Consider the following 121,264-nt stretch of genomic DNA (forward strand, 5'->3'; position numbering starts at 1 on the left):
TTGCTAAAAGGACTTAAAGGATTTATCCCAATGACCAATGTACATATTCCACATCAAAACTAAAGTTATGATTTTTAATCAAGCGATTCTATGGATATATTTGACGAAATATCGCTTGTCCAATGGCATACATGTACATCCGTCATCCATACCTGTAACAGAAAAAATACAATATTTTGCATAAACTTCAGACAGTACACTATAATACCACATTTTATCATATGTATTCCAAAATCTGGATTTAATCATAAGCCATTATCTTCTAACAATATTGTATAAGAACAATCTGATTAAAATCAGCTGTTTGATACTCCGCTTACTACGTGCTTCGCTACAAACAGCGGAGTATCAAACAGCTGATTTTAATCAGATTGGTATAAGAATGTCGTATAAACTCGAAGAAAAACGTGACAATTGTACACCTGGTATGTTTTCTCACATCATTTTGATTACATTTACACGAAGTAAGAAGTAGAATACAGCTATTCTCCCTAACAAAATAATACAAAGAATTGACCAAAAAGGTTAGATAAGAGAAAGTAGCATGTCCTTACCTTATATGACCGTGTAATCCTTAATACAAGTCCGTGTAAACCCTAAGTATTGAATTGAACCATTGTCCAGTGAAGATAGTAATCCCAGTGTATAGATCTAGTCTAATTATAGGCGGATTGGTGAACCGTGCGGACGGATTGTCAAACCGTGTGCACGGATTAGTAAACCGTGCGGACGGATTGACAAACCGTGTGCACGGATTGGTAAACCGTGTGCACGGATTGGTAAACCGTGTGCACGGATTCACAAACCGTGTGCACGGATTCACAAACCGTGTGCACGGATTAGTAATCCGTGCGAACGGATTGACAAACCGTGTGCACGGATTCACAAACCGTGTGCACGGATTCACAAACCGTGTGCACGGATTACTAATCCGTGCGAACGGATTCACAAACCGTGCGGACGGATTGGCAAACCGTGTGCACGGATTAGTAACCCGTGTGCACGGATTAGTAAACCGTGTGCACGGATTAGTAATCCGTGCGCACGGATTGACAAACCGTGCGCACGGATTGGCAAACCGTGTGCACGGATTGACAAACCGTGTGCACGGATTAGTAATCCGTGCGAACGGATTGACAAACCGTGCGGACGGATTGACAAACCGTGTGCACGGATTAATAAATATATTTCCATGTCCCTTTGCGGGCTCCGTAGTAGTAGGATCACAATTTTTTTTTTTTTTTTTTTTTTTTTTTTTTTGAAATCAAATAAATAAAAACCTGAATTAACAAAATCAACGTCGATCTCTTCTGTATGGTGCCTTGCTGCATATACACAGTGCTTCATGAAAGAGTGGCCTTTGATTTCCACTTTCAAAACCAGATGTCGACATCTTTTAATTTAGATGTCGACATCAATAACTGATGTCGGTGTCACACCCGAGCACAAACACGATAAATCGTCGAGTTACCGACTTTCTACATAATTATCTTGGAATCATTATGTGGGCATCTACATGTGGTAAGTCGATATATTCTTCTGTTTATGTCGACATCTTCCGATATGGTGTCGACATAATGCCTTAATTATGTCGACATCATTAAGTCGTAAGTCGGCAACTCGATGGCAGAAATATGACACCATATTATTGTCAAATATGAAAGTTGTAAACGTACACGTACATGTAGAAGTATTTTTCTTACTCGTGCTAACGGTAAGTTTAGCGTAATTGATGTTTAGATAGCATAATATCAACCAAATTAGAATATTATGCTATCTATTAGATCAACTTAAATTCACTATTTGAGCCGGTAGCCGCTTTTCAGAACGAATCGAGCAGGGGTACTGTATGCTCTTTCTAGGGACTCGGTCAGGGGACAGAACCCAGAGTCTACCTCACGGGGCCGAGCGCTCAACAAAAGGCCAAAAGTGAGATGTTTTAAAGGGAGGCGTTAGGAAGAAGAAAGTAAGTTACAAAAAGAGAAAAGATCCTAAATTTAGTCGCCTTTTACTATCTCTTTCCCCTACCTGTAGGTCGGCAATTGTATCGTTTCTCTTCTTCCTAACTCACTTTCATTGTAACGTCTTCCTTTACACTACCTCACGTTTGACTTTTAATTGAGTGCTCGTCCCTGTGAGGAAGCTTAAGGCTTCAGGTTCTGTCCACTGGCTGACACTAACTATAGTCTATAAAAGTGGTAGTTTCTGTTCTGCTTAGTGCTCGGCATATAGGGAGTGGGACGACTGGTTTGCATGTGGCCAGTATATGACCGGGTTTGGTGAGATGTCCGGTATCTCCGATGACATGGTTCAGCAAGACAGCACTATGAAACGGGCAAGATCCAGATTTGTATTTACAAAGAGACGCAACATTATATCAAGAGCCATACAATACATTCGATACAGTGGATACCCCAACTGTTTCAACTTAAAGGGACATGAAACTAAAATAAGTTGTTCTGTATACTTAGGATATGGTTTTCAGATGTTTATTGAATACTTTATTACAATGATTGTTTAGAATACCTACCCCAAAAATGATGAAAATAGACCTTCATATTTTACTGGCAAAACGAAAGCTGGTCGAGAACGAGGTTATAATGAACAACAAACTTAATGACACGACAAGGGATATTAGTTTTCCACATTTTAAGATGATTTTCTAATTTACGATCGTTGACATATGAAATAGAAGCCATATTTGTTCATATTCATAATAAAACAATTTGTATTTAGCGTACTTTATGATAAATCAGAAGTCAAACGAGAGTTTTCATTCGACGGGGAGGTTATTGACAGGGAAGTTGCTTCCGTCTCTTTTATTGCAGCGATCCATTTATATTTACTTACTTTCCAAATTGCGCACGTTACTGGCTCTTGTCGTAATCCGTTTTTTATCGAAACTCGTTTGTGTTCGCTTCACCCACGTTTTCGACCCACCGTTTTGTGTACGTTCATTTAATATATTCAGTGCAATGTGGGAGGTCACAGAAGTTCAACGCTACTATTTTTATCACACTGCAGTCTGCAAAATTCGACCGGGCCCGTTCAAAATACAGAACGATGGAATTTCCATTATGATTATTTTATTTGACACATTTGCACAATAACTGACATATCTTATAATTACTTACAAAAATGTACTAAGGTATCTGACACGTCTTAAATATGTATTTTACTCAGTTTTACAATTTATTTCTAAGGTTCATGTCCCTTTAATAAACCAAACCAATCCAAAGATCATTACTTATGATCTTATAAAGATCATTTAAATTCAAATATTATTGATATAAGTGTATCATCATTTAAATATATTCAATACATCGGTACAAGCGACCTAACGTCTTGAAATAATCATTATTCATATAAAGTATCTGCTGCTTCTGTAAGTTAACGAATCTTTCGGAATGTGTTATGACTTTCAACTATGAAAAATGATAACTTTGTTGACATATTTGGTACCAATATGTTTATTTTTATTGGTCAAACATGCATATAAATAACAATTAAAATGGTAACATGGTACATAATATATACATAGAACTGTAGGAAAAGTTCTCGCTTTACTCTAGCAGAAAAATATTCATTCTGATCTTTCAGAGTTACGTCCCTTTGAAAATGAAACAAAGGGAAGTAACCCAGTTCGATCAGAATGTACATGATGTATCAGACTCTCTGGACATCTTGTCATGTCACCGAAACTTTTAGAAAAACGTAATGATCAAACCTTCATACAATACTTCAACTCGTATTAAAGCAGGAACTTGGGATAAACTATAAATAGTATTGGGAATGACATCACAGCAAAACTCAACCAATCCAAAACCCTGATGTTAGTGCATACATGTATAATACCCAGTTTCATCACTGTTTAGCAACTTAATAGGGAAAACCTGAAACGACTCCATTTCATAGAAAAGCATTATGAATATTCATTTAGAGAAAAAAAAGCTGTGATTTCTTTTTAAAACTTCAAAAATCACTTTCCGATAAAAATAAAAAGATTTTGAAAGTTTTCCTTAATTTGACAAAATTGATGAAACAATATACCGTATTCGACCCAATAAGCGCCTATGCCCCTATAAGCTCCCTCCCCTTTTGAGGCCTCAACTGCCATTGCCGTGGCATAAGATCAATACTATCAAAACTATATAGGGTGTGCAATAATTTTGTCTTATTAAGCACCTTTTCATTTTTCAGTTTTTCAAACACCCTGGGTGCTTATTTGGTCGAATAAGAAGTGATAGAAGTGTGGATTGTTTCTACAAGGCATTATTACTAAATTAATAACCAGTTTTAAATTACATGTATTATAAATGTATATAATACATATAAAATATGTTTTAAAACTTAATTTTATTATAACAAAAAAGCTTAGAGCTATAATCCCTATTCAGTCTATAGTAAATAGAATGCAACAAAGGTAATTAATTGATGCCTTATTCATGTGTACAGTTAAAATGAAATATTTACTATTTACATTTTCAAAAAATATTCACGCACAATTTCAACATTAACAATGCGTAGTTAAAATAAACATGCATTCTATTGTTAATATAGCCCTGTTAAATTAGGCTAGCTATAAGGAATGTCTCGTTAGTAGGCAATTGAGGGTGAAGCAAATGGTGGTTAGCTGCCTGTCTTCTTATCTAGATACAAGAAAACCTGCAATAGTAACCATCTCTGTATAAAGACCACATGCTTTTCCTCTCCTTTCATCTAAATAAGTTAAGCCTGCATTAGCAACCAAATTTGTATAAAGACCATCTACTTTCCATGTCCTCTCATCTAAATACAGGACACCTGCTTTAGCAACTACCCCTGTATAAAGACCACATGCTTTTCCTCTCCTTTCATCTAAATAAGTTAAGCCTGCAATAGCAACCACATTTGTATAAAGACCACTTGCTTTTCCTGTCCTCTCATCTAAATACAGCTAAACTTGCATTAGCAACTGTCTTTGTATAATGACCACCTGCTTTTCCAGTCCTCTCATCTAAATACCTGAACACATGCATTAGTAACTGCCTTTGTATAAAGACCACATGTTTTTCATGTCCTCTCATCTAAATACCTGAACAACTGCATTAGCAACCACCCCTGTATAAAGACCACTTGCTTCTCCTGTCCTCTCATCTAAATACCTGAACACTTGCATTAGCAATTGCCTTTGTATAAAGACCACATGCTTTTAATGTCTTATCATCTAAATACAGGAAACCTGGCTTAGTAGTCACCTCTGTATAAAAGACATGTGCCTACTTATTCTTTGTGACTTGATTATAAAGTGTATTCAAACACAGGTATAGTGTCATGGACGTGATATCAAAATATCATTAAACGATACAAATCTTGAATTAAGTTGGTAATAGAAAGCAGTTACAAATGATGAGAGGAAAATTGATTCTATTCTACACAAATATTGCATTGAACTCAAATTCATAAACACTTTGTCTGTAAAGTAAAACTTTCAATGTCATTCATGAGACGTAAATATCAAGAGAATGAGACATGTTAGTGTATGTAAAGAAGCACAAAAGAATCTGCAGAAGTTGTAATTCCAAAAGTAATTATATATATATACACACACATTACAACCAAACTGCATGAAACAAGGCACATCAAGAACGTTGTCAAACCTGTCTATAACAACCACACAAGAAGAGGCAGGAAAACGGTCACTATAGACAGGTTGCCTGAATTAGTTCAGTTTACAAAAAGGTTGAAATATTGGCTAAAGACATATCAGAAGTTTTTGTCACATATACATGTACAAATACTCTCTACTTATATGACCACTTATTTGGGGTTCAAAATGGCTTATATCAGCACAATTTGATCTGTAAGTTTTTTTGCTATAAAGACATTTTTGTCTGTTTCCTGGGTGGTCCTTAAGACAGGGTTGGATTGACTGATTTCAGAATATCAAAGCAAACTTTATAGATACAATTAGGGGTCAAGCTCACTGCTAAATATGGTATTTGAAAGTGACTAGAAAATAACCGGTTTATTAAGTGTGTCATTACAAATTTCATCGTTGGTTGATCACCGATCAAGTCTTTTGATGTAAGATTTCTTTAAAGGCTTAAATCAAAATTAAACATACATCTTGTAAGCTAAAATAAAACATTTCACAGAAGTAAGATATAATTCTTGAATAAGTTTAGCAAACAACACGCACACCCATACATTCTGATCCGACAAAGTGAAACAAACGGGAAATAACCCATACATTCTGATCCGACAAATTAAAACAAAGGGAAATAACCCATACATTCTGTTTGATCAGAGTTACTTTTATTGCTTCCCTGTCTGTACTGACAAAGTGAAACCAAGGGAAATAACTCTGATAAATCATAACGACATTTATATAGCCCCTAGAATGTAATGTCTTGGCCAAAGTAAGGATATTGTTGAAATTACCGACACTACAAGATCTTCAACTACAATAATTCTTATGGAAACTGTGACATTGGAATGTTTGTCATAATTATTCAGAGAACTTTCCGGAAATTAAACAAGAGGCCCATGGGCCTTAACGGTCATCTGACTCATTGCACAAAACAACAAAGTCACAGTATAAAGTATTGGTTAACGATTAATATAAACAATACAAGGAACTCCTTAGTTGAATATGTAAGTTTCTGAAATAGGTAAATGTCATTCGTTGAACAAACTTGGTAGCCCTTCATCCATATATGGTTGTAACCCATTTACGTATTTTAAAGCCAAATTTCAGCAAAGCTTCCATTTTGGACATCCGCCATACTATCCCCATGGGTCTTAGCTCGGTCCTTTATAAAATATGATTGTCCTCACCTAAAGTTCCCCTTCAGAATCAATTAAAACCCCTATAGACCAATTTTCCTTGAGATCGGAGACTGAAACCTGAAAACAGGAAGTGGGCCAGCGGCCATCTTGGAAAACCAAAGTCTTAATGAAAATGTTTGCATGTTGTTCGGCATTAATTTAAACCCCTATAGACCAATTTTCATTGAGATTGGAGACCGAAATCTGAAAACAGGAAGTGGGCCAGCTAACATTAAGAAAATTTGCCCTTTTGGGGCCCCACACCTCAGCCCCTAGGGGTCGGACCAGACTCATATATATAAAATACGATTGTCCTTCCCCAATGATGTTTCACACCAAATATGGATGAAATCCATCCAAGGATGAAGGACTAGTAGGATTTTAAAGCTTAAATTAAGAAAATTTCCCCTTTTTAGGCCCCGTCCCTCTGCCCCTAGGGGTCGGACCAGGCTCATTTATATAAAACATGATTGTCCTTCCCCAATGATGTTTCACACCAAATATGGATGAAATCCATCAAAGGATGAAGGAGGAGTAGGATCTAGCTTAAATTAAGAAAATTTGACCTTTTGGAGCCCCGCCCCTCTGCCCATAGTGGTCGGATCTATTTCATTTATATAAAATATGATTGTCCTTCCCCAATGATGTTTCACACCAAATATGGATGAAATCCATTCAAGGATGAAGGAGGAGTAGGATTTTAAAGCTTAAATTAAGAAAATTTCCCCTTTTAGAGCCTCGCCCCTCTGCCCCTAGGGGTCGGACCAGGCTCATTTACATAAAATATGATTGTCCTTCCCCAATGATGTTTCACACCAAATATGGATGAAATCCATTCAAGGATGAAGGAGGAGTAGGATTTTAAAGCTTAAATTAAGAAAATTTCCTCTTTTGGAGTCCCGCTCCTCTGCCCCTAGGGGTCACCAGGCTCATTTATATAAAATACGATTGTCCTTCCCCAACAATGTTTCACACCAAATATGGATGAAATCCATCCAAGGATGAAGGAGAAGTAGGATTTTAAAGCTAAAATTAAGAAAATTTGCCCTTTTGGGGCCCCACCCCTCAGCCCCTAGGGTTCGGACCAGGCTCATTTATATAAAATATGATTGTCCTTCCCCAATGATATTTTACACCAAATATAGATGAAATCCATTCAAGGATGAAGGAGGAGTAGGATTTTAAAGCTAAAATTAAGAAAATTTGCCCTTTTTTGGGCCCCATCCCTCAGCCCCTAGGGGTCGGACCAGGCTCATTTATATAAAATATGAATGTCCTTCCCCAATGATGTTTCACACCAAATATGGATGAAATCTATCCAAGGATGAAAGAGGAGTAGGATTTTAAAGCTTAAATTAAGAAAATTCGCCCTTTTGGGGACCCATCCCTCAGCCCCTAGGGGTCGGACCAGGCTCATTTATATAAAATATGATTGTCCTTCCCCAACGATGTTTTACACCAAATATAGATGAAATCCATTCAAGGATGAAGGAGGAGTAGGATTTTAAAGCTAAAATTAAGAAAATTTGCCCTTTTAGGGCCCCACCCCTCAGCCCCAAGGGGTCGTACCAGGCTCATTTATATGAAATATGATTGTCCTTCCCAAATGATGTTTCACACCAAATATGGATGAAATCCATTCAAGGATGAAGGAGGAGTAGGATTTTAAAGCTTAAATTAAGAAAATTTCCTCTTTTGGAGCCCCGCCCCTCTGCCCCTAGGGGTCGGACCAGGCTCATTTATATAAAATATGATTGTCCTTCCCCAACGATGTTTTACACCAAATATAGATGAAATCCATTCAAGGATGAAGGAGGAGTAGGATTTTAAAGCTAAAATTAAGAAAATTTGCCCTTTTTTGGGCCCCATCCCTCAGCCCCTAGGGGTCGGACCAGGCTCATTTATAAAAATATGAATGTCCTTCCCCAATGATGTTTCACACTAAATATGGATGAAATCCATCCAAGGATGAAAGAGGAGTAGGATTTTAAAGCTTAAATTAAGAAAATTTGCCCTTTTGGGGCCCCATCCCTCAGCCCCTAGGGGTCGGACAAGGCTCATTTATATAAAATATGATTGTCCATCCCCAATGATGTTTCACACCAAATATGGATGAAATCCATCCAAGGATGAAGGAGGAGTAGGATTTTAAAGCTAAAATTGAGAAAATTTGCCCTTTTGGGGCCCCACCCCTCAGCCCCAAGGGGTCGTACCAGGCTCATTTATATAAAATATGATTGTCCTTCCCCAATGATGTTTCACACCAAATATGGATGAAATCCATTCAAGGATGAAGGAGGAGTAGGATTTTAAAGCTTAAATTAAGAAAATTTCTTCTTTTGGAGCCCCGCCCCTCTGCCCCTAGGGGTCGGACCAGGCTCATTTATATAAAATATGATTGTCCTTCCCCAATGATGTTTCACACTAAATATGGATGAAATCCATCCAAGGATGAAAGAGGAGTAGGATTTTAAAGCTTAAATTAAGAAAATTTGCCCTTTTGGGGCCCCATCCCTCAGCCCCTAGGGGTCGGACCAGGCTCATTTATATAAAATATGATTGTCCTTCCCCAACGATGTTTTACACCAAATATAGATGAAATCCATTCAAGGATGAAGGAGGAGTAGGATTTTAAAGCTAAAATTAAGAAAATTTGCCCTTTTGGGGCCCCACCCCTCAGCCCCAAGGGGTCGTACCAGGCTCATTTATATAAAATATGATTGTCCTTCCCAAATGATGTTTCACACCAAATATGGATGAAATCCATTCAAGGATGAAGGAGGAGTAGGATTTTAAAGCTTAAATTAAGAAAATTTCCTCTTTTGGAGCCCCGCCCCTCTGCCCCTAGGGGTCGGACCAGGCTCATTTATATAAAATATGATTGTCCTTCCCCAACGATGTTTTACACCAAATATAGATGAAATCCATTCAAGGATGAAGGAGGAGTAGGATTTTAAAGCTAAAATTAAGAAAATTTGCCCTTTTTTGGGCCCCATCCCTCAGCCCCTAGGGTTCGGACCAGGCTCATTTATATAAAATATGATTGTCCTTCCCCAATGATGTTTCACACCAAATATGGATGTAATCCGCTCAAGGGTTAAGGAGGAGTAGGCTTTTGTATAAATAGTCTTACGCACGACGCACGGCGCACGGCGCACGGCGGACGGCGGACGGCGCACGGCGACGGCGGACGGCGCACGACGACGGACGAAACACGATGACAATAGGTCATCCTGACCTTCGGTCAGATGACCTAAAAATATGGACACATGGACTATGATAGACAGGATATACCAAGCCTAGGTATATTAACATGAGGAAAAAAACATTATTTACTGATCAACCATTCTTAATCATATATATATGTACATTTTAGTTACAAAACAACTTCAACTGGCAACAAACCTAAAGGAACGTTACCGTCAGAAAGCACAATTACATCAGGAATACCAATACAAATAGTATTGCTAAATGTAATACGAATAAATTTGGTAAAAAAATGTGTTAATATGTCTTTTGTTCAAAATACACAACCAGTGTGTTTGAACACAAAACACAATCATATGAAATTGTATTTCTAATGCTCAGATCTGTCTTATAATGCCGTCACACAACCTCTCTGAATAGCTGTAGTCTATACAATGCTATCATTACAGTTTTAAAATCCTAAAAATATATTTTATATATCTATAAACTGAATATTGTGTGAATCTTACTGACAAGTCAACATATTATAGTCTAAAGAAAGCAAATTCATCAACGTAAACCACATGCGATGGCACTCAAATAAAGATCACATGACAATCAAATAAAGATCACATGACATAAATCACATGACACTCAAATAAAGACACTCAAATAATCATCACATGAAATAAAGATCACATGACACTCAAATAATCATCACAAAGTCATCAATAATTAAGTATCATCTATAGAAAGTCCTATCTATCCATGGACAAATGTTGATCCAATATATTTCCTAATTATATCATTTAATTTTCAAATATATGCACGTCATATCATACAAACTTTGAGATATTACAAAGGCTGGTAAAACTTTGGGAATGGTATCTTCATGATTGCATGGATCATTAACATGGTCGCAAAAAATTAATATGTATGAAAAATACAAAATTATCCATACTCTTGTAGCCATATCTCCAAAATATCAATGCATTAAAATTAACCTTATCAATATCTTATTATAGTCTTTTATGAGATACATGTATCTTAAAAAGATGTTTACAAAATAATTTATCAAATATATAATATATCTCATAACTTGAAATCTGATGTTTACATGATATCTTCTATCATCTCCATGTATCAACGTTAATGACAAAGTGAAGCCAAGGGAAGTAACTTTGATAGATAGGAAAAATAGGATAGATCATCATAATTAGACGTCTTATATAATTTGGTTGTATTTTGGATCATAGTCTGATCATAGTCATGTTTAAGTTAACTGTAACTACATTTACCAGAAACACAAAATTAAAAGACATTAAGGCAAATAATTACATTCAAAAGACAAAAAGAATCATTTCTAACGAATGAAATAAAATCAATCAGATAAAGAAATAAAATATATGTTATAATTCAGTAATTCTTTTATAAATATTTCAATAACCTTATGAAAATATAATTGATGTATTACAGGCATCAAATGTATTTACGAATATACACATGTATTTCACATGAAAATGAGTTGGTATCTTATACCCTAGAATAATACACTTGATTTATCCACCTTGCAAACAAAATGCATTTCAAACCTTGGATTTACCCAAGGTGCTGACAAATTGATTGAGATTGCATGTGGGGCGTTTATTTTGATCACAATTAAGACCATGTTCTCAATACAAAATGTTTTTATGCATAATGTTTTGATCAAAGCCAGAAAATATTTACAATATATATTAATTGTTAATTATCTTGGGGAATGCAGTCCAATTATCAAAATGATGTCTCTACTTTAAAATAAAAGGGTTAATTGCTACATATATCTTAAATTATGGTAATGCCACAGTTAGAAGGGACACTTGTATATGATAATTTGATTTAGCACCTCCACAGAAGTAGGAAGGGGAGCTACAGAGCCAGGGCGCTAATTAGGGTGATTACAATACAAGTAATTTACATGACTTCAACTGTACAGACCAGTATATATCTTATAAAACCATCACAATTTACAAAACTCTTTTCATCATGATTTCAGTGACACCACCATCTCATAATCTGTAATCTAAATCTTTATTCAAATTATGCCTGGCATATAGACCCCAACAATCCAGTTTGTAAACAGATCAACGCCCCAGTGTATATGTGTCAAAGAATTGAACAAAGATAAAAGTATAAAATGGCCTAATGAAATAATATCATATCTTAACTGAGCAGGTCTAAATCAATTTGTTCACAACATTTTGTTTTTAGTACCAGCAGATGCAATATACAATCTAAATCAACTCACCACCATTGCAGTATTCTTTGTATTTTTTACAATTTAGCTTTCTCTGTTAGGTAAACCTAATCGATTATAATCTGTTTTAAGCAGTGTTTTCTGCTAATCCAAGCAGTACTGGCCTAGCATATACACCAAGAGAATAAGGAATGTCCAAGTTTGTTATATTAAACACTTCACAAAGTACTTTTTGTCACAGTTTACATTACATCAGGAACTTAAACAGATAAAACTATTTCTTATTCCATTGATTTAGTTTATTTTAAAGATGCTCAGACACTGACAGAGCATAAACTATTACTCATCATTTTAACAACTACTAATTTTAAATCGTGTTTAAACCATGGTATGTGTGTAATTAACACAAAAATACATGAATCAAAAAAATAAAATATTTTGCTTTTGGTACATGAACAATAAGTACTTCCTTCCATATTGGACATAGTGCCATGGATTTTTTCAGGACACAATTATTTTTAATATTTTTATCTTCAAGTAAAATAAGAAGCTCAAACTTTTCAATGATGGTCATGTAAAGTAAGTAACTTTTGTAACTGAAGAAAACTAATAATCTGTCTGCTCTGGATTTTGATAGAGAAAAATACCATTCATCAGCAGTGGAGCATCTTTTAAGAGTTAAGGTACATATAAAGCCAATATAAGTTAGTTATAAAGGGAAGTAACTCTAACAAATATGAAATATTCTACAAAAATTTATCCGATTTGAAACATGTATAATGTCTTATCAAAAAGTACTTCAAAGATAACACTTTTTCTTATTCAATTTGATTTAATTCATTTTAAAGAGTTTATATATATATATAAATATATAAGTAAAAAAGAACCATGTCCATGTGATGGTTTCCATATACATAAAAAGAAAACACAACTATGAAACAGTTTTTTCCTCCCTAGTGCTTTCTCGGAATTCAAACCCCTGAAGACCGGCATGAGCCGAGAAAGCGCTAGGGAGGAAAAAACTGTTTTATAGTTGTGTTTTCTTTTTATGTATATATATATATATATATATCTAAAGGGAAGTAACTCTTAACAAAAATTGATTGATCTAAAAACAAATATCTTCTCAAAATTACTTCCTTGAATATAAAGGGTATGTACCACTATTATCTGTATACCTTTTAAAGTAAGTGGAAAAGGATCTAGAGGAGAGATTAAGAATCGAGTTAGAATCGTACAGAAATAGTGTTGTCTTTACATGTGAAGGGTACCTGAAGATGAATGTGCCGATAGTATATGTGTCATCTTATAGACTTGTACATTAATTAATGTTTTAAATGTAAAATTTCAATACTGCTGAGAGGTTTGATTTAAAATCTTTTCCTACAGGGGTTTCAAAATACCAAAATGATGTGAGTAAAATACCATTTACTGTTGATTATTCCCACTTATCATGATTGTGACATCACATAAAATAGAATGTCACAATCACCGGAAACCTATTAGATGTTAAATTTGATTTTATCCAGGTCTTTTTGGCACTTCAAAATTGACATATTATATTCAAGTAAAATGATTTAACATGTACATTTGTGTGTAGAACAATATTATAGAGTTTGAACTCTACATATAACCCGGTTTAAAGCACAACATATCTGTACATGTATCTTGTATTCTTTCTAATACATAGCTTTTATTTACTTTAAAGTGAATAGTCGGGCAAAGAAAACCAGTCTAAATGCGTTCATTGGCCGTCCAAAAGTTCTCACATATTAATACGACGGTCCAGTTCTGCTTAGATTCCCAGTTCTGACCATAAAAGTAAAGAAACGTTGAAAGCATTGAAAGCGAGGCTGTGTGGAAATGTAACCACGGACATAGTGAGCCGGGAGGACGTTTTAGAATTCACATACTTTAAATTAATTTCTTCGTACGCAGACAGATTTTGACGAGATATTTTATTTTTCCATTTCATAAGAAATTATACTGGATACATTCACACCATTTTTACCGACTTTAGCCATCCTTGCCCGACTGTTCACTTTAACACAGCATCAAATAAAATAAAGAAACTGTGAAAAAATCGGTGGAGATATTTTTTTTCCTTATAGAGGTACTATGTTATAAATACAAATGCTATTTCAAACCTGAGACCTTGTATAACATCTTACATTCAGCTGAGTCTCAGAAAATTTCAACACTCTCAATTAAAAGAGTTTTGGCTAATGCTGCAAGAAAAGCAACAATTCTATGAATTGATCTACTCAATTTGATTTATCTACATCATTGTTAATAACATAATTTTGTATATAAAATCTGGTCCTGTGCTAGGCACAAAACTGGAATCACAAAACTGATCAAATAATTCATTTAAAAAAAAAAAAGGTAAATTTATAGAGGGCTAACACAACTCTCCTAAAAAATCTGGATTATGCTATAATGAATGAATGCAAAATGACTGAACTGATGCTGGGAAAATCTTGACAAGATGATAAAAATATCAGCAATGACTTCACAAAGTTAATATGATGTCTTGGTAGATATCTTTGTGAAATGGAGCCATGGTGATGCCACATAGAGAGCATCATCATCACCATTAGTATGTGTTATGTGTGGTCATGCAATCATGGTAATGTGATTTCACCCAGCATGGTCATGAAACCATACCAACAATGACACTACCTTAATGTAATGGTAATGTCACCAGAAAGACTTGGTGGTGTCACTATAGTGATGTTGAAGCCTTGTTGATGTCACCATAGTGATGTTGAAGCCTTGGTGATGTCACCATAGTGATGTTGAAGCCTTGGTGATGTCACCATAGTGATTTTGAAGCCATGGTGATGATGCACTTTTGATGGCGACGATACCACTATATAATGTCACCACAGTGTCATGTTTTCAATATGTGTACATTGTGATATCACTATGGTGATGGTATCAATGGAAGATGATATAATCCCATTCACCCTTGAAATTTATAATGGCCTGTCCCAAGTCTTGAAGACGAAGAGTCCAAAATGTGTCTTTAGGGGTGAATGAGTTGAGTTGCTATGACTATGTTGTTTGTATGGCTTCTTCTGTCTCCAAGGCCATCACTTCTTCATAAGATGGAGGAGGGAGGTCAGCAGGATCTGGTCAAAAAGAACAAGAAATGTTCTGATTACAGGTTCATTGTTTCTTTTCTGAAGGAATTTTAATATTTACATCTAATTCCATTATTGGGCCCAACCCCTCCTGCCCCCCATGGGGTCAGAGCCAAAATTTATACAAGTTCTGTTCCTCTTCCCCCAAGGATGTTTGTGGCCAAATTTGGTTATAATCCATGCAGAACTCTAGGACAAGTAGCAATTTATAGGATTCCCCTATTTGGCTCGCCCCTCCTGCCCCCTGTGGGGTCAGAGCCAAAATTTATACAAGTTCTGTTCCCCTTCTCCCAAGGATGATTGTGGCCAAATTTGGCTACAATTCATGTGGAACTCTAGGACAAGTAGCGATTTATAGGATTTACCTCTATTTCCCCTACTGGGCCCTGCCCCTCCTGACACCGGGAGGTCAGAGCCAAAATTTATAAAAGTTCTGTTCCCCTTCATCCAAGGATGTTTGTGGCCAAATTTGGTTATAATCCATGCAGAACTCTATGACTAGTGGCGATTTAAAGGAAATGTTGACGGACGGACCACGGACGGACAGATGGAAGGACAGGCGGAAGGATGGATGGACAGACGACGGACGCCGCACCATGACATAAGCTCACCGGACCTTCGGGCCAGGTGAGCTAATAAACTTATTCATCCAAGAACATATCTGCTAATTAGGTCTCTTGAAATTCTCAAAATCCAACATTCCTAAAAATTATTGTTCATACCCATCACAACACTTATCATTCTATAATAATGTAGAAATCAATGTCAGTTGTTGAGGATAACAGTATTCCAACACGTGCACAAAAATCTTAACCTGATCAAGAAATTGTCTCTGTTTTATAGATGCCCATACTAACTCATCCCATACTAACTCACCCCATACTAACTCATCCCATACTAACTTACCCCATACTAACTCACCCCATACTAACTTACCTAGCTTAGACTCATCAAAATTCACTTCTAAAGAGGTCTGTACTGATGATGGGGAGATCAGATTATCGTTGACTCTTTGATCGGTTCTTTGTGACATAGGTAACTCGTGACCTTGACGTCTGTTGTGAGTCTCATCTCGTTGTTTTCGTTTACTTCTCATGTGCTGGACAATACACACTACTAATATGACGATGATTATCAAGCCTACTAGACCCCCTCCCGCTGCTCCGATGATCATGCCAAGCTTAGCATAGGCTGTGAAAACAAATATCATCCAATATATTCTAGTATTGATCTGGTATTATAGGGTGTCAGATATACCCTGCAGTCTAAATGCTGCATTTATAATATCATTGAAAAGATTGTAGACAATCCATTTTAAAGTTGACATTACTTTCATGCATATATAATGAATTGTGTCAGCGTTACTTTCAATATACATTGTATTTGGAAATACCATATTCGGCCCAATAAGTGCCCAGGGTATTTAAAAACTTGAAAAGGTGCTAATAAGACGAAATTTTTGCAAATCTATACAGTTTTGTGTAATTTTGGTCTTTATTTATGCCTGGGCACTTGAAATTGAGGCCTCCAAAAGGGGGAGGGGCGCTTATAGGGACACGGGCGCTTACTGGGTCGAATATGGTACTTTAATTTGTGATCAAAGGGTCTTAATCATGGATTATGAATTCATATACATATATACAATTATTCGCGAAACAATTGAATTCACATTTGAGCTCTCTTGAAAAATTACGCAAAAAGTATCTCGCAAAAAAAATTGATTTACTGTAACAGTATTCAAACAAAAGATCTTGCCCATTTTTAATTTTGAACTATCATGAATTGCCATCCACTTATTTTGACATCATTACCATTGTGACATCACAATTGTCATGCCAGTGATTACGGAAAATGGCTGTTAAGTCCTTGATGATAATGAATTGTTTATTCATTACAGATACATACTGGTAATCTCTTTGGAATTTATCATAAAATTGTTACGAAAAGTAAATAAAGCATTGAATTGCATTCAAATGAGTATGAATGCCACCTGGACAGTAGCAAATTCAACATGAAGAGCTAGCACACTGTCAAGTCGACATTCATATTCCCATATTTGCCAACTGAATGCAGGTCAATGGTGAAGTAAATATATGTACCGCCCACTGTATACCCCTCCTCCGTGTACACCTCCAGAGTTATGGATGCTGTCGTTGTTGGTTTTAAAACGTCAGGGATGAACTTATCAAATATACTGGCTGTTGATTTGATTCTGATCAGAAGGTTGGAGCCTGCTTCTGTACACCATGTGGAAGGTGTACTATAGCAACTGTAGGTCTGAAACATATACAATGTACTGTATTATCTTGCATCTGTACACCATATGAAAATAAGTCACGGTGACTTTGCATTAGTTTAGTATGTGACAGACCACTTCATCTAGGTGGTGTACCTGCCTTCATCAGTAAATCATTACATTGTCTATCTAGGTGGAATCACACTGGTATATGTACCAAGTATGAAGATAGACTCCGGACAAGATAAAAAAGACAGACAGCTACGACACCAATTATAGTCCACTTCCTAGGCCCCCAGCTCGCAGTAAGGGACTATTTAATGTACCGCCCGGTATACGTCATATGATAAGTAATTTACAATACATTAAGCAGATTGAAGAAACCTACCTTTGCTATGCTGACTCCCTCAGAATAAGTTAACGTCACATCGCAATCCTTCACTACGTAGGATAAAGTCTTCACACACACCTTGTACAGATCCTTGACATCTTCCCCTACCCCCTATGGACAGAAAAAAAAAAGAGAAAAAAAAATTGTATTTTCTGCAACATAGGACTCCTTGCGACTCTTTGCAAGTGTGTCAATTTAATATGAAAACAATACATGCACATTGTACACACTAAAGATACAGTAAATTCAAATCAGGTTCAGATGACAGTTGACCTAGCCATCCGTTAAACCAAAACAATAACTACAAATGTAGAGAATCTTTTATGTTAATTGATGCTCCATTCTTCTTCATACTGGTATTTCTACACTGTCTCTGGAGCGCTGTTAGAATTCTTTGATTTCCACTAGTGACCACTGACCCCTCCATCAATACATCTAGATCTAACCATTATGAAATACCTACAGGACCTTGGAAACCTCCAACTTAAATTGATTTTTACTTGTGTTAATTAAATTGTTAATCAGCACATTGATTTAAACAAATCTAAAAACAAAAGAAGCTTGCTTACAACAAATAACATCACCTAACTAGTATATGTGCTGATGTTATTAATTAGTCATTAAATTTGAACAGACAGGTTACGACTCACCTTAAAATATCCTGCACATCTTTGAATAGATGGATCATCCCATACTAATTTTATACTATCACCTGGCTTAAGCTTCTCTGGATTAACCGACTGGGAAGTTCTACAGTAACTCTCATCTAGCTTAACTGAAAATAAATAAAATCTAGTATATAATATCCTAACTTATACTGTTTATATACTTTTACTATATCATTTTAAATAACACCAACTAATTTTATTTGTATTTCATTTGTACAAATTATGTTATCTCACATAGATTTCTTTTAATGGAAAAACTGTTAATAACTAGCAATATCTACAAGATATAAATAAATGGTATTTCTATATTCAATACAGTATATGTAGACATTAACTAAACACATTCTCAGTAAATGGGGCCTTTACCAGCAATTGTTTCAAACAATTTAATGTCCATTGAAAAAGTATGGATATATAATATAAATGAAAGCCTTTGTAATTATACATCTCATACAGACATTGTTATGACTGATGGTACATATGTAAATAACTTTTTTTATCATAAATACATGATTTGTACAGGCATGGTTTCAATGTACATTTGTATATATATATACTATACCTTCTGATTTCTGCTAACTGTTGATATGAGTGTATGTCAAGTTGATGTGATAGTAGCTACAGGTGTATGTTTTGTGTTTTGAACTTTCCATATCTTGTCTGTGTAACAGTGGCTCAGATACATAGTTTATTGCGAAGTGTGTGTACGTAGTTGTCATAAGATCTAGAGGGTGTTTGCAAATTTCTATGGTGAAAAGAAATAATATTATCTTTTGATTCTAGCTGCCAGAATGCTTTTAATACATCAAGCATGTACTAGGATAATCATTTATCATTTTGAATCATAAATAAAAATTGTCAAATACATTGTACAGTTAAACCTGTGTATCAAAAACCTCCAATGGATAAAGAAAAATTGTCGTCATAGCAAAAGATTTTTTTTTTTCTTTTCACATATCAAATCTGGCTTTCTGATTGGCCAATACTTTATGCAGGGATTTTGCCAGTTGTTTTGGGAAAAGGACCCCAAGAAAAAATTGGGAAAATATCATCAGAGCTTTTAAAAAATTGGGAAAATATTATCAGCATTATTTTGTTAAAATTTTCATCACAATTTTGTTGAAATAATATCAAAATGGGGATATTAATTAACAAAGAAGGTTTAGCTGTTTCTTTAAATGATATTATAATATTCTTCAACTTTTACATTTAATTTTACTGATATCATATAGGTATAATATAAGACATCATATTTGGGGTTTTGATTTAATTTTACTGCATTTGGGAAAATACTGACTGAATTTGGGAAAATAAAGTGCTAATTTTCAATGAGAATGGGTCCTTTTACCCTATAAAGGCCTGGCAAAAACCCTGTTTGTGCAATCTTTTGTTAGAATCCACAGTTTGCAAACAATTATTGTTTCATAACCCCACAAAATTAAAAAATAGTGTTATCAATGCTTAAGTTGTCTTTATACACAAGTTAAATACAGCAATTTCAAGATCCTACAATGACATGGGTAAATTAAAGTATAATTTACTGTCTTTTAGTCCCACCTTCCGGTGATTGTAACATCTTTTAACAAAAATTTTCTGACGTCATTATGATCACTGGAAGGTGGAACTAATTGACTGTAAATATTATTTTACCCACATCGTTTGGGGTCTAGATCTCCATGCCCCCATATTGTGTTGCAATGGGCTATTTAGAATCTCAGAAAGTGCAGTGATCCTATTCAACAGATATGTTGGGTGCAGTGATCTTATTCAACAGAATTTTTTTCCCATATAACTTATTTCTATGTTTATACAATGAAATAATTCTAAATCAGGCATCCTTGATGCTCCAGTGGTTACTATCTCTGACCAGTCATCTGGAGAGACTTCCTTGTTACAGAGAGAGTGTATGCGAGGCCAAACTTCAAAGCCACAAAGTCAACAACAGACAATAACAGCTAGTATATACCATTGCTTATTCTTTTGCTGTTCATCAAAGGGCCAAATTACCTGTGTCTTCTGTTGCCTTCATTTTTGCTATGACATATTTCAGGTGTGGATATAATGAGTGATATAATAGTAGTACCCCTTGTATCAAGGATGACTTCAGTGTATAACTTACTGGTTGATTGGTCAGCCGTAGTCTGTGGCAAGAAAGTGATGATGAGGACAAAAACTTGAACCACAGCAGGCGTCATGTCATCTTTACTCTGTAGATAGTAACATGGTTAAATGTTTAATATGATAAATCAATTATAATAGTGCAGTACTAACTTGCTGATTTATTGTTAAATGTTCTTATTTTAGCATGTGCAGTCAAATTTCGACGCAAATGCAATAAAATGTCAAATCTAATCCAATTTTGATCTATTAGCGCAGATATGAATTAGCACAATTCAGTGTTTCAATAACGGAAATATCATTTACAAATTTTAGCGCTGAATATTTATAATTAGCACTTCAAAGACAGCTCTAAATTAAGTATGGTTATGGTATCTAAAACATAATCCCTCTATAGTATATATATATACATATCACTATAAATTCCAAAAGACAGACACAAAAGCAAGCTTAAGTGATTTTAAAGTGTAATGTTATTTGAATACTGAAGATATATAAGCACTAGCTCTCAAAAGATATACCTGAAATCTTGGTATATAATACATTATACATGTACAAGCTTATTTATAGCTTCTAGGTGCTGTAGCTGTACCATCTTTAATTCTCTGTACATACTTAATTAAATGTTTAAATTAAAGGTCTACTAGTACACACCTTTTCAAAAAAATACAGTCAAACCTCGATGTATCAAAGTTTAAGGGACCGTCAGAAAAACTTCGAAACATCGAGACTTCGAATTATTCGTGGTTGAAATTAGACCGATGGTTTTTTTTTACCATGACCAACTGTGGTAGTTGAGTACATGTCGTCTCCGTTCCGTAAACTTTATAATCATTATATTTACCACAAGCAAAACAAAATAAAAACGAAGTATGCAATTAATCACATGTATTGCTATTGTTAGCAATACATACATATATTATAAACAAGACTTACGTGTACTAGGCCTAACCCATGTACAAGTGTTCGTTTGGTGACTATTTAAGCGATGGTTGATATTACGGAATGAATATAAAAACGAAAACACGTTGTAAAAACGAAACTAAAAAGGAGGAACCGAAAGCGCTACACCACCTACAAAATACTTCAATTTAGAATGATCGATTTGCTCCAGTATTTATGCCAAAGTTGTGCAATGTAACAGTTTTGAGTATGAGTTACTAATAATGTGGCTCGCTGTTTACCGTTCTGTAGATTCTACAAACCGCTACCAATGGCGGCGGCGAACATCAAAAACGACTAACTGTATCTTTGCTGTACTAATGATTTAATAACGCAGCTTGTAAAAACAAAGCACCGGGTATCGGTCTGATTAGTGATATTAATTATCTTTATGATATCAAGCTAGCAACACAAGCTGTCATAATCCCTATTATCTGGCGAAGGGCAGTCGCGAGACAGCTAGGTGTGACAGCATGCCGTGGGGTATCGGCGAACACCTGATCTGTACAGGTAAATTTTTTATTTGAATCATCGAGTGTCAGTTACCTATGATTCTATAACAAATGGTCCATGAAAAAAGTTCGATACATCGAGAACTTCGATTCATACATGGGTTAGTTAGTAATGTTATATAGTGAAGAAATTCGGGACCAGACAAAAAGTTCTATACAGCGAGAAATTCGATTCATCGAAGTTCGAATCATCGAGGTTTGACTGTACAGTAAATAAGTGTAATTTGTGTTCAAAATTGCAAAACCACTTACAAAGGAGGTATACAATTTTAAATATATGGAATGATTGGAATTAATTTTAACTAGAAACTTTAAAAACTCCGGTGGTGATGAGTGGTAGGTGACACTTGTTCATGAATCATGATTCATGGTCATTGGTGGTATATTTTCATGGCATTATTTTTGTTCTGACACCTTGCCGTGAAAACTGCCTTGATAATAATTGAGTGTGTTGAACAGAACAGTCATCGACACGACATACAAACCCCATCCTGAGAAAAAACTTACACTGTAGACCACAAAACAGTCAAAAATATGCCTGGTAAACAAGTCAAGTGTCAAAACTACAAAAGGATTTCCTACTTGCAGGGAACGACTTCGCAGTGAATCTGTATCATAACACAGTTTGAACGAAAAATCTGGATCACAAAACCGTTTGTATCCAATGACTGATAAAGTCGATACAAGCGTCTAACTAACGTAAACTAACTAATCAAGCGTCAGTAGGGGCCCGAAATCTAACGCCAAACCAGGACAGTGCCTCTTACCAGCGAACGATATAGTAAATTGATTAAGGAACAAACTTCAATTTCACGTTTTTCAAAAATTTGTTATATAGTATTCATTTCGATATACAATGACATTTTTTTTCTGCGTACCATTTCTTAATTCCGGATCATGAGCCTAGGTCGCTGAAATTAGTTTGTCCGAAATCTATAAATAGAATCAAAGGGAAAGCAGAAGAGAAACTAGAAAAGGTAAAGCAGCTTTTATATTTTTTAAATGCGCGAAATTCGTACTGTTGTGAAAACCGATATGGAATAGATGAGCGATTGATATATCTTGAAGTTCCGTCGTTTACATGAAAATGGTCCAGGCCGAGAATGAATTGGACTGATGTTGATACGTCTATAAACAGCTTGCTCGTAACCCGACCCGCCCATTTTTGCATGCATGTATTGTAGGTTACATGTAGGTCAGTTATGTAATCATACGTAATGTCTAATGATAGAAACATCCCCGCCACGCGTTAGCTACTAGACTAGATAAGCAGGTACAACAGGACAGAGAGACGCCCTTTGTGTAATTATAAACATTATTTTAAAATAGACTGTAGATCTAGATCTATGTGTTAATGCAGTATTTTAACCTTCCAGATTGTTTTTAACACTGTTCAGAAAATTAACGCATCTTGTTTTATATATGCCATTTGTTTTGGTTTGCTATATACTGTTTCTTTCAGAAGTTATACTGCATGGTCAGATATGGAACCTGATGTTTCAACTCCTGAAAAATGGCAATTCCTTTTATCGGCAATCATTGAAGGTACTCATGTTATTAAGTGTCCTCAGATTTTGAGCAGTTTCCAATGATCACAGATTTATAATTAGTTTTTACCATAACAACCAAAATATCCATGGCTATCAGATGCTTATGACATGAAATTGCATGTTCAAAGTGGTATAATTTTCACTAAGTCTTAGTGGAAAAAATAACAAATAATTATGTATGCATTGATATTTGGAAAGGATAAGTCACACTGGGTTTTGGGGAAATCCAAGGCAGGCGCTTTTGTGTTTGTGCACTGACCGTGACGTTGGGCGACGACTGATTTTCCTTTGATATCCGCCGGCGCAGCCTTTGATGTAGCTTGCGGGTGCGAGGGTTACCGTCTTACTTTCTGAAGCGGGGCCGTCATTTCATGAGCTGTCGATCTTTTTTAACGAAAATTTAAGACATATCCTCTAAATATTCCGTCTTTAAAGCAAGTAATATACGTCATGAAATTTAATAAACTTTACAATGGTGTTTCGTTTGACTCGATAAGACAAGTATTTGTTGAGAAAAACGGTTTTTATTCCCTGTTCATAGGCGTCTCGCGTGGTGTTTAGTAATGTAAAGAGACAGTCACGAATCCTTCTCACTTATAAATCCTTGATGTATGCATTGCAAGAATTGATTGGCTCCACACAGACTGAAATCTGATCTATACACTTTCTTCTGCCTTTATTATCAAAAATTACAGAACAACATACATTGCTCCTGCATGAATTATCTTAATTCATTTATTTGAAGAAAACAGTACTGTATGACCAAAATTATGATTATACTTATAGCCAGGGCTTTTGAAATCATCAACATTGATGCATGAATAATCTAAGAGACTGGTTACCAAACTCTATTATTAATTTGTTTCAGGAAGTTTACAGAGAGTGAAGTATTTCATTCAAAAGTTCTTCCCCAAATCATATAAGTCCCAAATTCATACCTGTTCACCTGACCTGTTCAAAGAAAACCCTCCTCTTCATCAGGCTGTTTTGACAGTAAGTATATTTAACAATGATAGAAATTTTACTTATACCCAGACCCAACAGTAACTATTACCAGTAGTCCTCAGGGTTTTTCTCCTGAAATGCCTGGAGTTTTATTTTGATATAGCTCAGGGGTAGAGACAGTGATAGTAACTTCTGAAATATCAAGGATGCTCTGTTCAAGTCATATGGATGTCATTTGACCACTACCAAGTCACTCCATTTCTAGGCCATGACATCCAGATAATTTAATAGTGTATTAATCTGTCATTCTACTAAAGCCCTCCACCTATAGGAATATAATGTTATGATAGCCAAGTCTTTATCAAAGTAAGATGTCTGAATTCTACCACTTATTCTACCTGACATTGTTGGTTATTAGTCTTTATATTAGTGTGCCTGTAGACACACGACCACTAGTATTCACCTCTGGACTACTGGGACCTGACACAAATTTCTAACCAACAGTATACAAATATATATCATAGTACCTATAATACAATCTATATAAGTGTGTATGGGTTAGACATGTGTGCCAGGTCTGTATGCTCTGGACCATGGTGATGAAGTAATGAAGACATCCAACATTTGGCTCACCACATCTCGTCCATAGTGACCAAGGCATTCAAATGTCTTCCATTTCACCATTAGCTGTGGGTTATATGTGCCTAACATTCTACCATTAATTTAGTTCTCCATATCTTTGTAACAGAACACATGGTGTGATATAAATTATCACTGCCTTTGCCAGGATTTTAACTCAGGACCTCTGGGTTAATAGTCTGACACTCAACCGATTGAGCTAAAGAGAAGTTCTCACTAGCAGTATACTATATCACGGCTAGTATTGACCAGGGTTACATCTTGACCATGTTGAAGTGATGATAACATACTAATCAAAAAGAAATGACCGCCTGTATTTGTTGAATTTAGATAATGTTATGATTCTTATTGTAATTTCAGGCATCAGATGAAGTGGTACTGTTATTGATCGATAGTGGCTTTGATGTACATGGCCGCAACCGTTATGATGAAACACCTCTTCACCTGGCATGCAGAAAGGGCAGAGATGGTAATACAATGTAGTAAAATAAAACTCCTTTAAAACTAATACAAAGTTAATATATATATTAATAGCTGTCTAATAATAATGAATGTAATTAGTATTTGTTTTCAGATATCAAAGCATGTAAAATATAAAATAATCACATTGTGAAGTCTTGTTCTGTGAAAGATGAAGTCATGATTAACTTTCTGCATTCATATCACTAATTCTGATCTACCACAGTTGCTTTCGCAATGAAGGGCAGTAACTCTGGTAAATAATGCTCATGACTTAGATGCTTAGTGTTTCCTTCCTGACTTTCAGTGAAAGAATAAACTTATCATGTGTGTATTTTACCGTAGTCAAATATGGAATACAAATTCAATTATGTATATTGTAAATCTGTTGATTTCAGTGATTGTACATAGGCTGCTGGAGTGTGAAGCTGATATTGACAGTAGGGACTGTGCACAAAATACTCCACTGTTTAATGCTGCCACCTACTCACATCCTCATACAGCTGAGGTCCTTGTACAAGGTAAAAATAACACAGATTCATGACATATCGGCAGGTCCCTTCTCCAAGGTATGGGTAATACATGATAAAGGTCCTTGTTCAAGGTAATATACATGTACCAACTGGAAACCAATTTTATTTCATTGCGATTTAATTTCGTATTTTCATGCCTCACTACCTTTTCATGGTGATTTGATTTTGAATGTACATATGAAATGTTCCGTGTCTCTTGCTTGCAATTGAATAATTTAGAGGCAATGTATTTTCCAAATAAGAACCACCAGCAAAATATATGTAATTTATTCATACACAAAAATAAGTTGGTTTACAGTATGTGGCAAAGGTACAAGGTCAATTGACACAGGTTCAAGGTCAAATGACACAGGTTCATGCCAAAGGCGATATAGGCAAGTTCATGTCAAATGCATTGTAGACAGGTCCTTTGCCAGGATATTATATGACAAAGGACCTGTTCATTCAAAGACAATATAGACAAGTTCATTTCAAAGACAATATAGACAAGTTCATGTCAAAGACAATATAGACAAATTCATTTCTAAGGCAATAATCAGGTTTGCATCAAAGCTAATACTAAAAGCATATGTCCTTGCCAGATGATAAAGCCATATGTATAGATATAGAAATATCTGTAACACACCCTTGTCCAAGGAAGTTTACAAAGGTTCTTTAAAATATCAATTTCATTTATTATACATTGATTGCAAAACAAGCTATAGAACTATGAAAGCACTTTCGATGGCATGGATGCAAGTGTGCGGGGATGGTTAGTGTGGAAGGAAACCAGAGTGCCCAAAGGAAACCCATGTGATTGGGCAGGTGACCCCTAACCATTTCATGTCTGTGCTGGGGATCGAACCCTGGCCGGCTAGGTGAAAGGCAAGGGGCTTAACCACTACACCACCCGATCAGAGGTTCTTTGTTATAACTGCATTAAATCTTTGACGTAATTTAATTAAATTTCAATCTTATTGAGACTTGGTAATTAAGTTCTTACTGTGACAATCTTATAAAGAAACATTGGTCCTGTTTCCTTTTTGTCTTTTGTCAAATGGCATTTACCAATACATTATTTGTAAAAAGAGATAGAAATGACAAATCATTACCTGTAATTCTTGTTTTTTTGTCAGCTGGATGTGACATCAATACTCAGAATGAGGAGCTAATGACACCTTTAGACCAAGCCATTCTGTATGACCAACGCGAAACAATATCTATATTACTGAAGGCAGGGTGTGAGGTGAAGAAGACCAATGGGTTCGTCTACTACGACGATCACTACGTCAACTCGGTGGTCCATTCTCTGTGGCAAAATGGAGATAGCAACAACATCAAACTGCTGCAAAACTGTGGCTACGAAATGAAGTACTCGGACATCAAAAGGTTAGTCCAGTGGAAGTACCAAGTGATACAAGGTGTGGAGATCTCGGAGACAGATAAGGCCGTCATCAAAGAAATCATGACCCAACCACTGCCGTTAATGAACTGCTGTAGAATCTCAATAAGAGAAGTTTTATCCAAAGTCAACAAGAGGTGTACTCTGGAAAAGTTATCGACCCGACTGCCCCTTCCCCGGTGTCTGAAAGACTTTATAGCTTTTAAGGTATAATGATATTCTTGAAATTAAGATCATGCCATACTCTTTCCATCCCTTTTATTTTGTCATTGCATATTACAGAGTTTATACCCCCCTTGCAGGTAGATATCTATGGTGACATTATTATTCTGTGAGCGTCAATTTCGTTGTAATGTAAAAGTATGACATTACACTTTCAAACACATAGCATCATAATCAATACCTACCAGCAAGGGCAGATAACTCTGTAATATGCAAAGACAGAATATGGAACCCTGCTGACATACCAAAAGATATTTTTACATTGTTATACTTATAGATATGTGTTGTTTTATGTTTGCATTGATATGATCTCTTGATATTGAACATTAAGTTTTTACAATTAATGACGACTGGGAATTATCTCATGATTCACAATATCTCAATGTTTGTTTGAAATATCAGATGGTTTTAAGTTTAAGATTATGTGTTGAGTATATTTATATTTATTTTAAGTTCTCGATATTAAAATCATAAAGTTTATTGACTTGTTTTTGACCTAACAATGTCCCTGTTTTCTTTACTCTAGAATGCTAGCCCAGTTTTCCAATATGTTACTTACCTTTACACACCATATTCAACTCTACAAGTGCCCCCATCCCTATACCACCCCTTCTCTTTTTTGAGGTTTCAATTTCTCTTACCTCAAATTAAATGCACTCCGGAAGTATGAAAACCTTTTGGTTTCTTTGATTTCTTTTACAAATTGATTTATGTCTTTCCTTGCACAATGATTTTATGAAAGGCTAGTCCAAATTAAGTGGTCCCTTATTGTTTTAATTTTTTCTAGCTCCTACGGCACTTACTGGGTCGAATACGGTAACCAGTGTTCCTGAATATTTAAAATATCTGTCTCTAATTGTTACTAACACTTAAATCACTTTTGAACATTTTGGTTAAGTTTATACCTTGTGTTAGATCTAGTCTATCCAAATGTTTGTTTTTGTTGAGATAGAATTACTAAGTCATTCCAATGTGATAGTCTAGGAATTTTTATGTTGCTTTTGACTGTATTTTTGTTGATGATTTGATCATGAATATTTGAATAGGATTTTGGTACATTCTCCATAACTATATTACACACATACTGATAGTATACAAGTAGAATGAATATATATCATACCCAGCTTATCATGTAATGGTAATGGATAGCCTTATGATATCTTGTCACTTTAATTTGACTGTCAATTTACACCCTCAGAAACAAGTGTCTAAACTCCACTATGCTCTGTTTATCAGACGGCAATGTAGTGTAGGCTGATTACGTGGGTAACCGTTGATGGTCAATTTACTGCCACGATATATTAGCCAAAACACATCATCCTTATTGATGGCTAATGCTTACATGATGGTATGTCAATTTACTGCCATTAGTTTATCCAGAATACCACATATTTTTACACAAGCAATAATTAGTCAAATATATCATCCCTATCTATAAAATGGCTAATGATTACATTTGCACCTCAGAACTTGTTTGTACTTGGTAGATTTATGATATGCAGTATTTCCTTTGACATCTCTTTGTATGTGTAACAGAGTGCAGGATTTAAATCTATTCAATCATTGCCATCACTAGGGATCATTCATCAAACTCGGGACCTTTGGTTTAAACTATTCTATATTTGCATATTACTGAGTTACTTCCCTTTCCGGTACAATTGTAGGTATTGATTGTTTCGTCGTTATTTTGTGAGCGCAATTCACGTCGTTTTCTCTGAAAAGTATGACGTTACGCTTCCAAACACATGACGTTTCAATCAATACCTACCCACAAGGGCAGATAACTCTGTTATATGCACATACAGAATATAGTGTGCCAACACTCAACCAATCATGCTAAAGAAAAGTTCTCTCTAGCCAAGAGATATGTTGCGGCTAATATCCACAGGGTTACATTTGAAAGGTCTTAGTTATAGTAAAAAGGTTTTGTTGCCTGTATGTAAATTATCCTCAGTATTGGAATAAAGTAATTAATAGACCAGTGTATAGCTACAATGCATAATTAGGAGTATTAACATTCATTTTATAAATCATCACAGTATACATGTATGATAATAAATAACATTCGTTTCATTAAATCATGAGAATTAAAATTATTTAGAATATTGTAAAAAATAATAATTTAAGATATTCTTGACATGAAATATACCATGTACATATAGATATATGATTGTTACATATAATAATTCCTCTTGATTCAAAGAAATGGTTTTATAAATGTTTTACTGAGAGTGTTTGAAGATATATTTATTTTCCCATACCCCGGTACATGTACATACCGGTATATATATATTGTGTACTTCTCCGGTGACTTGTTATAGTGATATGCAATACAGGCACAGTAAAATATGTTTATATAACAAACATGCTTACAAGGAAATCGTGGCTATAATGTAGTGGTTTTTATTTCCTTTCAAGGTTCCTACAGTATGTCTGTAATAAGTGTACAACGAACTGTGTTTCTAACAAGGTGACTTTGTTGGTTCCATGCAGAAGTTCATTATAACCATGTTTTACTGTAAAGTTATGCTATCTAGCAGTATTTCAAAACATGTAGTTTCTTTTCTTTTTATATATATATTTTTTGTGTGAAAGTTATATTGTGGCATTTACATTCTATGTGATAACTTATGTGTGAAACCCTTTTATATTTTAGGCTTACTTAATTTAAATGACTATCCATTTTAATACAAACCAATTATCAATAAGGTCTTGTTATATATCTTGCATTATTTTATTATAGACATGACATCTATAGCTCATATCCTACCATCAATAGAAATGACATATCAACTGTTCTACATATTCTGCCATCATTCAAGTATCAGTTTTTATCGTTTATGTGTACATTATTTATATATCAACACCAGAAATAAATCTGAGGTCTTGGAAGGCAATAAACACACAATGTGCAATTATTTATTTTTAGCCAAACTTATAAATGGCTTTTTATAGTCTTTTAAATAAATAAATACATATATACAAGAAATGCCCTAAGTATATTACAACAAATATAGTAATATCATCGCTTTTATTTCTGAGAATTTTAAGTTTTGGTGACTGCAGTTAATTTGTACAATTTTATTCAATTAGAAAAAATAGGTAATAAATTTATGCAACCGTAATTTAATATTATATGTCAATTAATTAAAAAATCAAATATTTTGATTTACTCATAATTTATTTGGAAATAATGACACTGGAATTTGTAGTTTAATTGTAGTATATTAAAGATAATTTTGTACCTTTTATACATTTTCTACCAAATGTAATATCAAATTAGTCGTTTGTAGGTTTGATAAAAATAAAATTGGAGCAAAAGGCAATTGTTTTTTCTATTTAAAACCACAGGGACCTGGCAGAAATGTTAACCAATGGTCAATATTCAATGTATATTTATGAGCTACTATAATACAAACTGTATATTGACAGTTAGTTGGAAATTTGTACCATGTCCCTGTTCATTTTTAAAGATATATAGCCACCGTAAACTTATTTTCATGGTGATTTGATTTTGCATTTTTATGAGTAACCATTCAAAATCTTTGATGTGTATTGGTATAGTTGAAACATCTTAGTGATTTATTTTCACATACCGTATTCACTGTAATTAGCACCACTCTCTCTATAAGCACCATCCCCATTTTAGTTTATCTGACTCAAAGGGTCAGGATGACCTCTAGTCGTTGTGTTTCGTCCGTCGTCGTCCGCCCTGTGTTAACTTTTCACATTTTGAACTTCTTCTCCAATTCTACTGGTGCGATTTGGCTGAAACTTACTTGTAATGATCCTGACATGGTCCAGACAAAGTGTTGTTATTTTTCGGGTTGATCCCAAATCCAAGATGTCCGCCACAGACGCCATCTTTAAAACACATTTTGAACTTCTTCTCAAGTTCTACTGGTGCGATTTGGCTGAAACTTGCATGAAATGATCCTGACATGGTCCCGACAAAGTGTTGTTATTTTTCGGGTCGATAAAAAATCCAAGATGACCGCCACAGCCGCCATCTTGAAACACATTTTGAACTTCTTCTCAAGTTCTACAAGTGCGATTTGGCTGAAACTTGCATAAATTGATCCTGACATGGTCCCGACAAAGTGTTGTTATTTTTCAGGTCAGCTCTACTGGTGCAATTTGTTGTTTCATCTCTGGTGATCACAAATCGAAGATGGCTACCATGACACTATATCTAATTAATTTCCTTGACAATAATTGCCAAGGTTGTCACATTACCGTTAAGGCCCTTGGGCCTCTTGTTCTTGAGAAGGAATAGTGGCTCATTCCATGGATTAACAATGTTTTACAACATGTGATGCCTCTGACATCAGCATTGTATCCCATATTACATGAACTTGCGAGTCTTTTATATGTGAATCACGACATGCGCGTCTCATAGGTTAAAAGGCATATGCATGTTTACTATAACAGATTAATGTGTCATGAATCATGATAACTTTGAGTTAAAAATACGGCTTGACTTTTTTCATCCACATTTCACAGTAATTTTTGGTTAAGCCACACGAAAACACAATCAGGATCAGTTGACAGTTGTACTTAATTTCGATGAGGGATGTTACAAAATGGCCGTTGTTACTGGAATTTCAAAGCTTTATAAGGCTAACATAGCTTCAACACCACCAGCTCAATAGCAGGCACTATTAAGTCTTTTTAAAGATATTGGTACCCAGGGCCATTCTGGTCTGTTGATGGTCATGCAGTCAATAATAGTTGTCCTTTCAAAAGGCTGAAATATCACATTGGTTCTTGAGAAGATGTCATTTAAAAATTTGACCCTAGTGTCCTTGCATGAAGGAGTCAAGCTCAATTTATCTTGAACAACAATGGTAGCCATTCATCCCAGAATGATAGAAGGCACTTAATATCAGGTTCAGTCTAGGAATCTTTGTTATTTTACAAGAAAATTTTATGACCTTGAATGATTCTAAGGTCAATTTATTTGAACACTAAACTTCATTGTATACAAGGACCAAATATCAACCCCTGGGCTTCTTCTCTGGTTCTTCATTTTAGCCTTTTTGTTGACAAGTCATTGTCATTACTTTAGCCCTCCTAAAAGACCATGGAGTTATTTTACCTGGGCTCTTACATTTTTGTTCTTTTTTGTCTACTGTGCAACAGGATAAATCAAATGCAAGGTCAGGATAAATCAAATGCAAGGGTCAATGTCTAAACAAATACAATGCTGTTTGTTATATCATCTATGTTGCAATATAAATATGCAGTTCTGTTCTTCTACAAGACTTAATGATACTGTTAAATGTATAATACTGGTAACACTTGCTCCTGTAAGGAAAGTTCCAGGTTCTGTCCCCTGGCCGAGACACACCATAGTCTATAAAAGTGGTAGATTCTCCTCCCGCTTAGCGTTCAGCGAAAAGGTTTGCCCGTTGTCAGTTTTTAATGTGACTGGGTGGGGTGTGCTGTCCGGTGTCTCTGGCAGTTTGCTTCAGTGAGATAGCACTATCAAATGAGCAAAGAGACACAACAAGAACATACCGCAGCCTCCCTAAATATAGCCATTCACACAACCACATTGTGTACCAGGGAGGCCGTCCTTAAATGACCCTAGTTGTTAGCCTTATAGCACATAAGTAAAACAAAAATTTCAAACACAATTACATTTCATTCTGTTGTATTTATTAGAAAACAATTAAAAACATTTAAAAAATCACCTTTTAATATTTACACTGATACTGAGAATACAATGTATAATATATATTTTGAATCTGGTTATCATAAGTTCACACAACATATGTTATTAATACATTTTACAATAAATCACAATCATGATTCAAATGAATGCAGGTAAATGAAATTCTCCTAAATATACAACAATAACCGTACTTTTAAAAAACATAAACTGTACAAAGTACCACAATTCCTCAACATTTTCCATTCATCAAAAAAACATTTGAATAGATCAACTGTTAATTCAGTGTTGGTAGGAGATTTCAAGTGAAAAGAGAACTAAAGAACACATTAATTAGATTTGAAGTCAATACAAAAGTATACAAAAAATAAATACTTTTAATACATCTAAAAGGCTTTACACAATGTTATACATGTATACATAAAAAAACAATTAAACCATAAAGTAAGTTGATAAAACTCATCAAAAGACGGCGCCATAGAACAGTTGATTGGACATAATGTACAGCACACCTTAAGATTATGAATGTGAATCAGTATAAAAAGTCTGAAGTCTAAAGGCAATCACACATGTTATAAAAATTCATAAGTTTTTATTGGTCAGACATAAACATTTTCCTGATATAACTAATAGAAGATTAATATGTAGACATCAGAAATCACTTTGAATTCATCTTATTGACTTAATCACATAACTAGCCCATCCAGCCATGTCATACGACAATGTCATAAATATCGTAAGACACTGTGTAATAACACTATTGTGACATCACAGGTAGTTTTGACGTCATTAAATCTTATACATGTGTGGTTATGACATCGCATGATTGTCTCAGTAGAAGGAAACATCACAGTCGGATTTCTACTGTTTTATGTAGAGATGAAATCTAAAGTTTTACTTATATTTCTAGTATTAAAAGTTGTGTGATAAATAGAATCTTACACTTGTGACAATGTGATATGAAATTATCGTTTGATTTTCATATCACATAGCCACTCATGTAAGATCCTCTATATGATATGCTCTGACCTATGCCTTACAAAATGGTCAAACACCTGTGACCTTGACCTTTCAAAAGACTGCCTTCTGAAGGCCAGAAGTTCCCCTTAATCGAAGGTTGACTATCACATATGACCTTCATCTAACAGAAGATGTTTTTTTGTATGATATTTTTCAGTAATATATGCAGCGTATTTTGTGAAATGGAATATCTGCCATTTTTGGATCATCAGCATGGTCTCGCCTGTAGTCCCACAGATAATGGTCGATGATTATGGAGTTGATGTGGGTATCTTTAGTCGCATCATCTGCCTGTAGTAACTTCCTTGCTTCCTCACACACTAACTGTAAACATAATCAATAATCATGTAATTTGACACATACAAATTGTAAAGACAAAGGAATAATAGTCTGTACAAGGTTACATATACACATACATATGAACTTTAAAGTAAAATGAATAATTATTTGTCATTGTTACAATTTGTTTTCTTATAAAAACTTTAAATGATTTTTTGTCTTTAAAATATTTGTTATCGTTTTCTATTTTTAGCTATGTAAATAGAAGTGGGTAGAGATAGTTCAGTTCTTCACAGTTGGATGGTAAATTAGATATTTGAGAAAAGAGTAATTCACTAGAACTTACCTCAGTGGCCCAAATACTGCATCCCCTAATCTCCATCTCGTATCGGTCACCAGTCTTCATCATTTTATCTGTAAAAGGTGAATAAAGAATTGACATTGCAATTATCACCTCAGTGCATAAATACAACTGAATAGATGGAATATTATGACAGAATATATCTATATACACTAAAAACATGCACCAATCTAATTAAAACTAGACTTGCAATTCCGCTCAACTATGTAATATGATACTCTACTTTACGCTCCAATATAAGATCTAAAATCATACTGTTTGGGGTCACCTCAGCATGACCCCATGGTTAGCTTATTAGTGTGTCCGCTATGAAAATCTTCAGTGTGGTTGATTCATTCGGCAGTATTAACGGCCAACAATACGACCTTTAGATGTTTCAATTCTAGGCCAGGGGTCATACTAAGGTAACCCCTTTAGGGTGATCGGGTGATGTAGTGGTTAAGCCACTTGCCTTTCACCTAGCCAGCCAGGGTTCGATCCCCGGCACGGACGTGAAAAGGTCAGGGGTAACCTGCCCGATCACGTGGGTTTTCTCCGGGCACTCCGGTTTCCTCCCACACTAAGACCCCTCGCGTGCTTACATCCGGGCCATCGAGAGTGATTTACATAATTTGTATAACTTGTTTCTCAATCGAAGTAAAATAAATAAAGTTTATATATTTATATAAGGTGACCCCGAACAGGGAGCTGTTAGATCTTGTATTAGAGCGTAACGTAGAGCATCGTAATGGAGCAGAATTATAAGTCTAATTTTAATTAAATTAAACTAAAGCACAATCAAAGGTGCAATTTGAAATATTATACTAACACAATGTCACAGTGAAACTATCTATTCATGATGAAGGTAAAATCAGTCAGATTCGTGTTTTAACTTCTGCTGGGTAGTATATAAATACTGACCTGCTTTCATGTACTCTTTTATTTCCTTGGAATACACCATAGCATCAAAATAGACCAAGGCCTGAGGAATCCTGTTAACACATGTAGAAAGTCTTATCTGACATGACATCATACTTTATAGCCAGTTATTTTCACAGACCAAGGCCTGAGGAAATCCTGTTAAACACATGTAGAATGTATTATCTTGTCCATGTCATTACATACCTTATAGACAGTTATTTTTCACAGAACCAAGGCTGCGGAAATCCTGTTAACAAATGTTGAATGTCTTATCTGACATTGACCATCATACCTTATAGCCAGTTATTTTCACAGACCAATGGCCTGAGGATTCCTGTTAACACGATCCTAATGTAGATAATGTCTTATCATGACATGACATTCATACCTTTTAGCAGTTATTTTCACAGCCAAGGCCTGGGAATCCTGTCTATCCACATGTAGAAAGTCTTATTCTGACATGGACATAATACCATATGCCAGTTATTTCTCAGAACCAAGGCATGAGGAAATGCCTGTGCTAACGACATGTGAAGTCCTCTATTCTGTTATGGAACATTCATACGCTTATACAGTTTATTTTAAAGGACCCAAGGCCTGAGGGAATCCTGTTAACAACATGTAGAATTGTCTTATCTGACATGACATCATACCTTATAGCCAGTTATTTTCACAGACCAAGGCCTGAGGAATCCTGTTTTAACACATGTAGAATGTCTTATCTGACATGACATCATACCTTATAGCCAGTTATTTTCACAGACCAAGGCCAAGAATCCTGCACTGTAGAATGTCTTATTGACATGTTAACTATATAGCACAGTTATTTTCACAGACCAAGGTCTGAGGAATCTGTTAACACATGTTAGTAATGTCATAATTGATATGACATCATACCTTATAGTCATTTATTTTCACAGACCAAGGCCTGAGGATTCTGTTAACACATGTAGAATGTCTTTATCTGACATGATCCATCATACCTCTAAGCCAAGTTATTTTCACAGACAAGGCCTGAGGAATCCTGTTAACACATGTAGAATGTCTTATCTGACATGACATCATACCTTATAGCCAGTTATTTTCACAGACCAATGTTAGCCTGATTGGAATCCTGTTAACACATGTAGAATCTGACATGACATCTTATTCTGAGTTATTTTGACGCCAACTGAGGAATCTGGTTAAACATGTAGAATATCTATCTGCAGGACAATCTACCTTATAGCCAGTTATTTTCACAGACCAAAGGCCTGAGGAATCCTGTTAAACACATGTAGAAAGTCTTATCTGACATGACATCATACCTTATAGCCAGTTATTTTCACAGACCAAGGCCTGAGGAATCCTGTTAACACATGTAGAAAGTCTTATCTGACATGACATCATACCTTATAGGCCAGTTATTTTCACAGACCAAGGCCTGAGGAATCCTTGTTTTAACACATGTAGAATGTCTTATCTGACTATGAATCATACCTTATAGCCAGACTTTATTTTCACAGACCAAGGCCTGAGGAATCCTGTTAACACATGTAGAAAGTCTTATCTGACATGACATCATACCTTATAGCCAGTTATTTTCACAGACCAAGGCCTGAGGAATCCTGTTAACACATGTAGAATGTCTCTTATCTGACATGACATCATACCTTATAGCCAGTTATTTTCACAGACCAAGGCCTGAGGAATCCTGTTAACACATGTAGAATGTCTTTATCTGACATGACATCATACCTTATAGCCAAGTTATTTTCACAGACCAAGGGCCTGAGGAATCCTGTTAACACATGTAGAAAGTCTTATCTGACATGACATCATACCTTATAGCCAGTTATTTTCACAGACCAAGGCCTGAGGAATCCTGTTAACACATGTAGAAAGTCTTATCTGACATGACATCATACCTTATAGCCAGTTATTTTCACAGACCAAGGCCTGAGGAATCCTGTTAAACACATGTAGAATGTCTTATCTGACATGACATCATACCTTATAGCCAGTTATTTTTCACAGACCAAGGCCTGAGGAATCCTGTTAACACATGTAGAAATGTCTTATCTGACATGACATCATACCTTATAGCCAGTTATTTTCACAGACCAAGGCCTGAGGAATCCTGTTAACACATGTAGAATGTCTTATCTGACATGACATCATACCTTATAGCCAGTTATTTTCACAGACCAAGGCCTGAGGAATCCTGTTAACACATGTAGAAATGTCTTATCTGACATGACATCATACCTTATAGCCAGTTATTTTCACAGACCAAGGCCTGAGGAATCCTTCCTGTTAACACATGTAGAATGTCTTATCTGACATGACATCATACCTTATAGCCAGTTTTATTTTCACAGACCAAGGCCTGAGGAATCCTGTTAACACATGTAGAAAGTCTTATCTGACATGACATCATACCTTATAGCCAGTTATTTTCACAGACCAAGGCCTGAGAGGAATCCTGTTAACACATGTAGAATGTCTTATCTGACATGACATCATACCTTATAGCCAGTTATTTTCACAGACCAAGGCCTGAGGAATCCTGTTAACACATGTAGAAAGTCTTATCTGACATGACATCATACCTTATAGCCAGTTATTTTCACAGACCAAGGCCTGAGGAATCCTGTTAACACATGTAGAAAGTCTTATCTGACATGACATCATACCTTATAGCCAGTTATTTTCACAGACCAAGGCCTGAGGAATCCTGTTAACACATGTAGAATGTCTTATCTGACATGACATCATACCTTATAGCCAGTTATTTTCACAGACCAAGGCCTGAGGAATCCTGTTAACACATGTAGAATGTCTTATCTGACATGACATCATACCTTATAGCCAGTTATTTTCACAGACCAAGGCCTGAGGAATCCTGTTAACACATGTAGAATGTCTTATCTGACATGACATCATACCTTATAGCCAGTTATTTTCACAGACCAAGGCCTGAGGAATCCTGTTAACACATGTAGAAATGTCTTATCTGACATGACATCATACCTTATAGCCAGTTATTTTCACAGACCAAGGCCTGAGGAATCCTGTTAACACATGTAGAATGTCTTATCTGACATGACATCATACCTTATAGCCAGTTATTTTCACAGACCAAGGCCTGAGGAATCCTGTTAACACATGTAGAATGTCTTATCTGACATGACATCATACCTTATAGCCAGTTATTTTCACAGACCAAGGCCTGAGGAATCCTGTTAACACATGTAGAATGTCTTATCTGACATGACATCATACCTTATAGCCAGTTATTTTCACAGACCAAGGCCTGAGGAATCCTGTTAACACATGTAGAAAGTCTTATCTGACATGACATCATACCTTATAGCCAGTTATTTTCACAGACCAAGGCCTGAGGAATCCTGTTAACACATGTAGAATGTCTTATCTGAATGACATCATACCTTATAGCCAGTTATTTTCACAGACCAAGGCCTGAGGATCCTGTTGTCTTATCTGACATGAATACCTTATAGCCAGTTATTTTCACAGACAAGGCCTGAGGAATCCTGTTAACACATGTAGAATGTCTTATCTGACATGACATCATACCTTTATAGCCAGTTATTTTCACAGACCAAGGCCTGAGGAATCCTGTTAACACATGTAGAAAGTCTTATCTGACATGACATCATACCTTATAGCCAGTTATTTTCACAGACCAAGGCCTGAGGAATCCTGTTAACACATGTAGAATGTCTTATCTGACATGACATCATACCTTATAGCCAGTTATTTTCACAGACCAAGGCCTGAGGAATCCTGTTAACACATGTAGAATGTCTTATCTGACATGACATCATACCTTATAGCCAGTTTATTTTCACAGACCAAGGCCTGAGGAATCCTGTTAACACATGTAGAATGTCTTATCTGACATGACATCATACCTTATAGCCAGTTATTTTCACAGACCAAGGCCTGAGGAATCCTGTTAACACATGTAGAATGTCTTATCTGACATGACATCATACCTTATAGCCAGTTATTTTCACAGACCAAGGCCTGAGGAATCCTGTTAACACATGTAGAAAGTCTTATCTGACATGACATCATACCTTATAGCCAGTTATTTTCACAGACCAAGGCCTGAGGAATCCTGTTAACACAATGTCTTATCTGACATGACATCATACCTTATAGCCAGTTATTTTCACAGACCAAGGCCTGAGGAATCCTGTTAACACATGTAGAATGTCTTATCTGACATGACATCATACCTTATAGCCAGTTATTTTCACAGACCAAGGCCTGAGGAATCCTGTTAACACATGTAGAATGTCTTATCTGACATGACATCATACCTTATAGCCAGTTATTTTCACAGACCAAGGCCTGAGGAATCCTGTTAACACATGTAGAATGTCTTATCTGACATGACATCATACCTTATAGCCAGTTATTTTCACAGACCAAGGCCTGAGGAATCCTGTTAACACATGTAGAATGTCTTATCTGACATGACATCATACCTTATAGCCAGTTATTTTCACAGACCAAGGCCTGAGGAATCCTGTTAACACATGTAGAATGTCTTACCTGACATGACATCATACCTTTATAGCCAGTTATTTTCACAGACCAAGGCCTGAGGAATCCTGTTAACACATGTAGAATGTCTTATCTGACATGACATCATACCTTATAGCCAGTTATTTTCACAGACCAAGGCCTGAGGAATCCTGTTAACACATGTAGAAGTCTTTATCTGACATGACATCATACCTTATAGCCAGTTATTTTCACAGACCAAGGCCTGAGGAATCCTGTTAACACATGTAGAATGTCTTATCTGACATGACATCATACCTTATAGCCAGTTATTTTCACAGACCAAGGCCTGAGGAATCCTGTTAACACATGTAGAATGTCTTATCTGACATGACATCATACCTTATAGCCAGTTATTTTCACAGACCAAGGCCTGAGGAATCCTGTTAACACATGTAGAATGTCTTATCTGACATGACATCATACCTTATAGCCAGTTATTTTCACAGACCAAGGCCTGAGGAATCCTGTTAACACATGTAGAATGTCTTATCTGACATGACATCATACTTTATAGCCAGTTATTTTCACAGACCAAGGCCTGAGGAATCCTGTTAACACATGTAGAATGTCTTATCTGACATGACATCATACCTTATAGCCAGTTATTTTCACAGACCAAGGCCTGAGGAATCCTGTTAACACATGTAGAAAGTCTTATCTGACATGACATCATACCTTATAGCCAGTTATTTTCACAGACCAAGGCCTGAGGAATCCTGTTAACACATGTAGAATGTCTTATCTGACATGACATCATACCTTATAGCCAGTTATTTTCACAGACCAAGGCCTGAGGAATCCTGTTAACACATGTAGAAAGTCTTATCTGACATGACATCATACCTTATAGCCAGTTATTTTCACAGACCAAGGCCTGAGGAATCCTGTTAACACATGTAGAATGTCTTATCTGACATGACATCATACCTTATAGCCAGTTATTTTCACAGAGATGATAATCTATGGGATACTGCTATGATTGCAAAACTTTGATCAGCAATATATTCAGTTTGAACCATACTCTAAAGCCAGATCTAAAAAAAAAATTATCATGTATATTTTTAATTCAATCATATGTAATATTACAACAAGTGATATAACAATTCATGTCCAAATCCAATTTCAGCTATTTGCGTATAAATATTACTATAGTACTGTACTTAAAAATCCATACAAGCATGTGGAATTCTTATATTCATACAGAAAAAAGATATTTTGCTTAACTTCCTATTGAATTAAATCCATAATAAAGTTCCATTTGTTTCTAATTTTCTCTCTCTTTTTTACAATGTAAAAGTAGAGCCCAGCTTTTTCTATTTTTTTTTTTTTTTTTTTTTTTTGTAATACCAGTAAGATAGATACAGCTTACCCATAACAAAAGTTGGGATTGTCTCCCTTTGCTTACAATAGTAGATAAAAAATCTCAATAGTAACAACTCTCATCTGTCAACATTGATTTACCCCAAAAAGAATTGATTGGGGACTGAAAGGTACCACAAGGCCATGTTTTAATTGTATCAAATTAAAAAGGGAGGACCAAAAAGACTTAACACAGCAACAATCCCAAAATAAATGCAACATTGTCTCCCTTCCATTTACACAAAAGGTACAGATTGCAAAAAATCATAACCACTAAAATTTTGAATTTCATTTTCTTGTTTTAAGATGGTTTGACCAAATTCCAAAAATGTTGACCCATGAAAATAGCTGGCTATACGGTAATTAGTAAACACTTTTACTATCATAATTCATATATAGAGATGAGGATATGTCTGATATACTCATCTATCTCATTATAAAGCTAAATGTTCCATAACTAGGTAAAACTTTTGACCTGTTCTTAATCTATTGAAAACCATAAGTTTTGAAGAATTAAGTTGGTAAATTAATACCCATAACTTTCAGGAAATATAGAATTTCATAAGCAATATTTCAAATTACATCATACACAGGTATATGCTGTTGAAATCCACAGTCATATAGCCTTTTGGAATAAATCAATATTTTGGAGATACTAAGAAAGGTTGTATAACTTCAATTTGATTTAGGGGGAACTTCCTAAATTATTGTAGCCCATGGGAATTATTTTGACAAAGTTTTCTTATTAAGGTAGATATATGACATTTTGAAAATTAAAACATTGCAGTTATCAGGACAAAGAGTTATGTTTTTTGATGACTATAAACACAAATGTACATTAAGATTATATCAAGGCTTATTTATGACAAGATAAATAGATAAGATAGACTGTACCTGTAATCTGCAAACATTGTTATGGTGTCTATATCATGAAATTCTCCATAGCTTCTACCCTCAAAACACGCCCAAATGTCAGCAATCAGAATCTGTGCTCGCTTGTAAAATGCCACTGTAAAAAAAGCAAAAACCATATTTTAATATTCAAAGTATCATTTATATAATTTAATGTGAATTTACACATTATCTCCCCTTAATCATTTTATATTCCCCTCCCTGGAATTATACACATGTACATTACCTCCCTCCCCTTATTGATTTTACATTCATTTTCCTGGAATTATGCACAATAGACAATAGACAATGTTTATTAAACCAATCAAGGTCCCGCACGGGGCATTTACATACAAAACATTTATGATTACATAAAGTAGACATCATACAGGACACTTTTTAAAGTGAAAACGCACTTATAACTAGAGATTCATGAGTAAATAACTATAAAGGTTATATAATAGTAGATAACAACCAACAGTAGATAGATAGTTACATGTAAAATGTATACAATTTTATAGTTAGATTCTTAACTGTTAGCAACAACGAGAAGTGGTTGTGTCATTTCAGTGGGAAATTGAGTTATATAATTACCGAGGAAGGTTCTGTGAAATAAAATCAGACAGAGGCATAAGGATATTCATGTTTTCGTTGTTCAAGAGCCATATAAATTGGTTAAGTGGATTTAAGTGTAAAAAATTTGGACATACGTCATGGCATACATTGATTAATTTCTGACGTTGTGCTCTATATTTATCACAGGCAAATAGAAAATGGACTTCGTCCTCTATGTGTCTGTCATTACAATTTTTACAATGCCTTTCGTCCCGGGGTATCTTTAAAAAACGTCCAGCTTCTATCATCAGTCTATGCGCGAAAATGCGAAGTTTGGTGAGAGATCGTCTCGAATTGAAATTGGAGAGAGATGAGAGATACTGTTCTGTACCAATGTTACTTTTTAAATTACAATAAGAGCTTGCCATCCTTCAACATACCGCGTGTTGTGCGCCACATTTTAATATAATGTTCACGAAGACTTTTAATAAGAATGCGTTTGAATTGATATTCAGATTTATTGATTATACTCTTATTTGTGTCAGTCATTGAAAAGATAGAATTGATACAACTGAACCATGAAGATTTACCGTTTTCACATAATAAGTTAGAGCATAATACAGCCTCATGTAGCAAGGGAAATTGGTGCGCTGTATGTTCAAGATGATATCAGTACATGCCCATCCCCTTGATTATATCAAAATGGATCGGAAAGCGTCCAAGTTCCAATCGTACAGCAAAGTTTGTACTTTTTTTTTTGTACACTGAGGAGAAATTTGTAAAGTTTTAAATGCAGAAGCTCGCTTTCCCAATTGTTGTAGATATTATCTAGAGTGGGCAATTTTCTTTTAAATCTTGGTGCATTCGTATCAAAACAGCCCCAAATATCAAAATCGATTGATTTTATGGTCGAACACATTTAGACATGTTTTTACTGAAGGTTTAAATGATAAGAAGTCTTTACGGAGTTTGAAGTATGCTTTCCGGGCTTTATTACAACATTCTTTTCTGGCTGCTGAAAAAAGTGCCAGAAGGAGAGAAGATCAATCCTAAGTATTTATAAGTGTGGACACATTCAATTGTATTGTTCTGGAATGAAAAAGGTAATTTGATCAGACGACCCGAATGATTGAATACAACCACTTTGGTTTTTTGAACATTCACATTAAGACACCAGTCTGTGCAGTATGAATTTAAAAGATCGAGTTTCTTCTGGAGGCCTGCAGCTGAGGCTGAAAGAAGGACAACATCATCTGTGTACATCAGACAATTAAGAGGTGAAGACTGAAGGTAGACTGGATCTTGAGAGTCTTCCAAATTTTTAGGTAGATCATTTAGAAATATTTTGAACAGGTTATCCTCCGAGTCGGACACCTAGTTTACAAGAGAAGTAGTCGTTTAAAATGTTGCCTACCTTCACTTGTGTACATTATCTCCCCTATGAATTTTATATTCCCTTCTATGGAATTATATACCAGTACATTTACTCTCCTTTATATTGATTTTATATTCCCACACATAAACATTATCTCCCCTTATTGATTTTATATTCCCCTCCATGGAATTATATACCTGTACATTATCTCCCCTTATAGATTTTATATTCCCCTTTCTGGAATTATATACTGTAAATTATCTCCGCTGATATTGATTTTTTTATTTTTTTTTCAATAGAATTATACATACAAAATGTGTGCACAATACCTCCCCGTTTTGATTCAATATTCCTCTCCATGGAATTAAATAACTGTAATTACCTCCCCTTATTGGTTTTATATTTTCCTCCCTGGAATTATAAACCTGTAGATTATCTCCCCTTGGTGATGTTATATTCCCCTCTCCAGATGATATAAATACATCTATACGTACATCATCTCCCCTGTTCCATTTAATGATACATGTATTCCTCTTCCTTATGTATAGTCATAAAAGTCACATTTATGACATGTCCTAGTATCTACACAGCAAACTTAGCTAGCCAAGGGTATTCAGTACTACCAGGGAGAGTATTATACTGTATACCCTTGGCTAAAAGTTGCTGCACAGCTAGCATAGTTCTGGTACTCTCTGCTTACGCATTTTCCACGTGAAGCAACATTTATATACTGTAAACTCATTCACCCCTGAAGACACACTTGGACACTTCTGATTCAAAGGCTGGCACAGTTCATTATAAAGTTTCAGGGGTGAATGAGTTAATCAACTATAAAATGTAACATTGACCCTGTGATGTATGAGACACTGTGTAGACACTGAATCTCACCTTGTTTTCCGTTATACTCTGCCTCGTCCCGGTACGATGGGAAGTCTGTAACTACCAACTTCATTAATGTCTGGGCACTCCCCTCACACTTCTCTATACAGTTTACAAAACTCCCGTCATATTTCTAAAACAAAAAACATGGTATGGTTTGGCATTTCATAATTTTATTCTGTATTTGCATATTACAGAGTTATCTGCCCTTGCGGGTAGGAATTGATTGTGACGTCATGTGTTTGCAAGCGTAACATCATACCTTTCGGAGAAAACAACGTAAATTGCCCCCATAAAACAATGACGTCACAATGGATACCTACTTGCAAAGGAGCTAACTCTGTAATATGCAAAGGCGGAATTGCGCAAAGTAAGACATGAATTAATTTGCAAAAGAAATTGAAAACAGAACACATTGATTTTCATATTTTTAGTCTGCGTTTAAATTGAGGTCAGTCAAAATGAGGCCTCAAAAAGAGTGAGGGGTGCTTATAGGGATATGGGAGCTTATTGGGTCAAATATGATATGTATAATGCCTACATAAGCTGGACCATTTTGGATTATACGGTTTGACTGGTTGGACCTAGTAATTAGTTTATTAATTAAAGACGGACCTGGTGATTTTATACTGTTTTCAGACGAGCCTTGGCAAAGCCCTCACAGGCCTGTATCAAAAACTGCAGGTCTGTCAGGATTTATACTTGAAATAATGACTTCAACCAACGGTCGAACCAGTTGTTCCGAATAAACGAAAACGGCCCAGCTATTCTGCCACATGACATACTAATTATTTTCTAATAAAGCTAATAACTGTTCCTAAATCCTAAATATTTAGATGATACATGTACAACACTTTAGTAGGATTCTAAATATTTAGATGATACAACACTTTAAGTAGGATCCTAAATATTTAAATGATACAACACTTTAAGTAGGATCCTAAATATTTAGATGATACAACACTTTAAGTAGGATCCTAAATATTTAGTTGATACACCACCTTAAGTAGGACTTTGCCTGCTTCCTGAAGGACCTGCAATCGTTCCTCAAAAAGAGGGACATCAAAATCAGAGTCGGACTTGAATATGTTACACAACTCCTCTTTACTGACGCTGGCATAGAAGCTAGGGTCTGTCAGCGGAATACCATTCTGTAAAACAAGAGTCATTAGATAAATTAACAAAAGAGGACCTACGATAAGATTACTGCAGTTTCAATGAAAATAGTTACGATTGAATCAATATAAAGCTTGGCAAATATATTTTCTGACTAGTCCATGTAATAATTAATCGTAGGAACAGATCAACATTTCATTATTTGAAATGATTGTCTTTGAATATTGCGAGTCTTATCATTCTCTGTTTGTTCCGTTTTTGATGCTCATTTTTCCCATTATTTTTTTCTCTTCAAAACATTGTCTGATTTTTGTTTTAATCCACATAAAACACTGGTGTATAGATTGAATTCCCAATTTTCAAGGAAATAACTTGCGACTTATACCCCAGAAAATACAACCTTAACGGTCACCTGAGTTAGAATATATAATGAAACAAATAATAAAACAAATGACAGACATAAAAACACTATATGCTCTATTGCTGGGCCTTGAAGTTGGTCAGTGATTTATAAATTTGACCTTTTTAGACTATGAAGAGTATTTGCTTCCATCAAACCTGTGAACTTAGAGGTATTTTTTGAAATTTTAATCAATTTGACCCTGTTTGGTCCTGCCCCTCTGGTCCCCCAGGGGGTCATCGAGGACGGATATGGATGTTAAAATGCTATATCTTAGGCTAATAATTCTAATCAAGTTTGCCTAATTTCCTACGAAAATTGGGCAAATAATGTTCACAAATATGTTTTTCCTATATAAACTAAAGTAAACTTGACCCCTCCCCAGGGGGTAACATGAGACCCCAAGGTCATATAATTCACAGTTTTTATAAAACACCTGAAGACCTTTCCATCTATAATTATTTGATCCTACTATATCCAGAATTTTAGAAGATTTTTGAAGTTTTAGCCTATTTGACCCTTTTTTAGCCCCGCCCCTCTGCCCCCAGGGGGTCGGCCAGGACCAATGTGGATATGATATTAAAATGCTATCTCAGGCTAATAATTCTAACCAAGTTTGACTCATTTCCTATGAAAATTGAGCAAAAAATGCACATTAATGTGTTTTTCCTATATAAACTATAGTAAACTTGACCCCCTCCCCAAGGGAAAACAGGAGATCCCAGGGTCATATAATTCACAATTTTTGTAAAGGACCTTAAGACCTTTCTATTTATGAAAAGTATTTGTTTCTACCTTTTCCAGAATTCAGAAGAAGATTTTTGAAGTTTTAGCCTATTTGACCCTTTTTTAGCCCCGCCCCTCTGCCCCCAGGGGGTCGGCCAGAACCAATGTGGATATGATATTAAAATGCTATCTCAGGCTAATAATTCTAACCAAGTTTGACTCGTTTCCAATGAAAATTGAGCAAAAAATGCTCATAAATGTGTTTTCCCTATATTAACTATACCGTAGTAAACTTGACCCCCTCCCCAGGGGGAAATGTGAGACCCCAGGGTCATATAATTCACATTTTTGTAAAGGACCTTAAGACCTTTCTATTTATGAAAAGTATTTGTTTCTACCATTTCCAGAATTCAGAAGAAGATTTTTGAAGTTTTAGCCTATTTGACCCTTTTTTAGCCCCGCCCCTCTGCCCCCAGGGGGTCGGCCAGAACCAATGTGGATATGATATTAAAATGCTATCTCAGGCTAATAATTCTAACCAAGTTTGACTCGTTTCCTATGAAAATTGAGCAAAAAATGCTCATAAATGTGTTTTCCCTATATAAACTATAGTAAACTTGACCCCCTCCCCAGGGGGAAACGTGAGACCCCAGGGTCATATAATTCACAATTTTTGTAAAGGACCTTAAGACCTTTCTATTTATGAAAAGTATTTGATTCTACCATTTCCAGAATTTCAGAAGAAGATTTTTGAAGTTTTAGCCTATTTGACCCCTTTTGACCCCGCCCCTAAGGCCCCTGGGGGTCAGTCATAGAAAATTTGTTATTAGGATTAAATGGCCATCTCATACTGATAATTCTGACAACATTTGACTCATTTCCTATTACAAATGACCAAATAATGCGCAAAAATGTGTTTTCTCAATATAAAGTATAGTAAACTTAACCCCCTCCCCAGGGGGAAACTAGAGACCCCAGGGTCATATAATTCACAATTTTTGTAAAGGACCTTAAGACCTTTCTATCTATGAAGAGTATTTGATTCTACCACATCTGTGAGTAGAGAAGAAGATTTTTGAAATTTTACTCAATTTTACCCCTTTTGGCCCCTACCACAGCCCCCTGGGGGGTGGGGACCATATAATTCACAATTTTGATTGGCCTTATGCCTTAGAAGGTTTGTGCAAAATTTCATTGAAATTGCTTCAGCAGTTTTGGAGAAGAAGTCGAAAATGTAAATTGTTTACGGACATACGACGGACGACGGACGACGCACGACGACGACGGACAAAAGGCGATTAGAATAGGTCACTTAAGACTTCGTCTCAGGTGACCTAAAAATATGGTAGTTGTTTATGATACACTATTATAGACGGCGCTTTAAAGCAGTTGTATTCCCTTAGGTGAAGGTTCAATTAGATATTATTATCACAAATAAATGAACTTTCAATTGAATTTTATGCTGGTGCCATATGAAATTAGTGATATGTTCATTCATGTTAAACTTCAATAAATTATTTATAAATTAAAATAAAGTATGAGTGTGTTTCCATTTGCAAATCACAATGTGTTTATTTAATAACTACAAATTATTTAATCATACATGTACCATTGATAGCCATGGTATAACTAAAGTTGATATTGCTATATTGAGCAAATTTTGAGAACAACCTATTTACTCAGTCACCCCTAGAAATTCAAAATGAACTAGCTGCTTCAGTTTTAAAACCAGAAGAGTTTAAACTTAACTACAGGGATGAAGGAGTTGATTTACTTACATCCAGAGCACGGTTAAGAGCTGCCACCCATGACCAGTAACCTGTGTATTCTTTCCCCTTGTATATGACCTTGAACTTCTGTTTGTCGTTCATTGACCAGAATGAGAAATTCAAGGTGTCTGCCACGAATATCCTGATAAAACAATTCAAGGTTTATATACACTAACAGTGTATAAATACATGTACATTTTTTTGCAAAATGGTAAATCAAGAAATCTTCATGCATATAATTTTTGTGGTTTATGATATTCAAAACATTTCATGTGTAGAAATTTTCGTGAATGACTCATGAAACAATCAGTTTCAGGAATATTTCTATACACAATGACTACACTTAACAGTATATAATTCTATGTCTAAGAAGAGAAGATCTTATAGTTCACTAAGTACAGAGGATCTTAGATTTCTCTTAAAGAATAACTTTTCTTTCCCATTAAAATGAATATCATCAAAGACTTAAACTATTTCTGAAAGAGACTATATTTTCAACCCCATGTCTTGTTTATCTATAACAGTAAATGCAGAATTCAATGAAATGTCAGTTAACTAATTGATTTTCATGCCATACATGTATCAAATAATTCATATTTCTATGCAGTAAAGACTTTTATATTTTATTACCAATCAACTTCAGCTTTGGTCATCTTGCTGGGGTTCAGCTCATGGTCAGTTTTCCAGCTTTCAATAGTGTATTTGTTTGTCTTCACACATTCAGCCATCTGATTAGGATAAAAAAATACCATTAATTAATCAAAAAGTCATTTTCCCATTGATTAAACAAGATGTAATCTAAAGTTATATGAATTGGATATGACATATTTGCTTATTGTAAAATGATTGATTCTGTAGTCATACTTTTTATATCAATTTAAATTTATGCAAGTGAAAGCATCCATATCTTATTTTCAACCAGCATATTCTTATATCTAAGTTTTAAATTACATTATTTTCTGTCTGGCACCAATTATTGAAGATATAAAGAAAAAACATTCCAAAAACTGTACCTGTCTATTGAATATTATTATTTTTCTCTCAATCATCATAACTTAAAGTCACAAATCAAAATTATTCACATGAACTACTTTTTTGAAATATGATAAAATATTTTCTTTGATCGTATCAATGATAAAATGTTATCTTTGATCGTATCAATGATAAAATGTTATCTTTGATCGTATCAATGATAAAATGTTATCTTTGATCGTATCAATGATAAAATGTTATCTTTGATCGTATCAATGATAAAATGTTATCTTTGATCGTATCAAAATCTTCCTTTGGGTTAACTCTTCTATTACCAGCTTTGCTAGTTTCCGTACTCCTTCGTCATTAACAGTGACATCTTTGCTTGTCTCTGCTATCAGCCTCCCAGTCTCCCTTGGCAATGCAACATTATCCATGATTGTGTATTTTTTTTTTTTTTTTTTGCTATTTCGAAACACAAATACCCTGTAAAAGTATACAAATACAGATGAATCTATAAGATAGTAAAAATAGAAAATAGTGTTTTTACATGATCTATCAGAGTTACTTCCCTTTGTTTTATTCTCTTAGTACTGAAGTCGCAACTGAAAGAAATGAAAATAATTCATAAATCAGAATGTGTTTTCAAAATACAGTAGCTATAGCAATGTTATATCTATAGCTCCAGGTAATTTAAAGTACTTTAAAAGTAGTGGCACTTAAGTCACAGGTATGAAGCAAGCTTGTCCGTGTTGAAAGACACACTATAGACTATACCAATATAATCTCTATGTAGCTACTGTTGTAGCGGAAAAGATATCTCCTTCTGACTGACTTTAAAGTGATATCTTTTCCCCTTCAACAGTAGCTAATCTCTATGTTGCATTAGTATCTAATGGGTTTGACATGCCAGCATGCTTATCTAATACCTATGTACTAGGTGTAATGAAGAAGCCTAAAATGACATTTGACCTTTAAAGGTCATGCTCTATTACTTTAAGTGTACAGTCAGACTTTTATTTTACATTATCATTATTGTTATGAAATATATATGTATGTAACATGATTCGTTTTGATGCCTTTAAGTATATTTACCATGTAAAAACAATCTAATAGAAATATGTGTCAAGGCATTTGACATTGAAAGATTGTCAAAGTCACTGAATGATTTAATGTAATTTTAGCTATAAATACTAGAGACCTAGACCTAGATGAAAGCTTTAAGAATTTGGACATGGAATGACCATACTATTTATCAATATTTTACTAATTAAATCACTAATACAACACGAATGTATACAGCACATCATATATTCGAAATCACAAATGTATCTATATGCAGCAGAGTATGACTATGAGATGAATAAACAAATATGTAGGATGTCATTAGTTTAAACAGTATTTTATTCATATAATGATACATGTAATACAGTAAATAAACACATTTCGGGATCGGAAAACAAGCTTAGAGCACAGGAGTTTGACGTTCTGTCAATAACATATAGTATACATATATATAAAAAAATACCCCTATATACTATATAAAAACACTTTATATAGTAAATAGGGGTATTTTTTTATATATGTAGGCCTATACTATATATTATTGACAGAACGTCAAACTCCTGTACTTAGAGTGTCATTATTTCATTGCGAGTTGATGACAAAAGAAGATCGTGTGTAAAATGTATAGAGCCCTTACTGCACTATGCTGGAACATGCACACAATAGTACATGCATGTTTCTCAAATCTGTCGTACTATAAAAGTCATGAAAATAACCGAAATGCGCATGCAACCACCTAAATATATTATATAGTAACCTGTTTTGACGGATGGTCGCCCTTACTTCTAAAATTTGTATTCGAATTAAATTATTGTTATCATTTTGGTCGATAAATGATTTGTTGTTTAGCCTTTATGTTATTTTTTTACCTGCCAAGTTCTCGAGATGGTGTAACTATCGGGTACGCTTTTGGCCTTATCAGCTGCAAAATAATAATAATAAACCACGTGTTGCTGACTTCCGGTGTAGGTCGATTCTAAAATTAGAAACGTCGCTCCATGTACCAGCGCGGGAATATTCAACATTCTGATTAGTTTCGTTTCAAAAATAAATACCCTTCGCATAAAAGGCGATCGACAAATATTAGAATGATGAATTTAGTTGATAAATCTCCTGAATGCTGACTACAGTAGAAGTTGACAATATCGAAACTGAATGGACATTAGTTAACACACTTAAACTGTAAGGAAAAAAATGTCTGTTTAGGGTTACCCGACCAACCCTAATTTTTTGTCCACTTTTCCAAGAAAAAAATATAAAAGTCGGGATTTCGATCTCAGACTCCGGTTCCGACCATTATTTTAGAGCGAAACACAAAAAATGCTCCCGACCTACCGACCCCATGTTTTTGCCAGTACAACCCTAAACAGATATATTTTTGGCCTAATGAATCTAGACTGACTACCAGTCTCTAGAATGTTAATTTACATTCTACTTTGCGGGTTCCAATCACCTCCTACTGGTTACCAGGGAAAAGAAAACTTCCTTTACTTGTATTGGGAAAATCACAAGGGTAATGAAAATAAGTTATGAAAAGTTAATATCAATTTGTACCCACCAGAGTGCCCTAAACCATTTATAGGCGTTTAAGGGGTCCAGATAAAAAAAGGAAAATATATGTACTACTAACATTTGTCAAAATAATGTTAAATTTAGGAAAAACTAGCGATAACTACCCCCTGACGATAATACACTCCATTGATCTACTATACACCAAAACGTCTAAAAATGGTCTATGGACACTCTAGTGGCGTCGGAGATGAAGGATGTCACAAACGAAATAAGAGATCCCAGAGGGATCAGGGCACTCACAAAATTAAGAATGATCTGTCTGACAATGAAAAGAGAAGTCTTTCTCTGTTTTTCAAACTTAAACAACAAACAACACATGCAACTTGTGAAAGTGCTCTTCAGTACTTTCAGAGAAATAGCGGTAACAAGAATTGTTAACGGACAGAAGTAAGGAAGGACCATGGAGGAAAGGCGATATAAATAGCTCACCATTTGATGATGGCGGGTTGAAAACGGATCAGAGATGATGAACGTTACAACATAAAACTAGAGAGACGAAGGATGGCACGACAGAAAACAGATCAGAGATGGAGGACGTCACAACAGAAAACAGGTCAGAGATGAAGGACGTCACAACAGAAAACAGGTCAGAGATGGAGGATGTCACAACAGAAAACAGGTCAGAGATGGAGGACGTCACAACAGAAAACAGATCAGAGAAGGAGGATGTCATAACAGAAAACAGATCAGAGATGGAGGATGTCATAACAGAAAACAGATCAGAGATGGAGGACGTCACAACAGAAAACAGGTCAGAGATGGAGGACGTCACAACAGAAAACAGATCAGAGATGGAGGACGTCACAACAGAAAACAGATCAGAGATGGAGGATGTCATAACAGAAAACAGATCAGAGATGGAGGACGTCACAACAGAAAACAGGACAGAGATGGAAGACGTCACAACAGAAAACAGGTCAGAGATGAATGACATCACAACAGAAAACAGGTCAGAGATGAATGACATCAAAACAGAAAACAGATCAGAGATGAAGGGCGTCACAACAAAAAACAGGACAGAGATGGAGGACGTCACAACAGAAAATAGGTCAGAGATGAATGACATCAAAACAGAAAATAGGTCAGAGATGAATGACATCACAACAGAAAACAGGTCAGAGATGAATGACATCAAAACAGAAAACAGGTCAGAGATGAAGGGCGTCACAACAGAAAACAGGACAGAGATGGAGGACGTCATAACAGAAAACAGGTCAGAGATGGAGGGCGTCACAACAGAAAACAGGACAGAGATGAATGACATCAAAACAGAAAACAGGTCAGAGATGAAGGGCGTCACAACAGAAAACAGGACAGAGATGGAGGACGTCACAACAGAAAACAGGACAGAGATGGAGGACGTCACAACAGAAAACAGGTCAGAGATGGAGGACGTCACAACAGAAAACAGGACAGAGATGGAGGACGTCACAACAGAAAACAGGTCAGAGATGGAGGACGTCACAACAGAAAACAGGACAGAGATGGAGGACGTCACAACAGAAAACAGGACAGAGATGGAGGACGTCACAACAGAAAACAGGTCAGAGATGGAGGAACGTCACAACAGAAAACAGGTCAGAGATGGAGGACGTCACAACAGAAAACAGGACAGAGATGGAGGACGTCACAACAGAAAACAGGTCAGAGATGGAGGATGTCACAACAGAAAACAGGACAGAGATGGAGGACGTCACAACAGAAAACAGGTCAGAGATGGAGGACGTCACAACAGAAAACAGGTCAGAGATGAAGGACGTCACAACAGAAAACAGGTCAGAGATGGAGGATGTCACAACAGAAAACAGGTCAGAGATGGAGGACGTCACAACAGAAAACAGGTCAGAGATGAAGGACGTCACACAGCAAAAACAGGTCAGAGATGGAAGGACGTCACACAGAAAACAGGTCAGAGATGGAGGACGTCACAGCAGAAAACAGGTCAGAGATGAAGGACGTCACAACAGAAAACAGGTCAGAGATGGAGGACGTCACAACAGAAAACAGGTCAGAGATGGAGGACGTCACAACAGAAAACAGGTCAGAGATGGAGGACGTCACAACAGAAAACAGGTCAGAGATGAGGACGTCACAACAGAAAACAGGTCAGAGATGGAGGACGTCACAACAGAAAACAGGTCAGAGATGAGGACGTCACAACAGAAAAAGATCAGAGATGGAGGACGTCACAACAGAAAACAGGTCAGAGATGGAGGACGTCACAACAGAAAACAGGTCAGAGATGGAGGACGTCACAACAGAAAACAGGTCAGAGATGGAGGACGTCACAACAGAAAACAGGTCAGAGATGGAGGACGTCACAACAGAAAACAGGTCAGAGATGGAGGACGTCACAACAGAAAACAGGTCAGAGATGAAGGACGTCACAACAGAAAACAGGTCAGAGATGGAGGACGTCACAACAGAAAACAGGTCAGAGATGGAGGACGTCACAACAGAAAACAGGTCAGAGATGGAGGACGTCACAACAGAAAACAGGTCAGAGATGGAGGACGTCACAACAGAAAACAGGTCAGAGATGGAGGACGTCACAACAGAAAACAGGTCAGAGATGGAGGACGTCACAACAGAAAACAGGTCAGAGATGGAGGACGTCACAACAGAAAACAGGTCAGAGATGAAGGACGTCACAACAGAAAACAGGTCAGAGATGAAGGACATCACAAACAGAAAACAGGTCAGAGATGGAGGACGTCACAACAGAAAACAGGTCAGAGATGGAGGACGTCACAACAGAAAACAGGTCAGAGATGGAGGACGTCACAACAGAAAACAGGTCAGAGAGAAGGATCACAAACAGAAACAGGTCAGAGATGAAGGACTTCACAACAGAAAAAGTCAGAAATGAATGATGAATGATGTAATTGGGAAAGACTGTTAGTGATAATGTAAGACATAACAGCAAGTAGGTATATGATGAAGGACTGGTAAGTTGATCACAATTACAGTAAGACACAATTTCAAGGATCCGATGAACAAATACTGGCAATGGCACATTAACAATATACACTGTATGTTTGTGCAAGGAAGATAAAACACGAAGAAGTCAAGAGGCTCATAGGCCTTTGACAGTGTTTTCAGACATATTGGATTACGGATTGACCCGAAAAATTACATTTAGTCTGATCATGTCAGGAACATTTCAGAAAAATTTCAGTTAAATTGCTATAACATCACTTGAGAAGAAGTTTTAAATGCAATTTCAAGATGGCAGTCATTTTGGATTTCGGATCAAATGAAAAATAAAAATCTGGTCCCTGTCAGTGTCATTCCCGGCAAGTTTCAGCTTAACTTCACAGGTGGAATTTGAGAAGTCTTAAAAGTACAATGATAATATCACACACAGGTTGAAGGGAGGTTACAGAGATACAAGGGAGATAAACACATATAAGAGATTCAAGGAAGATAGCACTAGGCAAAAGGGAGATCGACAAGTTTTTTGGTGCTTAAATATGATTATTAATTAAAAAACAGATTTTAAATACAGTTTTCGAATGATAAATATAATATAATGATAAAGCGAAACAATGTGGGTTCTTTTATTATGTTTGATTTATTGCTTACAATTCATTTCATTAAATATTACATGTACATAAAAACAATTTTATGTAAACAAGAATTTTTAAAAAAAATCTAACAACTTCAAGCTTACATGTTCTGTTTGAATGATTAAAAAACCTCAGTGTTCGGGAAATATACAGCATTATAAGTACCCGGTAAAGGTATTCCATCTTTGCATAATACAGAGTTATCTCCCTTTCGGTAGGTATCCTTTGCAACATCATTATTTTGTGAACACAACTCGGGTCGTTTTCTCTGAAAAGTATGTTACCCTCTGAAACACATGACGTCACAATTATACTTACACGCAAGGACAGATAACTCTGTAAACTACAAATACGGAACTTGTATAATATAAAATAGCAAGTCTCATTATTTGTTTGGGAAATATTTGTTCCTGTTGGATGGAATTATTGGCCTGACTTGTAACATCTGCTCCAATCTTCTCCTTTTTTCTTTGGAACGTGCTGTTTTTTATTCTAATGTTGTATGTTTTCATATTAAAACAAGGACATAGTCATTCAGATCCCCCGCCAATAGAGATATCAAAGCTGAAGTAAGTTTGATTGTGGAGACTTATGTGTATGAAAAAAAAACAGGAAAAAGGAAGTTGAGCTAAAGAAAGATGGAGTATAATTCAAGTAGAGCGTGGCTGCAATTGTTGAATCAGGTATACAGCCTTGACATTTATATTAGACTATATACACAAAGACGGGTGGAGTTTTGCAAAGTAACATTTACCATGATATTTTCAGCAATGTTTCCATGGTAACGGAAAAAGTGCAAAAAATGAAAACCTAAAAATAGCAAAAGGTACTACTAGACCATAAAAAGAATGTGTCTATGAAGTTTCGTGGAAATATCTCTGCTGGTTTTAGAGTTATGCTCCGGAAATGAACCTGCTACAAAAATATGATATTTTCAGCAATGTTTCTATGGTTACAGAAAAAAGCACAAAAAGTGAAAACCTTAAAAACTTCGTTGGGCGGGGGATATACAATTTGAAAATCTTTTTGCTAAAGTTACATTGTTTATGTTGTCTGCATTTTAATTAGATTAACCATCATATCCACTGCATGCTCAATCCCATATTCTTCAATCAAAAGTTGAAAATTTTCAGGTGCATTTTCCAGAACTTTCTTCTTATCCAAGTCCACCACTATAAGTACAAACAATCCGATAATGTATAAACAGCTACAGCTGAAGATTTTGTATGATAAATGTAAAATCAAAATTATGTATTTATTTTTTATGCTTGAATGCAGCATTGAGAATGGATACAGTAAGTTGATTTTTCATACCTATATGAAAAAAAAAATCTGTTTAAAATGATAATGAAGCAAATATTAGAATATATTCATGTATCATTTAGTAAAGTAACATTAAATATTAATTTTTTAAGAACTGACATTACCATTTTTTAATTCCAATAGGTAAAGGAAACAAAAATTATTAACAAACTTTTATGAGATTCTGCTATGCAGATTCACACAGACTCTTTTCCTTGCCCCATGAAGTAAAATAATAATGGCATCAATGCGTAAATGACGAAATCAGATTAGGTAACTTACATTGCTGAGTTCCTTCCACGCCCAGTCTGATTCTTGGAACGGCTATGTCCAGAGACTCTGTACTGAATTCCCAGTTAATCATCAGAGTAGGACTGTCAGGAACAAAATACACAAGTTTAATAGTCTATTTCTCAACAGAATTACCCCCTCTCTGTTGTTTTCTATTCCTGTTGAAATTGCAATATAAACCAATATTTGTACTCACAGTATCTGTATGAAATGTATAGTGTATATTCTCACGTGTAAAGATTACTTTATCAAGCTGCAATGACTAACTATTTAAATAAGATTTCTTCTCTAAGTCAAATAAGATTATTTGTTATATATGAAATAATAAGTAGTGGGATTGAACTGGGTCGATCATCGGTGACCGTGTAGCTCAGTCGGTAGAGCACTCGGCTAGTATTCCAAGGGTCCTGGGTTCGAATCCCGGTCTGACTGCTACATTTTCTCCTCTCCTGTTACAAATCCAACATGATTTTAAACAACAGTCAGTAATGGATTGAACACGAAATATCAACTCCACCGTAGTCGGTCCCAAGCCTGTGTTGAGAAAGGAGGAGGGACATAGTCTCAAGTAGAGGTTATAACCTAAATCTTGACTATAAACACCCAACAATCATGCCCATTCATGCCTCCATTCAAAATTGCAACAGGATGCAACATGATGTGATTGACAGTGAAACACTATAGGTCCTTTATTTCAAGGCAGAGAATAAATAGTGAAAAGATTCTTTTATATGCCATTCTACAAAATTTCTATTTTTTGTTTTGTTTGAATTAATGTTAAATATTGTAACATCGATTCTTCTGATCTGCTTAGACTATATTTATTCCTTTACACTGACAAAACATTGATTATAATGAGATAAATATAACATAAAACTCAGTCCTGTATTGACCAGTAACTATTCAGTTAAAGAAAGTGGTTCGGTAGAGGACATTTGTGTAATACCTACCTGTGTTTGTTTTTGGAATGTGATATCATAAGGATCCGATTGGTCTCTGTTGTATATATCGTCACAAACTCAGGATATTTTTTAGAAAAGTGGTCAAGTAATTTCTGTCGGTGGAATTCCCAAACTGAGTAGGGCATTATCAAGCGAAAAAAGCCTCCAACAGCTTGGTCATTTACAACCCTGGTAAGAACAATGGAAACACACAAACATTATGAAAAAGGCTTAGAACAATACATTTTGTATCTTACCATCATTGATTGTTCATTCATATACATGTATTTATTATTGATATATATATATTCAGTAATGTTTACTCTCTTGGCTTAAAGATGTTCCACAGCTAATAAATGCTCCACCGCTGACAGCATAAACAATACTCATCATTTTAACATTAATTAGTGTTTAATTGTGTTATATATGTCTAATTAACAAGAAACATAATATAAAATAATTCATTTTGCCTTTGGTGCATGAGCAATCTATACTTCAATCCATATAAGACATAATAGTGCCATAGATTTTTTCGGGATACAATTAATTATTTTTTATATTTTTATCTTGAAGTTAAACTAGAAGCTCAAACTTTTCAATGGTAGTAATGGTGTAAAGTAATTAACTTTTGTAACTGAAGAAAATATTAAATTGTCTGTTCCTGTTTTTATCAAGAAAAAATACTATTTATCAGTGAAGGAGCATCTTTAATAACTTGAATTTGAAAAAGAGCTTATCAATTTATCACATACCTGGCCCATTCATTGATGTCATAAGTAATCTCATTATCTAAAACACATATTACAGTAATACCACTAGTACTATATCACAGGTCATAATGACGTCATGATCACAATATGACAATGCACGATTGCATTGATAGATGAAAATGTCACATTGATTTCACCTTGCTTATACAATGTGTATAGCATAGAAATCGAAAGTTTTGTCTGTATTTCCACAAATACTTGTTTATATGTAACAAACAGAATCTTACACTTGTGGGTACATAATATGAAAATCATCCTTATTAAATTATTTGATATGCCACTTTCCTGAAGTCTTGTGAAATTAAATTATTGAACTTGTTTAATACATATTAATTCATATTACATAGCCACTCAAGTATTAAGATCCTCTATACACGATGAAGACACAATAACAACCTTTCCAATGGGTTCTTCAATTCGAGACAAACATCTTGGGGTACATTAGCAACAAAGTCTTTTATTTCAATTTCTGATCTTTCATCTTCCTGAAATGAAAAAAAAAACACATATTCTGAACAAACTATATTAACATAAAAGTTGCTATGTTTTTTTGTCATAGTGACCAGTTTATTAAATACAAAAGTAACATTTAGTTGTCATATTTAGTTAATAGTTATGACTCACAAGTTAAAAAAAAATAAGTGAAAACAATAGGTGATCTATGTTTCGCAGGGTGTACTAAGATAATTTTGAAGAATGTATAGAGTAGAAGCGAAATGTCACATTCAATATGTGTAATAATGTTAACAGTTTAAATCGTAAAATAACTGATGATTTGGTGTCAAATAAATACAAATTCAAATACTATTAAAATTTACAAGAACCTACCATCACTGTTTCTTCTGTATCAAATTCCAGTTCAAACAAAAGACCATTGCATTCTCCCTTGATATCAAAATGTTTCTGTGTAATCTTTTCTTCTGAAACATAAGAAGTAACAAACACTTTGTAACTCCGATAGATCAGAATGAATGATTTAGGTTTATGTGGGGATACAATTTTCCTTGTTTATTAAAGTAAGTGGTTTGACACTTAGAACAATTACTATAATACCATCTGAATTCTTAAATTCTCATTTCATAGTGAAAAAAGGATTTGTATGATGCACATGCATGCTTAAATAAATTTTGAAATATATTATATAAGACATGATTAAATCGTACGATCAAATGTTCATGGGATGTGTGTAGCATAAAAGCGTTGTATAATAGAGGATGCAAAATGATAGATCTTGTGTACATTAAATACTTTCCTTGACCTTCATTTTAAACTCTGGGATATAAATTTATCTTACTTTCCTTCAGCGTCTCTTCTTCAAAATCTGTAAAACAAACGCCAGTAATCTTCTGCATTCTTAATATCTGGAAAAAAGAATGGTATATCATAACTTTTCAATATAATGAAAACCTCAAATGGTAGTTTTCAAAAGTTAAAGATTTCACGATTCCTAGTTTCTTATTTGGAATTCATCAGTAAAAGATATCATAATTCTCATGTATTTTTTTCGGAAAAGACAGTGGTCTAGAAAATAAATGGAAAATCTGTGCATGTAATTCCCTAATAAAAAGAATACATGCAGGATTGAAAATGTAAAGTTTTCATACCATGTCTTCATGATTCTGGATGGCTTGATGGAGCTCTGACACTGACTTAGGCTCCTCATTTTCCTTGTCCTCTCTGTATGAAAACATATTAAAGTTGTATGGTCTATGCATGACTGTTAAATGTAGCTCTCTTTTTTCATAGAAAAAAACATTTAGTGTTCTACACAATTTTCTCCACCTTTTAAACTCTCCATATTTATCGACTTTGGTAAAGTTCAAATTAGCAAAAATACTTTCTTGTATATAAATATATATATAAATATTGAATAACATTAAATTCTCAGTGTTCGGTAAACATATAGAAATAAAGAATTGAAACATGTTGTTAGTTTAGCATTATCGCTTTCATCGGAGTACAGGAAAATAAATTTAAGTGAACACTTGAACATTTGCGGAAAGAAAAGGTTTACAATATTTCCGTTCTATAAAATATTAAATAATAATACCATCTAAAGAAAAGAACAAGAAAAACAATTTATTAGAACTCTGAAACCGAAACTGAATCGTTTGTTGTAATTGTATAAATCAATTGTTATATGTATAATTACCTCCCTTAATATGACGTCACAATACACAATGACTATACTGTCATGACGTCATCTAATGTTGTTAAGCATCTGAAGAACATGATGAAAGTGCTAATGCTAAACTAACAACGTGTTTCAATTCTTTATTTCTATATATAAATATATACACATTGAAGATAGCTCAGGTGGTTGTACATATATATGATAATTCAAACACTAAAATTACTACCTAATCCAACTTTTTAGTTGTTTTAAGTGAGCCTTCTTCCTTGTTATATTGTCTGAGAGTTTTGCTACATCAGTTTCTAGTTGATTCAGTTCTTCAGCTAACTTTGTAGGAATTCCCAACTTCTTTGATACAGCCTTTGAAATAGCCTGAGCCGATGTTTCCAGTGCCTCGTCCACTTCATTGTTAGAAAATCTGCAATAAAATCAATTTTATAAATCAATTTTATAAATCTACATGATGTAATTAAGTAATAAGCGTACACATTAAAATTGTATACACATTAGCTATACTCTGACAAAAGGAAGGGTTATATGCTTTATTCACTTTATCAAAACCTAGACACAAATAGGTTTTTTTTATAAATATATATCTGTGTTTTCTTTAAAATTGATATTCTTACGAGATTATGGATTATGGATCTAACATGGTCCATGGGGCCAAATTAAGCTGATGACATCAGCAAACTATGGCCATAGATAGATTTCAAATCATTTGCATATTTTAACAGAAACAACTGTATGTAATTTATTTCTCAAAACAACACCAGACTGTTAGATTAAAAATAAGGACCGATCAGTAGTGTACGTCTTAGCACAGGGCCTCGTATAGTTCTCAAATTAGTAATGCATTTAATAGACGTGATATATCTTACAAATGTCTCATCATTAGGGGCCTGCATATGCATGTGGTCTTAAATTAGACAAAACAGCTGACAGGATTAACAAAACAAAATAGGAGTCACCACCCACCTAGATGTAACCTCAGAAATAAATTGTTTGTGATGCGCAAAGATATAATAAGTACGAAACATCGAAAGCATTTACACTTAGGTTTGTACCAATAAATGTGTAATGATAATCACTCTTTTATATTCCGAGACACAACTGCCAAATCTGCACTCATCCCATCTTCACTGTCACCTCCCGCCATGATTTTGTATTTTGAAGGGGAAATTCAACATTTCTAAAATGAGATCAGGTAAATTCATGGGGTTTATCATAATTTAAGAAATTGCATATTTTATTTAAATTACCATTTACTTTTTTCTTAATAATTATAACATGAATAAGGAAAATAATATAAACCTTTATATTATTTTAAATATAAATATATTTTCTAATTAACGAATGCTCCCTAGATTTTTGGGTTCTACTAAACGCTTGAATGTAACGAATATGTTACATTGGCGTAAAAGCTTAAAATATACATTGAGTTGTTTATTTTCTGAGACTTTTTATTCCACGTGGGGCTGCTGAAGTAGAAAGAAATGCGTTTTAATAAGTTAATAATGCTGTAAAATATGATTTTTAACTTTCATATATTTCAAGTGTTTCGTATCGAAGGAGTGGTTAATTATTTAGACATGGTAAACATGTGTCAATGATCGATTATCACAAACTTACCTTACCTACCTTACTTCAGAAATGGATTCCTCAACAAAAAGATTATTTGTTGGTGGGCTTTATGATAATATTGCGGAGTCTGAACTTCGGGGAAGATTTTCCAAATTTGGAGATGTTGATAAAATCGAGATAAAAACAAAGAAAAGTAGTGACGGTAAGTTTGATATACACAGGTGTTCATGTCCAAATATGGACCTTTTTATTGACATGTGCATAATATATGAATTTAAGGCAAAGCCTCAGAAGAGCGCAGCTCCATGTAAATACATGATTATAACATCATAACTTTACATTGTCTACATTTTTCTACAAGATTAACAATAAAATATATTTCATTGACATGCACTGGATATCAATAGTTAGAAAGAATTCGAAATAATCCAAATGGAATAGATAAGTTCAATTTACTTCAATTTTGTTTTTATCAGATGCGGAGAAAACTTATCAAAAATATGTGGGAATCAGTGCCGTCATCTTTGGCATCAAGTTTTGTGACGTCACTGCTGACGGTGCCGTGCACTTGAGAATACACAGAGTTTATATAATTATTATTTGACCATTACATTTATTGCGTTGCTCTTGTGTTAAAACAACTTACAGTAATTTTAAAGTGTATCCTGATGACACGCTTCGTCTAGTACAGAAAATTTCAAATCCCGTCGTGCTGATAACGAGAATTAAAACATGGCTGCCTACATGGAGGCGCGAGACTTTTCCCGCGGGACACGATTTCAAAGTCCAAGGGATACTGGAATGTATTGGAATCTATATGCTCACACACATGTTATGGTTAGTAGAGCTTTGCTCTACGCGGCCTTCGGTTTTAGTTGGTTATGATCTCAAAGATTAATTTATATGTAAAATATTACATACCTGGTATTGCTCTTAAATATATAATAAAAAAAATATTAAGATTTAACATCTGATCATGTAATGTATCTTTTCTTGATGTCATTAATATGAGATTTTATCTTTTCTTTTTAAGGAGTTGCAGAAAAAACATTTGCCTATCTTGATGTCAACATTACAGATGAAAATTTGAAAAAATGTAAGATATCAGTACAATAAGATACTTATGTAAAAAAAAAAAAAAAAACTTTCAATATCGGCTCAACTCTTTGCCTTCATATCATCCTCAATACTACAGGGGTTCCAATCACTTACGATCTCTACACCCCTGGACAATCTCAAAGTAAAACTGGAAGCAACTGAACAGGTAATTTAGTTCTTTGATGTACATCAACAGGCTGTATAACCAGGGTTCTTCTTAAAAGCCGGTTGCCGGCAAAAACAGCCATCTATTTCCTTGTTTAACACCGGCTATTTTTGTCAGAAATAAATATTGGTCACCATAAGGGCCTGTGGCCCCCAACCACCTATTATCAATTTTCAACCATCTATTAAAAATCTTAGTGAGAACCCTGATAACACAGACACTTTGGTTGACTGTGGCTTTGATGTAAGGCGTCGCTCTCTCTGTAGTCTTTAAGGGAATTTTTTGCAGGCTTGTGATTGGTTCAGATGTTTTTCTCTAAGATGCCTTCAGTTTTACTATGACGTAGTCCAGGAGTGTAGAGATCATAAGTGATTGGAACCCCTGGAGTATCGAGGATGCCTCCATATATGTCTTTAACCTTCACATCTTTATTATAGAGTTTGTAGTGACGATGTTTTTATTCTCTGAATGATGTTTATTTTATAGGTTTCTCAGTATTAAACAGAAGCAGATGGAAGGGTAATGAACTGAAAATACAACTTGCCAAAGCAGACTTTATGAAGAGGTTGGTATTGCAGCATGCATACTTAAGTTCAGAGCTGTATATAAATGTCAGAGATGTATATTATGCAAACCTTGAAGTTTATCCTTTATATATAATTAAACATTTGTTACAACCATGTTACATTCACCATCAATTGTGAACATTTCTGTTGATTTGTTACATAGGTTGAAGGAAGAAAGGGAGAATAACTTCGAGAAGACACCAAAACCTAAAAAGAAGAAAGTGGTGTTCCAGGATCCCTTGGACGGTGTAGCTGGTGTTGATAATTTCCACATGAAAGGAGCAGTTCCTGGCACACCCGTGGGTGCTGAAGAAAAGGTCAGCTGTTATTGTTTGATTGATACTGGTGACTTAAAGTTTTTAAAACAGTGTTTTTTTCATGACTTCTGGAATGGGGCCTGTGGCTTAAAATTTGGGAAAATGTGACAAAATAAAGATTTGTGAAAAATAACTAGAACTGTACGCCAATGGCTAATATCTACGGCAACCATATATACCTCCATTCTGTTTCAATCATAACCATTATTGGAGCATGTAATATGTCAAATTATAGTATAGACATCCATATGTTACATTAATTGACCAAGTTTGAACAAAATTGATCAAAATGTTAAAGTGAACAGTTGGGCGAGGATGGCTAAAGTCGGTAAAAATGGTGTGAATGTATCCAGTATAATTTCTTATGAAATGGAAAAATAAAATCTCTCGCCAAAATCTGTCTGCGTACGAAGAAATTAATTTAAAGTATAGGAATCCTAATACGTCCTCCCGGCTGACTATGTCTGTGGTTACATTTACACGCAGCCTCGCTTTCAATGCTTTCAACTTTCCTTTACTTTAATGATCAGAACTGGGAAACGTAAGCAGAACTTGGCCGTCGTATTAATATGTGAGAACTTTTGGAAGGCCAATGAACGCATTTAGACTGGTTTTCTTTGCCCGACTATTCACTTTAATAAGTTAATTGTCATTTTAAAAAACTAGAACATGTGTAGAGTGACCTGGTTACCACAACAACCAAAGTTTGGACACAAAAAAACTATCTACACATGTTTTCCAGCATTGCTATTAAATTTCATTGAAATGAAAGAGTTGTCCAAACAAATTTGTTCTACAAAAGCCTGTGTATACTGACCTGGTTACCATGTATATATTTAAGTATTTGAATAACAGCAGTAAAAGTGGTACATTTTTATTTTAATTAGAACTATGTTCCCAACATGAAATAAAAAAAATGTATCTGTTCCACACGCATATAATATACATTCCTCTAAAGCAACTAGATAACCACTGATATTTTTTGTTTAAACACTCAGTACTTGTTCTTGATTTACCAGCTGTACTGCAAAATTATGGATATATCTTAAATGTGAATGCTTTTAACGTGTGTTTTGATTTGATATTGTAGAACTGGGTGGTGGGAAAGTATGGCCGAGTGCTACCGATTGTCAACATCCGAAGACGAGACAAGAGAAAAATATCCTTTTATGTTGATATACAATCTGTCAGTTAAAATACACAATCTCAGCATGTCCAATGTTCTGAAACTGTGATTGGTACAAGTGAAAAAGACTGAAAAAATATGTGTCTGGTGAAAGAACCTATTTTTTAGGAAATTATCCTCTACTTTTAGATTTTTCATTCATTAAGTGCTCAGATACATCATACTTTCATGTCATCAGTAGATTATTACTTATGGATGTATTTGATAAAAGCTTAATCAGTATTTAAATGTTAACACTAAAAACAGTTTTAGCAAAGATCTGACACTAATTAGGAATTCTTTGTTATAAGCATAATTTGTTATATATATATATTACAAACGTCATAATAGAACATTTGTTATAAACATATATTACAAACATCTTACAGGAACATTGTCGGAAAATGAAAATTATGAATTGGTTATAAATGTGTTCATTAGCCCACCATCATCAGATGGTGGGCTATTCAAATCGCCTTTCGTCCGTGGTCCGTCGTCCGTCCGTCCTTCCGTCCGTCCGTCCGTCCGTCCGTCCGTCCGTCCGTCCGTCCGTCCGTCCGTCCGTTAACAATTCTTGTTACCGCTATTTCTCAGAAAGTCCTGAAGGGGTCTTTCTCACATTTCATATACAGGTTCCCCTAGTACCCTAGTTGTGCATATTGCATTTTGGGACCGATCGGTCAACAAGATGGCCGACAGTCGGCCATCTTGGATTTTGATAGTTGAAGTTTGTTACCGCTATTTCTCAAAAAGTGCAGAAGGGATCTTTCTCAAATTTCATATACAGGTTCCCCTAGTACCCTAGTTGTGCATATTGCATTTTCGGACTGATCGGTCAACAAAATGGCCGACAGTCGGCCATCTTGGATTTTGATAATTAAAGTTTGTTACCGCTATTTCTCAAAAAGTGCAGAAGGGATCTTTCTCAAATTTCATTTATAGGTTCCCCTAGGACCCTAGTTGTGCATATTGCATTTTCGGACCGATCGGTCAACAAGATGGCCGACAGGCAGCCATCTTGGATTTTGATAGTTGAAGTTTGTTACCGCTATTTCTCAAAAAGTGCTGAAGGGATCTTTCTCAAATTTCATATACAGGTTCCCCTATGACTCTTGTAGTGTATATTGCATTTTGGGACTGATCGGTCTACAAGATGGCCGACAGGCGGCCATCTTGGATTTTGATAGTTGAAGTTTGTTACCGCTATTTTTCAAAAAGTGCAGAAGGGATCTTTCGCAAATTTCTTATACAGGTTCCCCTATGACTCTTGTTGTGTATATAGCATTTTTGGACTGATCGGTCAACAAGATGGCCGACAGGCGGCCATCTTGGATTTTGATAGTTGAAGTTTGTTACCGCTATTTTTCAAAAAGTGCAGAAGGGATCTTTCTCAAATTTCATATACAGGTTCCCCTATGACTCTTGTTGTGTATATAGCATTTTTGGACTGATCGGTCAACAAGATGGCCGACAGGCGCCCATCTTGGATTTTGATACTTGAAGTTTGTTATCGCTATTTTTTAGAAAGTACTATAGCGATCTGTCTCAAATTTTATATATATGTGTGTTTGAAAAAGTTTGAAAAGCAGGGAAAAGATCCCTCTTTCCATTGTGAATTGGTTGTAAATGTGTTCATTACCGACAGGCTGTACTGATGTGCTGTAATTCAGTACAGATGTTCAGTAACACATACACTTCCACCTATATTTTCAGATGATATTGTTTAACCTTAATATGAACACATTTTCTGAACCACTGTTAGTTAATTCATAATCCTTAACAAAAATACATGATGAAAGTTGACCCTTCAAAGTTTTGTCACAATTCTAAGAGGATGAAAGAAGAAACAATGGAAGTGTCTGATACAGGGGTCCATGATCTGACATGGTCTATAGACACCAAAGACTCGGAGATGATCAAACGACGGAAAGGAGAATTTCCTTCATGGAACCCAAAGAAAAAGAAGAGAAGTTCTGACGTAGACATACAATCACTGGCTGACTTCTACGAATCCTTCAGAACTGGGAGTACATCTAAAAATACTGACTTTGAAGTGGTACCGGATAATTACCTTAAAGTCTCTCAAACAAGAACATACTTCAGTGAAGAGAATGATTCAAGTGATGAAGATGTTGAAAATCACAAGACAAGCACCCCATTTCCAAGTCCGTTTCCGCAACTTCACCAGAAAGCAGATGTCAAAATAGCAGGAAAAGACCAAAGTGTAAAGGGCAAAAATGGTAATGTAGAAAAAACAAAGAAGTTAGAAGACCCAAAATGTACTCCAAATGCAAAGCAGTTAGGTAAGGGACAAAAGGATATAAGCAAGAAAATATTAGAAATTACAGATCATTCCAAGTTTTCTAATGCTTTGGAAAAAACAGCTACTGAGAACACCGAGCCAAATTCTTTATCCTCAATCTCACAAAACACAGCAGTAGCAGAATTTGTTTCTGACAAGCAGTCAAATAGTCCAAAAAAATACAAAACACAGTCAAAAGACGATCAGCTTTGTAATCAATTTAATTCACAGGAGAAGGATTCAAATGATTCAATCAACAAACTTTCAAGTAAAAAGTCAGACAGTAGTGATTTTAACAAAGGAAATAAATCAGTGACAAAAAAACCTAAGCTGCAAGCATTTGGTGGAACCAGACATTTGTATGACAATCCATCATCTATTTCACATCAGAAAGGGGATTTACTGAAAGATACAGCTGAATCAACATCTAATTCATTGGCCAATAAAGCCAGCTCCGCCTCACAAGGCATCTTAACTAGCTCAGCATCACTGGTTGATCCAGCCAGCTTAGCATCCAGTTGTCACAGCGCTCCGGCTGAACATCCAAGTGAGGCTATGTGTGGAGTCAAAAGGACACTCTTCCAAAACTCATTGTTGAATCATTCACAAGAAAAAGAGAATGCACAAGAAGATTCTGATGGTGACTCGGTGTCGTCTGCTGATACAGATGTTATCATCTCCTCAGCTAAGAAACGCAGAGGTGAGGGCACAGTGATGGGATACGGATCAATGGAAACTCCAGTGTCTCTCCAAAACTCCCTCAACTACAGCATTAGTGAGTTCGGCGGTGGACTGGTAGATGGAGAATCGTCTGGACAAGCTAGCTGGATGGACCGGTGGAACTATGAATTCGATGACAGCGATGATTCAAACGATTTTGAAAAGGTAGCTAGAAAGATATTGAAGAACCAGAAAGAAACAAGGAATTCCACAGCAAATAATGTTTTGGTAAATAATGATGGTGAAGTGAAGATAGAGTTAGTTTCAAGTTCTGAACCTCACAATTCTAAAAAGTCTGATTCTATCAGTAGTGATGATGATGATGATGATGATGATGATGATGATGATGAGGAGAAGGAAAGTCTGATTCTATCAGTAGTGAGGAGGAGGATAAAGAAACTACCAGTAAAAAGTCTGATCTATCAGTAGTGATGATGATGATGATGATGATGATGAGAAGGAAACTACCAGTGAAAGTGATGATGATGATGATGATGAAAATAATAGTAGCAATAAAAATATTCAGCAAAGTAATGTTAAAAGCAAGATGGAAGATAGTAAGAAAAAGGGTAATGATGATGAAAGTGATGACGAAAGCAGCAGTGATGAAAGTGATGAAGATGAAAGTGGCAAAAAAAGCGATGATGAGGAAAATAGTGAAGAAAGCAATGATGAGGATAGTGGTGAAGAAAGTGGTGACGAAGAAAGTAGTGAAGATAGCGATGATGAGGAAAAAAGTGAAGAAAGTGATGATGATAACTCTAGTAGTAGTGAAGAGGAAAACAAAGGAGTAGCAGAGATAAAGAAATCTACAAAAGAAAGTGAAAAGGTGAAAAAAGATCTAAGTGTAACGAGTAAGGCAGGGAAGGATGAAAACGCTAACAAAGAACTACAACAGAGCAATGAGAATCCTGTTACACAGGAAAGAAAAGGAAAAGACAAGGCAGAGCAGGAAAGGATGTCTAAAGAGGCTAACAGGAAAAAGCAAGAGGCCCTTCGACTGAAACAGGAGGAATACAACACTCGGAAATCTATCATCAAACAAGCCTTGTCTGGTGTGGTAAGATCCTTTCTATACTGGCCTCTAATATGTCTTAGATATCATCATATTAATGACTATTGTAAACCACATTTAACCCATTCGCCCCTGTAGATACATTTAGATTCTTCTTATTCAGAGGTTGGAATAGTCCATGTTTGAATTTCAAGGGTAAATGAATTAAATATTTTCGTGTATTGTAATTTGCATCCTCATTATTTTCATCGCATTCATGTATACATAAATTTGCAATCAAGGTACTAATAATCACAATTTCATTTATGCATTTATACAATTATTCGAGAAACAAATGAATTTGCGTTCAAGCCCTATTGCAAAATTAAGCAAAAATTTGTATCTTGCAAAACTAAATGGTGTATACTATATGTATATAACATTGTCTTTTGATAGCAAATATAACATTATCAAAATTCTTGCACTATGTTCGTCATCACCTTGATATTTGGCTTAATATAATTTACGAGATGAGTTGAGGAAATTGCTAATTCATCATGTATTAAAAAAAATGTATTGATATGAATGTATTGTAAAATCCTAAATACCAATTCTTTTTTACCAGGACAACGCCAAGTGGTCTAACAGGATAGTGTTTGACTCAGATAGTGAGGATAATGCTACTCAAAAGTCAGTTCCTCAACAGCCTGACAAAAAAGCATGGGATTTAGAGGACAGCGATGACGGAAATGAGAGTGAAGAGGAAAGTGAAGATGAGAGTGAAGGGGACAGCAGTGCAGAAGAAGACAGTGCAGAAGAAAAAGACAATAAAAACAAAGCTGGGGTAAGATATTTTCAGTAATTTTTAGGTATTCTTATCTTGTAGAAGAAAAACTTGTTTTGTTTGCAGTCATGATAACTTAAATCTGTTCAGACAGATTATATATTTTTGTAGTTTTAAAAGCTTTCATTAAGAGTATAGCACTAATAATGCACAGTACCAAAATAATAAAATATTGATATATCCATAGGACATTACCACAGCAAATAAGAAAGTGACCAAATCCTTGTTTGATGAATCTTCAAGTGATGGTGGTGACGACGATGATGAGGATGCCTTCATGAATAAACCCCAGTTTGAAGGAGAGGCTGGATCTGAGGTAAGACTTCAGAACAGGCACAAGCTTTAAATGTATTACACAGGTGAATTTAACATGAAAAAATCTGGACCTGAAATTCACCCGAAACATTGCCTCTATACAGTAATACCAAGTAAAACAACCCTATGTAGGCTATTTCTGCTGTCAAATACATTTGACATTAGTCAGTAAAATTGTTTGAAATAAGAAACAGTTACAGTATTACAGTCTCACACTCTTATATTCGTTTCAGCCCAGGTATGCTTTCAGACACTCTTACGTGCAAATAAATAGACATCACTCAAACTCTACACAGGCTACTTATAATCTTAACTCCCATGATGAGGTTCGCCAGTCTGTTTCTGAGCTCAACCACACCATCTTATTCTTCAATGCTTAGTGTAGCCAAGCACTAGTAATATTCTAATGTCTGCCTAGCACTCAGACATCACGTTACTAACCTTAGTTTAGCACTCAGATACCACATCCAAAATTTAGACAAGTACTCTGTTACTTTCAAAATTCAACTTGACCGAGAATAGTAAGTTTCCAATGCTCTGCTCATCTAAACATTTAGATAACTTCATGCTCTTGAGAAATACTAAGGGCTGTTCCAGCAAAACATATATGGCACCCAGGGAAGGCACTTTAAAAAAATAGTATGTGCCATGGTGGGTTCAAAATAAAATCACTTCTGTGTTAGGGTGACATTCCAATAAAATCTCTTCTGTGGATGGGTCTATCTGAAGCACTTTTTGAAATAAAATGCAAAATTTGTGTTTCATAATGTTGCTGTCAGTCATCCAGACTACAAAAATAACTGTTGAGAAAAAATTTAATTTCTGACAATATTAATGTGTTTTTCATCTTCAATAAAAACCAATTATTTTATTTTCTGGGTGTTTTGATATAAATAATGACAGAACATTTATTTAAGACATATTATATTCATTCAAACTTGGCAATGGTACAGAGAAACAATGGATTAGTTTTGGCAAAATACTGTTGTCATCAACAGATCTTTATTTTAATTCACTGGTATTAAGTCAAGGAAAAAGTGGCAGTTCACAAGTTTAAGTGTGAATGTCCAGATATCTACTCTTGCATTACGCTTGTGAAGCCATTCTGTATCTTTAGTAGAATTTCCGCTGGTTCTATGAGGATGGTACCTTTTAGTAACATATGCAGCACATCAAACAATAGTTCACTGCACCATACACAGTGCAATTTTGTCCTGGGACTCTTCAGTGATGCTTGAAAGCAAAATATGTAACTCCAAAAAGATGTTGGAGCAAACTAAAAAATAAAATCGCTTCTATGCCATGGTCTCGTTCACAAAAAAATAGAAATGCGTGACGGTCAACAAAATTGAAAATCACTTCTATCCCCCCCTACCATATATGTTTTGCTGGAACAGCCCTAAGCACAAAATACTCATTTATTGAGCTTTACTTGACAAAACATCCTAACACCGAGGATAGGATATTGATATTTCCTAAAGGGTTGTGCTTGGTACTCACATTCCCAAAAATAATTATAGTGAACATTTTGACAAATATGCTGCCAATTGACATATTTTTAAATGATATTTAAATTGTCTGCCTTTTCCAGTTGATGAAGCTTCAAATGAAATTCAATAGTGACAGACGTTTCAAACTGGACCAGAGATTTGCGGAGAGTGATGAAGAGAAAGATGATAATGGTAATGCTTTTACATTCAATCCAATTAGCCAATAGCTTGAAAGTATCACTAAAATAACACTGCTGCGAAATAGTTTTGTTTGCAAATCATAATTATTGTGTAGTTTGAAATGTGTTTGATGATGTTGTAATTTGATTGTTCTCAGAGGGAAATGTCGAGGAGGTGGAGGATGAGAAAACCAGAAATCTGAAAGTACTACAGGAAGTTGTGGGAGTCCAAGTTAACGTGGTAACTGACAAGAAAGATAGGATGAAGAAATTATTCAAGTAAGTTACTAATACAAAGCTGAAAATTATCTTGCTGTTGTTATAAAACTTCAAGCTCCATCTAGGATACCTCGTTACGAACATTTCGTAAACTGAAGTGTGTCATCTGAAAAATAATATTCATAAAGTTTGGTATGGTTTAGTTGGATTAGTTTAATATCCCACTACCTTTCCGGAGCAAAATATAAAGATTTCTTAAAAACATTAATTACCTCAGAAAATATATACCGATGGCCTAAGATGAGGTTACAACACCAAACATATGCAAAATTTCCTGCGTAATATATGATAACAATGGAGAGTCATTTCGCTGTTTTACCGTCTGCCGCAGTGATAGTCAACTACCGCGCGGTATTTAGGACGACGGGGGAAAACATAAGACGACCCGCGTTATGAAAATTAACATTTTATTTATTTTAATAAAATTGTTTAGGAGGTGATAATAAGTGTAGTATTAATGTTAAGTTAATAACTTTTGCCACTCGACAAAATTATTAATCTCGTTTTACATTCCCATTTTAAAAATCAAAATTCGTTTCAGAAAGGTAGTGGGCCTTTAATATCCTATTAACAGTCGGGGTCATTTAAGGATACGTCAGGTCTAGCTAGTCGAGGAAAGCTGAAGTATGGGGAAAAACACTGACCAGAAGTCAGTACCTGGTAACTGCCCCACATGGGATTCAAACTCACAACCCAGAGGTGGAGGGCATGTGGTAATGTTGAGACATCTGATTATTTCTCCGCTACATCAGCACTATGACTGACTTCAAAAAGAAAGGACATTAGAATAATTACAAGGAAGGAATGGTGTAGTTTTAAATGTAGTATATGATGTTTCAGGGACATATCAGCCCTTCAGTACGATCCAAGTAGAGAGGACCACAAGAACTTTGAAATTCAGCCAAACCCAGACCAAAAGAAAAAAGAAGGGTAAGTTTTTGTTACTTTTTTAAAACTGTAAAGTATACGTTTTGTGTTCAATATTTCACTTCCTTTCTAATGTAGGTAACATTCACTGAAATCATAATGTATTTGATTTTATTGTATTTGAATTATATGTCAGTTATTAAATGAAAATAATTAATTAATTGAAGTGGGAAGGGGGTCATTTCACCATGGCCATGATATTTTGACCACCATCCCCCCTATAATGTGATGTACCAATTCACAGTTTCCGTAAATAACACTAAATATTAACTGAATTCATGACATTTATGATTTTATTGTATCTTAAGACAGTTAAATGTCGGTTAAAAAAGTAATTGGCGTGAGGATGGGGGATGGCTATGGTATTTTGACCCCCCTCTCTCTTCCCCTTCTAAGCTTAAGTTCTTGAAGTCATTAGTTAACTTAACTGAAATCATACTTTATTGACCCCCCATCCCCTTTTAAGGTCTAAGTGTAAGTTCTCATAGTCATTAGGTTTTGTAAATAATACTTAATGTCAACTGAAATCGTATTATATATGAGTTATTGTAGCTTAAGGCAGTTATATGTCAGTTGAAAAGAATAAATTGGAATGGGGAATGTCTTCAAGTATTATAGTAACTTTTAGAAGGGGGGTTCATTTCACCATAATGGTATTTTGAACCTGGGGTCATTTTACCGTAATGGTATATTGACCCCGTGGTCAATATACCATGATTCAAAATACCATGCTACACCGGCATATAAAAACTTCATCAAAAGTTTCATGTACCGTTATCATTTATTAGAAAATTTAACACAAGTACAGTTTAAATTTGTCAGCTTGTGTTTGATATATCTTTGTTTTGACAATCCTTTTAAGCCAAACTGTTTGGCTTTTAATTACTAAATAAATTGGTAGGCAATTAAATAATATTCAAAAGAGTACAATATTTTCAACTTCCTGTATTCCATGTTGACCAATCTGCATGTATCCATTCTCTCCTTCCATTAGGAAAAAGAAAAAGTCAAAGAAGCAGAAAGCTGATGAAGAAGAGGCAGAAGCTGAGTCTTTGCCCGTGGTCAGTGGTGAAAAGTTTTACGAAGTTGACACCTCTGCCCTAGAGGAAGCCTTCAAGAAGCCAGACGAGACCAGTAAAACAAACACTGGTGCTTTCTCATTGTTAGCAGCATTTGGCAAGAAATCAGAGGTGGAGGATGAAGATGAGGGAATGCAAGGTATGTTTCATCCTCAATATACCAAGGGTTAATTACTGTAGCCACTCCTGGTCTACAAAGCAAAACTGAAGGCTTTGTGTGCTAGACAGATAGCTTGGTCTTTTGAGGTTCATCAAAAGAATCCAATAACAATACTCTGTATGGCTTTGAAGTTGGACATCACTCTCTTGTAATCTTCAAGGGAAGTCTCTGCAGGCCTGTGATTTCTCCCGATTTGCCTTCAGTTTTATTATGATATAGTCCAGGGATGGATATAATGACAGTGATAGTAACCCTTGAGTATCAAGGATGAGTATGTTTATATAGTTACCATGACTACTAGGCAGTTAGTAAATCTACATACATGGTAACATGGCTGTTTTATGATAGCTTACCGTATTAGAAATTGGATAAGAAAGGTCTTTAGAATCAACAGAAAGATTTTTTGTCTTTTTATAATGTAATTATATCTCTTCCTTCATGGGCAGGTATTAAAATGTGCATTATTTATGATTAATTTATGACAAAAAGACACCAATGTACAGATGTATTGTAAACAAACAAACAAAAGTTTAAAAAAAAAAAAAAAAAAAAAACTAAAAAAAAAATCAATACCTGCAGGTAACTTTGTATCATTATCAGACAGACTGTGGCATGTATTGATGTTAAAATACTGTCATATAGGTAGATATGGAATTTCTTACCTACCTTTGGCCCTTATGTAGTATAAATTGGCAAAGGTAAACAAGGTAAAAATGGGGACTGCAGAATTTTATGCAAAAAAAAAAAATTTGAATAACAGTTATGCGAATAGCTTGATTCCTGTATATTATCAACTGTCAAAGATAATTTTAGGATTGCCAGTGCTTCATTGTTAGTGCTTATACACAAGTTTAGAAATTATACCAAAAATTATTAATTTCCTTAGCTGTCTCTATAGAGGATGTTTATATTTTCATTTCCAGAGGAAACTACAGTTCCAACACCAAAGTGGCAGGGCTTTAACTTCCACAACAGCAGTGATGACGAGGACCTGGGCCGTGAAAGTGACGAGGAAAAACATACAGAAGGAGAGGAGGCAAAGTAATAACAATTTTTAAATTATATTTTTTGGCAAAACATTTACAACAATTTGTTTTTCCAATTTAAATGTACATATATATAATAATCAATTTGAAATCTATTTGTACGCATACATATTACATGTGTGTATGTAATTGGAAGAAGAAAAAAAAGCCAGATTTCTGTCTAGTACACTGCAAAGTCCCTTTGCGGACATGCAAGTGTTGTTTTTTTTATCCCTTTCCCACAAAATAATTCTTCTTTCTACGACTTGATTATCTCATTCTCATAAGCTAATTATTTTGTTGTCATGTCAGTTAATATCTCCTTTCAAAAGTTTGATATGTCATTCTCAAATGCTTATTACCTAAGCCCCAATTTCATATACAATTTTGTAGAAATTTCTCCTTCAGATTATGTAAAAAAAATATATAGATATTAGCATGTGAGAACAAAATTTGAACTGGTGGCAACAAAATATTATCATATGTCTTTCCTTCGTTTTTACATTGTATGCATATCTGTTTAAAATTTCAGGAAAGAGGAAACCCCTATATTTGTAGCAAAAAACAACGATTCCTTTTTCTTCACTGAAGATGATGAGCGTATTAAAGGTTAGTACAAAGACTAACAATAAGTAACAGTAAAATTTATCTGGAGATTGTATCAAGATAAATGCAGTACATACCTAAAATTTGGATGTTGGTTGATACTATTAACAGCCAAGGTCATTTAAGGACGTCCTTGCATGTATGTCGTGTGTATGAAGTACATGCATGGTTTGGGAGATTGCAGTATATCTTTCGGATGCCACTTGCCGAAGGGTAAATTGCGCTCCATTATGCTGTATAGTTATATATTTGTCTACATTATCCGGCATTACTGTTCGTATCCTATTATGTAATTGTATTCGTTTTGTATGCTTTGATAAAGGGTCAGATCACCTCGAAAATTTGACAAATTTTGTAATGTGTGAATAACATGCGATAGATGAGGGAAAGAAAGTATATGTTCTGATAAGGATCAAAGAGAATAGGTTAATAATAGAAGGAGAATATAAAGGAAGGAAAAAATGAGGAATGAAAATTAGTGCCAGAGACTAGAACAATAGGGTAAAAGTTGAAAGAGGGTAAAACGAAAGGACGAAATAAGTTATGGATGGTAACATTGATTGGACAGGGAATAATATCAGTGAATAAAACCAGAAAACTTTGCACTTGATGTTGTAATAAAAAATTGAATATCTATTTCTATTTACTAGAGGGGATAGCAAGCTTTTGCAGACAAGAAGATTTGGAGAAAATCCGTGAACGCTGGCAGGAGAAAAGACCGGATCTTATTAAGGTCAGAACTTAATGACTGATGAAGTTTTGTGTAGTGGTTTTGTATATAATTATTCATTACACATTCTTTAGATCTGCTTGCCATTTTTTTCACAATATGCTCCCATTATCAAAGAGACTTAAATGTAATGGCATTTTCCTTTTTATTCGCTATTTAGCTTTGTTATTTAAAAAAAAAAATGTTTATGCACATTATAGAGTTATCTCCCTTGTGGGTAGGTCTCGATTGTATCATTGTTTTGTGAGTGAAACTGACGTCATTTACCCTGGATATGACATCATTATCTAAACCTACCCACAAGGCAAACAACTGCATACTATACAAATACAGAATAGGTCATTTATGATGCATGTACGTGAATTTAATGTGACATATTTTTATTATTTTCTTCTAGGCATACCATGCTAAATACAAAAGAGCTGTAAGAAATAAGAGGGCGCTGGAAAAGAAAAAGACGCTTACAAAACGTAAATAATTATAATAATTAAAGAAAAAATTACGTAATATTTTTTTCAGGAGTAAAACTCCTGAATCACTAAAATAAATGACATTCTATCAATACAAGATATCTATTCTGTATTGATTTAAAATTTGAAAACAAAGGATGTAAATCAATGCTAGTATATTATAATTTTGTATTAATTATATACATTGTAGCTTCCTACTTCAATGTGCTTATAAAATGTATCAAATGAATTTACTATAAAATCTATGCTGAAGAATAAATCAATTATAATTTAAATATGATTTGTTGCTTGATCACTGATGTCCCTAGTTTAAAATAGTGCTTAATTGATCTAATGAAGACATTTGGTCGCAGAAACTGTTTGAAGCACTTTTTATGATATTGATAGGTAGGCACTCCAAATATTTTATTTATTATAATTACTATATTACTATATAATTGACTAGCTGCCAGACCCGAAGTTCCTCACCAATGTTGTGTTTTCTCTTAGTCTGAAAGGTTTATCTAAGATTTTTTAAAGTTAGTTTATCAACCTTTTTTGTGTTTTGGTTATCTCCCCTTGTTTGAAACTAAGTTATCTCTGTTAGTTTAAAAGTTGGTAAATTCCCGTAATTGGTAAGCGTACATATATGTAGTTATCTCCACTAGTTTTAAACTTTATCTTTGCTAGTTTGAAACTACATGTAGGTTTATCTCCCCTGGTTTGAAACTTAATTATCAACCCTTGTCTGAAGTTCATATATCTTCTGGTTTGAAACTATATTATCTCATGCATCCATTAAGCTTTAGTTTATATCACCTGGTTTGATTTGAAGTTTTCTCCACCATTTTCGTTCTATAACTGTTTTGACCTTGAATATTTTACTTCAACAAAGTTTAGAGAATTTACATGACGGGAATCAATTTCCAATCTAAAAAAACCCACATGAATTTTTACATGAAAAGTTCTCTTTTTAATCATAATTGATAAGCCGTCTTTATTTCATTGAAGTACAATGTACATTGAAAAATGGATAAAATAGCAGCAAATTGAATACTCAGATATCGGTTGTATTAAAATGATGTCCACGTTAAAAAAAAACAGGAAAATAAAACCGACTGTTTTAATTGTAAAAATATGTCCCCTAAACAGTAAAAAAAATGAAAGAATGCTGTTTTCCACTAGCTGAAGTATAATTTGAAGCATGAACATATAACATATGCTGATGATTTAGGTTGTTTCCGAAGTCAGCACACCAAACACTAAATATATATCAGATACATGACGTCCACTCTATACATGAAACACCATGATACTTTAAGCGGAAAGACACAAAAACTTACTGCGGGACAGGTAAACTTCGATTTGCTTCGTCAGTATTTAACAATTATCCAAAATTAATCACTTCATGTGGTTATATATATATTGATAGGCTCCATTGACGTGGACTCAACGTTTGTTTGAACACAATTTTCTAGAAACGTTCCGAGTATTTGAATTCCCAGCATTCCCATTCGTCATTAGAACAATGATGTCGTAGTTACATTTCTGGTATATCATTCTCTAATATCATAAGCTTTGATCGCCATGTACTTGTTAAGAAATCTGTCGACACAAGTCACGTGGTTCTATCCCAGTAGGCTGAGCGGTTACGTTTAGTTTGGTTTATAATGTTTAGCATCCTAAACAGCTAGAATCAGTATCGCCCTCTAGTTTTTTTATGTTATTCATTGAACATAACACACAGCACATCATGTATGACAGGTTCTTCTTGGAATACATTAATGTCCCATGACATTTGAGGACGTGGTCTTTATTGAATGTCTGTACACAGATGATTTGTAGATGTCCACTGATCAGTGTCGGGTTTTGTAAGGTATCTCAAAGTCGAGAGAAGTCTCGAACAATGTGCTATATCGGAAATACATTTTGTACAAGGAATGAGGAAGTCTCGGTCCCAAAACAAATCTGTGCGATCGGTTTGGTATGATTGGTTTTACGTCCTATTACCAGCCAGGGTCATTTAAGGACGTGTCGGAATACCCGGAGAAAGCCGCCGACTAGCGGTCAACACCTGGCATATTACCTGCCATATATGACACTATTATATAAATACCTGTCCCACATGCATGATGGGATTCGAACTCGTGACACAGAATTTAAGGACTTGTGGTACTATGTCGGAAAACCTTAACCACTCAGCACCACGGCACAATGATTCCTAAAAGAGTGGATATTAGATATTAGATTAGTCGCTTATTTCAAGAACTTTGAAATTCAGTCGACCCCAGACCAGAAGTACCTGGCAACTGCCGCCTTGTGGGATTCGGCAACGCGGTCCTCGTATCCTTGTACAAGCGGGTAGTATCATTGCTGGTTCACATACTCTTGTTCCTTGTTGGACACCTTTTCCTGATAGGTCCAGTTCCAGTGTGTCTGTTTGTTGACACTGTTGGCACTTGATGGCGGTGAGTTGGCGTTATACTGGCTGTACTGGCGCTGAAGAATCGGATGTGGAATGGTCGGTAAGACTCTGTCGTCTGAGATACTAGCCAGACGCGTGGAACAGCTCTCCCTATTCCAGACGGCTGCTCTGGGTGGTATCTCTTCGTAAATGTCACTATAGGTCTTATCTGGCTGTTGTTTTTTCCTAAAAAATTGATTTGTGGACTGTGGCTCATGATAGTTAACGTACACATTTTAGCTCATGATAGTTAACGTACACATTTTAGCTGAAATCCTATTTAAGCTCTTTTCGCGCTAGAAATTATTATTTCACTAGTCACATGTTTGCTATTCTCTGACGCAGTAATAATCGGGCTTACTTGTTCAACATTAGTGTTGTGCTAACATTTTATTGTGCCAAAATAAATGCGTTTACAGTAAATATTACAGAGTTGGCTCTCCTTACGGTTAGGTATCTATTGTTACATTATTACTTTGTGAACGCAATTTCACGCCATTTTCTCCGAAATGTATAACGTTACGATCGCAAACACATGACGTCACAATCAATACCTACCAACAAGGACAGATAACTCTGTATTATGCAAATACAGAATAACAAGTATTGAACATGAATGGTAATTAACCCCCAAGAACAAGATATTATATCACTGCAATCAATAAACCGGGATAGGTGATGAGTCTTTTACTTAGGGAAAGGCAAGTAAAGGATAAACGAAATGTTTTAACAGGAAAGGTAAACTATAAACCAAGATTTCTTCTCATAAAACACTCACCTTCTGGACATGATATACAGCAAAGTGATAACAGTAGAATAGATTATCAAAATTGATAGCACGGTTGTCATGACAATAGTTCCAGGACCTGAAATATATGTACAAAATAATATTTACATCGTTTAATAGAAGGCTATATATTAATGAGTAATTAAAAAAAGTAATACGTTATTATATGTTGGTGTACTTTAAACCACATTATTTTCACGTATATATAATATTTTAGTGTTATCAATATTTTCAACGTATTCGCGAATAATGAATTCGGGATCTAGGGCTCTTACTGACAATCGTTTATTCATCTATACGTTTATACTATTATTCGCGTAACAATGAATTTACGTTCTTGAAAAGTCTCCGAAATTACACAAAAGTTTTGTCTCCCAAAAATTAAGTGATTTACAGTATTTTTCTTGGAATCATTTTTGTTATCATAATGTGTAAATGTAAGTATTATCATAATATAATGAAACCAAGTACGGAGAACCACTAAAGGCTAACAAACATAACACATTGTCAACAATATACTTTTTGAGTTACCGTAATACAACCATCCTATGAAACACATCATGTGAGCAAAAAATGGATTTTGTTATAGTATTGCCATCACGGGAAACTGTGATAAAAACAGCAAATGTTGGCTTTGTTATAGTATATTGTTAGTATGAGAAGCTATCATACAAATGTAAAATACGAGGAAAGTATATCACCTTTCACCACGTGAAACTTATAATACCTAACGTATCTCGTATTCATACTCGCTATCATAGAGCACACGTTTACCCCACCTATAACTCTCTACCCATAAAATACCTATCTAACGTCACGCCTGGTACATTGTATATCTCCTATAGATTTACCCATAAATATACTCCTCTAAACTCTATGTGTATCTGTTATTGATCATTAAATACTGGAAATACCACCCTGTCTCCTCATCTGCCCTATATATATTTCCTATGTCTCCTCCTATGAAATTCTCCTATATCATATAATCTCCTTATCTACTTCCACTCGTGTATATGTCTATATAAGCCAATATCACATAATTGACACATGCTTTAATTAAAAAAGCATCTTATTTTTTATGGTTTAAAGTTATATGTGCAATAATTTTCATACGAATCAAGAAGAACTTGTAATATTTTATTCAACGCCAAAAATTACCACCATTTTCAGAAATTCAATACTTCAAGTACGCATTGGTTTTAATTTCAAAAGTACAAATAGGAGATGAAAATATTTTGGCAGTACTGCCAAAAATCATTACATTTACATCTACAGTGCAGTAAAATGACTACATACAGTCCGACTTCATTTCACATTTTTTACAGTGTTATCATTAATTGCAAACTAGTCATTTCTGCGTTTCTATCTAAACAAACATATGGCATGAACAACAATAGCTGTGTTGTAACTGATGTTTGTAAGTCCGACTTCATTTCACATTTTTTACAGTGTTATCATTAATTGCAAACTAGTCATTTCTGCGTTTCTATCTAAACAAACATATGGCATGAACAACAATAGCTGTGTTGTAACTGATGTTTGTAAGGCATTGGTTTCCATGCCTCAGTTCACCAAACCTGATGTTTTTCTATAGATTAGTGCAGAAAAATCAGCATGTCAAAATTTTCACCCACTTAATAAATATAATTAATTCAAAATAGACGAACATTTGTCCTATTACTTATTATAGCTTCATAGTAAGTATAATGAAGCATTCAGGTAATTTGTTAAGTTTGCATACACTATTATAATGATCCATGCATATATGGCAAGAGTCTCTAAAAGAAATCCATACCTGTAAGAGATGGCAATGAAATTGAATCAGGAGTCTCCACATGTGACGATTGGTTCCCTCCAGTAAAAGCATTAAAATCTGTAGTAACGGGAATCGTGCTGGTTGTTATGGAAACGGTACTAGTTGTCTTGGCATTTTCACAAATCAGAGACATGGAGGCAGCTTTCCCTTCTATAACAGAATGTGTATAAAAATGGCATAACAGTAAATGGCGCATTTTGACAATGCTAGCTAGTTGTACATTCGTATATACATTGAGCAGATTTCCAGTAATACAACGAACCTATGCCAAGGAGATCTAACAAATGTATCTACTAAAATATTGGGATTTCTTAGTATCATATACCTACAACATTATATACTGGACAAGATAATCAGAACCATCTAGGCTAATGTACAATGATGATTGAATACAATATAGGAGATACGTTGGTTATTATAAGTTCACATGGTGAAATAAAACGTGATATACTTTCCTCGTATTTTATGACAGCTTCTCGTACTAGCAAAATGCTGTTGTTACGTTAATGCATAATTTTGAAACGAACTGGTGAATTAAAATTATTGACATTGATGATGCTTCCTTAAGAATCCAAAAGTTTTCTTAACTATGCTCCCTAGAATTAATCTAATCGTGACAGTTTGTAAAAACTATGTGATACTGGAAGCTTTTGTACGAAGGATTGTAACTAGATATCAATACATTTGATTATCCACTTAATACCCTAAGCTTCACAGAGACGACTACTTAGACGTACCTAAGTCTAGACGGTAACAGTATGAGGTGTCATATGGCTCGTGTACACGCTTCAGTGTAATGCTGATTGTGTTTCCAGCGGCTAGTCCGGGAAGGTTAGTGGCTCCAAGACAGGGGATGATCCGATTTTCACCCCGGGGGAGGTACCGCTGTATGTGGACCTCGGACCCACACCCCAGGTATCCCGGGGTGGACACAGGGTTGAATAAAAGTTTGGTCCCCTGGTAGATCAGCACGGTACATTCACACTGGTCGACTGAGATGGACTGAGCCGGGTAAAAGTCTAACATTATACTAGAAGCTGTTATACTTCTGGTCTTACAGATCTCCATGACTGTAAAAAGACACGTTAAGATGTACAAGTTTTACAAATATCAATAACTGTAAAAAGACACGTTAAGATGTACAAGTTTTACAAATATCTGTAACTGTAGATAGATACGTTAAGATGCTCAAGTTTTACAAATATCTGTAACTGTAGATAGATACGTTAAGATGTTCAAGTTTTACAAATATCTGTAACTGTAGATAGATACGTTAAGATGCCCAAGTTTTACAAATATCTGTAACTGTAGATAGATACGTTAAGATGCCCAAGTTTTACAAATATCTGTAACTGTAGATAGATACGTTAAGATGCTCAAGTTTTACAAATATCTGTAACTGTAGATAGATACGTTAAGATGTTCAAGTTTTACAAATATCTGTAACTGTAGATAGATACGTTAAGATGCCCAAGTTTTACAAATATCTGTAACTGTAGATAGATACATTAAGATGCCCAAGTTTTACAAATATCTGTAACTGTAGATAGATACATTAAGATGCCCAAGTTTTACAAATATCTGTAACTGTAGATAGATACGTTAAGATGCCCAAGTTTTACAAATATCTGTAACTGTAGATAGATACGTTAAGATGCCCAAGTTTTACAAATATCTGTAACTGTAGATAGATACGTTAAGATGTCCAAGTTTTACAAATATCTGTAACTGTAGATAGATACGTTAAGATGTTCAAGTTTTACAAATATCTGTAACTGTAGATAGATACGTTAAGATGCTCAAGTTTTACAAATATCTGTAACTGTAGATAGATACGTTAAGATGTTCAAGTTTTACAAATATCTGTAACTGTAGATAGATACGTTAAGATGTTCAAGTTTTACAAATATCTGTAACTGTAGATAGATACGTTAAGATGTTCAAGTTTTACAAATATCTGTAACTGTAGATAGATACGTTAAGATGTTCAAGTTTTACAAATATCTGTAACTGTAGATAGATACGTTAAGATGTTCAAGTTTTACAAATATCTGTAACTGTAGATAGATACGTTAAGATGCTCAAGTTTTACAAATATCTGTAACTGTAGATAGATACGTTAAGATATACAAGTTTTACAAATATCTGTAACTGTAGATAGATACGTTAAGATGTCCAAGTTTTACAAATATCTGTAACTGTAGATAGATACGTTAAGATATACAAGTTTTACAAATATCTGTAACTGTAGATAGATACGTTAAGATGCTCAAGTTTTACAAATAACAATAACCGTATATAGTACAAGTTTTACAAATATCCGTAATTGTAAATAGACACGTGTTAATATGTACTTATAAGTTTTGCAAATATTTATACAAACTTGATAATGTTTGATAAAAGTAAGTGTAGTTACGATTTTGGACATTGTCCACTAAGTAATAAATTAAACACGTTTTTTTGAAAATGTTACTTTAAAACATATCATACAATATTATGATAAACGCTGAATCAATATAATTTTGTGAGAATGATTATATTAAGTTAACGTAAGTATTGATGAACAAGAATAACTGAATGATAAAGATCTAATGCATTTATGAATACCGCTATAGTAACAACAAAATAAAAAAAGATAACCAGAGATAAATATCTGCATGGAAGCTATCCAAGAATGATGAAATATGGAAACCATTCCGTAAATAGTTGCGTGGCAAATCAGATGGCTTTCCATGACAGTGACAAAGATAGGAGAGAGGTCAGCAAAACCATGGGGAAATATTTAGACTGAATACTTACTATTTGGTCCTGCTTGAGGACACCCACCACCTGGAATAAATTGTTCTATGATATTAAATGTTCAAGCTCATCAGGAAAAATCTGTATGGAATCATGCAATTTTAAACAGCGATAAAATATATACCTAGTTATTATAAATAAGTTTAGTGCATAAAGGGATGTTTTGCATTTGAATATGCTAAAATGAAAAGAAATATAACAAAAGTTAGAAGATTATTCATAAGAAAGCATATCACCATACACGCGAAACTATCTGAATCACTGGATATGTCAACACGAGTCAATAATCTGCAAGGGAATACAATGGGGCACATTTTGTACTCAGTTCCCAAACTCTTTATACAATTCGTGTATTATTCCTCAGAAAACAGATCTTAATGTTGACTTACATTTTCCATCGTTCATGACAAAACAAAATGAGTGGTAATATTTAAATAAAAAGACATTACTATGCAGTTACTTTACTTGCAGTTGATCATGGAACATATCGGTCAGGAAAACATATTTTACTACAAGCACATCGCAGACAATCTCAAACACAAACAAAATACTGAGGTTATGTATCAAAATATCAAAACAAAATATTTGTTTACTACATACCTGTAACATTGTTAAAAAAGTCCAGCACCAAAAAAGTCTGCAACACAAACATAAATGTTGTTTTCTCAAACATGATTTGTAGATCAAAATTGTAACATTTTCCCAGAATTTTCATCTCGTGATATGGTTTATCGTTGGTCACTACATCTGACCGTGTTTGCTGCTAATGATCCTACCTGATCTACCTGAATATATCAAACGATTCTAATGCATGATAAGGTCACACCTGTATTGATTATTTTATCCATCAACCCCCATGTATCACAATCACCATGGAAACGAATTGCAATTCACATTTATTTCCGAAAGACGATACGTAGCTGTTATCGGATGCGACATCGACATTAATACATATCAGAAAGATGAGTATTATTTCTTTCTCCCTGAATACGAATAATAATGCCTGTTAGCGAATCAGGTCATCGGAATTAGCAAACGTGACTAAGGAAGATTTCATTTTATCGCGGTATTAATAGTTAGTCCATCAATAAGGTCAGAGAATTAATATCGGTGAAGACCAGGGTGAATATTTTATTGTGGATTCATGATTTAGAATGTTGTTTATAAGTTATAATAAGGTAATGTGTCGACTAGAACTTCACTTAAAATCTGAGATACGATAACACGTAAAATGTCAGTAATGAATTTAAATGTTTTTGTTTTCCTTTAAATCAGGGAAAATCGGGCTAATGTTTTATCCAAAATTAACCATTTATATAGTATGTGTTCATTATAGGTAAAATTTCTTTACTGTATAATACATTCCCTATCATAGCCAAATCAATTTTCATTTCACTCAGATGCTGTTATTTCGATAACAAATAAATCATTTTTGCACGTGCAATAAGTCACGCTTTGAATAGTTTGAAGAAAAAAAATATAATGCAAGAAACAAGTTTTTTTCGAATATAAATATAAATAAATTAATAATGATAGTATTAAAGGGAATTTGTTATTCTTCCTTAAGATCAACACGGGAGCCACAAAAGAACAATAGATTAATGTCATGGTAACACAAGACTTCCGGGAGCGTTTCTTAATACTTCCTTTCTGTATAAAAGCTACAGGATTGTAGCGAACTGTCTCAGTAATACTACCTGCGCCGTCATCACATAACCTCATGTAGTTATGGACGCTTTGTAAGTATTGTCACATATATTACTTATAATCTTATTCCTATTAAGGTCATTTGGTATCTCAGTCCACACCTGTTGATATGTTTTACATCATGACGAAGAATTGTTTAAACGATTTTTAGTTGTATTATTTGCATACCACATAATATATTTAATTTTAATATAATTTATTTCCGGTTTTCTTATCCAAAGACTTTCGAATTTCGCAATAGGTATAATGTCTCATACTGGTAATTCACTTTGAAAAAATAAAATGGAGTTTTAAAAATTTATCATATACAGGAAAAAGCCACACCCACCGTCAGCAAATTCTTTTTTGAATTGTTTATTTCGGACGGAAGATGAATTTGATCGTCGTTGATTTTAAATGCAACACAAAAACATTTGAGGGATAGTATTTAATATAGCTTTTTATTTCGAAGTACTATCCGATTTATGAACACTTAAAACATTTGATATCACATATCTTTTGTTTACCCTCTTTCGGAGAAAGAAGGAGAAGTTGTCGAAAAATTGGAGCAAAGGTATAGGAGTGTTTTTGTGCTCAGATATTGGTTAATTACATCTGTATCTAATATAATTCATATAGTCTCAGGCGTATATAAAGCAAGTATTATATTTACCGTTTGACTTTTGGGTTTTACTCATTTATTTTCACTATAATTCTTATATATGTATACCAGCATGCACTCTATTTATCTCTCTCCTCTTATCCCCACTAACATCTCGTATATGTATCAACCACCATCTCCCCAAATGTATAGTTATATCAAATCGATTATATTCAATCTATGCTCAACTGTAAGTTGGCATACTGTGTTGACGCCATACTGCTGTGAAATCAGGAAACAATTCAGACGTTTCAAATATCTCCTGCTCGATGAATAATGCGTTGTGACGTTTGTTTGAACTAAACAGGAAGAATACCCGGACTATTCTGGAGGTTAATACAAACGAATAAATTATTTGTCCTTCATGCACCCTAAATTATACAATCAAATCTGCCACAGAGACCACCTCTGTATTAAGACACCTGCTAAATAAGACCATATTCTCAAGGTTCTAAATATTCAATTTCAACATAATTTGACCTGTGTGTAAAGACCACTTGACTTAAGAGATCACTTTTTCCTTGTCCATTGAGTGGACTTATAGACAGGTTTTACTGTATTGTAAATTGAATTGTAAGTTCAATACAACAGTATCGATATCAATGGCAAAAAACAAGACACGTTCTGAAAACCTTCGCCTATGTGTTCATTTAAGAGCAATACGTAGATACAAGAATCCCCCATTCACTTTTATTTATGACACCAGGGAAGTAGAATAGTTGTCTTAACAAATAGGGGCTAGTCATATGACAGTTACAGTTAGGGGTGTTACCAGCGAGTAGATTGGTATGTTAAGAAACGATGTTTTCGTTTCCATCTATCAGGGATGGCTTTATTTAAACGGACAGTCAGATATGCTACATCTTGTATTTCGATATCTATCCAAGGCAACGTTTACACGCCAGCTTTTGTCTCCCTTACATGAACTGTCTAACAGGTAGTGCTTATCACCTTTTTGTAAAAAATTGTTACAAATATATGTGTAACCAATACCGTATTTTATACTCAACTTTACAATTACACCATACAAAAAACAAGACAAAAAAAAAGACAAAAACTTCCTTCATCATTTATAGTAACTTTGACTCTTTTTTCACTGTTTTTGCACCAGTTTTGTTACAAAACTTACGGAAAAGGTGTATTATCAACATGTTATAATTTGTTTCATCCCCCCTAAAACTACATGTTTTTGATGTTCTAATGAAATTATCTGCAAACTTTTGAGCCACTCGCGGACACTTATAGAGGGAAAATGATCAAGTTTAAATTTATTATAAAACAACTACTAGTACTACAAAGAAGGGGCACTTGCGTCGTAACATATCTAAATGGTCCATTTGTCAAAATAACGTGACAAATTCTTTCTATTTTCTATTAAGTTCTCCAGAATATAATCATGCTATCGGATAGTATAAGTTTGTTGATATTGAGTTTTACACAATGTTTGTTCACTTATTACTATTGGTATCATGTAATGAATAAAGTATTTTGTAATTTATCCGTCATTTTGTTTCAGCGCAAACATCTTAATCGGACTTCAAATAACAAGTATTATACTTTCGTCAGGTGTCCAATACTGTCATTCGTCTTTCACAAATTGCACGACTGAGCCCAAATGCATATGCTTTGTTCTACCCGATTCTACATCAAGCAGTCAAAAGGAGAGTTTGGGTGCAGACTGTTCCGGCAAAGACCTCACGAGCATGCCTATCTTCTCACCGGAAGTGACGTGGATTAGTCTTGCCGCCAATCTCATCACTACATTCCCTGGAAAATCAAATATAGGAAGCAATGTTACATTTCTTGACTTATCGAAGAACAAAATTAGAGCATTTGACGAAGACTCGTTAAAGAAACTCTCATATTTAGTCACACTTGATCTGAGAAACAATGACTTAAGTTATCAAGATTCCGTTTTCAAACCTGGGATATTCGCATCTTTAAAAAGCTTGAGATATTTAAATCTGAAACAAAACGCCCATACAACTGATGTCGGATACCCAAAATCTATCGGAGAACTAGAATCTTTAACAAATCTTCAACTGGACGGAATAGATGGTGCCGATTTTCCACGAGAGTATGTTGAAATGAAAAATCTCACAACTTTGGATCTATCTAGTTTAACAGGCGACTGCAAAGTGAAGGCTCTGACCTCAGGCATGTTTTCAGGGGTTACATCTTTACAGTATTTGAACATGTCGTTTTGCAAACTGACCCGGATAGAGCTAGGGTCCCTGAATGTTCTTACCCGACTGCGACATCTCAACGTATCACACAACATCTATCTGACCTTCAATGCCCTGTCAAACATCACTAACAATCTACGGTTCACCGATATTCGTGTTTTAGATGTTTCCAAGATTCACTGTACTTTTGGAATAGGAACGTACATTTTAGTTGACGACATAAAACATGCTAACAACACAAAACTGGAGGAACTATATGTGGACAGTAACAGAATTAGTATGCTGCAGTCGGGTGTTTTCGATAACTTCCCTCCCACTTTACGGTATATATCGACAAAGGACAACCTCTTTACCATGGGCATATATGTTCTACAGCTCAGTGATATGTCTGGTCTTCAGGAGCTCTACCTGACCAATTCATTCACCACACATGATCCGACCGATACCACAAACCGTTTCTGGAGCTGTGGCGACTGGAGATGCCCTGTGAAAGACGAAAATACACGGTCGGTTATCGGCAAGAATTCGGTGGGTCTAGAGCGATATAGTAACACAAAAAAAGGAATGACATTCATTGTCAATCTGCCACCCAACCTTCAGAAACTCTCTATAGCAAATTGCTTTTATCGCTATGTGATATACAAGCTACAATTTGCCGAGAACAACTTAACGCATCTGTATGCACAAAAGAATATGTTCGTCGAATGGAGAGGGCCTATATACAACCTTACAAAGCTGGAATACGCTGATTTGTCGAACAATTTTTGTTCGTATGTTGCAGAAGATTTTTTCCGATATCTTACTTCTTTGAAGACGTTAAAAATTGGAACGAATCTTCTTGGTTTTATGATAAAATATGATACCCAAGGCAAAACATTCGAAAGCAACACATTGATACAGGTGCTGGATTTATCTAGCAACAGAATCGACATGCTACCAGAAAAAATGTTCCATACCTTGAGCAACATGCAGTATTTAAATTTAAGCTTCAATTTGTTGACATCATGGGATGTAGCCATAAGTCACATGGCAAATCTAACGTATCTAGATCTGTCTCACAACCAGCTTTCGGAGTTGACCAGTCAAAACAGGCGACATATCGATGCAATAGCAAAAACAGCGAACCTTACGATAGACTTAAGCAATAACAGACTAATGTGCTCTTGCCTAACTCTTTTCTCCATTCGCTGGATGATCTCGAATCAGAAGATGTTCAAAGGGTTCCATACATACAGCTGTAGCTTAAACAATTATACTCGCGTCTCTTTTTCAAACATAGATACTGTTCTTCAACAACTTGAGAAAGATTGTACAAACTACATCGGTCTGATCGCTAGTCTTGTTTCGGCTATTGTATTTTGTATCGCGATTTCTGTGAGTGGGATTCTGTACCGATACAGATGGAAACTTCGCTATCTATACTACCTGACCAAAAACAGATATCGAGGTTACGCGAGAGTGCGAGATGACCAAGACCACGACTTCCAATACGACGCCTTTATTTCGTATGCCGAAGAGGAATACGATTTCGTTAGTGTCGACCTTGTTGAAAATCTGGAGACTGAACGCAATTTCAAATTATGTATACATGGACGAGATTTTGTTCCTGGAATGGACATTGCTGCTAACATCACTAAAGCTGTAAATTCTAGCCGTAAAACCATCGTGATTATGAGTGCAAACTTCCTTAAGTCGAACTGGTGTATGTATGAGTTAAACATGGCGCGGATGGAGAGCACTTATTCTCGGGCAGGAGCCAGCGTTCTATTTCTGGTCATGTATAGTCCTGTAGCAGATAGAACTCTGCCGCTTCATGTGATGGAAATCATTCAGTCTAATTCATATATAGAGTACCCGAACGATCCGCAAGGCAATCTTGTATTCTGGGATAGAATAGCAGAGGCCATTGCCATATAAGGCTTCATGTTTGCACTGCAAATATATTAGCATGACTATGATTTTATGTTGATAGGGTTTTGTTTTTAACTCGTCTTCGACGATAGTCGAGGAAAGCGGGACCGAGGTGTTTTACAGCGGCGGCTACGGTTAAAATTGGGAAAGTCAGTTACTCTTTGCATCAGTAGGAAAACATTGGCAAAGATTGAGAAAAATATCTAAAGCGGTATTTTGGTGTTCAAACATTGATTTCCATGAGCTGAAGATTGTGCTATCAACTCATAACGTAATAACTTTACCTATGATTGAGTTTGATCAATTATTACTTTACACCCTATATCATAATTACATTGTATTTGTATTTACTTTCTTTCTGCTTAGATGTTCAATTTCAATATTTTACAGCTTAGTCGCTCAATTTCAACTTTATTTTCATCATGACTGACAGGTTTCAAAGTCGTCAAAATCAATGCAATCTCTCCAAATGGAAGTACTTAAAAATGTAGTTTGAATTTGTCATAACATCGTAGTGTGTTATATATACTTTTTAACATTGTCACTGTCGCCTTATATTATATAATTATATCACGCCTCAATCACGTTTCAAACATCCTGTTGAGTACGTATATTTCATGTCATCATACAATGTGTGTGGTAGATAATATGAATGATGTTATAAATTTATATGTGCCGTAACTGAGCAAAAAAATTGGACATGTTATTTTTACTTCTGTAATATATTTAATTATTATAATTTTTGATGAATAAGCTGTGAAAATCATTGGAATAGACAGACAGATATGTTTGATGCCTTATAAACCAAACTGAATTAATGCACTGTGAAAATCTTGGTTTTTATGTCTTTTATATGTTTAGATAGAAACATACCTGCAATAAATCACTTTATAATTAAAAATGTGAAATGAAATTGTAAACCACAATTTTGCTTTGTCTGACCGTATGTATCATTTCACTGCACTGTAAATGTAAATACAAATGATTTTGACAGTACAATGTACTGCCAAAATAATTTGTACTGCCAAAATAATTTTCACATCTTATATTGTATTTGTAAAGTTAAAACCTATGTATTGTAAGTACTGTAATTCTCAAAATGTTGGTAATGTTTTGATGGCAAATAAAATGAAAGCTCTTCATGATTCGTTACTTTGAAAAGTACGGCACATATAACTTTAATGTTTTCATGGCGTTATCTACATATCTTTATTTTGTGCATTTACATGTTTTATACATTGATTACATCAATCAATGATCGATCGTTTGTCTATATTTTGCTATGTATTTCCTATGTATTTCCGACTGTGGATCTTATGTCTTGTAAAAATTAAAATGCATATTGATATGATGCTACACCGCCGATGAATGGTAATTTTATCTATCAAAACAGGAGCAGATGGATTACTCTTTTTTCGGTTACAAAAAGTACTTACTTTACAATATGACCATCATTGTGAAATTTGAGGTTTTTATATTACCTTGATATAAAAGAATTTAAAATAATGTATTCTATCCCGAAAAAAACGTCACTTTACGACATGTATTTTAGCGCCATCAAATTTTGTGGCAAATGCGCAAACAATATGTAAGATGATATTTCGTCAGTGCATATTGAAGAGTTAGCTTGCAGGTAGGTATCCATTGTGACGTCATCATTTTGTGAGGGCAATTTACGTCGTTTTCCTCGAAAAATGTTACATTACGCTCGCAAACACATGACGTCATAAACAATACATACCCGCAAGGGCGGATAACTTATACGGAATACCATTTTACAAAATTTTGTACTATTATGTGTTAGTGCTTCAAAACAGCTCGAAAAACGCTAAAATAATACTACCGCTAAATCAATAACGTTTACAGTAATTTGTTGATATATCTCCTGTGGTAGCAGTTCGTTCTATGTGTAAATAAAAGTTTATTCTCAATTTAATATTTGATATTTGATATGATCATCGTTTAAATATTTCCCGCGATCAAATGTTTCCTTCTTAAAATGTATCTCAAATTCAACTTTCGGCTTATTTTATAGATTTAATCTATTTTGATACCTGTATTTGTATTTCGCAGTATTTCCGTGTAACAAGGAGGTTTTCGAGAATAATTAACTTCATATATTAGAGCACAAAAATGTGTATGCAACTAAAAGGTACAAAAACATGACTGACAAATCAATAAGATCAAAGTGTTCTATCACAGCCGAAACTTTAATAACTATTTCCTTGTAAATATATCCCAGGTGGTTCAATAATGTGATCGACTAAGATTTCAACTTTATTTACCTGGAACAGTTATCGGAACATTTACTTTTCTCGAACGCAAGGTTCTTTTGTTATTCTCGTTACATACCGCACAGTCTGTTATTTACGTGGGTCATTTTTTCGCGATTTTAGCTATAGTCAAGACATTAAATTGTAACAGTAATTTGATTTCGCAAATTGGCAATAAAGCATATACATGTATAACTCATTCATTTTACAATATTTCGAAGATTATTTTTTGGCGATCTTTGCTATAATAACCAAGAATATAAAATTTTAACAGTATCTTAACTTCGTGGTTTGGCAATAAAGCACATATAATTCATTCATTTCACAATATTTCACGGATCATGCTTTCGCAACAATAATACTGTTCACATGAGTGGTAGTTTTTTTCGACTAATATATCTTCAATTTTTATACATATTTATATTTTGTTTTAATTTGAATATTTTCAAAAATATTCATGTAATATATTTCTATTTCAGATATATACAAAATTATCATAAATATATTATACACACTCGTGATTTTTGTTTTCTGTTTTGTTTTTATTATTTTTAGGAGGATTTTAGGGGTTTCAAAGGCTATAATAAATAATTAAACTATTCTCAATGTGTTGCTTTCACTTGACTTCGGATTATCATGTCTGTAACGTGATAAGTAAATATAATAAAAAAATAATACTGCAAGTCAACTCATTCGCTTTGACTTTATTTAGTGTTTTCGTAACTCAAACTTTTTACTATTTTCTCAAAAATGTCATCTGATTCGTACTTATTTCACAAGAACTGTGGTTATTGGCATTTGTTTCTTTGTATGGTGACATTTAAGTATTCCACCATTCACAAATGACACAACTTGTGTATCAACCAAAGAAACACTATATTTTAGTGAATTAAATATAACATAATTCCTTCTTAAATTTCTAGGATATCACAATATGTTTTTGCATCATTCGAAAAATTTACGACCAACCTGTCGATGAGTATATCTTAACTAATTATAATTGCATTTATTGCATCACAAGTCATCAAACTTTGATAATAATAAAACCGTTAATCTACACCAAGAAATGCAAGTGTTTGCCTGAGGCAAAGTTAGGTATTAGGTGTTTCTATATGTACATATGCGCGTCGGCTGTTGTATTTTGTAAACTTGCCTGGGGCAGGAGAAAAGGTGACGTCTCAGCTCTGTCTCAGCCCTAGGAACATCCATCACGTCCAAAACGACGTTTGTCCCATGTAGCTGTCACCTAACCAACAATGGCGGACGATGTCAAACGTGCAATACAATCGTAACTGGATTAACGCAACTATTACGCACGGACCCCACCTGTAACCGGAGATTAAAGTTTAAAGGTAAGGTATTTATTTCCATTAATAATAATGTTTGTGGTGTTAAATATCAACAGATGATCATTTGTCTGACCACTAATTACTATATAACTTTTGACATTGTCGCAAAGACGAAAAGGGCGTGATTCTTCGCCACATAGGTGCATATCTAATAATATGATTTCTGGGTTCGCTGCCGATAAACATGTATATAAAACATTTAACAATAACTATATTTAAAGTCATAATTGTTTAATTTTCTTACATCATCTTATCATACTAAAAATCATCCTCGTGTTAAAAATAAAAACCAATATCCTGCTCAGCTTCCCATACCATTGATAATGTTTTTACTCATCCGCCTTGTTTTTAAGTCTCATCTTGTGGCAACGATGAAGTTTGTTCAAGCCCTGTGTCCTGGATTTAGTGTGATGATGCAAGGTTTATTTGACATGCAGAAATATAGTTTAGTTCAAGCTATCCCCTTTCATGTGAAAATGTGACAAAATAACAATACAAGGTTAGTTCAGGACATGAATCATTCCTTTCATCTTTCATGTGACAAAGTTGCGTTTAGGTCAGATTGTCTCACCCATTACATAATATTGAGCCTCGTTCAGATTCGAAGTAATACCCTCATTTGACAATGTTAGGTTTGTATGACAAAGTTAGGGTTGGAACCAACTGTCCCCATCATGGAACAATATTAAGACTTTTTTAGGCCCAAAGTTCTATTCAGCATGTGCGAATGCTAATTCATGGGACAATATAAGGTTAAACCCGGAAAAAGGCCTATTCTACATATAATATGAAAATATTGTTATTATTTTACAATGTTTAAGTTTAAAGCCTCTGTTATATAATGCCTAGGAAAATATCACTGTCTGCCTTGAGAATTTATATAAAATGTTTAATTTTAATTTGAAAAATAGAATTATGGATACTACCGAAATTGAAAAATAAAATAACAAAATTATACTTATATTGGTATACATACGTTGTAAAACAAAGAGAAACTATAACTGTCACTTTTTTAGAAATGAAATCATAAACGGTGAGTATAGTTATACATATAGATTATAAATTAACCCCAAATATCAACTTTGTAATAATATAAATGATTAAATGTAACGAATAACAGAATTGTAAGAATAAAAAAAATATCAACGAAAAACAATGTTTCAGTGTAAATATGTCGCTCTAATACATGTTCTTCTTTTGAAGTATGTTTTATGACAATTCTGTTTCATTTGGTTCCAGCTAGTGTACTAGAGTGAAGTCGTGTGATATTTTGACCATTACTGTGTAAGAGAGACACATCCGTCACACACGTGTGTGTTCGGTAGACATACAGGGCCTCACTCCCACATCATATATCTGTCAGCCTATAGCAGGGTTTCCGCTCTGATAGTGGCTATTTATATAATGTCTTGTTGTTCCTTGATGGATTGTCACACCACAAAGCTCACTAACAACAGTTTGTAATACAGTTAAGTATTGTCAAGGAAATAATAGTTTATTTACTTCAATGTATGCACAGTAACTCAAAATGTTATTTCGTCAAGGTTGAATATCGCTTTGAATAAATAAATATATGGTGATATAACAGAAAAAGATATGAACTAATTAGGTAAATTTTTAGTCATAAAAAGAGTTGCAAGTATATCATTACACCTGAATTTGTATCCATCCAACTATCAACAATTCTTATGACCTATGGTATCATCCATGGACCCAACTTTGGTAGCCACCAAAGATACAGTAGTCTACGATATCGAACGTAGACTACTGTACCCTTGGCTAGCGAAGTTGCCATGGACCATTGAATGACAAAACATCGCAATCGAGTGAGTTTTACGATATTTGGTTTACTTCTAGAATCCATAGATATAATTTGATAAATGATAACGTTGGCGTGGCAATATCTATCAGATTCTCGTATCATCAATGCTGACCAGTCCAAAACATCTATACATTTCTCTATAAATTTAAAACTTGCTATAATCTGTACATTTAATAGCAAATCATCTGTGGTAAAACGTCGGTTCATTGCAAAAAGTTTGTAAAGTAATTCTCGGTCACGGTGTCCACAAAGAAAAATATAGATATCTAAGCAGCAGTTGTTATTCTTACCATCATTATGTATGGATATGTTTATGATATTACCACAAGTTTTATTAATATTCATTCAGACTAACGAACACCGTTACTAACAAATCTCACATGTTGTTGTTGGTCTAAAGTGACATAGGTCATGTCGCCTCGGAGTATCACCGTCAACCCCGTAACTTAAAATATACATACCTGATTTGTAATTAAGTACAGGTGAAGCTTTAATGGGGTCAGGATCATTAATTTATTTTTTCGGGACCTTGATAGGTGTACTGATAACTCTACTAACTATCTCTTGAATGGATAGTCTACAGTTAATGTATACAACGTGAGGATAATAGTTTCATATTATACGTTGATCGTGATTAATTGTTTTACCAGTCAACTCAGGTAAACTGTGGAATACAATGTTTGTTTTTATTAAAAGTATTCATAGGTTTCCATTTATTTTCTTTGCATGTTTATCCTTTATTTATTGATTCATTAAATTATGTGCATTTTTATAGATATATTAGTTTATATATAGCTATCATATTGATTTCAAAATGAAAAAAAATACTTACAAAAAGTTTCAATCTATACATGTCAAAAATCGGTAATGTTTTATTTATTATATATATTCAAATGATTTAAATTAATTTGTGCTGCGATAGAAGTATTCTGTGTATAGTATATGCTAAGTCTATACGTGACTAGGTCAGTGTTCGTCAAGTCAATGAATTCTTTGAATAGTCTCCCTTCCCATATTGTCACATCCTGTTCAACATCGTCGATTTTCAGTGTAATCTTATACAAACACCAACTAACACATGTTATTAATAATTCAAGGTTTCTAAGATTCAAACTACTTCCAATGCATAGAGATAATGATGTCCATATTTTTCAATAGTCAGTAGCATTTTGTTAAAATCAGTCATCTATTCTTTACCATATTCTTTTTATTTATTAAATGTCGTGTTCGACAGTGTTGCGATTTTATCTTTATAAAGATAACGGATAAAACAGCTAAGCAACTTTACAATTCTTAATGGAAACAACGTTGACAAAAGCCTTCACTTTAAAGGAAATGAATTAAAAATTAAAACATATACGATATCATACTACTTAAGGATGTACTCCTCTGAGAAGTCAAAATTTTCTTGTATTAAACTTTTTTTCTCATATAGATTTTTGGAAATAGGAGTTCATGCCATAAAAGAAAATAGAAGAAAAAACATATGTCCGTGTGCTCTTTTTTGAGCTATTGTCACTCAAAGATACCTAATTGACAAAATATTGGATTTTATGGGAATTTTGCCGTTTTGACCATATATGTTTGATATGTATAGATGTTTGTAGAATTTATTTTCTAGTAGTCTTCTTTAAAAATATACCAGTTTTGATCAATAAGACTTACATTTTTTTCTCAGAATAACAACATATGCTACCCCTACCCCTTAATTTTGAGCTTCAAAATGCACCATTTTCAGCAATTTTTGCCAAATTTAGCCCTTTATAGAAAAAGTTCTGGTATTAAACTTTTGTTAATATTTTGCATATCAACAGAGAAAGGGTTGTTCTATCTAAATCAGGCAGAAAAATGGGGGGTCCGTGTGCTTACTTTTTTGCCCCATTTGAATATTTGTTATTTTTCAGTATTTTCGAGTAAAAAATAATTTTGCTCAAATTACCATTAAATGTAAAAATAAAGAGACAAAAGTGTATCATATCACACATTAATGCTCAATATTTTAATTACCACGAACCCAGTAAAGATTTACAGCAAAAATTACCTCAATACAGCTAAAAATACTGACGCAGTGATGATTTAAGTAAAAACAATTTCAGTAAAAAATGGTAAAACTGTGGCTCTACTCAAAGCGAAAAAAGACACAATTTCAAAATGGCCGCCAAATGGGCCATTTCTTAAAATCCCCATATAAAAAAATCTACTAAAGCTAGAAATGTAATTTTTTGACAAAATTTGCAACTGGTAACTTCCGACAGATATTGATAGATTTTATTTGAAAATCTCATAACTTCTTTGATCTTTGTCGAAACGAGACTTCAACGGGACTGAAACCTGAGAAGAATACAACCTTAACGAACAGTTAATTGACTGATGTTGGCACTGTTCGTGCATGTTTTACTTTCCTAATTTAAATTGACTGATGTTGGCAATTATTCAGGAAGGCGTTAGTTTGGTTTGGTTTATTAGATCAACGTCGTGTGAACAGCCAGGGCCATTTAAGGACGGCTTTCAATGTGTCTGTATGTTTCGGGAGGCTGCGGTATATGCGTGTTGTATCTACTTATAATAGTACACATATTCCATTGTGATATCTAATAATGGTTACCGTTAGTTTATGCTACTGGGTGGAAATTGTGATATGAATTAATAATGTTTACTTTTCTTATATGCTAATGGAGGAGAATTTAAATGGCATTATTATAGTCCGTACCTGAGGAATGTTTAATCTTTTACACATTTTAATGCTGATATGTTTGTTTTGCGTACCATTCCGATGATATTAGTATACTCTATTCAGATGAGGGTGTAACGCTCGCTCTGTAGGAACTGATTGCCCTTTCTATAATACCTGGGGTATATATATATATATATATATATATAATATTTTCTAGAACACTGACATTGAAAGGTAAAGAAGAAGTAGAAGTAGTAGCATAATTAGTGTCCTGGCTATCCATATATGTACAGACAAAGTGGGTCATTGTTCACTCCTAGTGGGAACAAGATCTGTGTCGATGTCCTACCAGAGATATTTACCATTTATAAAATTATATGATACTTGGGCGATGATGTGAATGGCATTTGGTAGGAAATAAACGACGCCTTGATATCATCATTACACATGAGTCTGATACTATAATTAGCTTGCAGAAGATGGTCTTATATTATAATTAGCTCGAAGAATATTCTGATACTATAAATAGCCGGTAAAAGATGGTCTGCTATGTACAGGTGTAAGATGGCCTGACTAGTTCATTCGTTCCTAGAACTACATCTCAGATAAAGTCATTTAAGGACGGCCTCCCTATATATATTTTGCAACTTGCGATATCAGTGCAAGTGAGGTGATGACTTCAATGCGTTGGTATTTTTTTCTCCTTGATTATTTTATAGTGCTGCCTCACTGAATCAAACTTACTGCCAAAGATATTGAACATTACACCCCACTTGATCACACTATACTGACAACTGACATACCAGTCGTCCTACTCCTTGATGTTATTATCATCTTTCAGGGAACTTAGAGTTACGAAAAATAGATGAGATGCCATGTCATGCCAGAACATAATTGTCTTTGTAAAAGAGAATCGTGCCATTAGTACGACTGCAAGACTGGGAAGTAAAACACACAAAAAACACCCAAGATAATTATAAATTTAATTCAACAATTTTGAACTATTTCGGCCGTACATATTACATCCAAGACTTGTTGTATACAAAATGACCAGATTAAACACCGTGATACTACTGGGAATGTTGACCATTATAACGTCATATAACAATTACTCATTTCTTTATTAACGAATATCTTTCAAACATGTTCATATGTCTTGGTCTATATGGATATTAATTGATGATTTCTATAAACATGAACACAATGTAAGAAAAATATAGAATATACCTTCAGTAAATAAATTCATTTTGAAGATTGATAATCCATTATCAATTTAGCAAATCAAATTAACGTTAATAAAATATCTTTTCTCGATACAGGACTTCATGTTTGTAAATTTGCTGTTAGATTCAACAATTTGTGTGAACTAATAACAAATAATTTCCATAAGCTATATAGATAACCGAGTATTTCACTATTGATCCACATTATGCATGTCAAATTTCCAATAAGGTAATAAAATCTAGCTTGCAGGAAAGCATCAACGAGAAGCCAAAAAGGAGCTCATCAAAATGTTATTGTCGTAAAACTAAATGTCTCTACTCCTTAAGTCAACCCAACACTGACTTTAACTTTGAAAAAAAATCTAAAAAATTCTACATCATTACACTGGGTAAAACTATAGCAGAATATGATATTTTCAATGCGTAAATGCATGTACAGCATTAACGTGTACTCTCCGTTATAATTGTAATATATGCACATCAGCAGTTGATGTTTCATCACAAAAGCTTTCATAAGTTCAATTATTCCGTAAATACAAATGTATAGCAAAAACATTATTTTTCTTAAATGCATTAAGATATAGCGATGTTCATAGAAAAATATACATTGACACTGTAATGGGATAATTTCGCATTATTCACATCCACACATTTCTTACGGCACTCAGAAATAACATTTAATCATTTATCACAAAAGAGTATTCTTTTCTTATCGGATTGTACAAAATGGAACACATGTTCGAACGCAAGGAGCTTATAATGGTAAAATGTTACATAATTCTTCTAGATAGCACATCAAAAATGATCGCTATTAGGGGTAATTTTTATTGTTTTGAATTTCTGTTTACGATTGCAGTGTTTCACTAAATAACTGCATTAATTACATCTTTAGTGAACTGATATTGGATAATTGAGTAATTCTATAAACACTACTTCATTCACTTAGGTTACTATTTCACTGTACAGGACATAATAAAATAGTAGAACACCAAATGCGTACTTTACCAAAATACCACAGTACCGTGTGATTTAAGAAAATAAAAATAAAACAATGGATTTCTTTCATATTTAATTATAGTAACTAATGTCTCTTGGCCACTTTCAAAAGTATCCCACACGTGGGATGGCACATCCCAAGCTTATTAAAACGTACCATCAACAAGATCTAAATAAATGATTTTAGGATTGATCTCTATAAAAGTATAAGTTCTGAACACATTTTCCTTACTAGCTAGCTACATAACTACAATCAATAGCAATAACCTTAATGCTAATCTCGTTTAAGAGGAACACTTAACATTTAGACATAAAAAATCCTAACCAATTCGGAAGCAAAGTCTCAACTAACAAGAGAAAGTTACACTATGAAAGTATGTAATCTTGGAATAAAGGGGAAAATGGGTTAAAGTTGCTTTAGCCAAACAGACATGTTCTACACAATGTAGAGGGAGGGTTGTGTTCAAGACGTTAATTGAATTAGAGAATAAAATAAAGAGTAGAGAACAATTGGGACATTTGAGAGAAAAAAAATAAGCGAGGTAGGATAGTCGCGATTGTAAAAAGGCAAACAGGAAAGGCGTAGGGCGAAGGTGGACGAATATGGACGAACATATAGGAATAAAGCGGTGAATTAGATAGGCGAAGATTTAACAAAAATAACAAAATGGTACTGATAAAGTAGAGGAGAAAGGGTTCTGTGGAAAAGAAAATGATAATGGCGTCGCAGAATCAATTCAATGCAAAAGATGCTATCAAAATATAATGATTGAAATCTATCATTGTAGATAAATGTTACGTCTGGAAAAGCCGTATCATGAAAACAAAGATAATTATTTCTTTAAACTATAACTTATGTCACAATGTATCACATTTTATGTGTATCTTGTCATTCACAGATCAAACTATTTGCGCAAAACCAATAATCGAATCACATTCATTTATATCGAAAATCAAATTAGCGTCTCCTGGATAGGGAACTCACTCATTATAATCCTCTAAAAACAACGACAATCTTAATAATAGTGGTGTATAACAATAACACAATCTCACAAAGGAAGTCATAAACCGTGTCTGGTTGCTAGGCTGATGGTGCCTGACAACGGACTGAAGTACACGATCGATTTAGTTATGCCGAGTCAATGTAATCTCTGAACCACTCATCAGCTGTCTTTATACATGTGTGTGACATAGACCCTCATTGTAAACTATTAATGCCTAACTAGTGGTGGTGTAAATATTTCTTTTGTAGATTTGTCTAGGTGAAAGAAAATCGCATTACCAAATAGTCATCAAATATGTATCACCAATGGGGTAGATTTATAATTTATAAACAGAACTGTCAAAACAACAAAACTTCAGCCAAGGAAAACTGAATAATAGATTTCAAATCGACCATGCGTGACTTTCATCTCTATCTGTGTTGGCAACGAAAGATAAACGATAAACAAAATTGTTATTTGAAAGAGAAAAAAAAACGAAAACACAAGAAAACGCAGATGAAGGCGGAATCTAAAAACGTAAAACATCAGATTGAATATGAGAAAGTCAATTCCGCCGGGTGGATAAGAGAATACGAGAAAGATGTTCCGAACGGATAGGCGTTTTCGATTTCCATGTCCATACTAACAATAAATAGACCTGATTATTTACATTACTAATACTTGAAACGGATTTTACATTTCAGCATAAAAAAACATATATTGTCATAGAAGTTCGATTCTAAAGGAAAGTTTGATAATAAAAAAATCTCTGGTTAACCACAATGGCAATATGAAAGATAAAATTCATTGACAAAAGTATTTTGGAGGCATAACAAACTTGTGTCAATTGTAGAACTAGCTACACCGCTTGTATATCAACACAATTTCTGTAACTTATAACAAAATATTTGGCACATTATGTGAGCAGTCTAATAAATAACAAATATTTTCACCTTCAACAAGAGTATACAAGCCTGCGAATCGCTGACATGCTACCAACTTAACCGAATCCATTGGATTCAAGAATTCTAACTATTGTGTCCAACCAACTGGAGCCATGACGTCTACCCATGGTCATCTCTATTTTTGATGTCGTAAGCAAAGTAGTCGTTCCGACGATCATGATTGTATCAGTATTTCCTAGAATTCTCTTTACCTTTGCCGTCTGTGACTTTCCGTTTCCGGATGCGCATGAGGCGCCGCCTGTTGAGATAAATGGCTATCACTACGGGAATAGTGATGACAGGAAACGCCATTAAAATGATACCAGCGGCCAGAACATCGTACTGGTTGTTATTGGTGGCATATAGCGACAGTAGGATGCCTGGAATAGAACCAAAATCAAAAGTTAATGCTGGAGGAAATATTTATTCCGATCTGTTCGTTAGGCATATTGTATTTCAGTGTGGTTCAGATTAATTATAATATTATTTCGTCATCTTTTTTCAGGCCCCTATAAACGATAACGAAAATTTATCTATTACTACAAAAGGGTTTTTTGATTTTGCAATTAAACAACATATGAGTGTTAACGCTGCTCTCGATGTCTATTGCACAGGAAAAATAAATTCGGCGCATTTTCTTTTACATTAGATACGTGTTGTACATGGGGTTGGATTGTTAACACTGCTGTATAGTTGACTATTCAAAGTGACCGTACTGTATCCGTTGTTATAGTTTGTCAATATTTGCCAAGCGTCCTGACTACATTGAGCCACAAATGACGGACACTTTCACAACACCGAGGCGTTCATCGACAAAATGAGATTTATATATACATTTATATTGTTATGAAGGGATAAACAGTGATGAAGATCCATTAAAATTTGGTCAATGATCTAGAATTTTTACAACGATCAGTGTCTAGCTAAATAGTTGAAATATATAGAATTGTCCCAGTACTCCGGGCCGATAACCGACCACTACAGCTGTAATGTAAATAGCACGCCCGGTGTATCTGGCCGTCTAAACAAACACAACATCCCAGTAAAACATAGCTTAATAACATGTAATGGACCAACAGTATCCGAAATCAATAAGTCAATGAAAATTCCGATAATTGTTTCATTTCTTTGTTTACTTTCTACTGTTTCCGTTTCCGGTGTTAAAATAAGTCTTGTTAATATGGTAAATTCGAAATTATTGACCAGCTAAAAGTAGTTAAAAATGAATTATCCATTATCTTAGAATAATGATTCAATTTTTTGAATCGCAAAAACGTAACATTAACCAGGTATGTAATGTTTCTATGGTAACCAGGTGATGCTGTTTACATTCCCATCAATTGTGCATATAATTATGTAGATGTACCCAAGTTAGTCACGTGATGTTGTAAAATATAGTGTACATGGTCGACATACCGCGATAATCACGTTACCATTCATATGATGATAAATCAATTTTACCTACCACTCTAACTCTATCTGGTTCGATAACGTCGACATGTGCCGTATGCGGTGCTAGGTTGACAGAACATTGTAATCGACACGAGTAGATCAATTTTACTTTAATCCATTCAGATACGAACCTTTTTGAGATGCACGCTTATATACTTATACTAAGGGTGTGGAATGACAAAGACCATTGTTAATATGCATATCAATGAGTGTCATGAATGCATTGTCACATAGACATGGCATATCCTGAATAATTATTGGCAACTATGGTACATTTTGTTTACCTATCTCCAGATAGTAAGCCATCATGGTTAAGGTTCAATTTTCATGAACACTTGTCCTGAATAAACAACTATTGGCAAACCATTGCATATATATAATATTCAAATAGTCAGTCATCAAGGTTATGATGCAATTTTCATGAAATAATGCCCGGAATATTTATTGGCAAACCATTGTATATATACTTTCAAATAGTCAGCCTTGAGCCATCAAGGTTATTGAAGGCAAATTTGTATTGGGTGCAAAACAAATCACAATCGTTAAAATATCTTAAAACATTGAAATTGGCATTTAAGTTTTGCACTTTTAATTGATTTTTTTTATCACGATTTATACGTAAAATCAACAGTGAAAGAGGCTATACCATAACGAGTAATAGTGATCGTTAGTATATATGCACGTGAAATAGAATGCATTGACAGCTGTCACTTTATACATTGTAAATAGACTTTGACGTCTATGAAGTTCAAACAGCTGCTGTTATGTTACATATAGAAGTATATCCGCTCAGAATACTTATAAACGACTTTAGTTTTTGAATTGTGGGTTTAAATATGACAAAGCGATTTATAACGTTGGCCTGGCCGTTGTGTTAACACTCCTCATTGGCCTTACCTGTTGACAGTACATGTCAAATGTATTATTCATAATTGGGAATCGTTAATATGCTATTGTAAAGTTAAATACCAAACCGTAATTGTACTAAATAACGTCCTTTAAATACTATTGTTACTGTGTCAACGTATAAATCATATAGCTAAAGCTTATGGTGGCACCGCATACAATGAATGTTGTCCTTGTAGTCATACTGCAGTTGCACAAGGTAACGTTCTTATCTTGAACAATATGTTTATCATAGCTACCCAAAAGTTGAAGACTTGTGGGGATATTTTAACACCTTTGCCACTGCGCATGCGGCTCCCGAATTGGGCACATATAGTCCATATGTCATAAATACTTCAGATAATACATAAAATGGACAATGTAAATGATGACAGCAACGGGTATGACGGAGATACAGACACCTACCGGCAGGAAAAATAATGACCAGAAGAAGGCAAAGAGAACTTCCGGTCAGACATCCTCCCAAACAGCACAATCCGGCCTCAGGTTCGACTGCAACAAACAAGAACAAGTCAATATCGAATACATAAAGACAGTAAAGAAATGTAGCGCTCATGTTCCCTGAAAACAAATAATGGACACAAAATGAAAATCGCATGTAATGCAGATTTCTGTGTCTTGCAAAATGTTTTATCTCTTTATACATCGTGAAAACAATCAAAAGAATCTTTACAAACTACGCGAATAGACCTAAGAAGTAATTGGCGAATATTGCTAAAGTAAAGGCGTACATTGTATCTTTGATGTAATCTTTACACTCCATAACTCGGAAGAAAAATCGATATTTAAACAAGAGCATATATGTATTTGCTGGAAAAATTATTCCCTTGTGGTAGAATTTTGCCTTGGGAAATTAAACCAATGTGTTTGAACTGACTTTTGCTGAAAGTCTAGTATTGACTTTGTATCCTAACGCAGGCGATAGTACAGTTCAAGTCTGCCTTTCGCTAACAGAGCAAATCGCTGATTTAGGATCGATAATTGTATGAAATATTAATGAGTTTATTTTCGTATATACACACGGTTGTGATTGACTTTCTTACATGTTTTCACCTGTAACCGGGAAGTAATCTCCGGTTGGTTTATAAACCTAATTTATGACGAAAGCCTAATCTTCAATTCGTGCTTAAATCGCTTCCCATTACAATTTATTGCCCGTGGGTGTTTGAACGTACGTTTATGGCTTTGTCCGGTACATGTCTATTGCAGGCGCACATCTGATAAAGACTGGTTGAGAAAGTCTTGGTATCTCTGTTTGGTCATCTGGTGACCACCCAATGTACAATAACGCCGAAGGCTGCTAGCCAATAAAATCAGACAAATACGAGATATTGACCAAGATTCCTCGAACAATGATAGTTAGAATGTCCGAGGGGTTAGATACATCTAAGACCTGTCGCGTAAGATAAGTTTGTTAATTGTTCAAATAAAGGTAGAGAAAGAATCTTCGAAGAAAGTATCGAGTAGGATTTCTAAGTTACGAACTGAAAATATAAAAGTCGTGTTGACTTGGTAAAATTGTTAACACTAATCACTGGTATTATTTAGCGGAACTAATGCGTTATTTGTAAGCAAAAGGCAACATGTACAGGGATTTAGATCGCCATGGAAACTGGGGAGAAACAAACGAATGCCAAAACCAGTTCCTGCATTATTTGGTGACAATTTGATAATTCTGAAATGATATTTGTAGTACCTTGGCGGTAACAGAGGAAGAAAAACAGATTTACTGAAACAGACATCTGTTTTAATTATTTCATTCTTTTCTAAAAACATACGTCCCCAATGCCACAATTACGCCTTACAATTTCAACACTCACATTCGAAATAACAGTCGATAACCGTGCTACATCCTCTGATTACGAGACCACCCATCACCACCGTACTAGTTCTTGTCTAAATATCCAACTATTCATACTTATAACACAATGCAATTAAAACATATGACTGAGATAAAAAAAAAACTGTTTTTATAATTTCTTTGAATTGACATATTTACAAGAGCTCATGATTCTACACAGTGTGTGTGTTGTAACACAAAGCATTAAGATTCCTTAAACTATTTTTTGTGTGAATGGTATTACACGCCTTTGATCCAATCTTTAGTGTTTTACGTCCCGTTCTCTCACATTAAGCCGATGGTATTGTTTTCAATATTTCCCTGTTCTAAGAACTACTGTAACCCACGCCGTGTGAAAGGCCCGGTTATGATTTAAGGTGTAACGTGTAAGCTATTCATCACCCTAGTATTTGGCACACATTGTCAGACGGTTTAAATGACATCCATGAATGGGTTTAGTATTTGTTTTGTTAGCTCACGTAGATTTATACTTGGTAATATGGAAAACCCTAGTATTCTTCCATTCAATACAGTTATTAGCTAATCTAAAGCCCCTAAGGGCCACTCTTTAATATTTCAGAATACTTAAAGTCGTGGAGTAGATGGCTATTGTTGTTGTTATGGAAATAAACTCTTTAACTTGTAATTCTTAGAAAATATCCTTAAAAGATACATTGTGATACAACATAATTATAGTGTAAGTATCGTAATGTGGAAAACAACTTGAAAATACAATTTTTAAATTCATTTCAAATAACATATAATTTATCATTCATTACAAATAACATATAATTTATAATTCATTACTAATACATGCAATATCGCAATTGAACCCTTTTTAATTGATACTAATCTTATACATCATTACATATATTCATGTAGATTGACAATCACCTAAATTACAACAATTGTAAAAGTTATTAAAAACAAAACAAGTAACCTTAAAATCATCTTACCTTCTTCGTCATCTTCATCGCCGAGATGACGCTGTGTCGTTTCTTGCCGTACCTCACCATTCTCCTCTTTAGCTTCACCGTACACAGAAATGTTGTAACTGACGTGTACCATTTCAGCTAGGTCCCTTCTAAAGTTACCCTCCTCATCGGAGGGAAACCTCTATATCTCTCTCTGGCTTTATATTATATAGCCACGCGGTAACGTATGTAAATTCCAAATTTAATGTATCCGGATTCGGTTGATCGTGCTACCCATTTACTTAACTTCACAGAAATGTCCTATCCCGTGAACTGAAACCAACATCGTGACAGACCAGAGTCTATTGATCTATTTCTATATAACAATACAACCTAACCTTTCGGATTTTATCTACCTGTATCTACAGCCAGGTAAAATACATTAAAGCGATCCGGAACACCTCGGCTGTGTATATAGCCTTGCACCTTGACAACGACCAAACAAGTCTGTCATGACGTCGGACTGTGGTGTAGTGGCCTGTGGCGAGAGTTGTATCGGTGAAACAAACAAAACATCGGACGTACTCTTTTTATTGTACTCGATATAATATATGTTAATGACCTTCCTATGAAGTTAATTTAGTATCAATAACATAATTAGTGTTTGTCGCATATATACATGCCCATACAATTTTCTGAGTATTTCAGTTCCCCGTGAAAAACACATACCTTGCATGTTTGGTTTGTTTAGTTTTACGTCCTATTAACAGCCAGGGTCATGTAAGGACGTGCCAGGTTTGTTGGTGGAGGAAAGCCGGAGTACCCGGAGAAAAACCACCGGCCAGCGGTCAGTACCTGGCAACTGCCCCACATAGGATTCGAACCCGCATCCCAGAGGTGGAGGGCTTGTGGTAATATGTCGGGACATTTTAACCACTCGGCCACCGCGGCCCCTACCTTGCATGTACAATGTATCACATAAATTCTGTAAATTTAACTTACGATTGAAGAAAAGTGAGCTTTGCTATTTTACTATAAAACTTAGTAACATTATTAATTCATTTCATTTCAACCAATCAATTTTATTGATAATAACACGGATTTCACTAATAGGACTGGGAAACAGGCTTAGCTTAGATTAGGTATAGTTGATGTATATGGTGGAAAAAGATAAAGCTTTTTGATAAAATGTAATGAAGCCCAACTTTACATATAGGTAAAACTAAATTTCAAATTCATTTTATTTCTCTTTTTCATAATAAATGCAGAAAGAAACCATATTTACAATATTTTATACAATCCTAAGTAAACTAATATGAACTTAATATGTCTCTGGCATGACATTTATAACACTATAAGTGACATATGTTTTAAGGATCTATGATTACTCATGCAAATCGATAGATATGCGTATGTAATTAACTCCACAATATACAGTGTAATAACACCCGCCCCTAATAAGGACTCGCGTGACATTTTTTAATCATGACCATCGTATCCTATATCAACAATGTACAAGCTGTCGTCACTGACGAAACGTCCCATGCTTGTGTCACATTTGTCAAATCAATGACAATTAATCATTAAAATGTATTTGGTTAGTGTAACATCCTATTACAACAGCCAGGGTCATCTAAGAACATTTCTGCCCTGCAGGTAGGCCGTTAGAATTGTACCTGCTGCCCCTATTGCATGATCGTAAAAGGCGACTAAATTTAGGATCTTATCTTTTCTCATCTTCCTAACTCACTTTATGTTTCCTAATGCCTCCCTTGGCACCGCCTCACTTTTGGCCTTGAGTTGAGCGTTCGCCCCTGTGAGGAAAGCTCTGGATTCTGTCCCCTGGCTGAGACACACCAAAGTCTATAAAAGTGGTAGTTTCTTCTCCTGCTTAGCGCTCAGCATACAGGGAGTGGTACGACTGGTTCGCCCGTTGTCAGTATAATGTGACCGGGTGGGGTGTGTTGCTTGGTGTCTTCGGCGGCATGCTTCCGTGATATTGTACTGTAAAAAGGGCAACAGTTCCACTATACAAGATGACACAACACGAACATACCGCAGTCTCACCAAACACGCACCTCGCACAACATACACGCAAAACACCGCATACATGTACATGGGAGGCCGTCCTTACATGACCATAGCTGTTAATAGGACGTAAAAATAATCAAACAAATAAACAAACAAAATATAAGAACATTTCAGGTTTAGATGATGTAGGAAATGGTTGAAGAACAAAACACAGCCCTTGCGGTCAGTAAATGGCAACTGCTACACATGGGTTTCGAACTCGTGACACAGAGGTAGAAGACTGATGGCAATATCTCGAGACATCATAATCACTTGATAACCGTGGTTTGCCCTTAAACACATTTTGATCTTATAAAAAAATGTGTGCATAGTTTATGATAATGCGTTTATTGTAATGATCCACATTCAAAACAAAAGAACAGGAAAACAATACTTCTCAAAACAAATCCTTGAAACAAGCACCGTAACATATGATGTATTATAGTTATACTCTATGAGTACAGATATCCCCAAAAACAATTTCAAAGACTAACGGATTTACGTATCTTTCATCAAGCAATTTTTCAAATTAATTAAAAAAAAACCAAATGAATTACCACACAAAACGTTTAAAAGGATGCATATATGCATCACCAGAGAGCGTATTTAGACCATTACATTGTGAAGAGTGATTTAATAGTTACACAGACACAACAACAACAAACATGATTTGTTTAAGAAATGGAATAAATAAGCTTCAACATCCCTAACAGTTACTGATAGAATGAATAATAACCCCCAAAAGCCTCACCTTCGAATCCTCATGTAATACGATCTTTTGAAGTTGCATTACCAGGAACATCTCATGCATACATTTTGAATTTTAGTATGCCACACTGATAAGTAGCGATGGTTACAAGAAATATATAAGAAATTGTTTCATTACTTTGATACAACGCTAGGTTTCATTTCACAAATGGTCAAAAATTGGCAATGTTTCATTCGTACATTTCTGCCTCAAACGTATATCTATCATAAACCCAATGACATTTCTGAAAGAAATCATACGATTAATGTATTTGGAAACTACAGACGTTCTCACTAATCCAGTCATTTTTTTCAATTTGTAGATACGACATTGTCATGAGACTTCCTTGAACCTCTTTTCGGTATGGAGAATGGTACTATAGGAAAAGAACAGCATCCGAAGGACGCTGTATTGTATGAAAACGAATCAGTTTCCTATAATAGACCTAAAAGGTTAGCGATCTCCCAAGATACAAACGGAAGTGGCCAAACAGTTAAAAAAACTCATCGCAGGATTTCCCAGCCGGAGCGCAAAGTGAGCTTCCAGCTTGACTTTGATAATATTCCATCTCATGCTGATCTGTATGATGACACTTGTCCAACGCGCAGTCCACGAGTAAGTTTCAGTCGCAAAGAAGGTGATGGTAATCCTGTTCACATCGAAAGAAAGCCCAAAGAGGGTCGGTCGCCACAAAGGAGCCCCGGAGCCAGTCATCCATCAGAAGAGGAATATTCAATGCCAAACGGCCGAGCAAGAAAAAAATCAACTGAAGAAAAAAAATCCCCAAGAGTAAGTTTTTCTCTGGGACCCGGAGAAGGAAATTCCATCCCGAATGAACGCACAAATAAACGCACTACAAAGGAAGGTAAATCTCCAGAAAGAAGTCCAAAAGTCAGCATTTCACTTACAAATAATTCCAGACCAACAGAAGACGGCGAACAGGCAGCTGTATCCTCTCCGTCTTCCTCGTGCTCGTTAGAGGACCCAGAGAGACCTCGTCGCCCCAGTCGGCAAAGACGTTCTGGGGTTGTAAATAGCCCTGAATTGGAACGAGTCCATTCTGCTTTATTTTTAGATAACCTTCCCACCTCCGACACCAAACCAGCCGAACAAGACAACCAGTCAATATCAACCTTATCAGACAGTGTTGGTACTGACTACGCGTCGACGGCAAGAACAAGCGGCGATGAAGATCTAGGCCAGGTTAACAGTGGGTATGAAAGTGACGAAATGTTAGAAACCATATCACGAAAGGTGGATGGTATCATAAAGGATGCACAGTCTAGTGAGATGAGTAATGGCTACTGCCACGATAGTACTGATAGCAAATACGAGGGACCCGCGGAAGATAACTATGACGACGAGGAAGAAGACGAAGACGATGACCAGGGTTTGACCTTTAACCTTCCTCCAAAAGACGTGCAAGATAATAAATCTTTCGACGTTCCAATAAAAAAGGAAAGCAAAACCATGTCATTTGGCATTCCAACGTCAATAATGAAGAGCAAGAAGCCGTCTTTTGCCGAGAGTAACTATTCGGATGATTCTACGTCTCCGAGTAAGAGTTCTCTTGCTCGTCACTTACGGAAGGACTCCATAGCGTTAACGAGTGAGAAGATGGGGCAGATACGGGATCTACAGAGACACTACAAAATGATGAAGAAGAACTCAATGCCAAGTGTAAGTTTTCGTAATTACATTACAATAGTCAGTTCCGCATGATCTGCAAGAATACTCACGCTTGAATCTGTGCACCATACGCCAAAAGCAATGGCTTCTATATTTGTTTGAGAAAATAAGTACATTGTCAAATGAGTTTAGATATATCGAAAAGAGAAGTGTTGAAGTTTATTATCAACATAAAACTAATACGCAGATCACACATTTTATATTTTCTTATTTCTCGGACAACGTTTTTTGAAAGATGCTCCACCGCTGACAAACGGTATTTTTTCACTATCAAAAACATGAGCAGACGATTTAGTCTTTTTCTTCAGTTAAAAAAAATACTTACTTTACACCATAACCACCATTGAAAAGTTTGAACTTCTTATTTTACTTTTAAGTTTAAAATATAAATAATAATTAATTGCATCCCGAAAAAATCCATGTCACTATACCCTATAACGAAAGAAATACTTATTGCGTATGCACCACAGGCGAAATACATTATTTTGATACATTTTTGTGCTAATTAGACATATATATCATGATGATATTTATATATAATTAAATACAAAGACATGTATGCAAGTAGAGTTTTCGTTAACAACTGATTTGTTATCAAAACGGATTAAAAAGGCAGTGATTAACCGTTGGACATCACTGCAATAAATGCATGAACTGATAGGAATTTATTTTTTTCAGTTCTGGGAGAGACAGTCTGCGAGATTGAAGAAGTACCAATTACATTTAGCTGTGATTACCATGTTCATAACGGCAGTTGTCATTGTCGCTGTCGGCTGGCATTTCCACCACCAGTTCCACGAAACATGGAATGCTAACCAACGTGTCTTCTTCCAGCCCTCGAGTCGAATCCTCACTCTTCGTGATCCAGATGACAATAAGATGCTAGCTAACCTCGGGGTGAGCATCCCAATCTGGCTTCTGCCTTCTCACTGCGCCAGTGAAAAAGAAACAGGATCGTTCACGTGTCTCAAATGGAAAAATAACGCAGTATTGAGAATAAAACACTTCGGGTCAAAAATGGTGAACTGCTATAACATAACCTGGGAAGTTCTCCGTGAAGACCTGTTTCCAGAAGACTGTTTCGTCATAGGTCCACACGTCTGGTTTGGTCCATCCAACTCGTCCAGTTCGCTCTGGTCCCTGGATAGAGCTAACTTTACATTTACAGCCGCAGAGACGGATTTTTATCCAGCCGGAACGTTTAGTTCCGCTATGGAACGATACTGGATATCTACTGGGGGAGGCTCTATATATGTCCATAATGAAGACCCTGTCTCTGTTAAGTGGAACGTGAAGAACAATAATAAAATCTGTTTGGTTGGGAACAATAATGGCAGCTTTTATGGACAAAAGAGAACGAGGGGTACCGATTTGAATTATACCGTTTGCCACGGAACTGATCCGGTAACAACACATAAGTTTGTGAGGAAATTACTACCCGATGGTCCGAAAAACCTCCCATCTATGAGAAGTCTACAATACCCTGTCTGGTCTACATTTGGTGTAGCTCAATCGTATGATATAACAGAAAAGGACATACATGGTTTAGCAAAGGGAATTTACGAAAGAAAATTAAATTGCAGTTTTATTGAAATTGATGGGAAATGGGAAAAACATTATGGTGATTTAGAATTTGATCCGGCAAGATTTCCAAATATTTCAGCAGTTGTTAAATACGTTAAATCTCTAGGCTATTCTTTATCTGTTGAAGTAACCCCGTATTTTGGTTACAAGTCGCTAAATTTTGATGAAGGTGTGGAGGATGGAAATTTTATGCTGGATGCAGGAAAGAAGGTTCCCGCGTTCCTTCCAATGCAGAAAAGTATTTATGCGATGTTGGACATCACCAACCCTTCAGCCGAATCGTGGATGAAGAGCAAAATGATTCGTCTGTCATCGGCATACAAGATCACTGCGTTTCACATATTTTATCGTACTAAATCATGGATGCCATTTAGTCCGTCTTTCTATGGCAAGGAAGTAACGCCGAGCATGATCAGAAATCTGTTTGCAGAACTTGTGACGTCGTTTAACGAAGTTGACGCAGATATTGTTGAAGGAACGTCCGGATCTCAAAACCAAGTTTCATTTGTAAATATTCCCACAAAAGTTACTACTTATGGTCACAGTGAATGTATTACAGGAGTCATAGAAACGGCACTGACGCTTGGAATTATGGGATATCCATTTGTGATAGTTGATGGGATGTTCGCACAGGAGCCAGCTGCCGGACAAGAAGAGTTCGACTTGCCAAACAGACAGTTGTACATTCGTTGGATGCAGATGTCATCGTTTTTCCCCGCCATGAAGTACGCTGTACCCCCCTGGTATTATGATGACGAATGTGTAGAATTAGCACAAAATGCTTCTGCGATGCACCAAGAATATACCGTGGACATCATAAATGAGATTAAAGACGAAATTAAAAATGGAGAACCAATTCTTCGGCCGATATGGTGGACTGCACCGTCTGATACAGAGGCACATCAAGTCAGGAACGAATTCATGGTCGGGGACTCTCTCTTGGTGGCTCCCATCGTATGTGATGATGCGACGGAGAGAAACATCTACCTCCCGGAAGGGTTTTGGACTGATATGTTAACAGGAGATTTCATCTACGGAGAACGGTGGTTGTTAAATTACCAGGTAAAGATCAATCAAATAGCACACTTTAAACGTAAAAAAGTCATAGGTCATTAGCATGTCCAAAACATAAGATATGCTAATTTACTTAGCGTTAATCGTTTGATTACATTCCAGAAATTTTTGCAAGACCTACATAAAGCCCATTATTATTGGACCAATTACATATTGAAACTTTGCACCGTATGTTGCCAATTTCTTTGCACTGTATGTTGCCAATTTCTGTCAGCTAGCGGTTTTGCCATTAGGATTATATCAAGTTAAATCTAAAACGAATAGAAACTGAAAGTTACTAATATAATTTATAACTAACATACTGGAATGGAAACTAGACATTGATCAAACAAAATTTAAAGAAACAGCAGGAACATCGACAGTGAATAATTAATTTTGTTTTAATCCTATTTTAAACTTTGTCATATTAAAGTTCTTTCCTCTCAACATTGATATAATGTTGATGGTATTTTTTTACCAATTTATGAGAAAAAATAACCAACGCTATTTTGCCGATTTCACTGGAAGGTTTTTCCCAAAATTGACGTTAAACCCTGCACTCCTACAAATATATTAACCGTTAATGTTGATGTCATTATCTGATTATACAATATTTATTATGATTGTTATACAGGATTTGTACTTGAAAATGGTGTTTACGTTTTAAAACATCAAATTGTCATATCGGCGGTGAAGTTCAATATTGTCTTTTCCTACGATGTTGATGTAAGTTATCTGCTACAAGACATTGTATCAGCACACGCTCAAATAATTAATACATGTATTATCATGTATTGTGTTGATTTTGCCATGTTTGTTCATTGTTTGGAAAGTAAATACTATATCACCCACAATACATGCATGAAGTCATTTTTAATTGGATGATAAGGCTATGTCATGTTTTTTAAAGGAGAAAAGGGGGATTATTAATTATACTTGTATACGGAGATTCACATCGACTTCGGTAATGTGAAAATGGTCTTTTTATATTAAGGAACTGAAGTTTTTACGTTTTGCGCTTAATTTGCGTGTGCAGAAAACTTGTGTAGTTTCCAATACCTGATGTCAAGTAATAACAGTGACTTAAGTAATAGTTTATGCATTTGAAATGATATAATAGTGATTACCATTAGATGGAAGAGAGATATGGAACAAAGAGAACTCATTAAAAAATGTATTACTTTGTCCATGTTTATAAATCTATGATGCTATATTTGTATTGAATGAATACACGTGTAACTGATTTATATTTTTTATAAAACTATGATTGCTATTGTTGTATTATTTTATGAAGACAATTGTTGCTGACCATCACAGGTGATCGGTAGAAGTGCTTAAAAATCATAAGTGTAATTATTATGAATATATTTTAAATCGTTGTTGCATAGTTATTGTCTATAACGAACGAATAAACGCTTTATTACGTAAATTTTAGAGTTCAAAGACGTTTTATCATTTTTATATTTTGTTATATAAGATACGTTTATATAAAAGAGTATTTGTTTATTAATTTTACGTTTTTACAGAAAGAACTCAAAATGACATATTATTTGTTTGCCCTGTTTTAAACACAAAGCTAACACAAGTGGTCTCCCCTGAATCGCCATATATAATCTGAACACTAGAATATGGAAGGGTTGTACATAAATGTTTGTAATCTATATTTGTACTAAATTACGTTGTTTCTCTAGTCTATATAATCACTTGTTGGAAATACAAATTTACTTTTGTCCAGTTGAGTTAGTTTCACAATTTATTTCATGTACATTAAAAACAGCATTTATTTTTTTTCCAACATGACATATCAATGTCATCACTAGCAATATATTAATTTGATGCTTATATAAATGTTAATCATACACTGTATTATGTATATAAATATATACATTGTGAAAACGTTATTTGCATAATTTTGTTTTATTATGTCATTCGACAAATTTGGACATCTATGGAAGTAAAGTATATATGTTGAATACAATTCAATGAAAATAATGATTTTTCGTTGTTGTTTTTGCTTAACACCTGAGAGATTTTCAAGATACCAGGAATCTATCTAAAAAGATACCAAACAAAAGCAATATTTGTATATGGACAAGATGTATGTATTTCCCTCATATCCATATCAAGTAGCAAGAAGAAATAAAACTTAACTAAACTAAGTCAAGACAGTAACATAATGCTTTCAGCTTTCTGACATTATTATTTCTTGTTTTAGTTTTATCAATAAAATGCAATATTCATGAAGCGTTGAAAATGAACAAGAAGTACATATGCCTTAGCGGCTGGGCTATGTACATCTAGAAACAGAAAACTGACAATCTCGAAGTCTAAATCATTATGATTTTCACCTAGCTTATTTGTAAGCTATTCTCATTAGGTATATTATTAGAGGACTAAAGGTCATATGTGATTGAGACAACATTATCATCCTCAAAAATCTAGGGGTTACTATCACTGCCGTCATATCCACCCCTGGTAAAACTGAAGATTATCAGTAAAAAGACCTGACGATCAATCACAGATATATGGAGATTCGTTTAAAAATAACAGAGAGCGACTCTCAACTTCAAAGTCATATACGCTGTACTAATGAAATAATATAGGCGTAAATGAAACGACATTGATACTAATTCGTGGAATAAAAGACGGCAGCTTTTTCCGGAGGACCTCAGAATGACATTAAAAATTATAACATTTTCCTCCATGCTATGGTGAATAAGCCTTACCGAAGGTCCTGTGTAAGACCTGAATCATATAGGTATTCATTAATTGTTCGCTAAGATCTAAAGAAAGTTATGTTATTAATGCGAGTGGTGTTTTGCAGCATTATTGAGTATCTGATTTAATCTTTCTCATGTATCCGCTTCAGTCGTTTATCTTTATCAGTGAATCTGGTTAGGAATACATTGGGACTACTTGATGTACCATGTGATACTGGAATACCAGACAATATCTCTGTGCGACGAC

General features: G+C 34.8%; 11 protein-coding genes across 13 annotated transcripts; 6 read left to right on the forward strand and 5 right to left on the reverse strand.

Annotated features, from left to right (window-relative positions):
- Positions 1 to 10,688: 10,688 nt before the first annotated feature.
- On the reverse strand, positions 10,689 to 22,874 carry LOC138336682 (uncharacterized). The gene is made up of 7 exons (XM_069286221.1): positions 22,753 to 22,874; positions 20,793 to 20,880; positions 18,656 to 18,780; positions 18,003 to 18,116; positions 17,478 to 17,655; positions 16,315 to 16,569; positions 10,689 to 15,366 (listed from the first exon to the last, which is right to left on the reverse strand). The coding sequence occupies exons 2-7, from the start codon at positions 20,866 to 20,868 to the stop codon at positions 15,290 to 15,292; spliced, it is 825 nt and encodes a 274-aa protein (XP_069142322.1). The 5' UTR covers positions 20,869 to 20,880; positions 22,753 to 22,874; the 3' UTR covers positions 10,689 to 15,289.
- A 122-nt stretch (positions 22,875 to 22,996) lies between these two features.
- On the forward strand, positions 22,997 to 31,440 carry LOC138336681 (26S proteasome non-ATPase regulatory subunit 10-like). 3 transcript variants are annotated; one of them, XM_069286217.1, is made up of 6 exons: positions 22,997 to 23,222; positions 23,708 to 23,790; positions 24,664 to 24,788; positions 25,740 to 25,848; positions 26,237 to 26,359; positions 27,487 to 31,439. In XM_069286217.1, the coding sequence occupies exons 2-6, from the start codon at positions 23,730 to 23,732 to the stop codon at positions 27,963 to 27,965; spliced, it is 897 nt and encodes a 298-aa protein (XP_069142318.1). In that variant the 5' UTR covers positions 22,997 to 23,222; positions 23,708 to 23,729; the 3' UTR covers positions 27,966 to 31,439. The 3 variants fall into 3 exon arrangements, with proteins under 3 accessions (XP_069142318.1, XP_069142319.1, XP_069142321.1); XM_069286218.1 differs by lacking the exon at positions 22,997 to 23,222 and adding an exon at positions 23,379 to 23,547 and having other exon boundaries at positions 27,487 to 31,440; XM_069286220.1 differs by lacking the exon at positions 22,997 to 23,222 and adding an exon at positions 23,393 to 23,518 and having other exon boundaries at positions 27,487 to 31,440.
- Positions 31,441 to 34,665: 3,225 nt separating this feature from the next.
- LOC138336380 (queuosine 5'-phosphate N-glycosylase/hydrolase-like) lies at positions 34,666 to 53,056 on the reverse strand. The gene is made up of 10 exons (XM_069285856.1): positions 52,766 to 53,056; positions 51,167 to 51,317; positions 50,490 to 50,587; positions 49,869 to 50,001; positions 46,850 to 46,999; positions 45,858 to 45,981; positions 43,043 to 43,157; positions 36,209 to 36,279; positions 35,294 to 35,361; positions 34,666 to 34,992 (listed from the first exon to the last, which is right to left on the reverse strand). The coding sequence occupies exons 2-10, from the start codon at positions 51,266 to 51,268 to the stop codon at positions 34,822 to 34,824; spliced, it is 1,032 nt and encodes a 343-aa protein (XP_069141957.1). The 5' UTR covers positions 51,269 to 51,317; positions 52,766 to 53,056; the 3' UTR covers positions 34,666 to 34,821.
- Positions 53,057 to 53,995: 939 nt separating this feature from the next.
- On the forward strand, positions 53,996 to 55,420 carry LOC138304964 (uncharacterized protein PF3D7_1120000-like). Its single transcript, XM_069245382.1, has one exon. It carries the CDS (start codon positions 53,996 to 53,998, stop codon positions 55,418 to 55,420), a length of 1,425 nt encoding a protein of 474 aa, XP_069101483.1.
- Positions 55,421 to 55,644: 224 nt separating this feature from the next.
- LOC138304965 (uncharacterized protein PF3D7_1120000-like) lies at positions 55,645 to 56,337 on the forward strand. Its single transcript, XM_069245383.1, has one exon. It carries the CDS (start codon positions 55,645 to 55,647, stop codon positions 56,335 to 56,337), a length of 693 nt encoding a protein of 230 aa, XP_069101484.1.
- A 686-nt stretch (positions 56,338 to 57,023) lies between these two features.
- LOC138336663 (centromere protein P-like) lies at positions 57,024 to 63,653 on the reverse strand. The gene is made up of 9 exons (XM_069286195.1): positions 63,564 to 63,653; positions 62,702 to 62,893; positions 61,946 to 62,018; positions 61,636 to 61,702; positions 61,170 to 61,261; positions 60,738 to 60,826; positions 59,581 to 59,760; positions 58,622 to 58,713; positions 57,024 to 58,209 (listed from the first exon to the last, which is right to left on the reverse strand). Exons 1-9 carry the CDS (start codon positions 63,629 to 63,631, stop codon positions 58,082 to 58,084), a joined length of 981 nt encoding a protein of 326 aa, XP_069142296.1. The 5' UTR covers positions 63,632 to 63,653; the 3' UTR covers positions 57,024 to 58,081.
- Positions 63,654 to 63,905: 252 nt separating this feature from the next.
- LOC138336112 (nucleolar protein 8-like) lies at positions 63,906 to 79,761 on the forward strand. The gene is made up of 17 exons (XM_069285420.1): positions 63,906 to 64,258; positions 65,090 to 65,152; positions 65,807 to 65,885; positions 66,050 to 66,203; positions 67,294 to 67,362; positions 69,158 to 70,683; positions 70,817 to 71,450; positions 72,010 to 72,228; positions 72,416 to 72,544; positions 74,135 to 74,225; positions 74,371 to 74,491; positions 75,332 to 75,421; positions 76,413 to 76,636; positions 77,581 to 77,698; positions 78,215 to 78,291; positions 78,939 to 79,021; positions 79,416 to 79,761. Exons 1-17 carry the CDS (start codon positions 64,126 to 64,128, stop codon positions 79,494 to 79,496), a joined length of 3,891 nt encoding a protein of 1,296 aa, XP_069141521.1. The 5' UTR covers positions 63,906 to 64,125; the 3' UTR covers positions 79,497 to 79,761.
- Positions 79,762 to 81,735: 1,974 nt separating this feature from the next.
- Positions 81,736 to 87,363, reverse strand: LOC138336171 (uncharacterized). Its single transcript, XM_069285512.1, has 5 exons — positions 87,334 to 87,363; positions 85,272 to 85,604; positions 84,514 to 84,684; positions 82,710 to 82,797; positions 81,736 to 82,117 (listed from the first exon to the last, which is right to left on the reverse strand). Exons 2-5 carry the CDS (start codon positions 85,600 to 85,602, stop codon positions 81,835 to 81,837), a joined length of 873 nt encoding a protein of 290 aa, XP_069141613.1. The 5' UTR covers positions 85,603 to 85,604; positions 87,334 to 87,363; the 3' UTR covers positions 81,736 to 81,834.
- A 1,656-nt stretch (positions 87,364 to 89,019) lies between these two features.
- LOC138336170 (toll-like receptor 4) lies at positions 89,020 to 96,710 on the forward strand. The gene is made up of 2 exons (XM_069285511.1): positions 89,020 to 89,072; positions 91,197 to 96,710. The coding sequence occupies exons 1-2, from the start codon at positions 89,062 to 89,064 to the stop codon at positions 93,781 to 93,783; spliced, it is 2,598 nt and encodes an 865-aa protein (XP_069141612.1). The 5' UTR covers positions 89,020 to 89,061; the 3' UTR covers positions 93,784 to 96,710.
- A 505-nt stretch (positions 96,711 to 97,215) lies between these two features.
- Positions 97,216 to 120,235, forward strand: LOC138336685 (SITS-binding protein-like). The gene is made up of 3 exons (XM_069286227.1): positions 97,216 to 97,402; positions 114,294 to 115,651; positions 116,339 to 120,235. The coding sequence occupies exons 2-3, from the start codon at positions 114,335 to 114,337 to the stop codon at positions 118,358 to 118,360; spliced, it is 3,339 nt and encodes a 1,112-aa protein (XP_069142328.1). The 5' UTR covers positions 97,216 to 97,402; positions 114,294 to 114,334; the 3' UTR covers positions 118,361 to 120,235.
- LOC138335910 (uncharacterized) lies at positions 102,865 to 111,528 on the reverse strand. Its single transcript, XM_069285092.1, has 3 exons — positions 111,196 to 111,528; positions 108,805 to 108,891; positions 102,865 to 106,421 (listed from the first exon to the last, which is right to left on the reverse strand). The coding sequence occupies exons 1-3, from the start codon at positions 111,305 to 111,307 to the stop codon at positions 106,228 to 106,230; spliced, it is 393 nt and encodes a 130-aa protein (XP_069141193.1). The 5' UTR covers positions 111,308 to 111,528; the 3' UTR covers positions 102,865 to 106,227.
- Positions 120,236 to 121,264: the final 1,029 nt, after the last annotated feature.

This window comes from Argopecten irradians, chromosome 12 (assembly GCF_041381155.1).
Source record: "Argopecten irradians isolate NY chromosome 12, Ai_NY, whole genome shotgun sequence".
In the NCBI taxonomy this organism is placed as follows: Eukaryota; Metazoa; Mollusca; class Bivalvia; order Pectinida; family Pectinidae; genus Argopecten; species Argopecten irradians.

What these genes read in the sequence shown, in the direction of transcription:
- LOC138336682 (XM_069286221.1), bottom strand. Translation starts at nt 20,868, where the DNA reads ATGACGCCTGCTGTGGTTCAAGTTTTTGTCCTCATCATCACTTTCTTG. An exon ending in TACGGCTGACCAATCAACCA is followed by an intron (nt 18,781 to 20,792) that starts GTAAGTTATACA and finishes ATTTATTTTCAG; the next exon opens with TTAAGCTAGATGAGAGTTAC. An exon ending in GATGTGCAGGATATTTTAAG is followed by an intron (nt 18,117 to 18,655) that starts GTGAGTCGTAAC and finishes TTCTGTCCATAG; the next exon opens with GGGGTAGGGGAAGATGTCAA.
- LOC138336681 (XM_069286217.1), top strand. Translation starts at nt 23,730, where the DNA reads ATGGAACCTGATGTTTCAACTCCTGAAAAATGGCAATTCCTTTTATCG. An exon ending in ATGCAGAAAGGGCAGAGATG is followed by an intron (nt 25,849 to 26,236) that starts GTAATACAATGT and finishes TGTTGATTTCAG; the next exon opens with TGATTGTACATAGGCTGCTG. An exon ending in AGCTGAGGTCCTTGTACAAG is followed by an intron (nt 26,360 to 27,486) that starts GTAAAAATAACA and finishes TTTTTTTGTCAG; the next exon opens with CTGGATGTGACATCAATACT.
- LOC138336380 (XM_069285856.1), bottom strand. Translation starts at nt 51,268, where the DNA reads ATGGATAATGTTGCATTGCCAAGGGAGACTGGGAGGCTGATAGCAGAG. An exon ending in CAGGCAAAGTCCTACTTAAG is followed by an intron (nt 45,982 to 46,849) that starts GTGGTGTATCAA and finishes TTTTTGTTTTAG; the next exon opens with AAATATGACGGGAGTTTTGT. An exon ending in AAAAGAGTACATGAAAGCAG is followed by an intron (nt 35,362 to 36,208) that starts GTCAGTATTTAT and finishes CACCTTTTACAG; the next exon opens with ATAAAATGATGAAGACTGGT.
- LOC138304964 (XM_069245382.1), top strand. Translation starts at nt 53,996, where the DNA reads ATGGAGGACGTCACAACAGAAAACAGGTCAGAGATGAAGGACGTCACA.
- LOC138304965 (XM_069245383.1), top strand. Translation starts at nt 55,645, where the DNA reads ATGGAGGACGTCACAACAGAAAACAGGTCAGAGATGGAGGACGTCACA.
- LOC138336663 (XM_069286195.1), bottom strand. Translation starts at nt 63,631, where the DNA reads ATGGCGGGAGGTGACAGTGAAGATGGGATGAGTGCAGATTTGGCAGTT. An exon ending in CAACTAAAAAGTTGGATTAG is followed by an intron (nt 62,019 to 62,701) that starts GTAGTAATTTTA and finishes GTTTTCATACAG; the next exon opens with AGAGGACAAGGAAAATGAGG. An exon ending in TTGAAGAACCCATTGGAAAG is followed by an intron (nt 59,761 to 60,737) that starts GTTGTTATTGTG and finishes TGTTCTTACCAG; the next exon opens with GGTTGTAAATGACCAAGCTG.
- LOC138336112 (XM_069285420.1), top strand. Translation starts at nt 64,126, where the DNA reads ATGGATTCCTCAACAAAAAGATTATTTGTTGGTGGGCTTTATGATAAT. An exon ending in AACAAAGAAAAGTAGTGACG is followed by an intron (nt 64,259 to 65,089) that starts GTAAGTTTGATA and finishes TTTCTTTTTAAG; the next exon opens with GAGTTGCAGAAAAAACATTT. An exon ending in AGATGATGAGCGTATTAAAG is followed by an intron (nt 78,292 to 78,938) that starts GTTAGTACAAAG and finishes TCTATTTACTAG; the next exon opens with AGGGGATAGCAAGCTTTTGC.
- LOC138336171 (XM_069285512.1), bottom strand. Translation starts at nt 85,602, where the DNA reads ATGGAGATCTGTAAGACCAGAAGTATAACAGCTTCTAGTATAATGTTA. An exon ending in CTGTTACCGTCTAGACTTAG is followed by an intron (nt 84,685 to 85,271) that starts GTACGTCTAAGT and finishes ATTCTGTTATAG; the next exon opens with AAGGGAAAGCTGCCTCCATG. An exon ending in TTCATTGCCATCTCTTACAG is followed by an intron (nt 82,798 to 84,513) that starts GTATGGATTTCT and finishes CATATATTTCAG; the next exon opens with GTCCTGGAACTATTGTCATG.
- LOC138335910 (XM_069285092.1), bottom strand. Translation starts at nt 111,307, where the DNA reads ATGGTACACGTCAGTTACAACATTTCTGTGTACGGTGAAGCTAAAGAG. An exon ending in CGATGAAGATGACGAAGAAG is followed by an intron (nt 108,892 to 111,195) that starts GTAAGATGATTT and finishes TGTTTGTTGCAG; the next exon opens with TCGAACCTGAGGCCGGATTG. An exon ending in GGTCATTATTTTTCCTGCCG is followed by an intron (nt 106,422 to 108,804) that starts GTAGGTGTCTGT and finishes GTTCTATTCCAG; the next exon opens with GCATCCTACTGTCGCTATAT.
- LOC138336685 (XM_069286227.1), top strand. Translation starts at nt 114,335, where the DNA reads ATGGAGAATGGTACTATAGGAAAAGAACAGCATCCGAAGGACGCTGTA. An exon ending in AGAAGAACTCAATGCCAAGT is followed by an intron (nt 115,652 to 116,338) that starts GTAAGTTTTCGT and finishes TATTTTTTTCAG; the next exon opens with TTCTGGGAGAGACAGTCTGC.